At 36.8% G+C, this 144,179-nt stretch overlaps 4 protein-coding genes and 1 long non-coding RNA gene across 20 annotated transcripts; 2 read left to right on the plus strand and 3 right to left on the minus strand.

Annotated features, from left to right (window-relative positions):
- Window positions 1–25,991: 25,991 nt before the first annotated feature.
- On the minus strand, window positions 25,992–32,686 carry LOC132609331 (uncharacterized). 16 transcript variants are annotated; one of them, XM_060323245.1, is made up of 6 exons: window positions 31,301–32,686; window positions 30,072–30,200; window positions 29,447–29,584; window positions 27,187–27,253; window positions 26,522–26,564; window positions 25,992–26,111 (listed from the first exon to the last, which is right to left on the minus strand). In XM_060323245.1, exons 3-6 carry the CDS (start codon window positions 29,570–29,572, stop codon window positions 26,027–26,029), a joined length of 321 nt encoding a protein of 106 aa, XP_060179228.1. In that variant the 5' UTR covers window positions 29,573–29,584; window positions 30,072–30,200; window positions 31,301–32,686; the 3' UTR covers window positions 25,992–26,026. The 16 variants fall into 16 exon arrangements, 5 of the variants coding, with proteins under 5 accessions (XP_060179228.1, XP_060179231.1, XP_060179229.1 ...); XM_060323248.1 differs by having other exon boundaries at window positions 29,447–29,581; window positions 30,119–30,200; window positions 31,154–32,686; XM_060323246.1 differs by having other exon boundaries at window positions 29,447–29,593; window positions 31,154–32,686.
- Window positions 32,687–39,582: 6,896 nt separating this feature from the next.
- LOC132609332 (uncharacterized) lies at window positions 39,583–55,900 on the plus strand. Its single transcript, XM_060323249.1, has 13 exons — window positions 39,583–39,741; window positions 41,283–41,678; window positions 41,769–41,955; window positions 42,616–42,850; window positions 42,940–43,008; window positions 43,859–43,960; window positions 44,119–44,159; window positions 51,706–51,839; window positions 52,386–52,449; window positions 52,550–52,646; window positions 52,734–52,852; window positions 55,369–55,391; window positions 55,500–55,900. Exons 2-13 carry the CDS (start codon window positions 41,284–41,286, stop codon window positions 55,585–55,587), a joined length of 1,554 nt encoding a protein of 517 aa, XP_060179232.1. The 5' UTR covers window positions 39,583–39,741; window position 41,283; the 3' UTR covers window positions 55,588–55,900.
- An 11,765-nt stretch (window positions 55,901–67,665) lies between these two features.
- On the minus strand, window positions 67,666–69,349 carry LOC132609333 (gallate 1-beta-glucosyltransferase 84A24-like). The gene has a single exon (XM_060323250.1). It carries the CDS (start codon window positions 69,264–69,266, stop codon window positions 67,791–67,793), a length of 1,476 nt encoding a protein of 491 aa, XP_060179233.1. The 5' UTR covers window positions 69,267–69,349; the 3' UTR covers window positions 67,666–67,790.
- Window positions 69,350–75,053: 5,704 nt separating this feature from the next.
- Window positions 75,054–76,217, plus strand: LOC132612132 (uncharacterized). Its single transcript, XM_060326466.1, has one exon. The coding sequence runs from the start codon at window positions 75,054–75,056 to the stop codon at window positions 76,215–76,217; it is 1,164 nt and encodes a 387-aa protein (XP_060182449.1).
- A 17,735-nt stretch (window positions 76,218–93,952) lies between these two features.
- LOC132611405 (uncharacterized) lies at window positions 93,953–97,935 on the minus strand. The gene is made up of 4 exons (XR_009571625.1): window positions 97,673–97,935; window positions 95,354–95,414; window positions 94,640–94,758; window positions 93,953–94,561 (listed from the first exon to the last, which is right to left on the minus strand). It is a non-coding gene; the product is annotated as an uncharacterized LOC132611405 (long non-coding RNA).
- Window positions 97,936–144,179: the final 46,244 nt, after the last annotated feature.

Genomic DNA, 144,179 nt, shown 5'->3' on the forward strand with positions numbered 1-144,179 from the left:
ATCAATTAAATTTGTGAGTGGGTATAGGATATGTGGTCAAATCTCTATCTATTTGATAGAGAAAAGAAATATATAAATATAAAATGAGGAGGTAGCTAATGATCGGTGGACTGCTATGCACTTGTATGTTTGTTAATGTATGAATGTTGCTTGATTGAAGAAATGCAAGAGATAAACACAACAAATATGGACCGAATCAGATGTTTAGAGAGATCTTATATATATTTTGCTATTACAAGAGTTCTTGGTATGAAGGAGTCAACCCCTTAAGAGGAGGACAATGTCTCTTATTTATAGTAGTGCCCCATGGGCTTCACACAACATGAATAATAAAATAATAATGAAAAACTTTGAGTTGGGTTAGGTTGGATTAGGTAGACCGTACGGCCTGACACCCGTACGATTGACAGTTGAACATGGCAGGACGTTATCGACGCGTGGCAACCGCGCAACGGATCTCCCGGACCACCGGCCACGATAAAACGGACTAACGGCCTCAACCAAACGGACCAACGGCAACGACCAACTCGGCCATGAAGAAGACCGGACCAAATGACGCCCTTCCTTTGCTTCAGTAGAAGGCACTCCTCCGGTTCAGGACGGGGGCCTTTATGCACATTCGTGTTCCTTTCTTCCTTCGGTCTTTAGTCTCACCGGTTTAACATATACCCGGTTTTTACCGTATGCAGATAGTCCCCACACTTCCTGGATCGTAGATTTGTCGGAGTGACTGGGAGTGGATGAAACGCTAAATCGGTGACTCCCTTTGTCCGTCGTTATCTTTTCGTTTTTGGCGGGAACAGTTGCGCCACGTTCTTCTGCCATTGGCCACGTGTCTTATCCCGGATGGTCCGCTCTGACAACCGCCGCACGCACGTCGTTTCAAGTCATTCCTTATTAATTGTGGGGCACGTGGCGCTCCCCGGTTGGCTGGGGAATTGAAACCGTCACAGCCCTTACCTATATAAGGCCTTTTCACCTCTTCATTCTAACATTTTTACGATCCATTCCTTCTTCATTTTCACTCTTCACTGCACTTCTTCATCTTCACCATATATAGTTACCTTCCATAGCAAGTTCGCTGTTGATCCATCGCTTATACCACGTAAAAAGAAACAACCTTGTTACCATCTTTGCTAACTGCTCTTGCTCGAGTGTCGTTGCTCCTTACTCTGTTATTTCTTGAATCGTCTGTACCCTTAAACCCCCCCCCCCCCCCTTTTTTTTTTTTTTAACTCCCTTTCTGAATCCACTCAACTTCTTCTTTCCATATTTTCAAAATGTCTGAGACTACTTCCCATGACATTCCCTCGGTTTCATCCCAAGGAACCGAGCCTGCATCTCCGGCTAAAGTAAAGAGCGCCTTCGAGCCTACTGCCTCGGACATTATACCGGCCAAACCCAACTTCAACAAAGATCTTGAGGTCGAAAAACCTTCTTCGATAGGGGGTATGATGTGAGGCGATACCCCTCATCCATTACTGAGGAGACACACGACGTAGTCCGCGCTGACTGCGGGTGGGACACCCGTTCGGTCCAATTTTTTTCCCCCGGGCCAAATGAATCAGTCACCGACCACCGGGAAGGATTTTTATACGTGTACACCTATCCTTTCACTCTTAAGCTCGACCCTTCAATCGATCCGGTTATCTTGGACATGTGCCGGACCTACGACATGACCTTGGCACAGATTGGTCCGATCGTTTGGAGGGTCGTGGCATGCCTCCGGTTGTTGGCCAATAATGCTGGGAAGGAGCTCACGCTGGCCCACTTGATACGCTTATATTCCCCGAGGGTGTTCCGGGGTGGCGTAATAAAACTCGCCAAGCGCAGTCGGAATCCATTTTTCTCGAAAATGGACGAAGACAGAGACAGGGGCTGGTTGGAGCGATATGTCCGGGTGAGGACCTCGGACATCATTCCGGATAGTCACATGCCTTTTCCGGAAGCGTGGAACAACAAGCGTAAGCCTCAACTCTAAGTAATTGCCTTTGTATGTTTTGTCAAATTTTGATCCCACTTTCTCACCGTTTCTCTTACTTATATCAGCCAACGGATATATTCCTCCGGTCGTCCGAAACCTGAGCGAATGGGTCACTGCACTCCTTAGCCAACATGTCCATGATGATCGAACGTGGGGCCACCTGTCACGCGGCCGATGGGTCGCCCAAAACCATGGTAATACTTTGCTTTCACCCGTGTTCACTGCATCCTCTTCTACATGTATTCATTGTGTCTTTGATTTTCAGGTTTGCCCAAGGGCTCGGTGGATCCCAGACCGGAGACGGCAGCCGAACCCATAACCTCGGCACCCGAGTTTGATTCAGCAGGTGCATCTCGCATCCTTGCTGCTGCCAAAAGAAAAAGGCCCTCCGACAAAGGGCAAAAGTCAAAGAAGAGGGCGAGGAGCGTCACTCGGACCCTACGGGATGAAGCAGAGCCCGATATTATTATACGGAGAGTTGATGCTGATCCTTCCGTGGCTCCGATCCCGGAGGAGGCTGTCGCCGTTCCACCCCTTCCTTCTACCGGTGAAGGACTTTTGGTTCCGGCGCCACGCACAGGTGCGGAAGAAATTCTTTCCCCGGCTCCTCTAAGGTCGATTGATTTCGTCGACATTTCAGGTGAGGCGTCCTCCGAAGAGACCCCCTTGCAATGGGCAAGTAGATCTGGGGGGCGGCTACTGCCGAAGCTGCTCAAAGAACAGAGCCGGCCCCCGAGAGCGAAGCTCCACCGGTGTTACACCTCGGAAAATTTTCGTGAGCCAACAATGAATAGACCAACGAAGGCCATGAGTGTGCGATGTTTTATTAAGTAGGGAATGACTATGAACTTTGGAATTAAGAAAGTTGTAGAATTTTATTTCGGCCAGTGGTCGTAAAATGGAATACGGCCCGTAAAGTGATTTACGGACCGTAAAGTGCCATCGTCCTTCAAAATTTCAAAAATTTCAACTTTCTGTCAAATGCTTCAAATGGTTAAAAACGACTTGGAATACGTACCGTATATTGAAATACGGCCCGTAAACTGAGTCATAAATTGCCATGATCTTCAACCAACCTTTCTGTTTCTGATATGCTTAAATACGGTCGCGAAGGACGGACCGTAAACCAGTATACGGCCCGTAAAGTGGGGTCTACGACCACTATGCATTTCGACCATTGTTCATAAAAATCAGATTTTAGCTATTAAAAAAGAGGGACCCAAGTTCATTTTCTCATTTCATCTTCACGAAATTCCTCCCTAGAAATCTCTAGAACACTCCAAACACTTCAACCACAAGAATACCAAGGAAATCAATGATCATCAACACCAAATCTATGAAACAAAGTGTATGAAACCTAATTGGAAGTCATCTCCTTCAAGAAATTCCAAAAGAGGTGAAGAAGGGTTTTGGTGCTAAAGAAGTGATTCCACTCTAGGCTTGTTCCACCATCATCTAAGGTATGTTTCATGACTTCATCATGTTATTTAAGGTATTGGAAAGCGAAGATGCTTGAAATGTGGAAGAACATAGAAAATGGGCCATTACTGAGTGAATAGTGTCACAATTGAATTATAGTTGAATAGAATCATGAACGTTGATATGTTGTGATGATGAATATGTTATAAATGGCGTATAGACCATGGAATAGGTGTGAAGTAAGCAAAATTATGATGATGAGCTAAAACCATTAAATGTGGAGAAATTGGAGAAAAATGGTGGATTTTGCTAAATATAGATAAGTGATGAATGTTGATACGATATTGTGAGTGTTGTTGTAAATGTTGGGAGTTGAAATAGAACATGAGAAAAGTAGTAGAAACAAAGGAAACGCTGCCCAATTTTCTCTAGAAATAATGATGCGTTCTTATGGTCGATTGACTAACTATAATGTGTATTCTCTCGTGGAGGTAACAACGTGATATTGAAGGAGAACAAGTGAACGATAGTGTAACTAAGCGACAAATGTATGTGAGGCTAGTCCTTTTCTTTCTATGACATGAATCCCATGACATGATTCTTCTCCCTTTTCATGATTCTCCTATATCCCGGAAAGCCAAGAGCCTAAGATCATGCATAGTTACATGAGTCAAGATATATGATGTGACGTTCTTATAAAGTAAATGATGTTGTTCCTTGTATACACTCACCTTATATCCTAATCCCTTCAAGGTGAGGCAGAATGTTCATAAATGCTCATAATGGAATCGAGGGTTCACGACCTTACGTCACCTCGATAGAATGCAGTTGTTCTAGAGTCCTTGTGCATGTATGATGATAAGTATATTTTGATAAGCATATCATTATAAATATTTTATGATGAGCATGTCATGATTGCATCACACCGGGCCTAGTTGGCCGGGCAGTCACCGCGAAAGCGGGCAGCTATACGATACACCATGGCCAGTTGGCATGGGCAGACACCACTAGTGGGCGGCATGAGATGGTACCCCGGATGAGGGAGGCCTGAACGCGGGCTAATTTTACTGATTATCACACCGCACCTATATGGTCGGGCAGTTTAGATGTATATACATATGTATATTTTGGGCATGACGGAGTCTTGTTCCGTCTACATGTATAGTATGTCAGTAGAGGCTCGTAGATGCGTAGTGTGGGTTAGATGGTCTCACAAGTTTATTACAGCATGCATATATATATTGTATATATTATTTTGATGGCCTAATGAGGCATTTGTATATATATAGACTAATTGTGTTTTCCACCCAAAAACGATTTTCATACAATCATGAATGATAAAGAAGCGTAAATGACTATGACAAGTGAGGAAATAAGGGGTGCTCGGTGGTCAGCCTCGGGTACCCGTCGTGACCCCTAGCTGGGTCGTGACAACCGGTCGTTGGCCTGTTGCCCGATTATGAGACCGCTGCAACTACGGAGCCCCCTTTCATTGTTGAAACTGTTGAGGCTGCTCCAAGTTCTTCAACCCCGGCTCCGAGGCCTGACGAATTTGAGGATATGTTCTCGGGCACTCCTCCCGCTACCGGCGAAGCTGCAGGATTCGGGCATCTCCCGATCCCTCGGGTCACGAGGTCGGCCAGCCGGACCTCTAAATCGGGGGCCAGGGACAGCTTGGTGCGTATCTTTCCGGCCCCGAGCGTGGAGCAGAGGAGAACAAAATCGGTTATGGTCACTGTCCCCGAGGACTGCAGCTTTCTTTCCCGCCCGGTGGGTGTGGCGAGCTATCTGAGGCCTCTTGTCTCGGATTCGGACAGGCGGAAGATGACCGGGGTCTCTTGGCAGTGCCTTATTAACGAGGGTATGCATGCGGGCAACCGGGTAAGGTTTTTAGCCGTCCTTGCATAACTTCACTGAGAATTTTAACCTTGTTTTGTTCAAGTTTTAAACTTGCTTCTCTTGCAGAGTAAGGTGCTCGTCAACGAAGCCTTCATCCGTGCCCAGCAAGAGATGGACGATCTTAAGGGCCAACTAGATGCCCAGGGCCGGGAAACGGAGAAATATTTGCACCTTCTTCGGGAGAAGGAGGAGGAGTTGGACCGAGCAGTCGCTCTTTCCAATCTCCGACCCGAGCTTGAAGCAGCGAAGGCCGAAAACCGTCAGTTAAAGAGTGAGCTGGCCGCGATGGCCGAATACAATCGGAGTCTCGAAGCTGACAAGATCGGCCTTAGCCGGGATAACGCTAAAATTTCCTCGAGGCTCGGTGAGCTCGAAGCCACCTTCTCCCAACTCCGGGGGGATCTGGATCTGGATCTGGTGAAGTCTGATGCTGCGGGCTTGGCCGAGAGGAATCGGCTGCTCGAATCTGAGAGTGCCCAGTACAAAGAGCGTATGAGGGTGTTCGAGGAGAAGACGGAGCAGAGGGCCCAAATATGTGATGATTTGAAAACCGAACTCAAGGAGACGGCCGATGCAAATGACACTCTCCAGGCCGAGCTTCAATCGGCCATCCAAATGCAGAATGTTCTTGGAGAGGCTCGGGATGCTCTAGCGGCGAAGTTAGCCCAGGCCGAGGCTGATTTGGATGAAGCTTTGAAAATCGTGAAGGCCGCCGAGGCTCATGCCACTATTGCTGCCGAGTACGAGAAATGGAAGTCTCGAAGGATCACCCTTGAGCAAGCCGAGCATGGTTGTACGGATCTGCCGGCCCTTATTCTTGAAGCTAAAAGAATCGAGGAAGAGGCAAAGGGTGCCCTTGGGACCGACTCTGATGACTCCGAGCGGACAGTGTCCGAGCACTCCGGCTCCAGCCATTCCGGATAGATTAGGGCATGTACTTAGCCTTTTGTTATTTTTTGCCTTTGTAGGAGTTTTCAATGTAAAACTCCTTCGTTATAAATGGAACCTGTATTTTCCTTGACTCTTCACTTTCCTTGAATGTTTAGTTATGGTTTCCGCCCGAATTGTCGGTTTCGTTTTTAAGGAGTCATTATTTCTGACTGCGCCTATATATCGGCGTTTTGCCTCATCCGGTAAATTTTGTCCCAGAGTTTTATTGAGTTTTTTGCCCGTGGGACTTATCTTATGCTTTGTGAATAAGGACGTCTCCGAATCACAACGGGCATTTTTAGGGCCGGAATGTTTCAACTATTTTTACCTTTTAGGGCCGGTATTTTTTAGATATTTTCATCTTTTAGGGGCGGTATTGTTCGGACACCTGAACCTCAGCCTTAGCTAGATTTTGATGAAAAAGTCCCCATTCGTGGGATTGATGACTTTGGCTCGGTTAGCTATGACCTTGTTACCCTTGTCGAATTTCAACCGTAGTGCCCGATATAGGGTGTATGAATGAAATTAGTGCCGAAATATGGCGGTTATCACCGGGGTGAACTGTTCTAAACGGGAGACATCCGAGATATCGTTTATCCAAGATTTCGATAACTTTTGCATTGCAAGTGTTTGTGTACATGAGAATGAATTTTTTCTCTTCCGCTTTTGCCGTAGCAAATACTAAATGGACACTATGCAGTCTGATCGTTTGGTCCTTACATCAGAACCTAATGCAGAAGATCCGGTTCTCGATTTTGCCATAGCAAATGTTATGCGGACACGATTCATTTTGATCGTTTGGTCCTTACATCGGAACCCAGCATTTTTAGTCTGTTTTTGTTTGTTGAGGGCGGCCTCCGGTTTCGGCTAACCGGGGCAAACTCGGGAGTGGGTGTGATAGCCCCCTAGCTCTTAGCCGAGCTGCAAGATCGGGTGAATGCTATTAAGTCCCCATTCGTTGGGTGTGACCCCGAGAATCCGGACGTTTGTCCTTTATCTTTGTCAAGTAACACGTTGTACTTATTGCCTCATTAAAAACCTTGTCGGAAAATCCATTTTGGGATAAAACCGCACTAAGGAAAAAAGTGCAACACGTGTTTTCAGAATTAGGTTCTTTTCTTTGCCCGGTACTCGGTTTCCTGCAAAAAAGAAGGGTTAAAATAGAAGAACATGGGGAGTTCATACCTCAGCAGTAGTATCTTTTCAGATGAGCCACACTCCAATTATTGCGCAACCGCTGCCCGTCCATGGACTCCAGCTGGTATGATCCTTTACCCGTTACCTCGGTTATCTTGTACGGTCCTTCCCAGTTCGGACCCAGTTTTCCATCGTTGGGATTCTTGGTGTTCAAGGTAACTTTTTGAAGCACCAAGTCCCCAACTTGGAAATGACGAAAATTGGTTCTCCGATTGTAGTACCTTTCCACCCTCTGTTTCTGGGCTGATATACGGACCAATGCGTTTTTGCGAAGTTCATCTGTGAGGTCGAGTCTTACGGCCATGGCCTCCTCGTTTTACTCCTCGGTTGTATATCGGAATCGGAGGGTCGGTTCCCCAACTTCTACGGGAATAAGGGCTTCAGCCCCGTAGACCAACGAGAAAGGAGTTTCCCCCGTGCTCGATTTCGATGTGGTTCTGTAAGCCCATAACACCTCCGGTAATATTTCTCTCCAATGATGCTTCGATGCTTCAAGTCTTTTCCTCGGATTTTGGATTATTGTCTTGTTCGTGGATTCCGCCTGTCCGTTCGCACAAGGGTGATACGGAGTTGATACAATTTTCTTGATCTTCAGCCTTTCGAGGAAATTGCTGACTTTGCCGCCCACGAACTGGGGCCCGTTATCGCAAGTTAACTCAGCAGGGATGCCGAAGCGATAGATGATGTGGTCCCATATGAAGTCAATGACTTCCTTCTCTCTGATTTTTTCAAAGGCATGCGCTTCAACCCACTTAGAGAAATAATCAGTCATAAACAGAATAAAGTGGGCTTTCCCTGGTGCCCATGGCAATGGGCCGACAATGTCCATTCCCCACTTCATGAAAGGCCAAGGTGAAACTTACAAATGCAGCAATTCCCTAGGCTGGTGAATCATCGGAGCATGTCTCTGACAACCGTCACATTTTCGGACAAAATTTTTCGAATCGTCGTCCATCCGGTTCCAGTAATAACCGGCCCTGATGATTTTTCGGACCAGAGCTTCAGCACCGGAGTGGTTGCCACAGGTTCCTTCGTGCACCTCTCTCAACACATACTCCGTTTCTCCAGGACCCAAACACTTAGCTAGGGGGCCGAAGAAGGATCGTCGATACAACTGGCCGTCTACCAAGCAGAAACGCACAGCTTTGGTCCTTAACGACCGTGATTCTTTTGGGTCATTCAGGAGTTTTCCATCACGCAGGTAGTCGATGTACTTGTTGCGCCAATCCCAAGTCAAACCCATTGTGTTTATTTCGGCGTGTCCGTTTTCTATCGCCGTGTTTAACAAGTGCACCGTTATCCCGGGGTTGATTTCCTCCCCTTCGACCGAGGATCCCAAATTTGCTAATGCATCGGCTTCGCTGTTCTGCTCCCTCGGTATGTGCTGTATGGTACATTCTTTAAATCGATGTAATATCACTTGGATTCTTTCAAGATACCTCTGCATCCGTTTGTCCTTGACCTCGAAGACGCCGTTCACCTGGTTTACGACCAAAAGCAAATCGCACTTCGCCTCGATTATTTCAGCCCCCATACCTCGGGCCAATTCCAAACCTGCAATTACAGCCTCATACTCGGCTTCATTGTTAGTCAATTTAGCAGTTGTAATAGACTGTCGAACGGCATCCCCGGCCGGGGTTCTAAGGAAGATTCCTAGCCCGGAACCTTTGAGGTTCGAGGTCCCGTCCGTATGTAGCGACCAAATACCCGAGGCTTTCCCCGAGGTCAGCAGAAGTTCTTTCTCGACCTCGGGGACCATAGCCGGGGTGAAGTCTGCCACGAAGTCGGCCAAGTTCTGGGGCTTGATGGCCGCTCGAGGTTTGTACTCGATATCATACCCGCTAATTTCTACAGCCCATTTAGTTAGTCTACCCGATAATTCCGGTTTATGCATGATGTTTTTTAGGGGGTAAGTAGTTACTACACATATCGGATGGCATTGAAAGTAGGGCTTGAGCTTTCTAGATGCGCTTACCAATGCCAATGCCAATTTTTCCAAGTGGGGATAACGGGTCTCCGCATCCTCCAAAGTTCTACTTACGTAATTGATAGAGAATTGTGTACCTGATTCTTCTCGGACCAAAACGCCACTTACCGCTACCTCAGAGACAGCAAGGTAGAAAAAAAATGGCTCGTCCGCCTTCGGTGTGTGCAACAGCGGGGGACTAGACAAGTATCTCTTCAATTCTTGCAAAGCTCTTTGGCACTCCGGTGTCCAAACGAAGTCGTTCTTCTTCCTTAGTAAGGAGAAAAAACGGTGACTCTTGTCTAATGATCTCGATATGAAACGACTCAACGCCGCTATCCTTCCGGTGAGCCTCTGTACCCCCTTCACATTATTCACCACCTCGATATCTTCAATGGCCTTGATCTTGTCCGGGTTGAATTCGATCCCCCGGTTCGACACCATGAAGCCCAAAAATCTGCCGGACCTTACCCCGAAGGCACATTTTTCCGGGTTGAGCTTGATGTTATACTTGTGGAGGACGTTGAAGTTTTCCTGCAAATGTTTTAAATGGTCATCTGTTTCCAGGGACTTGACTACCATGTCGTCAATATAAACTTCTATTGTTTTCCCTATTTGTTCTTTGAACATCTCATTAACTAGGCGTTGATAAGTTGCACCGGCATTTTTTAATCCAAAAGGCATTACCTTATAACAATAAGTCCCATACTGGGTAATGAAGGACGTTTTCTCTTGATCCTCCGGGTGCATCCAAATTTGGTTATACCCGGAGTCAGCATCGAGAAAACTTAACATCTCATGCCCGGCCGTCGCATCGATCATTCTATCGATGTGAGGCAATGGAAATGAATCCTTCGGGCATCCCTTGTTTAAATCCTTATAATCAACAGACATTCGGAATTTATTACCTTTCTTGGGAACCACTACTACGTTAGCTAGCCAGTCCGGGTACTTTACCTCCCGGATAGAACCTATTTTTAAAAGCTTTGTTACCTCGTCTTTTACGAAGGCGTGCTTTGCTTCCACCATGGGCCTTCTTTTCTGCTTTACCGAGGGAAACTTCCCGTCCAAGATAAGCTTGTGAGTTGCCACTTCTGGTGATATACCTGTCATATCTATATCGGACCATGCGAAACAATCTGCGTTAGCTCGAAGAAATTCAATTAACTTGTTCCTGAGCTCCGGGGTTAGCCCCGTGCCCAGGTATACCTTTCTGTCCGGTAGGTACTCGAACAAGATGATCTACTCCAGCTCATCTACTGTTGACTTGGTTGCGTCCGAGTCATCCGACATAACGAACGATCTGGGCACACCGAAGTCATCCTCTTCGCATCCCGGGTTCGACCCTGTATGCTGTGATTGCTATTTGGTGTCCGTTTCCCCGGTTGAGCCCTTCTCCTTTTGATCCGATTTTTAGGGTTGAGGCATCGTTTTCTCGACCGCGAACATCTCCCTTGTAGCGGGCTGTTCGCCTCGGATGGTTATTATCCCCTCCGGTGTCGGGAATTTCAGCAACTGATGCAATGTCGATGGCACGACCCTCATGCTATGTATCCAAGGTCTGCCCAGCAATGCATTATACTTCATGTCCCCTTCGATCACATAGAACACTGTCTGCTGGATAGGGACATTGATGTTGACCGGTAGCGATATCTCCCCCTTTGTGGTTTCGCTCGCCATATTGAACCCGCTGAGTACCCGAGCCACCGGTACGACCTGATCGAGCAGTCCTAGCTGTTGGACCACTCTCCATCGGACGATGTTGGCCGAGCTACCTGGGTAAATCAAAATACGTTTAATATGAGTTTTAAAGATAAGAATAGAAATTACCAATGCATCATTGTGTGGTTGAATGATGCCTTCTGCATCCTTGTTGCAGAAAGAGATGGAAGCCTCGGGAAGATAATCCCGGCAGCGCTTTTCGCGAACAGTAGAAGCCTTGGCTCGTTTCATCACCGACCGTCGAGGTTCATCGGTCCCCCCAACTATCATGTTGATCACATGCTGGGGTTCTACTGGCTCGGCCCTTCGATGAGCCTCCCTTTCCTTGTAGTGATTTTTGGCTCGTTCACTCAGCAACTCTCGGAGATGACCATTCTTTAGCAACCGGGCAACCTCCTCCCTTAGCTGGCGACAATCCTCGGTTCTGTGAACATGGGTTCCATGGTATTCACACACCATGCTCGGGTCCCGTTGGCCCGGATCCGACCTTAGGGGTCTCGGCCATCTCACATCCGGGACACGGCCAAAGGCCGAGACGAGGCCCGAGGTACTGACGTTGAAGTTGTACTCCGATATCTTCGATAAATATTTGTTGCCGGCAGAGCTTCCGGCATCGCTCCTGAACGAGAGACCCCGGCTGTTTGACGGGCGCTCGACCCGTTTATTACCCCGACCGGAGAAACGGCTTGGGGTAACCCTTGATTTCTCTGATCTGAAGCTTGGCTTCTCCGAATGAGAGTATGGCCGATACCTTTCCCTCGACGACTCGGCCTTCGTCTCGTAACCTTTCCTTGGTCTCTCAAAACTTTTGTTCACATTTATCGGCCTCGGGGGAAGCTCGAATTGATCATCCTCCACCCGAATCTTCGACTCGTACCGGTTATGGACATCAGCCCAGGTCATAGCCTCGGACTCGAGCAAACTTTCCTTTAATTTGAACGAAGCCGTTGAGCTCTGAACATTGAGCCCCTTCGTGAAAGCTTGTGTAGCCCATTCTTCTGGAACCGGGGGGAGCTCCATTCGTTCCCTTTGGAACCGGTTGACGAATTCACGTAGTAATTCATTGTCCCCCTGGGTTATACGGAATATATCTGCCTTACGGGCCTGCACCTTCTTGGCACCGGCATGAGCTTTTACGAAGGCATCAACAAGCATTTCGAATGAAGTGATCGAATGCTCGGGTAGATGGTCATACCATGTCAGCGCCCCTTTTGACAAAGTTTCCCCGAACTTCTTCAGCAATACCGATTCAATTTCGTCTTCCTCCATATCATTGCCTTTTATAGCGCAGGTGTATGAGGTCACGTGCTCGTGCGGGTCCGTTGTGCCGTCATACTTCTGGATATCCGACATTTTAAACCTTTTCGGGATTAACTTCGGGGCTGCACTCTGAGGAAAAGGCCTTTGGATGTACCTCTTCGAGTCCGGCCCCTTCAGTAAAGGCGGAGCCCCCGGGATCTGATCCACCCAAGAGTTGTATGTTTCGACCCTCTTTTCGGTCGAGTCTACCCGTTTTGCCAAAGGTTCGAGCATTTTTAGAACCTCGGTGGAGGAGCCAGCTCTGGATCCATTGCTCTCAATAACCCGTGCCTCATCCCTTCTGGGTTCAGCAACACCGCTCGTCTTCTCCGGGGTCGTTGCATCCCCTCGAGTTTGCAACTGGGCAATTGCAATCCCTTGTTCGGCAATCGCTGCTCTCTGTTCCTACAATATTTCAAAGATTAAACGTAAGTCAATATTGTCATTAAGTGCATCCGGTTCTTTCCGGCCCAGTGTCCGGGACAAAGTAACAGAATTGTGGGTATTTAGAGGATCAGTGGCCGGTAAGGTGGCATTCTCCTGGTCCACGGTGTTTTGACGGTTGAGGCCCTCCCTCGAATTAACGGGGTTAGGATCAGCGGGGTTTGGTGGTCCTCGTGGACGGCTCCCTTCGTTTTCGGCCACGATTTCGTTGTTGTTGACGTGACCAGATTGCCCACTGTCAGCCATTTAGTCCATTTTTTCAGACACGAACATAAGGTGTTTTTGATTTAGATGGGTAAGGTAGAGATCAAGATAAAAGACCACTATTATCCTAGCCCCACGGTGGGTGCCAAACTGTTTACCCCGAATTCGGATAATCAATTAAATTTGTGAGTAGGTATAAGATATGTGGTCAAATCTCTATCTATTTGATGGAGAAAAGAAATATATGTATATAAAATGAGGAGGTAGCTAATGATCGGTGGACTGCTATGCACTTGTATGTTTGTTAATGTATGAATGTTGCTTGATTGAAGAAATGCAAGAGATAAACACAACAAATATGGACCGAATCAGATGTTTGAGAGAGATCTTATATATATTTTGCTATTACAAGAGTTCTTGGTATGAAGGAACCAACCCCTTAAGAGGAGGACAATGCCTCTTATTTATAGTAGTGCCCCATGGGCTTCACACAACATGAATAATAAAATAATAATGAAAAACTCTGAGTTGGGTTAGGTTGGATTAGGTAGACCGTACGGCCTGACACCCGTACGATTGGCAATTGAACATGGCAGGACGTTATCGACGTGTGGCAACCGCGCAACGGATCTCCCGGACCACCGGCCACGATAAAAAGGACTAACGGCCTCGACCAAACGGACCAACGGCAACGACCAACTCGGCCATGAAGAAGACCGGACCAAATGACGCCCTTCCTTTGCTTCGATAGAAGGCACTCCTCCGGTTCAGGACGGGGGCCTTTATGCACGTTCGTGTTCCTTTCTTCCTTCGGTCTTTAGTCTCACCGGTTTAACACATACCCGGTTTTTACCGTATACAATAGTCAATTAAATGCACCTACTTTAAGAAATTAAAGTATATATTTCACGTAGTACTTTAGCAGTTGTAAAGTTTAAGCTGAAACTTTTCTACTCCGGTACTTTGTGACTTGTGAGTCCAGGAAAGAGGAAAAATTTTACTATGGGTGACGCACAACCAACAGTGATTGTGTGAGGGCACTCTTTGCTTTTGACATGTGTTTTATGGACCCCCCTTGTCAGCACTCTCTCTATTTTAGCTTCATTTTCTCAAATTCTCCAATCCTCTTCTGTATTTAGCTTCACTTATCGTTTTGATGGATTATCACTTATCGAAAGGTTAAACAATTGGGTAAAGTCGGTCCTCTCTTAATTGGATCCGTGTTTGTTAGAGTAAAAATAATAAAAAATGTAAAAATGTAGTGTAAAAATTTATCACTAATTGGAAAGTTGGGTTTTCGAGCAATTGTGACTTTTGTGTAGTAAGGTGAATTGTTTTGTTTTTTTCCTGTTTGGAAAATATAGTTATGTGACTTTAATTTGGTGAAGACTGTCTTAGTTACTATTTGGACAGTCAAAGAAATTTTCTTTGATGATAATTTTTTCAAATACTTTCTAAATATTTTGAATTGTTAACTATTGTGACTTACTTTTTATGTATTTCTAAATATGCAATTTTTATTTAAAAAATAAATAAATATTTTATGTCTGAATTTACAACGAACATTAGTTAGTTTGACCCTCATAATCCGAATCAAGACAATCTTTTAGAGACAGAGGGAGTAATTTTATCGTTGCATTGGTGTCTATCCGGTGATTATCGCAAATATGAATTTTGTGTGAGTTTCTTATTCAAAATTTATCTTTTTGAGGTCCTTTGGGTTTTGATTAATTGTTTGAGATGTGAAATGAAAACTTTCACATATTTAAATTCTTGTTCTGGGGTACAAGGATTTCTTTTTCCGTGTTGTTTTGGTTGAGGAGTACATGGATTAATGGAAAAAGAAAGAGCCAACCATATGAATTTGTGAAAGGACAGAAGATTATATGAATAAAGAAGGGTAGAGAAATAAATGATAATGATATCGATCCATTTGTTTGACAAGACTACGATAGAGGCTATGCGTCCACCAAACAATATATGAGGTACCTGGTTGTTTACCAGTTTCCTGATGCAGTGCAGTAAGTAAATAACACAGGATATTACCGTGAAAAACTTCTTGCTCAAGGGACTAAAATCCACGACCTACCACGTAGGATTTCAGCTCCATTACACCGAGCAACTTCAGATTACAACTCTTGCAATCTAGGAATTAACTCACATAATCTCTCTACCCTCACAGTACCCCTACTGCAAGGAACTCTTGACTACCTCTAGCCAAGCCACTAATACACCTAGACTAACTCTAGCTTAGTGTACCACTCAAATGCTTGTGAAGATTCACTTCCTACAAGCAGCCTTTGAGAGTTTACACTGTTTGACTACCTCCATCCAAACACACTAATACACCTTGACTAACTCTAGGCAAGGGTGCCACTCAATAGAATGAAGGTAAAATACCTATGCAAAACTACTGAGAATTCAGAGTACCTATAACAACTTCCTTTTGAGAAGAGTAAGTTTACAAGTTTAAGAACAAAAGAACAAAAACTTAACACTCCTAGGACTTAACACAACTTCAGTTGTAGAAGAACATGTCCTTAGATTTGTTGAAGCTTTGTTCTTGAACACACCTTGATATGTGGAGACTTGCACTTTTAGATTTGAACACTTTCTGGAATTGCAAGAATCAAATCTTCACTTTGGCATGATGTTTGAATATGTAGAGGAAGAGTTAAAGTGATAGCCCACAAAGCAACTCTATTGTTGTATGCTGCTCTTTGTACTGCTACAGTGGCAGCAGCTTTATAGTTGTATAGTTAATTGTACGACACTTCAAGAGACCTGGTCTTTCTATCATCGTAACTGGTTCCTCGAGTAAGTTTGTCAAGTCATCAAAACACTAAAACACAAGGTAGCATGGCTTATCAATTTTCCCCTTTTTGATGATGACAAACACATAAGTTGTATTCCTCCCGAGGACCAGATCCCCACTTGTTTCCTCTAAGAACCAGGCCATAGCAGCAACCCAAGATTAAAACAGTCAATCCCATATCAAACAGATCAATGAATCAATCCAACATATCAATGAATCAATTCAATCCCTCGTTACCACTTATATCCAATCCCATTGTACCCATTTCCTATTATTTCCCCTTTTGGCATCATTGAAAAGCAAATTAAGTTCAGCATTGCTAACTCAGAGCCACAAGATCAACACAGCATGAGAGAAGTTAAACAAGCAATTTATTAGACACAAAACAGAATAAACGCCCAAATCAATCTATGTATTATCAAAGCATAGTAGTCAGATCAGAAAGTGCATAACAGAAAAATTCATAGGTGCCAAATATCAATCAAACATGTGAGATCAGAATGGGAGAGCTTAGAAAGAGGGATATTAATTATGGGAGGATTAAGGATTTTGGGAGGTCAGAGCATTGAGAAGTTTGTCCATGCGTTCATTGTTGACACGTTGGTCCTGAAGCATCTGGTCCTTGAGCTAATCCACTTTTAGAGTTAATTTCTTATTTTCTGTTTTGAGCCTCTTGATCTCAGTTCTTGCAGCCTTCAAGACATCTTGGGACCCAACTTCTTTCTCTCTTTCGGTTTATCGAGCCTGAAGAAGCACATTCTCAGCCTTGACCTTTGCAGTTTAGCGGTCATATTTTTCTATGCTTCCAACAGAGTCGAAATTGTGGAGGTGCTTCCAACACCGCCTTTTCTGGGTATACATCACACTCTTCTAGATTTGTTATGAAGAACATGTGTTTCTTGGATCCCTTGGTAGCTTTGTCAGTTCTAACCTTGAAATGCTCAAATACTTTGGTTAGAAAGAAACCATATAGAAGCCCATGTTTTCCTTCTAGTGCATTCATCATCTTGATTATATGCTCAATCATGATTGCAGGAAGGTTGATGGGTTGAAAATTGGCTAATTCTTCTACAAGCACTAGGTCTACGATGGAGGCAATGGTGTGATCCTCAGCCCTTCGAAGCAACACTTTGTTAACCAACTCGAACATGAGTTGATACTCTGCTTTCATTTCCTTCTTCAGAAGTCTTGCACTCGCACATGCATTTTTAACCATGTATTGGGCAATCATAACCTTAAAGTTGCTTGAAGCAGTCCCAATGATAGTCCTTATTCTTTTCGTGGAAACCTTCAGAATTGTTCCTAGTACCTCTTCGGTTAACTCAAAATCTGTTACACTGACAGATACAATAGGGGGTGCCATGGTCGTCAGAGTAGTAGAGATTTGCAAAGAACTTAACTACCTGTGCCTCATAAATATTTGGAATTGGTGGAGCAAACAGATGGCTCCATTTCTGAAAAATCAATAATTTCAAGCAATCCCCTCATTCCAAATTTGTCAGCAATTTCTGGATCGACCACCCTACCAAGCAATACTTTTTGCATCTTTAGATTTTCCCTTATTTCATTCACTATGAGCAACAGATTTTCCCACTCTCTGTTTCTTTGAGGAACTAGATTTCTCAATGCTTAAAGTTTTCCTGTTCTTTGAGGATTTAGATTTGTCACCCCCCTCCCCTCACTATGTGACTTTGTTTTTTGCTCCTTTTCGTTTCTTTCTTTCTTTGCTCATAAATTTCTTTATCACCATCATTTGTGGTTGCAGTTTCCACATCCACCACTTCAATTTCATTAGTCAATCGACTCTTCATCAGAGTGTTTCTGGTCTTCTTAGTGCCTTTTGTTTTGTTTGCCTTAGGAGTTGAGTGTGTTGTTCGAGCAAAAGTTGTTCTCACTCTAGATGTAGGTTTACTCCCAGATCCTTTTCTTAACTTGAAGAAAAGTGGTATGTCCTCGTCATCAGATTCATTTGTATGATCATTTTGACTATGGTCTTTCTCAGGCGCAATCTCAGCCAATGGTACAACATTATGGGATACGGGTTTAGGATTTAACATCAAGTCTAGGTTTATGTTGGGAGAACCTGGTGGCTCATCCCGCACAGGGATTGTCCTGTGTTCATATTTAGACATTTCTTGTATTGAAAGAACAAGTCTCTCATTTTCTTCTAACTGAAAGTCTAGCATTTCCTATTTCACTTAAGGATTTTGCAAAACCTGCCATAAGAACGACATCACTATCCATCTTACTGGATCGATTTTGACCAATCCCAGAGATGGTCCCGTCTACCTTTATAGGCAATTCCTCTACTGACTCTTCTACAAAATCATCTCCTTCTCTATGACACCCAGAAGTAGGAGAGTTACCCTTTTTCACATTACTATCTTCCGCAATTCCTTTGTTGATTTCTCCAGTTTGCTCCTCCTTATTGCACCCAATTTCTTCCTTATGCATGCCTTGACAGATCGATTTTTCGTTCTGTTAACTTGATTTTTCTGTTCTCTTGATGGATTGACTAGTAAATTTTGCTTCATTTTCTTGTCCCTCCATCTCATCAGTATCTCGAAAGTATTTTGAGACAGACATGGTGTGTTCTCTACTGATGGAGTCAGGTCTCTCAACTTGGTCTGACGCTTTTGGAGGACGTGCCGACTCTTTAAGGGAATGACTATTGATAGGAGATTCTGGTGAAGTGACAAAAGGATTCTGATCTGAGCAAGTTTGGGGTTTTAAGGAAGACAAAGGCTGATTCAATTTGGGTGAATTTTTGGATTTAGGTGGATGAGAGGTGAGGTTTGCCTCAGAAGGGGCTTAAGAGGTGAATTCTTTGTTAGACATTATGAGATTTTAACTTAGAGAAAGATGAAGAAGGTTCTGAGAGAGGAAGAGCAGGTTTGTGTGACGACGAAGGGAAATGAGAGAGTGATTGGAATTTTTGATTTCAAGTGAGGGAATAAAGAAGCTATTATGGGTATTTGAAAAGGGTAAAGTGATGATTGGGTCAGGTTAAAAAAGGTGTAACGTTCAGAGGGGTTTTTTAAGCATTTCAGTAAAGCAGTTGTGATGACATGGCACTTAAATGACACTTTCAATTTTAAGTAGGTGCTAAAGAGTCTACTAACCTGAGTTGCAGAGACCAGGTTTCTTGACTACTTTTGTTGATGTCATCAATTTTTTTTTTTAAATGGGCAGTCATTCTGGCTTATGTCATGTCTCTTTAAGCTTGGGTTGTTCTGAGACATCCATGCGTGTAGACCTTTGCTGGATTTTCTTCAGAAGTAGCCATTTACAAAGTCGTGGGAAGGTGTCCTTTCACAAGCACATGCTTTCCTTTTCTCCATTTAGGCAGATCTTCTCTTTTCTGGTAGTGATCAAGTTCTTCTCTTTTTGTCTTCTGCTTAGCAGTATCTTCACTTCTCCTTGGTGCATTTGTGTTGATTGGATGATTCTCTTCCGGGGAACTGGCTTGTTGCAAAGAGAGCACTCTTATCCTTCTGCTTTAAGATTGCTTTTGCCAAGGGAATGATAGGAGGCAGTGGTCTTTTGAGATCCACATTCTTGTTTGTTCTTTATAATAGTCATATCTATGGAGAGGGTTGAGGACTAGTTCTTCTGTGGAGATTTTTCGAGCATGATGTTCACTTCACACAAGTTCTCCTGAGGCTCCTTATGCTTATGCTTCAGGGCTTATTTTGATTTGCTCATGTTTGCTCTCATGGTCACCCTGAGCTTTGTCTGATACCTCAGATGGGGTGTTCATCAGTTCTTTGATGTTGTTGTTTAGAAGAAGGTTTTCTCTAGTAACTTCCTCAACTTGTTCTTGTAGATCTATGATGCATACGACCATGTCATCCCTCTCTTGTTCTGTACTGTCAAGTTTCTCAGCTATCTCCTTCTTCTTTTTAATGAGTCCATATAGCTCATTTATCAATATTTTTATCAGGGAGACTAATCTTTTGTGGGAGTGACCTTTGAGTCTTGCTTGATTGTCAAAAGGATCTACCCCCTTTTCTTTGGTTTCATCATTAGTGCCAGAATTTTTTGCAACGCTTAGATCAGGGACACTCGTTGAGGGGTCGTTGTTAACTCCAGACTTAGATACGTCATTTGAGTCGGTTTCCTCTTCAAATTCCCTTATAGAGTCCTTCCATGCATTCAATGCCTGCCTCATTGAGTCTTCAGCTACCTCATTTCTTTTGAGCCTTTTGTCGAGCTCCATATGTCTTGTAGTTGTTCAGTTAAGGTTGTCCTTGAGGTTTTCATTGTGACTCCTTTTCTTCAGGGATACAACACCTTTCCGAACGATTTTCTGAAATCTATGAGTGAGATATGAGATTTCTAATTCATCATCATCACTTGACTCACTTCTTCCTTCAGCATTCAGATTCTTTCTCTTTTCTTCGTTGTTTGGTAGAGCAGCCATGTGAACAATCCTTTCTAGGTGATAACTTTTTAGAAAGAACCTGGTCTGATACCAATTGATAGAGGATGTGCGTCCACTAAACAATATATGAGGGACTTGGTTGTTTACCAGTTCGATGATGCAGTGCAGTAAGTAAATAACACATGATATTACCGTGGAAAACTTCTTGCTCAAGGGATTAAAAACCACGACCTACCACGTAGGATTTCAACTCCACTACACCGAGCAACTTCAGATTACAACTCTTGCAATCTAGGAATTAACTCACATAATCCCTCCCCTTACAATACCCCTACTGCAAGGAACTCTTGACTATCTCTAGCCAAGCCACTAATACACCTAGACTAATTCTAGCCTAGTGTACCACTCAAACGCCTATGAAGATTCACTTCCTACAAGCAGCCTTTGAGAGTTTAACACTGTTTGACTACCTCCAGCCAAACACACTAATACACCTTGACTAACTCTAGGAAAGGGTACCACTCAATAGAATGAAGATAAACTACCTATGCAAAACTACTGAGAATTCAGAGTACCTACAACAGCTTCCTTTTGAGAAAAGTAAGTTTACAAGTTTAAGAACAAAAGAACAAAAACTTAACACTCCTAGGACTTAACCCAGCTTCAGTTGTAGAAGAACATGTCCTAAGATTTGTTGAAGCTTTGTTCTTGAACACACCTTGATGTGTGGAGACTTGCACTTTTAGATCTGAACACTTTCTGGATTTGCAAGAATCAAATCTTCACTTTGGCATGATGTTTGAATATGTTGAGGAAGAGTGAAGGTGACAGCCCATAAAGCAACTCTGCTCCTGTATGCTGCTCTTTGTACTGGTATAGTGGCAGCAGTTTTATAGCTATAGAGTTGACTATACGACACTTCAGGAGACCTAGTCTTTCTATCATCGTAACTGGTTCCTCGAGTGGGTTTGTCAAGTAATCAAAACACTAAAACACAAGGTAGCATGGCTTATCAGACTATAAGAAAGAGCTGTGAAAATTTAAGAAAAGAGAGAAATAGTTGAGATATAAAATAAAGAAGAGGCGTTGCACAAAAGGAAGGAAAAAACCAAATAGTGAACTACAAGTAGAGAAGAACGGAACATGGGTCTTTGATTGCTTGGAAGTGGGACTTACTTCAGTCCATTTGTCAATCAAGCAAATGCCTCATACAAGTATGACAGCATTCCTCACACTTAGTAAATTTTTTCAGGAAAGAGTGAAAGAATACCCAAACTACTACTAAATTTATTTTTGCTACTACACATTATTTAATCTAACTCTTTTTTAGCTTTTGATCATTTACTAGCCTCGTGAAAGAATGTGACAAATCTGAAGCCACAATAATGTGACAAATCTGAAGCCACAATAATGTGACAAATCTGAAACCACAGTAATATAATCCATCTGGTAGCAAGACTAAATTACACATAAAGATTAGGTGGTCCAAATCTAGCTCAAGTAGAAGTTAAATTGTATTCAAAAGAAAATTACAAAGCCTTTATCTAGAATAGATAATTTTTTCCTCTGATTAAATAATGGATAAAACAACTACTGAAAAGATGTAGAATGGTGCGTAGGAGCTAATGGAGCCAAATAAAATTGCTGTTGTGAATTGAACGCTTCAATAATGTAAAGAATTCATGAGTGTGTACACTTGTGAAGCTTGGATCAATTGAGAGAATAGGCCAATTAATTGTTCATGTTTGTGGCTGCTTCTAATCTATCATGGCTGGAACTCAATATGCCCACTTGTGAGTCTAGAAAAGAAATAATACATTAGTTTTTTTTATTTTTATAGATTAGTATTTAATTCAAATATAAAGTTCTTTTTAGCTTTGGATTATCTCTTTTATGTTACTTTTGTTTGTGTTAGTCTATATACTATGATCATTAATTTTATATTTCAGTGGTGAAACAAGCTAGTGAAATTCAAGAGTAACTTGAAAAATAGGAATGCAGTAAAAACTTTTTAAGATACTTGTATTAAAAAGGTATCATCAAACGGGAGACTTGAAAGTAGTATGAACACACATTCATAGAAGAAGGCAAGTTGCTCTCAAGACTTTTTACGGTTTTATAGTTACACAAAAAGAACTGAAGAACCATTATGATTATCTAAAAGAAAAATATCAAGCTTGGTTGACAATAACTAAAAAGACTGAAAATATTTATGATCTAGCAACCAATATCATTCTAATATCTAATAATGTGTGCGATGAGTACATAAAAGTTAGTTCATTATCTAGTAACTTTTTTCTCCTTTTCGTTGTAAAGAAAAATGGTTTGAAATGTATATTAAAAATACAATGTCTTATATTTGAATATAGCCTCATCCAAAAGAAAACACTTCACCCCTACCCTTTTCAGATCTTTGTACAATACTTTTTGAGGATTTTCTATAACATGTATCATGGTTGTATAAAGATCCGAAAAGGGTAGCATTGAAGTCTTTGATGTCTTTACTTTTGGATGAGCCTGTATCCCAATTTAAGAGATCATACTTTCAATATGCGCTTCAAATTATTTTTTTTTACGACAAAAAAGAAGAAAAATTACTACATAATGTACTAATATTTACGTACTCATCCCACTCATTGTTAGACATTGAATTGTATTGGTTGCCGGATAATAATGATTGACAGTTTTTTTTTAGTTATTGACAAACTTGATGTTTTTCTTTTAGATAATCAAAAGAGTTCTTCATCTTCTTTTGTTTAACTATAAAGCCACGAGAAGTCTCCAAAGCAACTTAACATTGTTCCGTGACTTTGCCTTCAAACTACATGCAAATCTCCCATTCAATGATACTTCTTGAGTATAAATTTCTATTTTTTTAATTTTTACTACATTCATATCTTTTCAAGTCACTCTTGAATTTTCACTAGCTTGTTTTATAGCTAAAATATAAAATTCTAATAATCATAGCATACAGACAAACACAAACAAAAGTAACATAACAAATATAATCAAAAGCTAAAAAGAGCTTTATATTTACATTAAATATTGATCTATAGAAGAAACACAAATTTCACCTTTTTTCACTGCTAAAAAAAGGCCAAAAATCAATCTCCAAAAAAAGTCGGAAAAAACTGACCTCCGAAAGTCAGTTTAGCCATAGAGGTTAACTTATACTTTAATCAGCTGACACTGCAAATGGATAAACCAAGTAACAATATGAGATTAAGCATTTGCTAAGCATAAAGAGTCACATACTCCATGTTCTCACCTTTGTACAAAGTTCTAAACACCTAAAGTGCTAAACACCTAAAGAACATTGAAAGTCAACACTAACTTTATGCAAAGATCATTAAATCGAATATGTTTAGAATGGAAACATAAGTTGTTTTTTCTTAAAACGTCTTTTTTTTTTCTATTTTATTATGATAATTTTATAATCGCAGTGTCCAGATCAATTCACACCTCTACCAATTTTATGTGGTACCTATTATCTCTTACAAGCACGGTACCGAATTTTTAATATCTCTGCTTATTCCGACATTTACTAGACTCATTTTTTTATATGTTAGTCCAAAATTTAGTAAAACGTAATCCTTAATAATGTCAACTTGTAATAAAAAATAATTAAAAAAAAATAACGTCAACTATTATATTAGAATGAATTCGTACAAAAGTTGGTTCTGTTTTATTTACTTTCAGGTTTCAGCCTATAAAATTAGTGGCCAAAAGATTTTTTTGGCAGTAACTTCATTATTAATTTTAATAAACTAGCAAAGCCCATCTTTAATACATCGATCATACATAACTAGAGTTAAATTACAAAGACATAATATTCAGAATATTCATAGTCATATATTTAGTAGTACAAGTTTGTAACTTTATCAAAGAACTAGCTCGGGGTCAAACTACAATACTATCTAGAAAATACATATTATTATACCCAAACTATCTCCTCATCATAAACTAAGTAATGGATGTAGGTTTCAAATAAAAAATTTGAAGCCTTCGCGGTTACCACCTAATTCAACACTACGTATTTATGAAGTTCCCTGCACTTTAATAAATCAAAAATTTGTGCAACAAAATTTCAGAGTTTTTGGTAAGAAAACAGTAATACCAAGAATATTATGAATATGATAAATTAATAAACAAAATACTGGAAATTTGTTCTGAAATCTTACTAGTTTAAGAGCAAACAATTTGGGTAGTGATTAATACCCGGAGAAAGAGAGACCGCAACATAAAGTTTTCTATCAAAGAGAAACAATAACGACGTGTGAACTTTTTCCGAAAATAAAAATAGGGTTTAAAGGAGTTTGAACGTGTTAAGACTCTTTCACAGTCTATTTCATTCGGAAAAAGATACTTTTAAAAAAATAATTAACCATTCAACTCCAGAATGAGGCCTTAATGAAAATAAATGAGCCTTAAGTTAAAATTAAACTCGAAATAAGAAATAAATACAAATACAGGGAAAAAAATACAGATACACGTGCATCTTTTGTGATTCAGCAAAAAAAATCTTTTGCGATGAAAAGATTTCTTTTTCCCCTTTTTAGCTAGCGTTTGGCCATAGATTTGGGTGAAGTTTTTCAAGTTTTGAAAATGTGTTTGACCATAGTTTTCCAAAACATATTTCACTTTTATTTTGAAAAACATGAAACATTACTTATATTCATAGGTTCTAAAAACTATCAAGATTACCCAACATACAAAACATACATACTTGCTAATCTCAACACTACAAGAAAAAGGCTCATTAGCGACCAACATTTAGCGACGAGTTAAAAATCTGGTCTCTGAAAATATACTTACAGAGACGAGATTATTTTCTTGTCCATAATTCTGGATTTTCGATTTTTAATTAATGAAGAGATTAAATCTGGTCTCTGAAACAGTGAGTATCTGGTCCCTAATACTCTAAATTTATTTTATGCCTCAAAATCAAAGTGGAAAAAAAGCTGAAAAGTTAACAAATATAAATAATAATACTCGCTCTAAAAACTTTCTGTTTTGCCGAACACTATCTATCAAAAACCCAAAAATCTCATCCTAAATGACGATGGTTTCTCTATACCTAATCCCTCTTCTTTCTTTTCTCTAGTTTACCCAGCAAAAGTCAACAAATATACAAAATTTTAGAGAATTAACCCTCAAAAAACCCTTGTTCCTTCTCTTAGATGCCATAGTTAGCTCCAAAATCAATGTGCAATTGTTGGTCATTTTTGGTCGGTGTATTGGTTCTGCGGCAAAAAGCCCTAATCAAATAGGTCGATATATTATTTCCGCAGCCGAAGCTATCACAGTTCCAAAGGTTACTTTTCTTTGGATATATCTATACTCTCTTTTATTTTGTTCATGCTGTAAATTAGGGCCTCGTAGGACGTTCCTTCAATCTTTAAGTGGTTGGTTATGTGGAAATTGAATAAAATTAGAGGCACTAGGGCTTTTGTTATGTAAAAATATGAGGTAGCAGCCAAAAGGAAAAGAGCACCAAAAATTAACTAATAAAAGCCTGAAATCTGAAATCACTATGTATATGCCTAATATTGTTGTGTTCCATGTGATTTAGAACCTATTCTCTCGAACTTGAAATTTTTAGACCATGAAGTGAGTTGTTGGTCTAGCCAAAATTTAAATGACCTTTTGATTTATAATAATAGTTGGATTAAGCTTACAGTTTTACAGTACTATAAGGTTGTTTAGGAAAAATTTCACCTGTTCATTGATAAGCATCCGAATATAATTTCTAATCAAATAATCCTAGTAACATGATAAACAAATCGTCAACTTGTTTGAAGTCTTCAAACCTAGCACATATTGTCTTGTAAACTGTAGTCTCCAAATCCTGTAAAAAGCATAAAATAATTTTTGTTCAGGAAAACTATAAAAATCGATATTTTGCTATTTATTCAAGTCTGATAGCAGTAACCTAACATTCCAACATAATCAACACCAGACAAATTCTAAAAGATTTTGACAAGAGAGGCACTTGTGATGAACATATATACTAGCCAATATCCTCACTCCACATTACTTCACATAAGTTAAGCTTGTATCAATTATAATGTGCTCTCAAACAAGAGTGTGTAGGCTTAGAGATGGAGGAGGCAAAATCTCAACGAGTATCCGAAAAGATAGCTACAACTGAAGAAAATTCTATTTTCTTAGTAAGCGCCTAATATACTTGGTTTGAACTTGATCGACAATGGAAAACTACAAGAGACAAAAGTACAGCAGTGAAACAATACAGCAGACCTCAAGAAGTTACACAAGCATCGGCTTTGTACAAGTATGCTCCCTGTAGTTTAGCTTTCAAATAACTAAGTCAAAAGTTGATATAGGTAATAACAAGAACATATTTTAAAAGTCAAGTTGAATAGAACATTATTTGAGATAAATCGCACTAGAAAGTACTACACCAGATATAAGAACTCACCATTGGACCTTGCAGTAACAGGATTTAAATGGAAACAATATAAAATCAGATAGAAATATTATTTTCAACTCAAGCTCTTTCTTATAGTAGATTATAACAGATGTATGTTTAACTCAATTATGTCGGAACACCGCCAATATTTTTTAAATTGATTAGCTACAAGATAATCCTGATTTCTAAATTTACTAAATCGAAAATATTATAACATTAAAAAACGTGTATATCCAATTCACATTCAGTAGAGAATGGCTGTTTTTCTCTTTAAATCAAAGAAACTCCATGTTTAACCTTTAGTTCATTGACTCATTTTTTAAATAAGGTACAGTTTCTATTTTTTAAATAAGGTAGAGTTTCTTTAATTCTTTAACTCATTCTTGACTATTGTATAATTATTAATATCATTCAACATTTGATGTCATCTCTGACGCAAGAAAACTAAGAATCTTCAAAGGAGAAGAAGTGTTTCATGAGAAAATTCATATACCTGGAATATGAAGGAGAGTCTTTTGCCACAAGGAGCTGAGAGTGTTTAGCCGCAAGGAGCTGAGAAACTGATAGTAATGAATTAGAGTTAATAATTGGGGTTATGACTATCTAATCAAATACAAGAAACTGAAACCAATGAGATATCCGGGCATTAAGGTGTAATCATTTGGATTGTTAAATACTATCCATGCAAAACACTAAACAAGTAAGCATTTATCTTAGAATTGAATATTGTTTGAAAAGAACTAGAAAGAATATAAATTGTTGTAGTGGAGCACCAAAACTATGATCAATTAAATGTATATACAGAGATAGCAACTAGTCTGGTGTTAAACCTTTTTACTAAAATAAATGGTGTTATCACTTTATTTGACTATCAACTCCTTAATATGCATGGCATAAAGTTAAGTACCATAAAGATCTACTGAAAAATATCAATCTCTACTAATCATTGTTTTAAAAGGCAGTGTCAAGACTCGCCCCGGGGCTCGCCTTGGGGCAGGGCAGTGGCAAAACGCCCTGGGGCTAACGTGCGGGGCTTAGTTCCTATGAGGCTTACGCCCTAAGCGCCTAACCGTACGCCCTAAACACGCCTAACGCCCAACGCCCAGGGCTCGCCTAACAGTTCTTACACAAATTATATTTTAAATTCCTTAATTAAAATCATTCACCCTCATAATTGTTTAACAAAATAATGATACTTAATAGTTTTTCATCTATAGAAATAGAAGATTGGGTGTAGCTCATATAACAAGTCATAGTATTGGATATTTACTATTTGAGAACGTCGTGAGGGTGAATATCACTTAATTTAAAAAAAAAAAAAACACATAGCGGAATTGTACATTTTCACTTGTCATTGGTCATAAGTCCTATGTATCAGAATTATCATATAATTTTATTTTTTGTTCATGAAGAAGTTATGTTTTAATTGTAATATTGATAAATTTTATTGATTATTTGCTTATAGGGAGATAAAATGAATAGTATGATAGTAATAGTGTTTTAAGAAACTGTGTTTTTTTCCGTGTTTGAAAGTTAAAATGTTAGAATTGTTTTGCATTTCATAATAGCTTTTATTTCATTGTATTGTTTATACTTGTAAATTATGTTATATTTAATTACAAGTTATAAGCGGTGTATAATGGATTGCTTTGATCATTTTTTTGTGAGGATCAAGAGCGCGCGCGCTCACACACACACACACATATACATATACATATATATATATATATATATATATATATATATTTCATTTATTTACAGTTTTCTTTTATTTTTTTTATGTAATTTTACCTATTTAAACATATTTATTGTAATTATATTATTTTAAGAAATACTAAAAATTAAATACTCATGGGGCTTACGCCCCGTGCCTCGAGGCTTACGCCTCATCGAGACGTATGTAAAACGCCCCGCCTTACGCCCCCGCCTTTTAAAACACTGCTACTAATATAGGAGGATCAACTTCACGTGAACAATAACTTCTTGAATTCTCAAGACCTGTAAAAACACCAGTCCATAAAGAAGAACAGAAGTACCAGAAAAGAGGCTAAAAAAGAGCAACTCAAGCAAATAGAGGCGAGTTTCGATTCAAAGAGGAGAATTTAGTGTTCCTTACCAATCCTCAAAACCTACAGAAACACATGTCTATAATGCATTAAACCACTAAAGTATATAATCACTGCCCCCATCATCTCAAATATGCATTTAGAACAAATTCAATGTTGAGTTTGTAAATTGATACTCAAATGTCTAATTCCCGGAAGGAGTTAAATAAGTCTATTTAAAGCAAATAGGTTGCTGAGTGAATGTGGAGACATTAGCATATATCATCCTCCTTTTCTATTTTTATGGAGCAAAGACGTAACAAGGTGTACAACATTCAAGCCTTCCAATAGGAACTTCAAGAAATCCCAATTCTATTTTCTATTTTTTTATTAAACAGAGTGTCACTTTATCTAAAAATAGCCACAATAATTCCATTATATCAATTTTCGCTTGAGAAATAATCCAGGTCTAGCAATGAACATAATGAATTTTTTTGGAAAGTAAGATAAGATTATTAATGAGAAACAGCACCAAGTAGATGCATGTATAAACAACACAACCACAGTCCCCTAATAATTTCATGAGCTGAGAAAATAGAAAAACTATGTGTCATAAAGTTAGAAATTTAAGTCAAAAAGCCAAAATAAGTACAATTGTTTATACTTATGACACCATGAGATACAATCCTACAAAAACAAGCTACTTACATGAGCTTTACTCTTCCATATGCTTACATGAGCTTTACTCTTCCATATGGACTTCAATGGCCAAAGATCTGGCTGGGTAGCACCATTAGAGTGAGTTGTAGGAACACTTGACCGAAAATACCCCATCACCTTACGCTGCTACTTCCACTTTTAAAGAATTAGAGGTAGCATTAAATCCATGCCACAGACTTGAATCCAAAATCTTTCAAGGGACGGAAAGATTAAATAACAGAAGTTTAAAGCTGGTGCTTAATTCTTAACCACACAAGATTTTGAGATCCATAATCAGTGTCACTTCATATTAAAAATTGTTTGATATCCAAAAAGTCAGCCACGAGCAAATTTTTGTGATGGCTAGCACATGGCAGAGTTGTAAAAAATATATTTTTTGTGTTTCAAAATTACAAAATAAATGGCATTTCAAAATAATGTTAAAAACCGATAATTTTCTTGCAGGCTCTACTGTCATTCAGTCAAGTACAGTCAACAATTAAGATCAATGAAACAGCAATCCATCACATTCTACTTATCCAAACAAATAAACAAAAACCATCACACTCTAGAGAATGGAGAATGGAGAGTTTGTGCTATCCTCTATAAACTGAATTTCAATAAAGTTCCTTACTAGCAGCAATAGAGAATGGAGAGTTTGTTCGTGTACGAATAGTCCACCTGAATGGGAAGCCCTGAGTGCTCACATTGAAGCAAGATTTGCACTACTGGCCAACATGGGAACTCAGGTTTGATCCTAAAACTGCAATATGATGACACAAAGTAATCAAATCATTGGATTCTGGTGTTATGTGAACTGTTTCAGCTGATTTTTCAAAGCATTTACCAAATCTGTAGTCAGTACATTGTGGGTATTTGAAGTTGTCATGTATAACTGTACGAGAATCATAATGAACTGAAGGTACATCGATTTGATGCCTATATATTGTTACAAATTATCTGATCATTTTATCAACAAAAGCAAAATTGTAGAAACTTTTTCAGTAACATAAAAGCCATAGGCTCGGTATCTTTAATATATGCGCTAGACAACCTGATTTAATAAACAAAAATAAGGAGCTATCAAAGTCCAAAAAATATATACATTGCTTACCTAAGGATGTTGACAAAGCATGTTTCAGTCTATGGCTTTCAAAAGAATTAATTTCGTACCACGCCAAGTTATTTTCTACAATAAAAAGCCACTTTGACAATTTTGAAAATGAGCTTATTATACTCAAGCTCCATTGTTGCAGTACACACACACAACCTCAAAAGCAGATCAACCAATCTTCATTGTTCATGCACAACATACCTATCACAAAGGAGCAACTTCTATGGACCAGCATGTTCACTATCCACCAACAAGCAGTCATAACCACGTAGACATGATGATTCTCTATGTTGCTCGGACTCTTCAAGAATGTCGAGAGGTGCATGTCGGATCCTCCAAAATTAGTACATACTTGGAGGATCCGACAACATTTTTGAAGGGTCCGAGCAACTTAGATGAGTCTCACAAAATAGAATCATGTTTAGTCCCAAAGAAGTTGGGGGATCTCACAAAATACAAGTCAAAGAAATTAAAAAAAAGATTCATTACAACTGCTAAAAGAACTGTAGTTTCTTTATCAGTGAAAAATGGAAAGAACTAATCAAAACAAAACAGAGAACAAAGAAAACTAAAAACAGTACGTGCAAGAATAACGATTGTACCTGTTCTTTGTGCAGCGGCTAAAGACAATAACTTCTGCCCAAGTCTCATTGAACTAGTCTTAAAACCATCTCCATTTAAAATGTTGAAAGTTGGGAATTAATAAGACAGGACAATAAAAAGGACACCATGATAGTTAACGTGCATACACTGTCCTATAGTTGAAGTTGACTTGTTATCCGAAAATCCAAAGACCATACACGTATGACTTCTTGGTCCATTCTACAGCCATCATCTGGAACAAAGATTAGAAAGATTTACAGTCTCATACTCTAATATTTTTCTTCAACAAAAATCAGACCAATGAAAGTATCAATATCAATTGCTATTCACAAACAAGAAAGAAATGAAATACATTGTGTCACTAAACCTGAAATTCCACTCCCTAGATTTAAGACTTTATCAACAATAACAAAGGTGGCTCTATTTTTTATCTAACCAGTGGAAAAAGCAAGGCTGCAACATAGAAAAAATATTAGCACGACAGTTTGGACAAACTATTAGCATGACCTATTGAATAAGGAAGTCATAAAGGCTATTTTATATGACACATCGGGATATTTTAATTATAGAATAGCTACTTATTTTATTAGCATAGGAATTGACTTGCATACTATATCATATATATTGCAACCCTACTTTTTTCGACTACTGCTTCTTCATCTTGCTGTGATTTTTTCTTTCTTTTCATGTACTACAGATACCATCATTGTTCATCGTGAAGAACCCTCTCTCCATGTATTTCATTTTGAGGAAATTTCAGCTATCACCAGTTATAATTATGTGCCCCTAATACAAGTATAGCCCACCAAAAGTGGAAGATAGATTGTGCTACAAAAAAGTAAAACAAAAAAGAACAACTTGAAAAGAAGATTACCTCATCAACCACATAGTCAAGAAGCTCTGCCAAGGCTTTAGACACCACAAAATAATAACAACTAAGTTAACACTCCGGTATTAGAATTTGCAGTACATGTAATCTTATTAATTACCACAAGACTATGAAAACGAAAAAATCAACCAACAAATTGCACATACGCCAAACGCCCATTTATGGGATGTGGCGTTTGAGTGAAGGAACTTGGGGTGAATGTTCAGGAAACTCGAGCATTCTGTAATGCCACAAACAAGATGATAACAATCTTAGATGCAAAAACATACTTGTATTACAGCTAAAGAATTAGTCTATAATTCAATATTGCAGGGTAAGAAAAATCATTGATTATTCTCTAGCAAGGTTCATTTTTACAAGCTTAATTTTTTTTTTTTTTTTAATGGAGTACAAAGAACTAACTAGGGGACATTCAAAATTTGCAACAGTAACTTCAAATTTCTTAAAAAGTGTCACAATAATATCATTATATCAAGTCATCAATTGAGAAAAAAGCCACAATCGGGGTGGGTATACAGCTGTGTGACTTATATATCATGGTTATACAGTGCCACTAATCGGATGTTAATCCATTATTTGTAACTAATTAAAGACTATATTTATGACAGCGGGATATTATTGCTTATTTTTGTTTATATGCATCCACAAATATGACAGGATAGAACATCTATTTATTTATGAATCACATTTTAAGGTCTATAAAAATGCGTACCTTGGAATTAAACATAGACCTTTTGGGACCGGCAACTCTCACGTATTGAAACTCTTAAGGACCAGATATCTCGTCTCAAAAGACATTCTAGGACTAATAAAAGTTTGCCACTCAAAGTTTTAGGGAGCAGAAGTGTGGTCCCTAAAAGTGTATTAGGGACCAGTATTTATCCCGTCGTTAAAACACTTTTAGGACCAGTATTTTTATCTTGTCGTTATTGATCTTTAGCGGCGGAGCCTATTGCGACGGGTGGCGACCAGATTTTTTGATCCCTATTGACTAATAGGGACCAGATTTATGCTTTTAGGGACCATTTTTCCCGTCGTTAAAAGCCAGTTTTCTTGTAGTGCAAATTATATAGAACATGATATTTTAACAACAATTGCTAATAGCACACTTACTGGCTACTACAATTCAAATTACAATGCAAATATCCATCCGTTCAAGAAAAAAAAATGATAGTAACTAGCTTAGCTCGTTCACTTTATAGCAGAGGCTGCATTAATTGTCGGAATATGGTAGATACAGCTTTAATGGAGGAACATGGTAGATAGAATTAGTTGGGTCATAAATAAATGGAGTTTTTTTTTTTTCATATATAAAATATAAAAGTTTGGGGTAGTTTTTAAAAGTTTTGAAAAGGCCAAAACATAGATCTTGGCCCAAAAACAGGTCTAAGCTAGAATTTGGGATTTGAAGATTCATCTTTTTTGTGCGTGGATTGTCCTTCTTTTGGGGTGGTCTTTAATTTTTGCCCCTCAGATTGCTGGTCTTTAATTTTTGCTCTTCGCTTAAAAAGGTGACGAAAATACCTCGATGTTCTGGGTTCGAACCCCTGCTCAGTAAATTAAAAAAAAAAAATCGCAAGGCAAGGCTTTTGCCAAAAGTTTGCCTTATGTTGTAGACTTTGCCTTAAGGCATAACTAAAAGTTTGCCTTATAAGGCAAAGTCTGTCATCTCCGGCAGACTTTTAGTTATGCCTTATAAGGTAAAGTTTGTCTTACAACACAAAGTTTGTCGTCTCTGGCATAGGTTCTATGTAACTTCGCCCGAATAGGCATAATAGAAACCCATGCCTTGCGACATTATTATTAATTTTTTACTCTGCTAGGTTTCGAACCCAGAACCTCGGGGTATTTTCGGCCACCTTTTTAAGCGAAGGGCAAAAATTAAAGAACAATCCGTATGAAGAGCAATTGTGCAAATTGCCCTTCAAGATTTGTCTTCGAAATCTGTCAAATTTTATGGCCAAACAAAGATTTGAAAACAAATCATCAAAACATGCTCCCAAAATCTATGGCCAAACGGGAGCTTAGTTACTGCAAGTCTGCAATGCCTTTTGTGAAATATTTAGTATCCCCAGTCAGTAAGTAAGGGGTCGTTTGGTAGCTGGTTAGGAGTAAGTTATTCATGTATTAAAATTCTGCTTATTTAATACTGTGTTTGATAGCTAGTTATGAGGTGAGTTATTCATATGTAAAATTAGTACGGTGTTTGATTTGCAATTTGAAAACCTTCATAACTAATACATGCATAAGTTATGAGGGAATCTATGCATTGTTTTATGCATGACAAAAGTTGAAATAACTAATACATGAATAACTAAATCCTGCATATTTAATACCTGCATAAAATAATACATAGATTCCCTCATAACTAATCCATATATTACTAATACCTGCATAACTCTAAGTAGCTACCAAACGACCCATAATTTCTCTATTTACCTTTTTCCCGGATTGCTTCCTCTCTTAACATTTCAATATAATTACCATGAAAGCAAAAGCAAATATCTAAATTCGTTTCCAAGGACAAAAATAATCCAAGAAAATGATAAAGATGGTCCATTAAATATTTGACAATTTATGTTTGTTAGATTTGATGAAACATAAATACTAGCAGAATGTAGTGGTGTGCTATGTACTTGGAGCACACCCTCTATTTGCAGTTCTGAATGGATACATTCAGCGAATTTGGGGGAAATATGGCATCTACAAAGTAGCAATGATGAAGAATGGCATAGTCATGGTGAGATTTGATAATAAGGTGGGGGAAAATGATGTGGTACAAGGAGGGATCTATCACTTTGACAATAAGCCATTGATTGTTAAAGCTTGGACCCCGGATATAGAATTCTCAAGGGATGAGTTGCTATCAGTCCTTATATGGATCAAACTTCTAAGTCTAAACTTCAAATATTGGAGTCCTAGAGGTTTGAGTAAAATTGGCAGTTTAGTAAGTAAGCCTCTAATGGTGGATAAACGCACTGAAAGGAAAATGGGACTAAACTTTGCCAGGTTGTTAGTAGAAGTCAAGATGGGTGTGGAATTGCCAGATGAAGTATTGTTCAGGAACGAGAAGGGGAATGTGATCACACAAAAAGTCACTTATGATTGGAGACCATCCCTATGTGCCCATTGTCACAAGTATGGGCATGAGAGTGATAGTTGTAGGAAGAACAAGGTCACACCAAAGGTTGTAATTCCACCTACGCAAGTAGTTCCTATACAAGAGAGTGAACAGGTAACTGGGGGTAGTGTGGACATTGCAGCACCACATCAGTAGACCAAAGTAACAGAGGCAGTAAAAAACAATGCAGTAGCCAAAGTAACAGATGCAGTAAGAAATAATGTAGTAGCCAAGGCTCCTATGGGGACAGGCAGAAATCCACAGGCTGGTATAGGGTAGGTACATGCTCAGAAGGTAACTGGTGCACCCTCGGGGGAAAAAGGTGGAGTGAGTGTTTCCAATACCTTTCAACCCCTTAACAATGAAAAAACAGGTCAAGCTAAGCAAGTGAACAATACTTAGAAAGGGGGTGGTAATAATACTGTCCTTATTAGGGATGGTTAACATCTTATGTTGGAATGTGAGAGGTCTTAATGGCCTCTCAAAATAGAAGGAGGTAAGACTCCTTTGTAATGAGCTTGAAGTAGGACTAATTAGTCTTTTGGAGACTAAGATAAAATGTAATAGAATTAATATAGTTGCTGAGAAATTATTTGGTGGATGGAAATATTGCACTAACCATATATCACATTATAATGGAAGAATATGGGTGGTTTGGAGGGAGGATACATATATCGTGGTTAAGTGTAGTGAGAATTCTCAGGCTATTACGTGCCAGGTTGTATATTTACCCTTGCAATTACAGTTCTTGGTAACATTTGTATATGCTCACAATGTTAAAGATAAAAGGAAGGAATTGTGGAATTACTTGAGCCAAATCCATGGTGGGAATTCTTTTCCATGGCTGGTTCTTGGAGATTTTAATTCTGTTCTTCACGTGGAGGACAAAATTGGAGGGAATGCTGTTACCTTAGCTGAAGTCATGGATTTTCAAACTTGTATTGATGATTGTGGTTTCACTGAATTGCCAAGAGGGGGCAACAATTATACATGGAATGACAATCAAGTTAGCAGAATTTTCTCCAAAATTGACTGGACCTTTGCAAATGGAGAGTGGATGGACACAGTACCAACCTGTAAAGTGCAATATCTCCCTGAGGGTATTAGTGACCATAGTCCAGCACATGTGACACTAGTAAGCGCAACACCAACAAGAAGAAAAGCCTTCACTCGACTGAAAGTAGAGGGAACAACCACAACGTTACACCCTAAAACTATAAAGTATTGTAATGCACAGAGTGCACATTCTGATTTTTTGAGTATTGTGGGAACTGCATGGTAAACACAGGTGTATGGATGCAAGATGTACCAGGTGATTAGTAAACTGAAGCTCCTTAGGCACAAACTTAGAAGCATGCACACGAATTATTTTAGCAATCTGATGAATGAAGTAGTTGTAGATAGAGAAGTTAAAAGAAGCTCAGGAACTGCTACATAGTAATCCATTAAATAGTGATCTTCAACAAAGGGAAAGAGATTTAGGTAGGAAATTCATGAGGTCCAGTTATTTGGCAGAGGTGATCCTGATACAAAGGAGCAAAGCAACCTGGATGAGACTGGGTGATGACAATACCAAGTATTTTCATTCAGTGATCAAACAGAAGAAGTTGATGCAATCTGTTTTTCAGCTTCAGGATGAGGGGCAACAAATGCAGCATGATCCCGAAGTGATAGCTGGCATATTTGTAAGAGTTTATCAGCACATGTTGGGGGAATTAGGTGGTACTAGGTAGAAGCCTCATCAGGGGTTCATTGCTAATGGTCATACTCTAACTGTTGAACAACAAGTGGAGCTTCTAAGACCTTATTCTAGGAAATAGGTCAAAGATGCTATATTTGGCATTAATCCAAATAAAAGCCTAGGACCTGATGGGTATGGGAGTGGTTTATTCAGAGATGCATGGGACATCATTGGAAAGGATATCACAGATGATGTACTAGAGACATTAAGTACTGGTAGGTTGCTACAACAATTGAATGCTACTAGTATTACTCTGATTCCAAAAGTTGCCAATCCTGTAAATGCTGGACAGTTTAGGCCCATTGCATGTTGTAATGTGGTCTACATGTGTATATCAAAGGTACTATGCCAGAGGTTGATATTAGTACTGTCTACATTGGTGAATGAAACTCATGTTGCATTTGTGAGTGGAAGATCACTTGTCCATAATGTCCTCATATGTTATGACTTAGTGAGGCACTATAATAGGAAGACCATTCCTAGGTGTCTTATGAAAATTGATCTAAGAAAAGCATATGACATGGTGCACTGGGGGTTCTTAGAGGACATGCTACATGGTTTAGGGTTCTTTGTTAAGTTTGTTCAGCTGATTATGATGTGTGTGACCACTACTAAGTTCTCAATTAAAGTGAATGGAGATAGTTATGGATATTTTGAGGGCAAAAAAGGATTAAGGCAAGGGGACCCCATCTCCCTCTTGCTCTTTGTCTTAGTAATGGAATACCTCTCTAGAGTATTGGGCAAGATGTGCAAACTACAAGACTTCAGGTTTCATCCAATGTGTAAGAAACAGGAACTGACACATCTGTCATTTGCAGATGACTTGATGATCTTCTGCAAAGCCAATGAAACATCTGTATAAAGGGTCATGAAAGCTCTACATCACTTCTCAACAGCTACAGGATTGGTTGCTAACATTAATAAATCTAATATCTTTATTGCAGGGGTGGATGATAACATGAAAGAGAAACTGTTGCTCCTAACTGATTTTGCTCTAGGATCATTCCCAATTAGGTACTTGGGCTTGACCCTATCTCTGAAGAAGTGGAATATAATTGAATTCCATCAACTATGTTTGAAGATCACAGAGAAAATCAGGTCAGCATCAAATATGCACTTGTCATATGCTGGGAGATTGCAAGTCATTCAATCTGTTCTATTTTCTTTGCACAACTTTTAGGGCTCAGTCTTTATCCTACCCCAAAGTGCGCTAAAAGAAGTAGATAAACACTGTAGGGAATTCCTTTAGGGGGTCACTGAAGAAAGAAGGAAGATATCTCTAGTTGCATGGGATAAACTGTGAGACCAAGAAATCAAGGAGGTTTGAACATCAAAGGCTGCAGACTTTGGAATGTGGCCTATGTGGGGAAATTGCTATAGTTGATCATGGAAAATGAGGACTTGCTTTGAGTAAAATGGATACATGGCATTTATATGCATGATACTGAGGATTTCTAGGCCCATACTCCACCTAATGACTGCAGTTGGTATTGGAAGAAGCTGCACAAATTGAAATTAAGAATGATAACTTGGTACACAAATCATCATTATTTCTTAACTGCCAATGGTAAGTACTCATTTACTAGTGGATAGTTAGATCTTCTAGGTTCTTACCCAAGGGTGGTCACTGCTAATTTGATATGGACAAGGGTGGCCTTGCCAAAACATAGATTTATTTTATGGTTAGCTGCACACGAGAGGTTGCTCACCAAAGATAGGATTCATGGGATGGGATTACACTATGACTCAATTGACTGTGATTTGTGTGAAGGTAATTGTATAGAGGATGCTACCCATCTATTTTATAGTTGTGCTTGGACTCAGGACTTATGGGCTGCAATGTATGGTTGGCTAGGTATTAGACTACAACATCAAAGGGTGCATACAACTTTCCAGAGGATCAGGAACAAACGTTGGAGCAGATTCAAGAAGGAGGCAATGGCTGCTGTGTATGGAGCCACCATATACCACATTTGGACAGCAAGAAATACCAACAATTTTTGAGCTCAAACTGTAAATATTAGTTTTGTAGTACAGCAGATACAAGATGTAGTTAGGGGGAGACTAAACATGTATAGGGATATAAAGAAGGGTAGGAAATATCTTCACTTTATTGATGCAGTTTGTAATTAGTGACTCCTGAGGCTCACTAGTTCTTAGCACCCTTCCTGGAAGGTGACTGAGGCTATGGGTGCTCTTTAGGTGTATTGGTTTGTGTTTGTTGGTATGGTAATATTCATAATTTATTGCCAAAAAAGATTTGATGAAAACAGTGGGTATTTTGTTACTTTTGTCCGAGATTTTTCTCGAATGACTTGAATTTATTTTATGAAAAATCGATCTGAAGTGTTTTCTCAAAAAAAAAAAAAAAAAAAAAAGCTGTAAACACCAAGAAAATTCCACCAAATCTTAAAATATGCAACACAAAAAACCACACCAAACACTAAAAAGTAACAGAAATTACACCTAAAAAAACTACACCAAACTCTAGAAATAAATAAAATATAGCATAAGTCGTTAATATTATATCTATAAATATGAATTCCTACTAATTTTCTTTTTCTTTTCCATAGTTGTAGTCAAATTGATAAACATTTGATGAAGACTAAAAATATTAACGTTTGCAAACTTAAAGGACCAAAATTATACAATGCATACTTAATGTAGCATTTTGTCATTTTCTTGAAGTAACCCCACAAGCCGCAAACTTTCAGTTCTTCCCTTTCATCAACTCCCCATTATTATGAGTCTACACAAAATCAAGAAATAGTTCAACTGAGCATAGAACAAGTGAATCCTGTTATTGCAAAGAAATCATCTCAAATATATTTTTCTGGTAAGTTAATTTCATCTTTTCTTACATGTTATGCAAACCCCAATGCACATTTACAGCTTCACATGCCCAATAATTTGTTTTTTGTTAAGATTTTTACTTAATTACTTGGTAATCTAGAGCTCATTAATCCTGTTTCCTTCTGTTTCCATAACACATAATTGACTTCTCTTTGTTTTTTTATTTATTTATATATATACTTTAGGTGTATTTTTTATCTGTTTAGTAGGTCACATGGATTAATCTACTAGAGAAGTCTGCTATAATATTAAAGACCCAAACTTTAATTAGAGTTGTCACCCTTATAACAAAGATTGGGTTTTGATACTGTAATTGATACTTTCTCCATCAATGTTATTTCATCAGTAGTTTATTGAGTGTTTTAGGGTGTGTTTGGTATGGTGGAAAACATTTTTCAATTTTCCAATGTTTGGTTGGTCAAATTCTCTAGGAAAACAAGTTCCTTAGAAATGAGGAAAATAACTTTCCAATGTTATGCACACCCCAATGCACATTTGCAGCAAAAAAATTGATTTTTGTTGAGATTTTCACTTAATTACTTGGTAATCTAGAGCTCATTGATTATTTAACATCAAGTGGAGAAAGTGACTTATTTTTGTTTCCTATACAGAATATGTATCATTTTTCTTTTTTACTTTGGGTGTAGTTTTTCTGTATTTTGTAGGTCACATTGATTAATCTACTAGAGCAGTTTGCTGGATAATATCAAAGACCCAATCTTTAACAAGGGTTGTCACCGTTATTGAAAAAAAAAAAAAAGATTCGGTTTTGATGCTGTAATTGATACTTTCTCCATCAATGTTATTTCATTAGTAGTTTATCGAGTGTTTTAGTTTCAATGTTTGATTTCAGATGATGGGTGTAATTCTTCATGTTTTCCTTGAGAAAAATCATTTTCTAGTGTTTGGTTCCTTTGAGATGTAGAAAATCATTTACATCATATATAGCATATACAGTCTCATTTGGATATGAACTTGAAATCATGATTTGCAATTATTGATTTGGGTGAAGGTTGATTTGAAGTTGTAATTGTGTTTGGTCATAAGTTTTTCAAACAAAGATTTGAAATCAAATTGTACTTTTCATCATAACCATGAAAACCCACAATTTGTAAAAACTATCAAAACCTTCCCCGATTTTTATACAGTCTTACCAAAACGAGCAAACCTATACTACCTAAATTAATGAGTAATAACGGATTCCTCGCAGTAGCACCAACTGATTTTTGGGTGTGTTTTATGTAAAGGGGAAAGTGGGTTGGCAAAGTAGGAGTTGGGTAATTACTTTTGTAATAAAGATGGTTTTCTTTTGCAAAATCTAAAATTATAGGCTACGTTTTAAATTTTATAAAGTTTGAAGTTGAAATTCTACCTTTGAGGTGAATTTGGGATTTGAAATCATGATTTGAAATTGCATGTCCAAATGGCACCTACGTTTTGACGTTTGTAAATGTGACCGCTGTTTATTCTGGTACTTGTGGTTTGATGTATGGGATAATGTTGATTTTATATTTGACCCTATAGGATGGCGGTTGTAGAGCCTTCCCCCTCGTTGGAGGTTTTAGTAAGAGAACCAGAGGGCTTTTTTATTTGGAATGGACCTCCTTTCTCGAGCGGTGAACCTGGTGTCAAGCTGGATAGGATTCCTTGTACCAGTACAAAGTTTAGTGATGATGGGTCCAAACTTATGGTTACAAAATCAGACTCCATAATTAGCGTTTTTGATAGCAAAACCTTGAGAGAGATTAGGTCATTCGATGTTCCAAACGTTCTTGCAGCTGTTATATCTCCTTGTGGGACTTATCTTCAGACCTTCCAGAAATGTTCATCTCCTCAGCATAAGAACGTAATCTTGTGGAAAATTGAAAATGGTGAATCTGTTTACCAACTCTTCCAGAAAAATATGACTAAAGTTACATGGTAATTTTTCTTGTGCTTTGGCTGTTTGTGTTGAAATTGACGCTCATAATTTTGTAGTTTTTTATTCCTTTGGATTCTTGCTTTCTTCAGGCCTTCAGTACGTTTCAGCTCTGACGAAAGTGTTGCATGTCGATTGGCAACAAATGAGATCCAATTTTTTGATCCTAAGGATTTCTCTAAGGAATTCGTGAACCGGCTTCGAGTGCCTGGGGTTGCTGCATTTGAGCTTTCTAAGGCCCCTGGATCTTATGTGGCTGCATTTGTTCCAGAATCCAAGGTATATTTTGCAGTTCGGGAAGAAATTTTTTGGATACTCATTAATTATCAATTTAAAACATCTATCTATTATTCCTCTTGATCAATAAATGTGCATTTCGATATGCTTTCTGACTCTTTAACCAATCCGAATTTTGCTTGTTGTTAGACAACTTGACACAATTAATGTTGTGCGCACGCTGTCAAGTCTCATTAAAATGTATCCCATCCTATATATTTTCTAGAAATTCAACAAACTTTTTTCCAGAAGTTGTACAAAAGTTATATTTCGAGGTTTTGGGAATATATGACAAGCTTTCATAATAAATCCTATGTGGGAGGCAAATAGTAAACCAGATATCGATGAGCTGTCTTGCAGGTTTTAAAGAGTTGTGTTTCTGGACAGCACAGGACATCATGTTTTTTGTAGTGAAATCTGTGGGGAAGCTACAGGAGAGTAGTCAACTAAGTGAATCTAAGGAATTGCCTGAATACTTTGGAAGTCTTTTGGCATAGATATAAAAGGACAGGCTAATCGAAAAGTTAAATACTTCCTTAGTTTCATCACTTTTGTGCAATCAGATTACCACACAACACAAAATTCTTCAAGTTTCTCAGTCCAGTGCTTGGGCTGCCAGTTCTTAGGGTTCCCAATTAACCTTTTGGAAATTAATTTATGCAGGGAATGCCAGCCAGTGTTCAGATATACGCTTGTGCAAAGGACTTACAAGGTCAAGCTGTTGCTCGACGTAGCTTCTTCCGCTGCTCAACTGTGCAACTGAGCTGGAATTCTGGTTCTACAGGGCTCCTAGTGGTGGTCCAATCAGATGTTGATAAAACAAACCAGAGCTACTATGGAGAAACAAAACTGAACTACTTGACTACTGATGGGACCCATGAAGGGCTTGTGCCTCTCCGTATGTTTTCTCATCTTCTTACTCTTCAGCAAAAGTTATGGGTTGAATGGGTGAATTTGCAATATAGGGTGATCCTTGCTGTGTTGCAGGTAAAGAAGGCCCTATTCATGATGTTCAATGGTCCTATTCGGGTAAAGAATTTGCAGTTGTTTATGGATGTATCCTTTACTGAACCCAATCTCAAGACTTGTGAAATTGTTACCAAGAAATGAAAACAAAAACCTTAGAAAAAAGGAAAAAACAAGAGTGAAAAGAGTCCATGTTAATATAACACACTCTTCCTGAAAAACCAGACAAGTTGAAGACAAGAATATTGGAAGAAATGTTTCAAAGATTGAAACTGGATGCAACATCTTTCTAAACAAGGTAAAAGCTTTAATATACGCCCACTAGTTGCCAAAACATAGAGCTTGGTTCTTCCATTATTCTCTCATTCGTGGTTCCTGGTGTTCCAGATTTTCTTTAATTATTCCTTTTTAAACCTTCTTTCTAGTTAAGAGAAATGCACACTAATAAAAGTGAGCTAACTGTTAAATGGCGGAGGACATATTGTTTTTGTTCTTTAACTACAGCGGAGGCCCAAGGTCAAGCACATAGATCATTCGGCTTTTATATATTCAACAAACATGTGCTCTATTGATTGATAGGGTCTAAGTTTTGTCCTATCATAGGAACTCTTATTTCCTCTTTCGAGAGATTTTGTTCAAGATTAATTTGCAGCTAGTATCCGCCTCCAAAGGGGTGGCATAGCAGTCAAAGAGCTAGAGCGATAACGTTGGGAACCAAGGCTCAAATCCTAGCAGAAGCGGAACTAGCGGAATTCTTCCCAACCTATGTTGTGTCAGAAGTTGTAATAAAGTGCGCAAGATAGCCTCGACACAACCGTTATTAAAAAAAAAAAAAAAAAAAAGAAGAAGAAAAATATGCAGTTAGTATTCCTATATTTTCTCTTGAATCCATTGTTTCATATATTTTCTGGATGTTGTTGCTGTTCCTTAAATCACTTAGTTATGCCTGCTATGGCCACGGTGTTTGACAAGAAGTGCAATCCTCTACTTGAGCTTGGAACAGGCCCATACAACACTATCAGATGGAATCCGTTGGGGAACTGTATCCTTTACTTAGAAAAGACATTATTTTTCTAATTTGTCATCATTGGTTCTAGTTGGTCATTGGAAAAAAAACCATATATGGGCTCGTTCAGCCTGCTAGTTTATTTCCACGATTTGTAGTTACTGCTTTTGTTTGCCTTAATCCTTGTTCTACAGTTATCTGCTTGGCAGGTTTTGGTAATTTACCAGGAGACATGGTATGCATATTTACATGATTATCCTACTGAGAAGTCAGAATGTCTATAACTCTTATATCTGTTTCAAATATCATGGCTGCTATTACTTATCAAAAAGAAGACTTGTGACAATAGGCTTTATATAAACAAAGTACTAAAGTTGCCCTTACTACCAACAATTAAATGAGAGATAGAAAGAGTTCGACGTTTCCTCTCAATCTTTATTTCTTCTAATAAAATATCAGTTTTTTTATCAAGTGCCACCAAAACAAGTCATGTAGATAAGAGTAAAATGGGGATGTTAAAGTTGAATAGTTCCAAATATGGAAAGGTATCAACCTTTTCGAGATAGACTAAAATAGAACGAATGTCACATAAAATATTGTTGAGGTAGTGGAATACTTAGATTTGCACCCAAGGGTGTGGCCTAGTGGTCAATGGAGTGGGTTGAGCCCCATGAGGTCAATAAAAAAAATAAAACAGGAGAATTAAAGAAAGGAAAAAGCAAAGCAGTTACTGAACTTAAAAGATTGGATTGGGGTCTCCAGGACGGGAGTGGGAAGAAAGAGAGGGGCAGGTCTCAAAAGGCTCATTCCAGATGAGAGTTAAAACACTCAGCTGGAATGTGCAGGGTCTCAACAATAAAGACAAGAGAAGCACTTTGAAATCTCTTATTCACAAGTGGGGAGTTGATATTATTTGCCTGCAGGAAACCAAAATAGAGACATGGAATCCATCTCTAATCAGGCAAATTTGGGGAAACAGATGGATCTCTTGGGCAGAAGTCAAAGCAATTGGTACCAAAGGTGGGATATTAATAATGTGGGACAAAAGAGCTTGGAAATGTGTTGATTTTGAAGCAGGAGCCTTTTCTTTATCATGTAGATTCGAAAGTCTTGCTGAGGATTTCAAATGGGTTTTTACTAGTGTTTATGGCCCTCATACCAATCCAGAAAGGGAGGATCTTTGGCTCGAGTTAGCATCTATCAGGGGTTTGTGGTCTGACCTATGGGTCATAGGAGGGGATTTCAATGTGTGCAGATTTGTGGGGGAAAGATTGAACTGCGTTAGAAGATCAAGGGCGATGCTGGGCTTCTCCAACACTATTCTAGACCTGGATTTGATTGACCCTCCACTTCAGGGAGCACAATTTACCTGGTCAAGAGGGGAGGAGTCTCTCCAAGCCTCTAGAATTGACAGGTTCCTTATCTCAACAGAATGGAGCGAGATGTTCAATACTATCAAACAGTACCCCTTGCCTAGAGTTTTTTCTGATCATAAACCAATTATCCTGGAAAGTGGAGATTGGGAGACCACACCTTCTTATTTCAAATTTGAAAACATGTGGCTTCAAGCTGAGGGTTTCATGGACATGATAGAAGGATGGTGGATTTCTTACACTGTATTAGGCACCCCAGACTTTGTGCTAATGCAGAAACTAAGGAATCTCAAGAAAGACATTACTAAATGGAATAGGGAGGTCTATGGAACAATCGAGACTCAAAGGAACAAGGCACTCAAAGAACTTTGGAAGCTGGACCAGTTAGCTGAGCTCAGAGCTCTCTCTACAGAAGAGAAAGGTCAGACATTGAATCTCAAACTTGAAATTCAGCAAATAGCAACCGCTGAAGAGATCTCATGGAGACAAAAATCAAGATGTTTATGGTTGAAAGAGGGGGATAAGAATACAAAGTTTTTCCAAAGAATGGCCAACTCTCATAGAAAGGGCAATACCATTGACAGACTCAAAATAGGGGATGAAGTAATTGAAGACAAATGAAGGATCAAGGATGGTATTCTGGAGTACTATCAACAAATTTACAAAGAAACTGAATCTTGGAGACCCTCAGCTGTCTTTGAAGGTCTGTCAAGTCTCAACACAGTGGATAAAGAGGACCTTGAACTTCCTTTCACCGAAATGGAGATTTTAGAAGTTCCCTGACAAAGCTCCAGGCCCTGATGGTTTCACTATGGCTTTCTTTCAAAAATCATGGAACTTCATCAAAACAGACCTGCTAGCAGCTTTTAATTTCTTTCATCAGAACTGCCAAATGGTGAGATCATGCAATGCCTCTTTCATTGCTCTTATCCCAAAGAAGAAAGGGGCCGCAGAGCTTAGAGATTATAGGCCTATAAGTCTTATAGGCAGTGTCTACAAATTGCTGGCCAAAATTTTAGCTAAGAGGCTCGGAAAAGTGGTGGATTCCTTAGTTTCTGGACAGCAGAGTGCTTTTCTGAAGAATAGACAGATCACTGATGCATCTATGATTGCCAATGAAGTGCTAGACTGGAAAATTAAAAGTGGTGAGACTGGGATCCTATGCAAATTAGATATTGAGAAAGCTTTTGATCAGCTTAACTGGGCTTATTTAGTCAACATTTTGAAGCAAATGGGTTTCGGGGAAAGGTGGATAAGGTGGATTTATTTCTGTATTTCGACAGTGAAGTTTTCAATTCTGGTGAACAGAAGTCCAGTTGGGTTTTTCTCTTCTCAAAAGGGACTCAGGCAGGGGGATCCATTGTCCCCTTTCCTCTTTATCATTGCGATGGAAGGATTATCTCAGCTGTTAGCAAAGGCCAATGAACTTCAGTGGATTCAAGGGTTCCAAGTGGGCAGAAATCCTTCCACCTCAGTCTCAGTCTCTCATATACTCTATGCAGATGACACCCTTATATTTTGTGGAGCTGATTGTCAGCAGGTCTCTAATCTCAACACTACCCTCATGATCTTTGAGGCCATCTCTGGACTTCATATCAACATGCGTAAGAGCACTATATATCCAGTGAATGAAGTGACCAACCTAGAAGCTCTTGCTGATATTCTTAGCTGCAAAACAGGCTCCTTTCCCACCACCTATTTGGGACTTCCTTTGGGTGCTAAATTCAAATCATCTGGGATATGGAGTGGGGTCATTGAAAGAATGGAGAAAAGACTAGCCACTTGGAAGATGCAATATCTCTCATTGGGTGGCAGGCTCACCCTCATCAAAAGTGTCCTAGACAGCATTCCCACTTACTTTATGTCACTCTTCCCTATGCCAACCTCAGTTCTAAAGCAAATTGACAGGCTTAGAAGGAAATTCCTATGGGAAGGTAACAGTGTTACTCATAAATTCTCTTTGGTCAAATGGCAATCAGTTATTCAACCCAAAGGCCAAGGGGGGCTGGGGATTAGAAATCTTAAGTTTCATAACAACAGCCTACTCATGAAGTGGCTTTGGAGATATGGTCAAAATGAGGCAGGGTACTGGAAGGAAATCATCAAAGCTAAATATGGTATTCAAGACCACTGGACTGCAAAGAAAAGCAATGAACCACATGGTGTTGGAGTATGGAAACACATCAGTAGTCTCCAAGAGGAATTCTTCCAGGCTGTCTCATTCAAGGCTGGAAATGGGCTCAAGATCAGATTTTGGCAGGACAAATGGCTTGGGGACACTTTAGTAAAAGATTTATTTCCCTCACTATTTCTGATAGCTTCTAACAAAGAAGCAACATTAGCTCAATATAGAGTTAACAACTGTTGGACACCAATTTTAAGGAGAAACTTACAGGATTGGGAAGTTGATGATTTTCTTTCTCTATTAGAAAGTTTGGGACAAAGTACTTTGGTGGCAGATTTTCAGGACAGAATACTCTGGGGCAATTCTAAGGAAAAGATTTTCACTGTGAAGGAATGTTACAACAACTGGTGCTCTCAAAATAGCCTTTTAGAGGTTTGGCCTTGGAAGCTTGTATGGAGAACCAGACAGCCTCTCAGAGTTACTTGCTTCACTTGGACTGCACTGAAGGAAGCATGCCTAACACAAGACAATCTTAGAAGGAGAGGTGTAATAGTTGTTAACATGTGTACCATGTGCAAGCAGACCAATGAAAGTGTCAACCATCTATTTTTGCACTGTCCTGCAGCAGCTAGCCTCTGGTTTTTCTTCTACTCTATGCTTGGTCTACAATGGGTAATGCCCTTCAACATCAAAGATGCATATGCTAGCTGGATACTCTGGAGAGTTGACAAATCCATTAAAAGAATTTGGAGAATGATCCCAGCAGTAATTTTTTGGACCCTATGGAAGGAGAGAAACAACAGATGCTTTGAAGGAATCTCAACTCCTATTTGCTCTCTAAAGTCTAGGTGTTTAGTTAGTCTTTTTAGTTGGCATTTTTTTGCCCCTGTAAACAATGTGGGTAACTTTCTAGATTTTATCAGCTCCTTTTCTCTAGTTCAGTAGAGATAGGATATCTTTAGATTGTTCTACAGGTTTTGCCAAGCCTGCCAGCTTTTCCCATCTGTAACCTTGCATCTTCTTGATGTTTTACTAATGAATTTTATTACTTTACCAAAAAAAAAAAAAAACACTAGGTGATTTCTTCCCATCTGTTCTAGCCTTGGTGGACAGAGTTATCTGGTACCTGTTGCTGGTGGGAGGTGGCAGGTATCCCGTGGAATTAGTCGAGGTGCGCTCAAGCTGGCCCAGAAACCACGGTTATAAAAAAATACTTAGATTTAAGTTCTGAATACAACACAAATTGATCAGTTACTGGAGGCATGCCAAACTCTTAATTATGCTAAGCTTATTGTCTTACCAAATCATGCTCGAGGAGACTCTTTAGAACATGTAGCAATTGCAATCAGAGTATAAGTCCATTTGACTCTCCCGAGCAACAAAATTCATTGAAATTATTAGATAGTCAAGTGTAGGCAGTGTTCAGTAGTTAAGCGTAAACAATTGTATCTAATAATATAGTATACAGGTTCGAAACCCCATGCCTACAACAACAGGGGATTTGCCTTCTGGGTCGAGCTCGTTGCACAGAGCTTGCCTAGTGCGGGTTATCTCTTCTGTGTGGTTTGCGAGCTATTACGCAAGAGCGGGGTTTACCTTGTGCGCACCCGAAGGGTCGCGGATGCGGGTTCTCTTGTCATAAAAATAAAATAAAAATATAGCATACTTATTTGAAAATTATACTCCTTCCATCCCATTTTGTGTTACAGTGTTTGATTGGATATGGAGTTTTAAGACAATATGAAAGACTTTTGAAACTTGTGTGAAACAAGCCATAAATATTTGTGTGGCTGTTTATTACCTCATTAAGGGTTCCTTGCTTCCAGCTATCCCCATGAGTCATGAGTTATTTTTGCTGTAATCAAGTCTCCAGATAAGAAGCTTTCTTTTGATCCGGGTTAATTGGTAAAATGAGATGTTTAACGTCGAATTGTTTGTTAAAAAAAGAAAGGTCGCATTCTTTTTGGGATAGACCGAAATGGAAAGTGTGCCACATAAAATGGGACAGAGGGAGTATTTAATCATGTTGTATCAGGTGGGTAGTACAATGATGTACATAGTACAGTATCTCTATAAAGGGATTCACACTTGAGTCATTATTCTTCGCTCGTTCTCTCAATCTTTTATTCTTGTTTATCCTATATCTCACATGACATCAAATTTTTGTTAGAAATTACTTTGCGACTGCCAACAATGACTGAGATAAGAAAATGTCATTCGTCACATATTTTCCTGAAACTGTCTCGTTTGCCCGAGCCTTCTTTGCTCTTGTAAATGTTATGCATCAGCCAAACTACCATCATACTATGAATATTTCAGCAGAACAAAATTCGAGAAGCTATGTCTCAAGGGGAGGTCCCGCACGACTATGAGGAGATCCACTCCATATGCTCAATGCGTGAACCCTATTCAGACAATTCTATGAATTTCTAGCTTTCATGGGAGTTGATGCTCCACTCCAAGCCTAACAATTTCAATGACTTGAACCCTAATTCTGCAAGGCTCAAACAAGTTTGTGCCATCGTTTTTTATTCATTTGAGATTTAATCTAATATTCTGACTCACACTAGGGTCGAGTACCTGCGCCACATCCCATCTGCCTTTCAGATTTTTCCAATGGTTTTGACTAGTTTATTACAGCAGTTTCTTCCGCTGACAAAGATCTACTGTACACCCACTTTAATAAGATTATACTGCACCAGAAGACTCAATTCTGAATAACGACAATCTCCGAGTGATTTTTATGGCAAAAAGATGTTCAAAAGTTTCATTCTGACAGCGTTAGCTGAATTCCTTTTCTTGGCATGTTCATCAATTCCCAACATTTTCCTCAAGACTTTTTGCCTAATGTCATATGAATTTGAAAATTTTGGTCAAAATAAGATATGGTGATTTATGTGGCATCCAAGGGTGTGGCCGAGTATCTAACGAAATGTGTGCAAACCTTGGAGAGCAGGGTTCAAATCCCAGTAGAGGCAAGAAACACTAGGTGATGTCTTCCAATCTACCTAAGCATTGGTGGCAGAATACCCGGTATCTATGCTGGTGGGAGGTAGTAGGTTACCGATGGAATAGTCGAAGTTTGCGCAAGCTAAGCCTGGACACCATAACTATCCAAAACAATAAGATATGGTGATTTATGTGGTTAAATGGTTTCTTTTATCTGATTAAAAGGAGTTTCTTTAGTATATGACACTTAAATAGTCGTCTAACGCTTGTAAGTTTAGTTGTTCAAATTGGTAAACTATTACCTATGTCTCTTAGTCCTCCATTCTTGTATTTTGGATTGTTGCCTTTGCAGCTTCTGGTCATATTTGTGGTAATTAACCACTCTTTTCTACTACTCGGTCCCTTTTCTCACTTTCTTTCTTTAGTCGCATTGGCCAATATATTCTAACCCATGCCAATTGGAATAGGCGAAACTACTCTTTCCCTACTTGAATTTGACTTCAGTTCTTGATGTTCTTGGTTATCCTTTTAATCACATATGTTAGTTAGTAGCTTATCCTAAACCCTTAACTATCTAACCCTATTTACATTGAACTATCTACCGGATTGTTTGTGGGTGTTTATTGGATATGGGTATGTGTAAGTATTTGGTACGAGTAGCTGAAGGTTTTGCTAATTCTTAGTATAGTTTGATAATCGGCACAAGTTATCCATACTCATATTTCACCTGTTCGACATGGGTACATCTAGACAAATGAAGATGTTTGTAAGTTCTACCTACTGATTTGTGTGGTGGACCGTTTTCCTGGTGCTATCTCAAAGCCACCTCTATTTTCTAGTCGACCATGGATAAGTTACCGACATCTAATCCATTTTGGTTGGTGCAATGTTGAGTTAAATCTTTTTTACTTTCACATATGAATCGTTAATACAAGTAATAGAGAGCATAGGTTTGGCATGTAGAGCATGTAAGGTTCAAAAATTTTCTTCCTGAGAAAATTTGAATATTTACTCAGCTAGAAAGGTTTTGTGGGTAGTCCACGACCTAGGCTGATGACCTTCATTGCCCTAACTGCCCACCAAAGGTCTGTTCTAGAGGTAGAACTAGCCTCATCTTTTGGCAAGTGCAGCCTGCCTGCACCTTGACCTTCATTTATGCTATAGTTAATTGAACAAGTTAAAAGACTATATTGCCATGCCTACCTGGAGGCTTAGAAAATTCCTATTAAATCTTAGTTGATTCATAAAGGTGATGCTTGCCTGTGATCTTGAATAACAAGTATCTTCTGCTTATTTAGCTTAGCTAGCTCTTATGTGATTAGTCATGATTTCAGGCATTCTGGGACTACAAGGAAAAGAGGCAGCTTGGAACTACAAAGGCTGAATTGTCAGTGACAAGTGAATGGTCTCCTGATGGTCGGTACTTTATGACTGCCACAACAGCTCCACGGCTTCAAGTCGATAATGGGTATGCATATATTTTGCCAATTTTGTTGTTGTGTAAAATGTGCTTTGGCTAAAGCGTAACTTGAGAACCTAATGTACAAATTTCAGTTTGTAGCTTGCAATGATAAGACAATTTAATGTATCACAGTTGGTGCATTTTGCTTCATTTTATAATATATTTGAATATCTTGATGACTGTCTAAATCACTCGACTTCTTTCAATCTATTGGTTTAATAGTTTTTTAAATCTTGAATCTGGTTGTCAACTTTTCCATGCTGATGTTAATCCACCTGCTGGTTTAATATCAGTTGTTATAGCAATTATCATCTATCTTCTTTACTAAAAGTTGGATCTATTGAATTATGACCCTAACATAACTGCATGAACTCATAATCTTGTTGAAGAGCCTTCAGTGATTCTAAAGGTATGAGAAGCTAGTGAATATTCATCATGCTTAATGTTGCCTTTGTTGGAACTAGAGGAAGTCCAGGTTTATGCAAGCAGATATGTTTGGAAACATCGTTTATTAAATACTTGATAGCTAATGCTCTTTTCATATTTTTGAAGGGTTAAAATCTTTCATCACAATGGATCATTATACTTCAAGAAGATGTTTGATAGATTGTATCAGGTTAGAAGTCTTTTTTTTTTTTTTTTTTTTCCTTCCTCTCTTTTCTGGTCCCAAACCAATTTTCTCTGCCTGCTTACTTCTTTGTTCACTCCCCTGACAGGTTGATTGGAAGCCAGAATCAGTTGAAAAATTTGGTGATGTTGAAGACCTTGTGAAGGCAGTTGGCTCTGTGAAAATAGATGAAGCTAAAGCGCCAGGTTCCCCCTGTTTAAATCTTATAACAAAGTTTGATGAAATTCCCATTTACTTAAAATATGGGAGCTGAAACCAAACTATCTTTCCAGGGAAAGGATCAAAAGCTACCCAGACCATTCCAAAAGCTACACCTGTCAATCCTCCTGCAGCAAAACCTGCTGCTTATCGTCCACCTCATGCCAAGGTTGCTGCTGCAGTTCAAGCAGAGGTATGGAAGGCATACTTCATTGAGTACTTATAACCTTTTTCTTTAAACAGTTCAAGATGTGTTCATTGATAACACACCAAGCTGGTTTTCAGCTTTAGCAAATACTTATACCTTACCCTGATTGCTATACAATCTGAAAATTCTCTATGAAATTTGTTGCATTTACAACATTCTTAAACAAAAATACTTTCTTCAGCGTTTTGAACTCATGCCTGGGGAAGTCTTTACTTTTCATTTCCCAATTGAGAACACTGACATTATGAGTATGCCATTACAATGTCTCAACTGCATTATATAAATGATATGGTAGGTTTCAAATATGATGAATTATTCACTAGTGGGTCTTCTGCACAGCCATTATCTAGTAAACCGACCTATTATATAGCAACTATAATACTATTGAAGTTGGTTCCCTTACAAAAACTCCTCCTGTAATACTATATTCTAGCGAGGTTTCAAGAAAGTAAAGGTGTTTTTTCATGTTTTTGCTATTGTCAAGATATTCTTTTTTTCAGAAGGATTGTCAAGATATTCTCCCCCCACAATTTGACTAGTAACATTTTCCCCATATACCCCCTCTTTGAACATTATATGGTTTATGCCATGTCAAATTTTGAATTGGATTTTATGGATGGTAAAGAATAAGTAAAAAGTAAAGAGGCAGTCCAAAACGCATGTTTAATTTTTTGAATGAAGAGGGCGTGCTCTACCTTTCTGTGTGAATCCTATTTCTTGCTCCTTTAAGACATGCAGTTGACTGAATTCAGAAAGAATATTAAAGTCCTCACTCGAATATGAATAGCTCTCGGTGTCTATAAATTTTATATGGTTTAGATTGATAGCAATCTATCTGTAGAGAATATAGGATATTAGGTATGTGCTGTAATTCATTGGATTTGATGTCCACAAGTATTTAGAAGTGATTACATGGAATCTTTATCTTTCCTTCTTTTCTTTCATACTTGCCTGTAAATTTGAAGCTAAATTTGGTATTTCAGTTTATTACTGTCCATTCTTAGCAACTCATTTGCCTTGAGAAACCTCTGCCTTGGCACAGTTAAGATGCCTTAATAACTCAACATACCACTGTGCAATTGTGTTTGTGTCAGCAATAGGATAGCCCCTCAATTTTTTTATTTGCTTCTTTTGTGATCCATAAAGCTGCAATTCGACCTATCGTGAGTCTGATTAACCGTAGTTCTTTGTTTTTGGTTTTTGTTCTTTTGTATTTTTTTGGTTTCCTTGTTTTGTTTTGTCTTTGTTTGTTGTTTGCTCTTATAATATTCCTCCATGCACCCAACAGAAGTAAGCTATCCCTCTTTTTAGATCTGCCTGGCATTAGTTTTTTGACGATCTATGAACCCGAAATTGATGTAGCATAAGTTTGGATCTTCATGTATTAAATATAAGGAAGTAGGTTTCTTGCTTTTCAGACCTTGAAGGTATGACAGAAAGAGCAGGAGAACATTCTCTTGATGACTTACTTCGTCTATTAATGGCTTTGATGATGGACTGTCTGATGGTGGGTTTTCTGGTGATTGTTTGAGATATAGAGAGAAAATAGATAAATGACTGCAATAACAAGTATACACTTCCTTCGTCCCAATTTATGTGGCATTTTAAGAATTTCGAGAGTCAAACTAGTTTTTTTTTTAACCACGATTTTTTCATGTCTTTTAAATATATTGAATTGTCAATTTGTGTGGCTTATAGTACTTTTTACGTAGTTTCCAAATATGTCAATTTTATTTTAAATTTTTTCCCACTTGTGGATTACTCTGGGTATGTTGTTGTTGTTGTGTATTTTTAAATTTTATGTCCGAATTCATGGTCAAAATTAAAAAGTTTTGACTCTTGGAATCCGAATGGTGCCACATAAATTGAGACAGAGAGAGTAACTATCTGTGGAAAAAAAGGAAAGTGAGATGACAAAGGTGAGGTTAGAAAGTCTATGGTTTTGGAGAGAATATACAATTTGTGAATCTAATCGAACTCATATTCCCTATTTAACTAAAAATAGATAGTACTCATTGGTGGGGCTGAATGGCTTGAACTCATCAAATATTAGAATTTTGGCACTTCTTGCTTGTTCTTTTTGCCCTGGCAAGATAATCCTGAATTTTTCAAGTATGTCTCGCTCACTGGAAATGTCTGCTTTTTTGAATAAGACTCTTCTTTTCAGAAAATGGATAAAAGAACTTAGTGGTAGGAATTCAGAGTATTATTGATTTTCTCTGTAAACATTTCTTTAAAAGTTAATCCCAACACAGAACTTTTGCGGAAAAAAGGGAAGTAAAACTGCATTAGGATATAGTTATTTTTACATGAAACATTGTGATGATAAACATGTAATGTTGTAACGACATGATGGTTTACTAGCTACTTTCAGAATGTCATAATTCGTATAACTGTCATCTGAAAGTTCATCCATGCGTTATCTCCAATTACGTCTGAATTTTCCCCTTTAGTTTGTACAACTAATGTGCTGATAGTAAGCATCTGTTTCATTTTGACAGTTATTTGGAGGAAGTTCTTCAGGGTAAGCTTTGAGATACATCTTCATACTTTTTAAATTTTCTCGAAATATTCCAGATGTTCAGACTATTGAGTTTTCTATACGTCTATTCTGTATTTCACATGAATATAGGGAGCTGAGCAAGAATGCATTGAAAAACAAGAAAAAGCGGGAGAAACAAAGGGAGAAAAAGCAAGCTGAGGCAACCAGTGGTTCATGATCAGAGGCAACTCTACTGAACACTGTCTTGACACATGCATGAGGGGCCTAAAGCAAGAAGAGGGTTTCATGCACCATCATACGTCCCTGGGATATATTTGATTTGGTTTAATATTATCAAAAATATGGCGTAGTGCATTATATAAAGCAAATTTTGATTCATATATTCGTGTTCAAAATATAGGTTTCTGCCCTCTGCTAGATGTTAGAGCTGAAATACAATTTGCTCGTTTCTCAAGTCAAAACACTGCTGAGCTGCTAGTCATATAGGCAGGTAGCTTGTGACAGAAGGCAAGTGCTTCTCTTTTTTGATATATGTTGTGTTACTACCTTCTGGTTATGAAATAAGACTATGCACCCTGTTTCAAAAAAAGTATGCTTTGCCACCCCTAGTTTACTTCTTAAGTAAAATATACTTGTGTCCGAAATTGCAGAGCTCATAATTGGGATTCCGATTAGTAAAATTCGCTATTTCCAACAGCTACGGTAGATTAACCGTTTTGATCAAGCAGCTAGGGAAACGAATAACTTAAAATATATCCAGCTGTATGTTAAAGTGATAAAGTTATACTCCCTTGTCTCATATTAGTTGTCCACGTTACTGGAAATATCCGCCCCAAAATACATGTCCATTTATAAAATCAAGATAGAATTAATTAAAGTTTTTTTATTTTGACCTTTGCATTAATTATTTTTTAAAGTAGTTAATATTGATTAGAGTACAATTTATTGGAGAGAGATAGGGGCAATATTGTAATAGTACACATTAATTTATAATTATTTAAAAGACGTGTAAAAGAAAAAATGAACAAGTAATATGGGATGGAGAGAGTATATCACAGCTCACAAAACACACCAAAGGAATGCAGGGTTAAAACTTAATTACATAAATTTAAATTTGGCAGATGTAGACAAAAGATGGCTCATTTGTACTTTCGTCCCTATTTGGTGTTGGTCTTTAATTTTTTCGGAAACAATTTTTTGCAGAGCATATATTTATATTTTCACATCATAAACAAGTTATGTTCTGCACTCTTGAAGAACTTATGTCCCGCTAGGCATTAGTTTGAATATCAGCCCATTTAAAGGAAAAACGGTGCAATTTCTTCAAAAAGAAATTCAATATTTTGAGTGAAAAACATGTCAGGTTTTAGAGCTGGTCCAGTCATCACAATAAGGGCTGTGAAGGCCATTATAAAAATTAAACGGGTCATTTGCACGATTGCTCTTCAAAGACACTGGTCTTTAATTTTTGGGGGAAGAACATCAATACCTACTATACATAAATAATTGGGAAAATGACCTAATAATACTATTTAAGACAATATATTACAGAATATAAGGATACTTTTCCTTATTTACAAAAAATAACAACTTAATTACAAAACATACCAGATTTAAAATAAAATAAAGGCTCGCCCTACCTTCCTCTTTTCTCTTTTCTCTATTCTTTGTTTCATCCGAAACAAAGCATCCGCCCCACCCTTGCCATCGCCTTCTCTCCGTTCTACTCAACCATTGCTTCAGATCTGCTATGTTGATGGATTCATGGCTATTTTGGGGGTGTTTCACGATGGTTACAGGATGGAGATGTGGTGCGGAAATTGAGAAAAATGGGGCATTCTAATGTGATAAACGGTGGCAGCTGACGATGGCGTTCGTTGGCGGGGCGAAATTCTTTTGCCGTAGAACTTCCGCCGGCCCCAACCCATGATTCTAACTGTGTTTCAAGATTTATTTATGAAACCCTACTAAGTAAATTTGGATGCAAATCGTCACTGCAAATGACATGAGAATTGCAAATCATCACTGCTAGCCACAAGTTTCGCCTCTGAAATCTCCATTAACAACTTTGCAAGAAAACAAAAAGTGCAAGCACAATATGAATCTTCAAAAATAGATACCAGTAAAAGTAAACTCCTACAATGAAATTTTGTATTAAATTTGCATTAATATTTTATGAAAGTTGTTGCAATGCTATTGTAGTTGCATTAAATTTCATCCGATATTCGAAGCGAGATTCAAATTGTATGAAAGTTGTATACAATGTTGCTCTAGTTATATTAAACTTACAAATACCAAATATGAACTTTATCCAAATTTTATACAATTACATTATTTCATACCTTTTTATACAATTTTCATATACAAAAAATGTGAGACTTCTAAGCCTTGAGTGAGATATACATATTTCATACAGTTTTCATACACAAAATATTGAGCCAAATTTGTAAGCCTTGAGCGAGATATACATATTTCATACACAAAATATTGAGCAAAATTTTTAAGTTTTGAGCGAAAATTTTCATATATATTTTGTAAGAAATCTATTGATATGTTTTGTAAACTGAAAAGTAATGTCATATTTTGTGAATATACCCTATTCTTATGTATATATACGTCATTCCCCCAATAATTATCTTTTCATGCTCCCTTATTTTCATACCCCCAAAATTATTTACCTTCCCTACCCATTGTAGTTTTTGTAGATAATTGTCTCTTTTTTCTTCTTTTCTTTTTTATTTCTCTACTTCTTATCTTCTTCACTTTTTTTTCTTTTTTTCTTTTCCCCCCTTTTTTGTTCATTTATTTCTTTCCCAAATCATACTATTTTTATTTTCTTTTTCACCATATTTGATTCTAGCTCCTTTATTATTCTTTTTTTTTTATTTTGGTGATTTTTATTTATTTTTCATCTTTTTTTAATTTCATTGTTTCAATTTTTTTTTTGGTTCCTATTTTTTTTTATAATCTAATTCTACCTTTTGGCTCCTTTATTTACTTTTATTTTTATTTTTTATATCAATAAGAAGGATAACTGGTATTTTTTTTTTTTTTCTATATCTCAAAAAACAACATATTATAGCATATAGTATACCAAATCAGTAGCAGTTGAAGTATACTATGAACCCACGTGGTACATATCATAAACTAACATGGTATCATAGGGGACTGTCGGTTCATTCTTTCAAGAAAAAACACCCAATCCTCTATGATACCCATATGATATATGTTATATACAGATAAGCTATCATAGAACGTTGGATCATTTCCTCAAAAAATATTACTCAGTCTTCAGTGATACCCACATAGTATATCATATATTGACATGATATCATACAGGACTGACAGTCCATTCCTTCAAGAAAACATTGAGTTCTCTATAATGCCAAATCCGGTATATCATGTACTAATAAGGTATCATAGATGGCAGATTCATTCCAACACTGCTCAATCATCTATGATGCCCATACGGTATATTCATATATTACTAGGATATCATAGAGGACGGTTCTTTCTTCAAAAAAAAAAAAAAAAAACACTCCTCGGTCCTCTATGATAACCCACACGGTATATTCATATAGTACCAGGGTATCATTGAGGACTAGTTCATTTCTTTGAGAAAAAACACTCCTCGGTCCTCTATGATACCCACACGGTATATTCATATACTGCCAGGGTATCATAGAGGACTAGTTCATTTCTTCGAGAAAAAACACTCTTCGGTTCTCTGTGATACCCACACGGTATATTCATATACTGCCAGGGTATCATAGAGGACTAGTTCATTTCTTCGGAAAAAAAAAACACTCCTCAGTCCTCTATGATACCCACACGATATATTCATATACTACCAGCGTATCATAGAGGACTGATTCATTTCTTAAAAAAAAAAAAAATACTCCTCGGTCCTCTATGATACCTACACGGTATATTCATATATTGTCAGGGTATCATAGAGGACTAGTTCATTTCTTCGAGAAAAAAAAAAACACTCATCGGTCCTCTATGATACCCACACGGTATATTCATATACTGCTAGGGTATCATAAATGATTGGTTTATTTCTTCGAGAAAAAAAAAACACTCCTCGGTCTTCTTTGATACCCACACGGTATATTCATATACTGCCAGGGTATCATAGAGGACTGATTCATTTCTTCGGAAAAAAAAACACTCCTCGGTCCTCTATGATACCCACACGGTATATTCTTATATTGCCAGGTATCATAGAAGACTGGTTTATTTCTTCGAAAAAAACACTCCCCAGTCCTCTTTGATATCCACACGGTATATTCATATACTGCTAGGGTAACATAAAGGACTGGTTCACTGCTTCGGAAAAAAACACTCCTCGGTCCTCTATGATACCCACACGGTATATTCATATACTGCTAGAGTATCATAAAGGACTGATTCATTCCTTAAAAAAAAAAAAACTCCTCCTTTTATTATAAACATATAATCTGTATTATATACAGATAGAGTATCATAAATGACATGTTCATTCCTTCAAAAGAAAAAAAATTATATAAAAAAAAAGATTTAAAGCTTAATTTTGATACACTAATTTTTATATCATTTTAGCAAATTAAAGTTTGTAAAACAAAATTAAATAATGTTTTAGATATAATTATGTTTCATTTGCAAAAGAGAATTTTTTTATAAAATATTTTTTTATTAATTTAAATTTTAATAATAAGCTAATGACTTTAATATATTTCTTATATTATTTTAGTCTAATGGTTTATTTTTTTGTATATTTTTATTAATAAAAAGAGTTAATTAGTATTTTTATTTTTTGTATTCTTTTATCTTTTAAAGGACGAGTAGAGAAAAGACAAAAAAGAAAAAGGGACAAAAAAAGAAGAAGATAAACAAAGGAAAAAACAAAAGAAAAATAAGTTGGGACCAGACTAGGGGTGGGCATGGTACGGTATTGGAAAGTTTGGTACGGTAATTTCGGTTTTCAGCTTTTAAAAATATTATACCATTACCATACCAAATTAGTTCGGTATGGTTCGGTATTTTTAAGTTCGGTTTCGGTATTTTTCGGTACGGTAAATCGGTAACCATAATTTGTTCGACTTCGACTTACATATACTTATATAATAGATAATTACGACTTCGGCTATTCAAGAAACGTTTCAATTATATTGTACAAGCACCTTACACATGTAAATATATTCAAAAGAAACACAACTAATCTCCTTCGTAAATCAATTATACAAAAGAGCATTTCAATTAACATAGATCAATCAAAATTCCAATGTTTAAACAATTAATTTTGTACTAATACTTGTTTATATATTTGTTAGTATTAAAATACTAATATAGATGACTTGTATATGTACCTATATACTTCGGTATGGTATTCGCTATATTATTTATAAATACCGGATACCATACTGAATACCGAACTTTTTAAAAATGCATACCAAATACCGTATCAAATACCATAATACCAAAATCACGATATAAAATTTTTTTAATTTCAGTATGATAGTCGGTATATACCATACCATGCCCACCCATAGACCAGACCCAAGGCAACCGCAATTGGGAGGTAATTGATGCCCAAGAGTTCGGGTAAATTGTTATTCACCGAAGGGGTGGCTATTGTAATTAAATTTCAAGGGGGCACATTAGGATAAATATTTTATTTTTATGGGTAGTTTGTGTACTTTTCCCTTAATTTATGCCCCTCAAATTAGTTGTCTTTAATTTTTATCCTTCACTAAAAATTCTATGATTTCGGGTTCGAACCCCCGCTCAGTCAATTTTTTCTTAAAAATCGCAAGGTAGAGTTTGGATTCCCAAAACAGAGTTTTGCCTTCTGGTGAAGGCAAAACTTTGCCTTCATGCAATTTTTTATTTTTTTATTTTTATTTTTATTTTTATTTTAGTCGGAATTATACAAACGTCTGCCTTAAGGTTTAACTTTTGCCCTAATAGGCCTATTTTGGGCAAAAATTAGGTCTATTCAGGTAAAAGTTTGCCTTACTTTTGCTTTTAGGCAAACATCTGCCTTGCGATTTTTTTTTTAATATTTGACTGAGCGAGGGATACCCATAACCCATGAATTTTAGGTGAAGAGCAAAAATTAAAAAATTCGAATTTGAGGGTAAAGACCAGTGCCTTTGAAGGTCATTCCTCACAAAAAAATGAACTTACTCCATTTGGATACTAGTATTCACTTTCAAAACCCTAATTGGATGCAGTAAACTAATTATGAATATAACAGAAATAGTGGGGAGAAATAAAGAACAAATACTTCTGGGGTTTCTAAGTCATGTGATATATTCTCTAAGAAGAACTTGTGAATCTCGATCCTAGACTTCATTTTACATAAATTTCCTTGATATTTGATTTATATCATCTTGCGATACTCGCAAATAAATCTATTTAAAGACAACCATAGCTGTCCAATCTTAGATATTAGTACATCTCTTTTCTATCTTGGCAGGGGCGGCTCAATAAATTTGGTGGCCTAAAGCCACTGCAATATGAGGCCTTAATTTATTTTGTATCATTTAATCCAAGGACAAATGTAGATGAACCACAAAGATTTATATTCAGAGGTAATGTAAACATCTAAATGCGTTTTTTTTTCAATACTTATGTCAATCATAATTTCAAAATATATCCTTTTTTATACTCGTTCCATCCCAACATACATGCCATATTTCATTTCTAAAGATTCAAATTGTATATATTTTGATCAACATTTTTAAGATGTATTTTTTCATCATATTGATATGAGAAAAATTACAACTTACAGTACTTTCATATAGTTTTTGAATATCTAAATTTTAAATATTGAATTAATCAAATCTAATTGAACTTTGAATATCAAAACAATTAACTCTCGAGAAGTGAAAGATACCAATATTTTTTAAATGGAGGAAGTAAATATTTCATAGTTTCTACACTATACTTTTTTTTTTTTTTAAATAACATATACACATACTTTAATTAGAAAATGAGTCCCCCAAATTGGGCAATGGCCTTAGAGGCCTTACCCTCTAGCCGGTCCTGACCTTGGGACAATAAATGCTGGTATCATTCACGGTGGCAGAGTCAGGATATTTACCTAATAAATTTAAAATATAAAGAAGTAAATAAAGAAAGTTCTGACGAACTGCTTACGATACCCTAACTCTGACTATGAGTATGAGGCAACAAAAAAAATTCTGTTATTTTACGAGTCCGGAACCTAATGACCCAAAAAAGAAGAAACAAACCAAAATATCCCAAGAAAAAAGTGATAGCAAAGTACCTTTAAATCTGTTTATATTCTTATTTTAACGGTACTTTGGTATCACTTTCTTTCTTGGAATATTTTGGTTCATTTCTTATTTGTTTTTTGGGTCATTTAGTTCCGGACTCTTCTTTTAGCCGCCAGTATTAGTTTTTAGGTTTTTCTTTCTTCAACGAATGTTGAAATATAGAAAGTTACAATAATTGGAAGGCGACAGAAGTTGACACTAAAAACAGAGACCGGAATCAAAGTCTCCGTAATTATAGGGTATTACTATCTGAAGAATACAAATATAATATTCATTTTTTAATTCTTCTTCTTTTTACATCTACTATACTACTAGTAGTCTGCTACTAGGCACATGTGTCCCAACTGACATATAGTTTCCTAGTGCCAAATATTGTTTAATGATAGCTGGAGAATTTGGAAAATAACATTTAAGAATTTGTAAAATAACAAAGAATGAAAGTATTAAATTTGTTATGGCAAGTTTGGAGATCAGACTAGAAAAACCTCAAGAGTCAAGACGGATTATATATAAGGGTGTGCTTGGTAGGAAGGAAGATGTTTTATGAAAAATGTCTCTAGATTTTTTTTTTTTTTTGAAAAAAGAAGTAAATTTCTTATTCATTTTCTAGTATTTGGTAAGTAAGCCAAAAAAATATTATCATAAGAGCTTTTAGATATAATTTAACAAAATATTATGGGGGTTGGGATGGAGTGGGGAGTAGGGTTTTAGGGTGGCAGGGGGTGGGATGGTCAAGGATTGAGGATGGGTGGGGAGGAGACAATACTTATGAAACTTATTTTTCATACTTCCAATAAAAAAAACATTTTTCTAATTTTTAAGGGATGTGTTTTTCTAGAGAAAATATTTTTCAAAACATTTTAACCAATCAAACATGAGAAAATCAAAAAATATTTTTTGAAAAGTAATTTCCTCCATCCTAACTCTGCACTTTAAACATATCTAGTTGTGTGGTAAGTTATCTAAACTTTAAGTCAATCTTTACATCTAGTTAACTTAGGTATACTGATGTATATAGTTTGATTATATATAAACTTAAATTGATTTTTAACATCGTCAAATGTACACAAACAGATTTAGAATTTAAATTTTATATGTTCTTAATTTTTTTATAACAATGTGTTAGATCAATAATACTGGGGGTTAGAATAGAAATTAGCAGAATGGCTTCTAGGCGCGGAGCAATGCCACTGTCCTTAAGGAATATTTGCCTCCACCACAAGGTATGCAAATGGGATTGCGAATTTCCTAGGATACAATGAAACCTTTTATTCAAATTTGTCTTGCACAAACAAATCGAACCACTTGTCACTTAAAAGAAAAGCAGATTTGTCTAATTTATAACTATTTTCTGCAGCAAATAAGTATAAGGGATTTGGAGAAGGAGAAGAAGTGCTTGTATCTTTTCTTGTTACTTTGACAGTATATTTATAGACATGACCATGTCTATTCTTAAGAGACACATCAGTTGGTTACACAACTGTTGAAATTTAAACACGATAGTTGGTTACACAACTATTGAAATTTAAACAGAGATAACTGTTGATCAATTTATGTAGATAACTGTTTCTGTATCAACTAACTGCCAATTTGAATTTCTTAAAATTCAACTTTGTAATTAAGCAATAGACAAAATTACTAACAAAGTAGTAAGATTACTCAACATGTAGTAGGACTATTACAAAATGTAGCAGGACTATGCAGTAGGACTATAAAACAATGTAGTAGGATTATTGGAACTTTGGGAGACCCGTTTGAAAATCTTCCAACACAACGAATTCGAGTGCTAATAACTGAGTTCTTCATATAAAATTTATATATATTTAGTGAATTTCATAACACAAATACATAATTTCGGACAAACCTACTTGATTCAGCTGAAGCCGTAAGTAGCTCTCTAGTTCTGCCCCAGCAAACATATGTGATTTAACAACTTAAAAATAAGGTAAAAAAAATGTATAACAACCTAAAATACATTGATAATGTAAAGTTTCTGTCACCATTTTTATGTATAGTTTAATGTATTTTTCACGTATATAAATTTAATTTGTTATATAAATACTTTTCCTGTCTTAATTAGTGTAGCACTATTTTACTACATACAGTTAAAAAATGAAGACTTCTAAAAGTTTGTTATCTGAAACAAGCGTCTGGATGAATTTGAGTTTTTTCCTTGTGCTCCCAAAAAATAAAAATACCCTTGTTCCGCGACTTTGATTCGGAATTTAAAAAGTACTCTCTTTATTTTTATTAATGTGATACAGTTCGAATTTCGAGAATTAAATTTTATTTTGATCATGAGTTCGGATATATAATTTTTAAATTTTTTGAATAATAATTAACATATTAAGAAACTACATAAAAATAATATAATTCACAATAATTAATAATTTAAAATATTTAAAGGATATAAAAATAAATTGCGGTAATTTTTTTTTGTTTGACTCTCATAAAATAAAAGTGTCATATAAATACATAGGGAATAGTAATAGTGAAACTTACATAAACAACTACCTTTTAATAGCTTCTAACAATTTATAGCTACTTTTTTTATATTTACAAATCGTAGCTAGTTTTTGTTGTATTTGGTTGTATTTCGCATTTTTGAAATATACGGAAATACACGGAAATACAAAATCTGGGAGAATTCGCATTTTTGAAATACACTGAAATACAAAATCTGGCAGAGTAAAAATAAGCTGTATTTATGGAATAGATTCTCTTCTTTCATTTTAAATGGTAAGTCAAATTAAATCAACCATGTATGACGCATAACTGTTGAAGTTCCATAACAACCCACGTTTCTCTCTCCAAATTACTCCATTCCAAACTTTTAGAAATACTTTCAAATACAGAAAAATATACACTGAAATACAATGAAATATGGTTGATTGTTTAAGAAATATAAAATTGTAGTATGTGTATGTACAATGGAATATAATGAAATATATCAGAAAATATTTCATAAATTAGAAATACATAGAAATACAACGAAATATACAACTGTTTCATTTCACTATTTCTAACCACCATCAATCATAGCCGTCCAGCCAACATTATCCTTGGTAGAAACCAGACGAAATTCATCCATTGCCTTATTCACCAACCCATGATCAAGATAACATGATATCGTAACAGTAGAGGCAACAATATATCTTTGAGGCATTTCATCAAACACCTTCTTCGCATCATTATATCTCTAAGTGCCATACTTACTTGAAAAGATTGTAACTTGAGCATATGCATATCTTAACGAGAAGGAAAAAAAAATATTAACAGGAATGAGATTGAGGAATAGTTGTCATTTGGTGCATTTGCAGGAGTAGTTGAATGTGCTGCTCACTAAAATTACAAAGAAGATAGAAGATATCAAGAATGTGCTGCTCACTAACAAAAAATGTGCTGCTCACTAACATGTCAACAAAGACAAATCAAAGAATGTGCTGCTCACTAACGAAATTACACTTGAACCACCTAATCTAGAAAAGAAGATAGAAGATATCAAGAAAAAAACAAAAAAAAAACTCAACAAATTTGAGTCGCATTTACATGTTGGTAACAACTCCAAGAAAAGTAGGGAATTGAAATCAACTTCTACTAGATCATTGAATCAGATATATACTGTGCAATCACAAAAGCTTAAGCTTTACGGTTGTGATGTTCATTATTCCAAATCCGATCAACTTGTTTGAAGGGAGCTCGATCTCAACCGATGGCAAGAGGAGAGAGAATTTTTTTCTGGCATCACCGACGGCAAGAGCAGCCTTAGCTGCGGTGGCGCTAAGGAGATGTCTGAGCCGAGGCGGCAGTGAGGGGAAAGGGAAAGAGGAGAGAGAATTTTTTTAGGGTTTGGAGAAGATGATAAATCTTAATAGTGAGGGAGAATAAAGAGGTACATGTATTTCAAAAGTTACTGGATTAGTTATGAAATGTAATTTTGGAAAAATAAAGCTACAAAAATTAAATAAAAAAATAAGGTAGTTATTATTCATAAATAAGTCTTAGAGATAACTATGACAGGTAAATTTTCCATTGTAATATCCTAGTAGTGGGCCTTCATGGAACACCCACCATTTCAACAACTTCGTATCTTTTTGTCTTTCTTTTTTGAGAAATTTAACTGTTGCTTTTTGGCTTGTTCATTTTGATAAAAACTTTTTTACGAGAAAGGGATAGTAAAGCACCTCTATTTTAATGTTGCACGTTAAAGAGTCTAAAGGACACCACCACTGGCAGTGACAAGTTTGTCAATTGCAAATTAACTAATGATGACGTCGTCTGACTTGATTCGAGACTCAAAAATAAATAATTATTGAAATTTGTAATTTTAAATGTCATTAAATATGCATGACTATTAAAAAATAAATTAATAAGGATAAAATGATTTTAAAATGTAGAAATAAATTATTCTTTTTAAATAAAACATTAAAAAATTGGGAGTAAGGGATTAGAAGGCGGAGAATCGAACCTTTACCAATAAGGTGAAAATTCAGTTAATCAACCAACTGAGCCACTAAAATTCTCCAAAATAATAAGGCAGGAGGGAGGGGGCAACAGTGTCACATGAAATGAAATGGGGAAATAACAATAAAATAATATTCATTGACAAACATTAGTTGGAGAAGACTTCGAAATGACAATTCTCTAACCCCAGCATGCTCATGTATATTTATGCATTCAATCGCTAACCTATTTTTAAAATCTCCGAACAATCTACAAAATATATTTATTGGGAAACTTCTTCTCCCAAAAGGCTAACAGTAGCTTCATATTTCTCATGAAGAACCGCCAAACATTACCATTTCATTGGGTCGTATGTGAATCCAGGTTAGTCGGACGAAAAATGAATTCTCATGTATGAGCTCAAGAGATATGTAGAAATAGACTTCTGGAGGGCTACTTAAGCCACTTTAGTTGAAATTAGAAGGACGGAAGCTGTCGGATATTGCTCACTCCTACTATAACTTAACAACCAAAAAGCTTTGTGTCCCCTTCAGAAATACTAAAAATAAACTTAAACCCGACCTTTATTTTTATTATTATAACAAACATGCGCTAAGGGCCTCATTACATATATATAGGAGGGGTACTCAATAATTGAACCAATTTAGAAGCAACCATAAAAAAGGTGACACTAATGGGATAAAGGTGCTAATTTGGCCAAGTACTTTTGGTTACTACTTTGTAGTGTCCTAAGCTCATCAACAAAGGACTTCAAATTCTGATCGGATGAACCACCTTCCGCCACTGCTTCGGCCGCTTTCTTCTTCCAATTCAACGCGTTCCCTTTCATCTCCGCCGCCTTAGGACCACTCGTGACATCACGCAAAGACTGTTCAACTTCGTCCCGAGGAACAACCCTATTCTCTGTCACACCTCTGGAAAGTCTTACTCCTATTTTGAATTCATCCACTAAGTACTTAGCATCCGTTACTTGATCGCCCCATTGTGGAAATGCCACGATGGGGACTCCGTTTGCGATGACCTCCATCGATGAATTCCATCCACAGTGAGTCAGGAAACAGGCTAAAGACGGATGTGCTAAAACTTGTTCTTGCAAACACCATTCCACAACTTTTCCTTTATCCCCAACTTTTTCCAAATAGCCTTGTGGCAAGACTACGATGGGGAAGGACGAGTTTTTTCGGGGTGGCTTCATGATCCACAAGAAATTTAGCCCCGAATTCAATAAGCCATAGGCGATTTCATCAACTTGTTCTTGATTCGGAACAACAATACTTCCGAAAGAAATGTATACAACAGAGGATGGTGGCTTGGAATTGAGCCATTTAGTGATTGAGCTATCAGCCTTCACCAGGTCAGCACGAACATCTTCCTCGATTTTTGGATCATCGACTAGTAGTGGACCGACGGTCTTGATGGGTAAAAAATTGGACATGTAGTCCACCACTTCTTTTTCGAGCTCATCGAATGATTCGATGAAAATCCGAATAGGTTTAGAGAGGTAACTGAATTGTCTCAAAATGGCATTTGCTAAGACAGGAAATGGATTTGATGGTAGCAAGAAGCTAGGAAGTTCATCCCACTTGAGAATTGGCATGTTAGGCAAATGAACATCAATTTTTGGATTTGATTCATTTGGGAAAGGTGTAAGATTGAAATGATAGTGATAATAAGCAGAGAAACTAGCACAAGATTGGACCCAAAGGACAGCACAAGGTATACCAAGGCTATCAGCCACATCACATACCCATGGAATAAATGGATTGTTGATTAGACATGAAACAGGACGCCCTTTCACTTCGTTTTCTTTTAGCATTGCAGGGAGCACTTGTCTCCCTACAGCTTCGAGATTCGCCATCTCTATCTCGAGCTGGCAATTCTCTTTAGGCTGAGTGTATTCCCAACCATCGAAGAACTCGAATCTAATGAAACCATCTCCATAAGGAGTTGGCTCATCACTAATTATGTTGTTGTTGGCTGCTCTTATATCCTTGCCAACACATTCAGGTGCGCAAAAGCTAACTAAGACACCATTCGAGGCGAGGCGTTTGCCAAGTCGGAGCAATGGATTGACATGTCCTTGACCAGGAAATGACATTAGAAAGACATGAATGATTGAATCCAAATTGGTACCTTGAGATCCCATTTTTCAATAGTGATTACTGATTAGCTATAATGAAAATCTAGCAGCCAGAGAAAAGGAATATATAGCAAGTGGTGTTTAGTCTTTCTTTATTAGTGAATAAGTACTTTATTGTTCGTTTCTATGTGCGCGTGCCTTGTACGCTGCGTTATTAATAGTATAATGTTTCATCGCATCTTGGCCCTAATTAATCAATCATCCAAATACATTGTGAATGTATCTTTATATACATATGGTTTTGCAAACATGATAGTTTATGGATGGAGTTAGAATTTTGTATTTATGAGTTCTGAATAAAATATTTATATATATAAAGTAAATTTTTAATATAAATACATGGTGTAAGTCAAAGTTATTGAATTCTACCGATTTGCAGATTGTGTTGGCTCTGCCCCTACATGCTACTATCATATTTTAAATTATGTGAACTTATTTGATTGGGGAAAAACTTACCTCATCTGGTGTTTACACCACACTCATAGATGCATGACATTTGTTTACTAGTAGACTATTGTCATTTTAAAAAGGTATTCTTACCCTATTAAATCACTTAGTCATGATAAGTTAATATAGTTTGATATAAATACTAGTGCAAATAAGTAGTTGCATTTGATTGGGCTCAGAGATTGAGAAAGAACGAAACATATTATTCGATACTTGTGTTCTTAAATATTTTATAGTATTTATATGATTATAATGCTTTTGAATGTTAACCATGTAATAATATTTGTGTGGGTGGATTTATTTAATTTTATTGGAGATAGGAAATGTTGTAGTTCAAGAGAGTAACGTCAACAATTAAACTGATAAAACGTTGATAGCTTAGGAGAAATTTTAGGTATTATCTCGACAAAACACAATTAGACTATTAATTCTAGAAGAGGAAAATGTAAAAATTCCTGTCACATTCTTCTAATACTACTACATAATAAATTATATTAATGTTTTAAAACGACCTCGGAATATACCAAAGAGTAGAGCCAGAAAACGAATAATTGCAATGTAACAGAAGTTCCATACCTCTTTTTATTTTTTTTTTAAAAAAGCCGAAACATTTTTGCTGTAATTAGACTAAGTCAAATTATTTTTATAAACATTTAGAAAAAATTATTTTCTAAACAAGCGGAGACGGTTGACAACAGCTATCAAAAGTCACTACATAAGTGATTACTGTTAATCTAAAAATCCCTAATTAAAAATGGGAAATTCACTAAACAAAGAGAATTCACAGTCAGCTTTCACACGTTTAGTAGTGTGCATTAACCCTAACAAGATATATAAATTAGTCAAGGAAAAAAGTGATGATAAGTTATTCAGAGAATTAGCAAAGATGATGAAGTGGGTTAGATGTCCCAATTGCAAATTCTACATTGAACGTTTCAGTGGATGTGATGATATGTATTGTAGGTATGTTTTCTCTTGTTCTTATTTTTTGTTTAACAAGGGCATATAAGTGTGTGTATATATATCATACGAATTTCACACCGAGCTTTTGATATATGTGTCCCAGTTGTAATTCAAAGAAGGAGGATACTAAAAATAAAAAATAAAAAATAAAAAATAAGAAAAAACTCCTTCCATTTGAAAATGCAAAATTTTCGATTTTATAGTTTTGATTAGAGAGAATTTCTAAAATTTAAACTCGTACATACCTCCTTAATGGTTTCAATTATTTGATGAACATGTTTATATTTATCTAAGGGGACAAGTTTCTTCTTATGTATTACTATTACTTTTTTTCTTCTATTTTATGTGTCAAAACTACACTGTTTTGTTTTATTTTATTTTATTTTCATTGGATGTGAGTATTTAATCCGTTCATGTTACTAAATTTTATAAAGTTTTATCCAGATAAACCATGAAGAAAAAAGTACGAAGTGTATGTTTTCTTAATCGTTGTTTTACTTGTGCAAGTTTTTTATATATGCAGGATCAGAAAGGAAATAGCAAAATTGACAATCGCATGCGTCTAAATTTATATATTATATAAGAGCTAATCTCAATCTTTTGTCGTCCTCACATTGTAAAACAAAACTTTTGATTGGTTGCTACTTACACATGGCTGTTGCTGCCTTTTCCTTGTGTCCCACTTTCTTTTCTTTTTTTGGTAGGAGCCTGTCCCACTTTTAAGTTTTAACATTCAATTGTTTTTTTCGGCCCATTTGACGTGGACCCTGCAGTATTTTGTCAATTTGTTTTAGCTCCTTACGCTCTTTAATTCATATGAAGAATTAAATTCATTTTTGAGATTCATTTAACAAATTTAGTTTTTTCTTAAACTTAGTTTAAAACTAAGCTTAAATCACCACATTTAACTAACATAAACTTTGGCAGCATGAAATATCACGAGTGAAACTAAAACTTAATAAATAAGAAAAAAAAATCTATTTCTGTCTATAAATAAGGAAATCATATACTCATAAATTCATAAAAATGTCAAAAAAAAAATCAATTTATGATTTTCACCGAGTCATAATTATTTAATAAAAATTAGATCATGTTACTTTACAAAATGTCGAGTCACTTGCATCTCTTTGATATTTCATAATTCTCCTACCAAACTTCCTTCTTCATAAATAATTTTTTGTTTAAAAATTATCTAATTAAGTGACTAAGAAACTTTAATACTTAAGAAGACTTATCAACAATACATATTTAACATGCCGCTGAATTATATTAATTATGCAATAAAAAAATATGATATAAATTAAACCTTTTTAATTAAAATATTACTACTTTTATATCTTGAGTTTGGGCCCGGGCTTAGCACGGGCCTCGTGTAACTAGTATTAGAATAAGCCAGCAAGGAGATTTTTTGTTGTACAGGATAGTACTGTATCATTTAGTGGTGTATTAACGAGCGTATTTAGAATTTAAAATTTATGGGTTTCTACAATGATATTAAAGTAACAATTAATGAAAATTTAGCAAACAATTAATGAAAATTTAGCAAACAATAGAAATTTTATACTTCCTTTATCTCAATTAATGTGACATTTTTCATTTTTACAGAGTCAAACAAGAAAATCTTTGACCGTGATTTATTCATATGCTCTTTAAATATTTTAAACTGTTAATTATTGTGACTTATAATACCTTTTATTTAGTTTCTAAATATGTAAATTATTTTGCAAAAAACTTAAAAATTGTATGTACGAATTTACGGTCAAAATAAAGAAACTTGACTCTTGAAATAAGAACTATATCACATAAGTTGGAACAGAGGGAATATATATTTTGTGAATTTTTTTAATATAAATACACAATATTTAAGTAAAAACTATTAAATTCACGCGAACTCATTGATTGAAGGCTAAATCCGGTCTGCTTTTTCGAGTTCATACACCTTGAATTTTGATTATTCTGCAGCTTACTTAGAGCTTGTTTGGATGGACTTATTTTAAGCAGCTTATAAGTTGCAAACAACTTATAAGCTAAAAACAAAAAAGTTGGGGTAGCCCACCTTATTTTTTTGGCTTATAAGCTGTTTGCAGCTTATAATCTGCTTTAGATAAAGTAAGTCAAACGGGCCCAATTATTTTTTTGAGCTTATTTTAAGCACAAAGTGACTTTAAGCTGGTTAGCCAAACATTCAAAAAAGCTGAAAACAACTTATAAGCAACTTATAAGCTAATCCAAATGGGCTCTTAATAAATTCTCTTATTAGCCGAAGAAATGAGATCACTTGCCCTCTTATAATTTGAATAGAAGAGAATGACTTTTTCAGATCTCTTATGTGTTTTTTTCCAGATCTCTTATGTGTTTTTTTTCCAGATCTCTTATGTGTAAAAAATAAAGATCTCTTGTAAAAGAGTTATAAAATCAAAAAGAGTTTGTAAAAGGCTAAAAAACCAATTTTCCTAGCTTTTTCCTTTTTTTTTTTTAATTAACCGGATGAAATGATATTGGATTTTGTCATAAAAAATGCAGATGTGGCACCCACTTTTGCTGCCAGTGTGGAAGAAAGACGAATAGATGTTCTTGCACGGAGCATTGCTCTGACTAATTACGCGTTATAAACAGCCATTTTCAAGAAATTGCATGCTATTACTGAATGTGTCATCTAAGCAAATTACATTGTACTTTTTTTATTGGCAAAAGTCATAGATAGCTCCTAAACTTTGCCACATTTTCCTCTGAGATACCTAAATCGAGGGTTGTACCTAGACCAGTCCAAATTCGATCCTATTGGGTACCTTTTTCACAATAATTAGTAAAATTAGGAGAGTGTATTACACTCTCCGTGACGTGACAACTTTGTCAAATGAAAACATGACACGTGGCGGTGGGGGGGTCCATCATAATAATTAAAAACTAAATTATACAACCCCCCCCCCCCCCCCCAATTTTCATCCTCTTCGCCCCCCCCCCCCCCAACTGCAACCAACCTCGCCCCCCCTCAACTGCAACTAGCCGCCGCTCCCCCACCACTGGCCGCCGCACCACGACCCCCAACCGCCGTCCCCCCACCCCACCAATAATTTATTTCCTTTTTCTTCTCTTATTTAGGTCTATCAATGTCTTTATAAGACCCACCAACCTTTAATGAAAGGTGAGATGAAAAAAAAGTCATAGTAATGGTAAATCTTCATTTTTTCCGGTGAACAAGATGGTAATGTTACTTTTCAGATCTAAAAAGGACAAAAAAAAATGGTGGTAAGAAATAACATCCAATTCACAAATTAATTTTATATAAATAATTAAAAGAAATGAATTGTTATAATGAAGAGGAAGGAGAGAAAAAAAAAAAAAGGAAGAAGAAGAAGAAGAGAAAAAAAAGAACGTACAGTGGGGTGCGGGGAGGTGGGTTAAATGAATTGTTATAATGAAGAGGAAGAAGAGAAGAAAAAAAAAAAGGAAGAAGAAGAGAAAAAAAAGAAGGCAAGAACGTACAGTGGGGTGCGGCTGGGGGGGGGGGGATGTGGGTTACTTTTTTTATTAATTTATCTATTAAATTTTATTTAAAAGAAGTAAAGTTTTAACCAGAAAAAAAAAAGGATGAAAGGGCTGTCACGCGCCCAACAAAAAGTGTAATTAATTGCTGCGCCACGTAAGCGCCACATAGGCAAAAGGTACCCAATAGGATCAATTTAGACTGGTTTAGATACCCAATAGGTACAACCCTCGGTTTAGGTAGCCCAGAGGAAAATGTGACAAAGTTTAGGGGGCTATCTATGACTTTTGCCTTTTTTATTCCTTGCTTAAACTTACCAAGTTTTTGTGTGTGTGTGTGTGTGTGTGTTTTTTTTTTCTTTTCATTTTTCATTAATTCATAGATAAATCATCTCATTAGAGATAAAACGAAAAGTTTAGAATTAAAATATTATAGAAAGATTTATTATTTTTGGAATTGGCCAAAAAAAAAAAAATCACATAAATTGGGATAGAAAATGTATTATTTATGAGTTAGATGGAATTGAAGTTATTATGTTCCTTTAGTAGTTGATTAAATTGAAAAAGTTTTAGAAAGAGAAGGTCCTACTTCTCTCTAGAAAATCACATAGCCGTTAAATAAAATATCCGTTACCACCGAAGCATCTCCTTCACCAAAACGATGGGGTCGCCGGCAGGTGACCCTCAGTCGACCACACAGCAACAACCCCCCCCCCCCCCCTATTCCAAGAACAACCTATTATCAAGGAGCCCATAGTAGGTAGTTCATACGCTGCCAGTCTATCGGAACCTCCAAACCTTACAAATCGAAATGACCCAAATCAAATAATTGCAAGAAGAACGACTCACAACGGGATGCCAACTTTGGTATTTAGACATCGACATTACCATGGGGTAATGACAAATCCTTACAGATGGACAATTGTTAGAAGATTCCTGAAATCAAGACCCCAAATTGATACGATTAGGTCAAAATTTGACGAGAAATTCGCGATGAAGGGCACTGTCAAAATTGGGGTTTTTGATAATTTCAACATCTTTCTGACCTTCAACAACGAAGCAGACTTCAATGGCATACTATATAAGAGAGTGATTGAGATTGAAGGTTTTCAAATCTGGTTGCAAAAATGGACTCCTAACTTCAAGCCTGAGGAGGATTTACCGATTGTGCCAGTGTGGGTACTGTTACCAGGTTTTCCTTTTCATATGCACACATGGAATTATACTAAACAAATTGTTGCTGCAGTAGGTATGCCTATCGAAATTGATATGGCTACTAAAACGATGAATAGACCTAGTATGGCTAAGATCCGAGTTGAAATTGATTTAATGAAGCCTTTAATTCATAATATCTGGATTGGTACTGAGGATGACAATGAACCTCTTAAAGGTTACACTCAAAAAATTGAATATGAAAATATTCCTAAGTATTGTAAGCATTATAAGAAATTAGGACACAATCTGATGGAATGTCGTGTGTTAGAAAGGAAAAAAGAAAATGAAAAGAAAAAAGTGGAAATGATGAAACAACACACCAATCCAAAAAAGGATGTGCCTAAAACAGATGGAAAAGAAAATGTTCCAAATGGGAAATATGAGGTACAGAGCAGAGGAAGAGATCAAAGACCCCTTCCAGACTTGTTCAGGAATAGACCAAGGGGTAGAAGTGAGCCTCCTAAGGTTTTTAAGCCTACATGTGCTGTTTTTGGGATTGATAAGCCTATGCCAATATCTGGAAAAAAACAGAATGAAAAGAATGCTGAGAATGATAAGAATGTTGATCATAAACTGGTTGAGATGGAGCAAAAGAACCAAGATGACTCTAATCATGAAGAGACAAATGAACAGCCTGGTCAGAATAAGGAGAGTCTACACAAAGAAATAGAATCTCAAGGAATTCCAAAAGAGAAGGTTGACAATCTTGATAACACTGGGAAAGATCAGCAAGAAGATCAACCTATGAGGCAGACTGTTATGATCAATAATCCAAATGAACTCACGGTTGATTTGCTCGAAGGTAAATGGCAGGAATTTGGGAGCAAGAAATCGAAAGCAGATTAGGGAAGAAGAGAAAAAGCCCAAGACAAAATGGGAACAATGAAAAATATAATATCATGATTACCCAGAATAGCTTTGATGAACTTATGCAGGAAGATGAAAATTTCAGTGCTAACATAAATGAGGGTGATACTAGTAAAACAACAGAAGAAATAATCAATGGCAATGAGACTAACATAGATGAAAACGATGAATGGGCTGATAAAGAGTCTTCTGAGGAAGAGAATAGATCAGATGACTCTGAAGACATGGAAAGTGAAAGTGACGAAGAAGAGGAATCAAACAGTGAGCAGGAAGAGCATCAGAAGCAAATAGAAAAACATGATATGCCTGCTAAGAATAACAAGTCTTCTATGAAAGAACATAATGGGGAAAAGGAAGTGAATCAGAAAGAACCTCCTAAGACAAGGAGACAAATGAAGAAATCACAAGATCATTCCAAAAGAGGTTTAAATGATCAAGATTCTTAATTGGAATATTAGAGGCATGAAATCCCATGCCTCTAGAGAAAGGGTAAAGTTTTTAATCGCTTCACATAGAATTCAACTTATTTCTATACAAGAGCCTTTCATAAAGGAAGATAAAATTGAAAGATACAAAAAGGAATTGAATATGCATGAATGTTTTTCCAACTGCAGCAACAAAATTTGGGTTTTTTGGGCTACGAGCATTAAATGCTCTATTTATGCTAATGAGGAACAGATGGTCACTTGTAAGATTATTGATAATGATAAGGAGTTATATTTTTCAATAGTCTATGCCAAATTTTCTAGTAAAGGGAGGGAAGAATTATGGAACCATATGAGAATCGTTGCCTCTACTATTAATGCACCCTGGGCTGTTGCAGGGGATTTTAATAGTATACTTGATGCTGAAGAAAAAATTGGGGGAAATCCCCATAGACTAAGCAAGAGTATTCCATTCATGGAATGCCTCAGTGATTGTGGTTTAAGAGATAGTGGATATACCGGACATGTTTTTACCTGGTGCAATGAGAGAAAAGAAAAGAATGTAATCTGGAAAAGGTTAGATAGAATGGTGCATAATGAAGAATGGGATGATCTTTTCTCAAGTACTAATGTACAACATCTTCCTAGAGTTGGATCAGACCATTGTCCCATATATATTACCATGGATAACCCTCAAAATTCTTATGTCAAGTATTTTAGATTCCTTAATCTCTGGGTTGAATGTGAAGGCTTCCAGGAAGTTGTCAAATCTAGTTGGAAATCTCACACTAACACTACAAAAAAAAACAGCGTTTAGTGACGGACGTATTCCGTCGCTAATCAACATATATCTGTTGCTAAACATGTGTTGCGACGGATTAGCGACGGAATGTCGTCTGTTACGATTTTGCGCGTTGCTAACCTATTAGCGACGGAAAAATGAAATCCGTAGCAAACTTAGCGACAGAGTAGCGACGTATGAGATCCGTTCCACATTATAGCAACGGATTATTTTGTTGCTATTGTTATGAATTCCATGACTAATTTCATATTTCATTTCGTCGTTTTAGTAAATTAGCGATGAAAACCATTGTTGCTAATCCGTCGAAAAATATTTGAATTATTTGTGCCTACATTTAGCGACAATCTGTAGCCTACTGTTTTCCCTCTAGCAACGACCAAAATCGGTCGCAAATCTGTCACAATTATTTTTCTTCCGATTTTTTTTTAAATACACCTGTTGAAACATACTAAATAAAAAGTAATAAATACCCTTAAAAATAACTGACATTCACATAAAATAATATTTATAAAAAAGATTCAAAATAGATAGCGGAATCCTAATCGTTAGGTCCAAAACACCGACAACACCAAGCTATCAACTACCAAAAGAACCCACACATCCATCAAGTATTGTTAGTGCATAATTTTGTTCTTTCCAACAAAAAGCAGATAACATAAAAAACTAATGCATGGGTGAAGGACTACGATCATTATTAGAAACTAAAGGATCAACATCGTCAACGTTAGCAATAGTAGGAGGAGACACTATGGGTGTCACAACTGATGGTTTGTTGATAGGAGTATTTGGATGATGTGATGGTGAAAAAATCACTCCGCGTGCCTTCTCAATAAATAAAGGAAGCAAGCGATCAGTCAGTGTAGGAATCAATCGCATCACTAACTCCTCCATATTTTCTGTCGGTGCTGATTGAGAAGTTGAAGGTGCTGCTGATGCTGAAGATTAAAGCCAGAATTGACGCAAAGATTCGACCCATAATAACTTTGTCCTTGAGATCCAAGACCATATATTCTTCTCTTCCTTGTTCCCCCAACAGCTTCGTAATATGCTTCACATTGATCAATATCAGACTGAGACTGTGATTTTTCCCGTAATACTTCTTGATATCTTTCCTGTAATAAGTAGTGAAATTAAAACATCAAGAATACTAATCATTCAATTTTTACCAAATAAAAAGAGAAATGAATTCCAAAGATAAGGGAGCAGATATTTATCCATTTTTCGTTGGAATTGAAGTCTCATGATGACCAACGAAAAAGAGTTTCATACAACTTGGATATAAATGATCATATACACTGTCTCATAGTCAAGTAACAGAACATGAAAACAAAGACAATTAGAGTTCCTAAACAACAAATGTAGTATCATGTTCAAAATAAGAAAAATATTTAAAGTAAGCATCTGAGTATCAACATGAGGCAGCTCTTTCCAACAACCTTAGACTAGTAGTTTTTGACCTTTGAACTTGCTCAAGTATAACAATTTTATCTCCAGCCCAACATCAACTATTCTATAGTAAAACCGTAGCAACATATATACAACAACAATTCTCCCCAAGTAAGGCATCATAATGTGGCCATGAATAAGTGCAGCGGCTTATCTTTATCACACCAGTAATTATGACAGTTCAGCATCTAGCATATAGCAAGTGTTCTCAAGATCAGCATCTAGCATTTTAGTATTTCTGCACTGCGTTTTTATATTTCTTGCACTGTATTTTTTGCTGCATTGCGTTTCTGTATTTCTGCACTGCAGTTTACTATTTTCTAAACTGTGTTTCAGCATTTTTGTAGTGTTGTGCTTCAGCAGTGATTTTTTTATGCATTACATATTTGTATTTCTGCACTGTATTGCAGTTTCAGTATTTTTGCACTGCATTTTTTGCATTTTCTGCACAACTTTTTCAACATTTCTGCACAATTTTTCAGCATTTCTGCACAGTTTTTCAGCATTTCTGCACTGCGTTTTAGCATTTCTGCACGATTTTCTAAACTGCGTTTCAGTATTTTTTTAGTGTTGTGCTTCAGCAGTGATTTTTTCTGCATTGCGTATTTGTATTTCTGCACTGCATTTTCCGCATTTCTGCACAGGTTTTTCAGCATTTCTGTACTAAGTTTCAGCATTTTAGTACAGTATTTTTAGCATTTTTGCACTGCATTTCAGCATTGCCACACTTTTTGATAAAGCAACTTCATGAAGGCCACACCTTTTGACAGTTAAGGCTTAGTTCAAAATGGAACAACAAGTAACAGCAAGTAACCTTATAGCACAAGTAACCTTAGTTCAAAATGGAACAACAAGTAACCTTATAGCACAACAGTTCCAACACCAAGATATGTAGGAGCTTAATTCATCAGATGTAATGGCGAAATCACAAATACAACAGCAGCCCATAAAATGTAGCAGCATATGTCCTAATAGTGAAACTATTAGGCCAAAATGCTATGGCACCTTAGTTCTCAAAATAGAAACCAAGTGCAGCAATATGTTCTCAGTGCAACAACACTCAAAAGGATCTCAAGGTTGTCCCAACAATGAATTTAAAAGTGCCACAACAGCCTTTAAGACAGTACACCTTGACAAGGAGATGTAACAGCATAGCACCCTTGATCCTAACAGTGTTTTATACAACAGAAGGTTCTATTTTCTAGGCAGTAAACTCAGGAAATTTTTGCCTAAACCTCACAAGATTTTGTGCTCTCGGTTTTTAGATTCATGCTTACCTTCTTTAACTTTCGAATTCACAGTCTCAAATAAACTTGTGTAACTTGAAGAAAAATTTAGTGGCACTACACAAAAAGCTTCAAAAGAGAGATATTTTTTTTCCTGAGAATGAAAAGCTTCAAAAGAGAGTTACGCAGTATAAACCCGTCGTTTAAGCAGAATAGACGACTACTACTTCACTTCCTCAAAGAAAAGATATCGACAAAAGGCAGATTTTATGGTGAAGTCTAAAAGTTGAATATAGAGAGCAAAGTAATAAAAGAAAGGATATATAATTCTTTCCATGCTTAGTTCAAGAGCCAACAAAATTCAAAATTCATAAACAATGTACATGGATTGCACACATATATCCCATTTGTAAAAATATAAAGCAGATTAAAGGAAACATATGAAAATATATATAAAGATACCTGGAGATGGCTTGCCACATTCCCTCTTGTAACTCCTTCAACATTCATCAGGTCAAAATCTTCTTACGGACATTAGAAACAGGACGAAAAAATTAGTCCATTAATATGGAAGTATCCATATAATAAAAGATACACAAAGACTAACCACAGTGATGCTAAAGAAAATCACCTCCAATGCATAAATAATTAACTGCTGCAACAAGCTTCCGATGAAGCTCTATGTGAAGCTTTCATTAGGAATCCCTGTGAAACTTTATAGACCAAAAAAATTGCAGGATTCATTGCTTGCATCTTCGTCATCCTTCCTTTTCTTGTTAAGATTCCCGTTTGATCTGCTTTGCCTGAAGGTTGTGCTTTTCACCTCTTCCTCCTATTTGATGAGGCTTGTCTTGATTGTTAGACTTATTAGAACTAACTGCAATGTTTCAGTCTTCTGTGAAATGGTAGAATTAGAAACTTGTTTTATATGTCCCACCTACAACATATTTTCCTGCATTTTGAACCAAAGCTATTTGATAAAAGAACAAAATGAAGATTGTGTCCGTTTAATAAAAGCCCCATCTAATCTTTCTGCTTCATTCAACTTAGAAGGTTAGCTACTTGAGCTATGCTACAGGTCATATTTGTTGCTGGAATAGATAGCACAAGTTTTGCAGATAAGACGAGCAATAAATCTGTCATACACTCTAATCAATCCATTAGGAACAATATCCAAGAAGAGAAAATAGACGTCGGTTACACAAATGCATAAGTTACCCATATCCTTCAAGTCATAACAATTCCCAAGATAAAGTTACATAATTCAACAATCTCTCACCCAATTCGTCACTCATATCCTTCAAGTCATAATGATTTAAACTGATAAGTCGCCTCACTATTAATAAGAAAAATAACATAATATGTACTGAATAGCAGTTGGGATCAAATAATAACAAGACTATTAATGATCTGTATACATATTACAGCCCATACTTCAAATCTTTCTATTTGTAAGACATTAAATTTAAAAAGATTGAGCCATAAATCTTATTCTTAAAGTAGAACCGCGCACCTAACAGGAATAAGAAATAGCAAATACCTTTGTTGAATGCTAAATGAGGAGTGCTTTGGCAGCAGATCATGAAATCTTTTAAGCTGCTGAATAAATAACAATTGACTTTTGGTCTTAACATGTATGAAGTATCAAGCTACGAGGTCAGTAGATTGAACGTTTAATTTAAAAAATAATTGCCATCAGTCAGAGATCATCAAAATGATTTAACAAAAATAAATAAACTTTATTTTGCAAATCAGAACTCGCCATAGTTGAACATCACAAAATCACAAATCGACTTAAACTCAAGTTTTGGATACCTCGTAATCAAATTTCTTTAACAAAAAAGACCAAAAAGTGAACGAGATGAATGATGCCCCTAACAGTCTTGAAGCTTACATGAAATAGATCGAGAGTGAGAATATTGAGACAGCAGCAGAGCTCGAGCAGCGAAAACCAAAATTATCATCAATAAGAAAAATGCTTAACTTCCAATTCAGTGGTGTATATGTGTAATTTTGAAAGTGGTAGGTGTAATTTCTCTTTTCCAAACCCGAATCTGATGTCTTTCTAATTTTAGATTGACTGTCAAACCTCTAGATGGATTCTTTCTTAAACTCCTAGATAGGCTATCTTCTAATTACAGTATTATTTTTCTTTGAAGGTGTTCTTTTTGACTCTTAGCTTGACCATGATAAAGAGTCTACCCACCACGCCATGAAAGGCAACTAAAGATCGAAGGGTCTGCTTTCTTGCCCACAAATTACATTTACACACTACTTTCTTGTTTGTTTTTTTTTTTTTTTATAAAAATCTCAAAATAATTCAACTCAGATTATTAGCCTTACAAGAATAAAACCACAAGAATTTGATATATGTTACCACAAAATCTAATTTAATGGGATGAGTAGTCCATTATTTAATTTCACAGACCCACCATTATGTAATTTCACAGACCCACAGGCTTTATTGACCTGCTAACCTAAAATAATTAGAAAACTAATACTACTAGCCAGTTTCCTCGTTCTTGCTTTATCACACACATAACTTAAAAAATCCATAACAAAATTCTTCTCTAACCCAACACTTAAACTTCAAATAAATTATAAACCCAACAGTTTTTCAAGACACCCAACTTCGATTTTAGCAAGAAAACACTTAACGACGCTTTGTTCTTTAGATAATAAGCAAAAAAACACAGATTTCTTAACTTCTATTTCAGATTTAATGTCAGAAAACACAAAGAAAGAGATAAAGAAGAAAGAAATTGCCCATAAAACATAGAAAAAACAAAACATACCTGTCCTTTAGATAAAAGATGCAGCAGAAGAAGAGAAAAATACAATAGAAACCCTAGATTCACATTATTTTGATCTAAATTCACAATTTCGCACACTCTTCTCTCTATATTGTGCTCTCTCTCTCTCTCTCTCTCTCTCTCTCTCTCTCTCTCTCTCTCTCTCTCTCTCTCTCTATCTGTGTTGGGTGTGTTTGAAGTGAGAGGAAATAAATGAGTGCCCTAGGATATATCTTTTTTTTAATATTTAACGACGGACTAGGCGACGGATTTTATATTCCGTCGCTAAATAATACATTGACTTCTTTTAATAATTAATATTGCAACGAATTTTTCCGTTGCTACGAATATATATTTTTTGGAGAAAAATTGAAAGGTCTGGCGATGGATTTTCCGTTGCTGAATCCGTCACTACATAAAAAAATAAAATTTGTTGCGCCTCTTCTGTTGCTAAATCTATAGTGAAATTTAAGGCGCCAAAATTTCGCGCTAATAATTGGTGACGAAATTCAGTTTTCGTTGCTAGTCCGTCGCTATATAATGAGATAAAATTTTAGTTGCTTTCTTGCGACAAAATGAGCATTCCGTAGGTAATCCGTCGTTAATTAGCGACAGAATATGGTCTATCGCTAATATTCCGTCACTAAACACTGGTTTTTTAGTAGTGTAAAGGTAATATCTTTTGGGAAGTTCAACAAAAACTAAAGAACACTAGTTCTGCTCTTAGTAGTTGGTCCAAGAATACAGTTGGAGATATTTTTAAGAATACTCAAGACATGGAAAACAGAATTTGTGAGCTTGAACAAAGATATATTGATAGTATGGATTCTCATGATAGAATGCAGTTGAATAAAGCCAAAGCTGAACTGATTTCTCATCATAAGAAAGTGAATGATTTTTGGAAACAAAAGACAAATTTGAAATGGAACCTCAAAGGGGATGAGAATACCAAATATTTTCACTCCATTGTAAAAGGAAGAAGAAATCACCTCCATGTCCACAGAATTCTGGAAAATGATGTATGGGTGGAAGGAGAAGAAGAGATTGGGACTGCTGCAGAGAACTTCTATAGGAATTTGTTCTCTCAACAGGGACAATATATTGATATGAGCATAATGGACCAGATTCCTAAGAATATTAATGATATGGACAATCTGATGCTTCTAAACAATCCTAATGAAGAAGAAATTTTCAAAGCGGTTATGGACATCAACCCAAATAGTTCCCCAGGTCCAGATGGTTTCAGTTTAGTGAAGTTGAAATCCTACTCTGTTGTGTTATGGTATTTAATCCCTTGAGCGAGGAGTTTTCCACGTAAATATGTTGTCTTATTTACTTTCTATTTTTACTTGAGAGAACAAATAGAAAACCTGCTTCTCTATACTCTTTGGTGGACTCTTAGTTTCTATCACATCTAAAAAAGGGACTTTAAGGAACAGGGTTGAGTGCGATTAGAGCTGGCAAAATGATTAAAAAAACAAGTAACCATCCAATTCGACCCATTAGTTATGAATTGATAACTAACTTTTTAAATTGGATCAAATATGGATATTATCACCTAAAAAATGGATATCCATATTATCAATAGTCATTTGTCTGCTTGTTATTTTTCATGAGTTCTTGCGTTCTGGCAGTCTAAGCTTGTTTTGGCTTTTATCTTGTGTTATCACCTGACTACTCTTGAAGCCAGGGATGATATGGATATTCATATTATCTGTCGGTTCACCCATTGTTTTTTTGTGTTAAACATGGGCGGGTCGGATATTTTATCCATTTTTGATCGCCCATATCCGTCCGAACTGCCTGTTGGCTACTCGTAAGTGTGATTGAAGAGATGGAGATAAGAAATCCTTGTTTGCTTGGTCTTGTATATGCAATATCAGCATATGAATTTACATACATAAATATGTATTCCACTTATTCTATTTCTCTTATGTCTAATGCATGCATATAAAAGCTGGATTTTGAGACATCTGCATTTGTTTTCCATATGCAGCAGAGAGATTCAAATGGTCTGGCTGCAAAAATCAGTGAACTTAAATTGCGTTTGCAAACAATGGAACATCAGGAGCACTTGCAAGACGATAAGAGCCATCATCTTCTCTCCCATTAGTTGACTAGTTTTTTTTCATCTTTGGCTCTTATTTTGGATGTTCAATAGTTCTTCCCTGCTTTATCTGACTCCTAATTTTTCTGGAAAATGTTTCCGTCCTATCAATGTCCTCTTCAAATCTGTATAGTTTAAATAATTTATGCTAATTCAAATAGGATTAATATTTAGATTGCATGAAAATTTTTGGTGGTGCTTTGTTATCGAGCGTACTTATAGCATGATTGACCAAGCTTCTCCAAGGCCAAAACTGGTGCCTTTTTTTTTTTCAAAGTTGAGGTGGCCAATCTTTTAGGAGGAAAAGTGCTTTTAAGTAGAAGAAATGCTTAAAAAGTAGTTTCTCCACAAAGGATTTTTTTGAAAAGTATTTTTGAGAAAATACAGTTAGAAGCACTTTTTAAAAGTTTGACCAAACACTAACTGTTACTCAAAAGTGTTTTTCAAACTGATTAGCCAAGCCCAAACTGCTTATCACCAAAGACACTTTTTTGAAAGCACTTTTGAAACAAACTCTTTTGAAGCTAAGCTGATTTTAGAAGGTTAGACCAAACAGACTATTTATATTTGGAGAAGGTTAAGCAAATTCAAAGTTGAAATACCTTCAGCTGCACATTGAATGTCACATTGACTTCTCTGGTTAAACTAATGAAGTATTTTCATAGTTCTCTTCATCGCATTGCTCATAATCATAGAATTTAAGGCAAATCCAAAATCTGTGGAACTTAAATAGCCAAACTTACATTACAATTGGTCGACTCAAGAGTTAAACAATTTTTTTGCAATTAAAATATTACATGCATGGCAATAATTCAAAGCAGAGTTTGCCAATTGAAATATTTAGGTTGTGGAGGTTTGGGTGCACACAAACTTTAAAGTGAAATATTTTGTTATAATGTTTTGGTTCTGGAAGCTTAGTTTGTTCAAATGTTTGAATTTTAAAAGCTTTTGTTTTGTGCAACCAAGCGGTTCCATCCTAGGATTGATTATTCAGAAAATTCATATTATATTTTCTTGATAGGAACTAATATATTTGGTGGTATTTTATTTAATTGGTATTGGTTTCCTTAAAAGTTTGAATCGGCATGTATTACTAACAAACATAATGTTCTCAAGAAGTGATTTTAAGGTGGGGCAACCCTTTCCTATTCTAAGAAACCATTCTGAAAATCATCTCAGAAAGATGAGTTTATCACATTAGAAAGTAATCTGGGGATAGATTAAAATTCCAACATTAAGAAAGAGATGACTCAACAAAGTAATGATATTGTTGAGAGAGACTAACACAATATCCGGTATAGAAAACTGAAAACGTTGTAATATTCCGACAAATTAACTCAGGAAAACCAATGTGAATCCTAATTAAACCCAATAATCACACGTTGTAAGGCCGTCATATCTTTCCATTAAGTTACTTTTGTCAAATCAATGATAGAGACAATGCGACTCAAAAAAACGAAGCAATCCTGATTCAACGCCTTGGTTTGTCGCTAATGATAAAGAAAATGTGTTAAAATGACCCGAAGAACTTTTGTTTCAAAGGATAGTTGACTGGTTAAGGTATATGAGTAACAACGTGAACGTTCCAAGTTTGGCTTTTCAGCTAACTACACTGTGTGAGCCCATTTGCTCCAGCCTTATTGGGAGACCCTATTTCACCTTCTTTATTTATTATTGCTTCTGAATGTTTATCTTCTCTTCTAAATAATTTATATAATAAGAGGGAGTTTAATGGTTTTATTATGAATGCAATTGGTCCTAAGGTTAATCATTTAGCTTATGCAGATGACCTGATAATTTTCTGCTCAGCGAAATCTCATACCTTGAACCTTGTTATGGACTGTCTAAAAAGATATGAAGAAAACTCAGGTCATCTAATAAACAGGAATAAGAGTTGTTTTGTTATGAAGGAAGATACCTCCTCAAAAAGAATTAGAATAGTATCTGATATTTTACAGGTTAGAAGAGAAGTATTTCCCATAACTTACTTGGGGTGTCCTTTGTTTGTAGGAAGGAAAAGAATTCAATACTTTGCTACAATGGCTACTAAGATCCTGAAAAGAATGAATTCCTGGCAAAGCAAACAACTTTCTACAGGAGGAAGGATTATACTAATAAAGCATGTTTTAAGTGTCATGCCTGTGCACTTATTATCTATATGTCAGCCCCCAAAATCATTTTAAAGCAGATGGAAGGGATGTTTGCCAACTTTTTATGGGGAAATTATAATGGGAAGCCCACATTTCACTGGGTGGCGTGGCACAAAATGTGCTTTCCAAAGGAGGAAGGGGGAATAGGAGTGAGATCTTTGCAAGATATTACTGAGACCTTTGGGGCTAAATTATGGTGGCAATTTAGAACCAAAGACAATATTTGGACAGAGTTCATGAAAGCCAAGTATTCAAAAAGAATCCACTCAATGGCTAGAAAATGGAGTTATAGGCACTCTCATACTTGGGGAAGGCTATGGAAGATAAAAGATAAGGTTGATCATTATATTTTATGGAGGATCAACAATGGTAGCAGCAACTTCTGGTGGGACAACTGGTCAGGTCTTGGTAATTTGAGCCAATTTGGGCAAGCATCTACTTCTATCAAGATCAAGATTTCTGAATTTATTGAGGGGGATCAATGAAACATGAGCAAGATTAGACAGAAACTCCCTTCAAACATTGCTAACTCAATCAAAGAAGTGCAAATTCATACATCCTTAGAAGATGATCATCCTATATGGACTAATAGCAATAATGGAATATTCAGTTGCAAGACTGCATGAGAAATATTGAGAAAGAAACAGATGGTTACCATAGCCAAAAAAATGACCTATCACAAAAAACTTCCTTTCAAAACAACATTTTTTCTGTGGAAATTAATGAGGCATAGTGTGGCTGTTGATACCAACTTGATTAGATTCAAAGTTCATCTCCCTTCAAGATGTTCTTGCTGTATCAACCCTGATCAAGAGGAGGAGGAGAACCAGTTTCACAAAGGTATGATTGCCCAAGAATTATGGGTATATTATAACAGAATTTTTAGAATTTTGCAGAGAAATGGATGCTTAAGACAATAAATAATTTCATGGTGGATAACTAAAGCTGGAAATCCATTACAGAAAATGCTACTACAAATTCTTCCAGGGATTATTATTTGGCAGATTTGGAAATCAAGATGCAAGCAGAGATACGAAAACAAAAAGATGGACTTAAACAACATCAAATACAACATCAATACACAAGTTGCTATGACAGTTCACATACAGTACACGATGATCAGTCCATACCTGAAAGGAGAAGAATTATTTCAGATGAAGGATAAAGTTACACAGAAGATTAACCACATAATGGTGAAATGGGAAAGACCTAAGGCTGGATTTGTAAAACTGAATTCTGATGGCTGTGCAAAGGGAAATCCATGGCCTATTGGAGCTGGGGGCATCATTAGAAATGAGCAAGGAAAGTTAGTAACTGCATATGGGAATTTCTTGGTGTAAGGACAATGGATACAATAGGCTAGAAATTGAGGTTGACTCAAAAATGCTAGTGGATTGGTTAAAAGAAACTGCAGATGTTCCGTGGAATGCTTGGGATTCCATTATGCGATCGAAGGCGATGCTTGAGAAAATGGAGGAATGGAGTATAATACACTGCTTTAGAGAAGGAAACAAAGTAGCTGATGGATTAGCTAATTGGGGACTACGATGCAACAACACAACTTGGATATCTCAGTTCCATCTATTGCCAAAGGAAGCAAGAGGTGCTCTCAAAATGGACAAAATGAACTTCCCTTCCTTTAGGACCAAAATTATTAGAAACTCCTTCTCTCTGAATAGGAGCATGTATAGAACTTACACTTTTGATGTCCCTTGAAGCTTGATTTTGATAGAAAATCAACTCATTTTTTGAAAGCTGATAAGAAATCCTACTTTTGCTATAATTGGAGTCTGTTCCAATTAAGTAGGTACAGGGAGTGATAACTCCTTTGCTGTGTATAATATCTTTTTGATTAATGAAAGGCATCCACTCTTGAAGATGGATGAATTAAAAAAAGAAGAAGATGGAATTGAAGTTTAGTGCTGTGATGCAGAATTCAAATGTAAACAAATATTTGCCTCCTTCTTGAATCTTTCTACTATCAGAGCCCAGAGACCTCCTATACCCAAACAAATAGTCACCTTCTTCATGTTTACTTGGTAATATATTTTTTTGGTTGGTTCGAAATAGAAATTTTTAAATTTAAAAATAATTTAACTTAAAATTTATCTTTTACCTAATAAAGAAAACATTTATAGCGCAATCATTTTTAAAAATATTTAATACTACAAATTTCGAAAGTGTTTAATACTACTAATTCTGCCTTCACCTTTCCCCTATTTGTCAAGCTCTGTCTCCCCTTATTGCTTCCATTTGCATTTCTATTTTAACTTACTTGTTCTTTCTTCTTTAAAGAAAGTGGAAAACATTATGTATGGCAGAATACTATTCCCTCTAGCTGAAGTTCGCCCAAAGAAGTATTATGTTCACTTACATTTCACTATTCGTGGGACACCCACACAAAGCATGGGCTGATCTAGGTAGAAGTAAGGGATGTGAATTTCTTTCGTCGGAAAATTACAATGTGTATATAGGTGACATTATACACATAAACATTTCACTCATTCTTTCCACCCAAACATGCTTAGCACTTTTATGGCCATGTGTTATTCAAAATTCATAAACATCTATGAGAGTAACTCCACTTCTCAATCTAAGCGACACCACTTCTATGTTCATATAGGTGAAGTTCTTGCAATGTTTTTGTCACATTTGAGACACTTGTTCCTTGAACTGAAGTTCATTAAGAGTGAACCCAACCCTCTATTCTGTGACAACGGCCAGTACTAGTATATCTCTTACTTAATTACTGAAACATCCACGTATCAATAACTTCTTGTTACCCTCTGAATCCATAACTATTCATTTCATAGTGGTGGGTAGGATTACCATTATTGGTGGACCTAATTAAGGAATTTTAAATTTAATCAACTCGAGGTTGATTTTCACCAACTTTCTTCTAAGAGTTTTAATAATTGGATAACCGAAATTGCTTTTTGACTCCACAAATGTGAGAGAGATGATTCCTTTCTTGAATTAACTTTCTCACATTTTCATGTTGTAGATTTATCCCTTTAACTTCACATAATATATTTATGTGCTCAAGTTAAAGTGGGTTGACTATCACAAGGTTGAGCTCACACTCTGCAAAATCATGAAATTTCTAAAAAATACCCTTCAACCACTCAACTCCTTATTCGACATCTTGAAATTTAAGAAAGTACACCTCTTCCCGAGGTAAACATCCTGCCTTTTGTGGACTTGTTTCTCGTGAACTCGAGAACCAACTTATGTTGGTATATCCTTATAAATAGTATGAAACTTAGAGTTTCTCAAATCTTTAATTATCTAAGGCCTGTTTGGAAAGCCACCGAGGTAATTGGAATTGGGTGTAATTACACAATTTAGCCTGTTTGTTTGACCAAGTAATTACATAATTAGGTAGGAATTCAGTGTAGTTGAGAGGGTGTAATTACATTCTCTAATTCTCAAGTGGGGGGGGGGGGGGGGGGGGGTGTTGAGAATTTGGTTTAATTACAGGGTTACTTTTTTTTGTTTATTATATTTTAATTTATTTTTTATTTCTATTATTTTTATTTCTTTTTTATTTTTATTTTAAAATGTATTTTTATTTTTTATTTCCTTTAGTCTCATTCCCAACCTTTACTTCTTATGGTTCCATATAGTTGCTCGTATTTTTTTTATTCATTTAGCATAACCATGTTATTATTCTACTTTACCTCTTAATATTACTTGACATATAACGAGTGACGTTATTAAAGTAGAATTTCGTTGTGAATGAGGTTATAGACTTATATTTTCCCTTTCTTTTGAATTATTTACTTAAGTTACGTTGGAACTTACTTATGTAATGTTGAAATTTGACATAAGAGTATTATGTTAAACTATTTTCAATTTTAAGTTATTTGTTTTCACATTGCATGTTGTTTTTGATGAATTTTTTGTGTCAAACACTTGAATAATGTTATGGCATTATATTTATAATTTTTTTTTATCAAACATCCAATCCATGACGTTCTCACAAAAAAAGAAGTCTTTTTTTAAGTTTTATAATTAATTAAAATTAAATATTCTTAATTTGAAAAATATATATATCAATTATTTTTTATAATATTAGTTACAAATATATGATTATTAATTAATATATGTTCAATAAACAATGTGTTATTAAATAAATAATTTAATATCATTTATAAAGGCAAATATTTTTTAAATATTAATTTTATAATATTTTTAAAATAAACTAACTGTGTAATTACACTTGTGCAACCAAACAACTCGCTTATAATTACACTGGTAATTACGTTATGACAAACAAACAGGTCGTAGTAGTGTAATTACTAGGCTGTGTAATTACTACCCTAGTAATTACACCAATTCCAGTTACCAGGTGGCTTTCCAAACAGGCCCTAAAGAAAATCAAGAACTCGGCTATTGGCCCTTCCAATAGCTCTTGCTTACACAAGTTAAGCCACAATTCTTCTATTAACTTGATCTAGGATCAAATAAGGTATTGACCTCTTTTATGTTCAAGTGACTAAATTTATTTAGCACTTTCTCAACGTAATGAGATTAACTCAATATACATTACCCCCACTATTTTATTTAATCTTGATACCAACTTAGTGTCAATTTCTCTAAGATTCTTTATTCCGACGTGGAAGAAAGGAAACCGCGTTGCATCTATCTACCATAAAAATCTCTTTGTTTCTATTATATCGTAGAAATCTCTTTATTTCTATCATGTACTTCATATCATTGCTTGCTATAATATATGAACAAATTGACTTGCACAAAATAATTACCACATGCTTTTGTGTATAAATAACTTTTCATTAAAAGTCACAACCTTTCAAGTATTGATAAAAGAATACAATTGTAAATGACACCCCTTCATGAAAGAACACAACCTTTTGCTATAAAAGGCGTAAAACAATTGGCTAAAGTTGACTTCTAGTCATAAGTCAAACATCCCCGCACTTTGAACATATCAAGTGCCTAGAGGTGTCAAAATGGGCTGGCCCAGCCCAACCCAACCCAACTCAGCCCTAAAGGGCCAAATAATTAAATGGGCTAGGACAGGCTGACCCTTTTAATTGATGGGGCTGCAAAATGGCAGCCCAACCTAGCCCGCGGGCTGTGGATTAGGACGGGCCAACCCTTTAAGTTTTTTCGTCTTCCGAAATTTTCTAAGTGATTTTTGGTACAATTTGAGCATGAAACTTTTGCAATATGAAATAGAATCTTCTACCACTTATTCTTGCGCAAATCCATATCATAGAAGAAAAAATTCAAGAGAACAAATATAAATTATTATGTTTAATCTCTAATTTAGATCACGTTCAAAAGAAATTAAACATAATATATATTCTAAGACTAAAAAGTATTACTCCAATTTCTAATTACTACTTAGTAGTAAGTACATATTTTTTTCTCATTACTTTTTATCTTTTTGTTTAATTTACTTATATTTTTTTTAAACATTAATTAATTTATTATTCTTTTCTGGCCTCAAGGGCTGGCCTCAGCCTAACCCTTGAGGCCGACGAGCCAAGAGAGGCTGGGCTTTTGAGCCTCACTTCTATATGGGCCAAAGAAATCTTAGCCCAACCCTACTTAAATAAAGGGTTGGGTTGGGCCGGCCTCGCGGGCCAAGCCCATATTGACAGCTCTACTAGTGCCTTTTCATATCATACATAGAGAAAACTCAATTCACTAAGTTATGTTCTCTGGATCTCAGATTCTTGTAAACGTTCAAGTATAGACACATACTTGTAAACAATATAATATTGGGAAAAGGGTCAAAAATGCCCCTCTACTTTGGGAGAAGGGCTAAAATATCCTTCATTACAAATTTGGGTAAAAATTACCCCTTCCGTCATTAAAGTTTTTAAATATACCCTTTTTTTAATGGAAATCCCCAACATAACCCGAATTCATTTTTAAACCCGCTCCAACCCAACTAAATCAAACATGCATATGAGTTACCCGCTCCTGTGCCTACTGGCTCCAGTTGTAGGACTCGGGAACAAGTTGGTCGTATATGGGTTTTTTATGCATAAAAAAACAAGGTTTTTCGACCGCATGAGGTCGAAAAAGCCCATTTTTCGACCAAATTTTCAACCTCAAGGACAAGTCGCTAATTGATAGGGTGAAATTTTTTTCGACCTCATGTGGTCGAAATTTTTCGACCACACGAGATCGAAAAAAAAACATCTACTGACATTACGAAAATATAGTTTTCGACCTTGTATGGTTGAAAACTGCATATTTTATTTAAATATTATTAAAAAAATTCGACCGCAGGAGGTGGAAAAAATAATTTTTATTTAAATATTAAATAATATTTTCGACCTCGTGTGGTCGAAAAATGTGATTTTTTAAAAATAATATTTAATTTTTTCGACCACATGTGGTCGAAATCTTGGACAACATTTTAAATTTCGACCACAAGAGGTCGAAATTTAACATGTTGCCCAGCATTTCGACCTCATGTGGTCAAAATCTGGCAACATTGTTGCTAAATTTCGACTTCATGTGGTCGAAATTTTAATGTGGAGGTACATTTTAGACCTGGTGAGGTCGAAATTTAGCAATATCTCAGCTGAATTTCAACCTCGTGTGGTCGAAAATCTGGGAAAAAAATATCAGCATTTCGCTGCTTTTACAGCAGCCTACCTGCCAATTCAACCAAATCAACATTATTCTGCAACACATCCAATTCATCATTACAACACATTCACTATCAAATTCAAAGTACTTCTAAATATCCTTAAAACTACATTCAAACACTTAAAACACCATAAAGTTAAACAACCATAAACTACTTTCTACAATCAAATTCACCTTCAAAAGTACATCTAATTCGAATTAAAACTACAATCAAATATCATATACATATCCAAGAAAACATAGCAATATTAGAGTCCAAAAGTATACGAATCAAAAAAGTCAACGTTGGGTGTTAGAGACATGATCCGAATCCTCCCCACTATCCTCATCAACAAGACCATGAATTACGTTGGCCTGTCCTACTTCGTCTACTGGGCTGTGACCTACGAGCATCCCCGGGACACGGGGGAATCGGAAAGGCCCCCGAATTGAGTAAGCTGTCTATTTGGGCCTGCATACCCAACATCCTTGCCTCCGTGGCACTAAGTGTACGTGTTAGTTGAGTAACTTTCTGCTTCATTTCTTGGTATTCCTTAGGATCCACTGCCCCCTCAGAAGTAGCACCTACACCTTGAAGGAACGACGGGAATTGACGACAGGCTCGATTAGGGATCCCATAAATTGTCTCGTACCTTGTTGGGGGAGCAACCTTCTCCATCCACTGGTCAATTACCTCGTTGGTCATTGACGTCTCGGCTGGCTGACTGGCACAATATTCCAACTTGTGTTGTTGATACTCGGTCTGAAGTTGATGGATACAATGTTAGTAGGTAAATTTAGTTAAAACAAAAGTAGTTATCATTGTTAGTTATTGACTTACATAGGTTTGCTAAGACCTTGGCTCAATCCATTGGTCTATACCATCGGCGTTCTTCGACTCCTCGTGTGAGTAATCTTGAAGATTTCATCTTGAGGTACTTCCTGACCCCTCTCGAGCGTCTGCAAACAAATCAAAATTAACAACTAATTTCATATCCAAACGAGCCACAAGTAAAAAATGAAATATGGGAGATATTACAATATGTCAAGAAATCCAACAACACTGTATTAGCAGCAGTAGTCACAACCTATTTCACTCTTTTCTCCATAATCAACAACTCTGTATTAGCAGGCAGTATTGTGCTACAATCAACATGAACGATGGAAAATAATCAACAACTCTGTATTAGTTAAATTATAATAGCTTTCGCCTTTAACACATTTCTGAATATGCAGTCTAAAAACATGAACCAAAAGCTATTACAAAAATCTGAATATGCTTCAGCAAAAAAAATAAAAAAAAAATGCTTCTGCAATATGGAATTTCAGCTGCTACTGCCAAAAAAAAAAAGTAGTCAGCCTTAGAGGTTTGTTGAAGTTGAACCTTTCTACTGCTAGTAGCCAAACATTTATATCATTTTCAGGGTTAGTTAAACTTTCAGTGTCCTCATTTCAGGCTCCTGGATTCAGATATCTTGTTTTAAATTTTGTGGCTTCAACGTACACCATAACCTGTGCTACAGCTAATAAGTCAAACTCATATTTCTATTCTTACTTATGAATGTGCTGATTCCAGATAGCTGAAGTTGCTTTCAGAGCAGAGGTTGCTTTCAAGCCTGAAAATGAAAAGCTGTTTATGAAGCCAATGCAGATGAAAAGATAACATAAGGTATGGTATATTAACATTGAGTGAAGAAACTGATATTGTCATTGAAGATTAATTTGATATTTGTTTCATATCTGGAACTTTTATCCTTATGCACTAGTGAATTCAAAACAGAGTTGTCAAGCACGTGAGATCTAATGTACTGGAAATAAAGCTATGCCAGAATAAGGTATGACGAGGCATAATTGCAGGTCCACCTGGGTGATTAAAGGAAACTTGACTAATTATAACTAAGGTAAGTCTGAAACCATCATTGAACCACTGATCTACTTTATACGTTTATGAGTGATCAACTCTTAAAATATGCAGTCTAGTCCGTAGAAGCTAACTGTAATAGTATCCAACCACTATACTAATCAAATTGAAGCTAGAAAAGAGTTGAAAACTCATTAGCCTAGCTACTAACATCCTAACAAGTAGTTAACTGCTAATTTAGGCTAAGCAAAGTGTGATTTATCTAATTGCTTAAACAAACAAATCACATAATTGCTAATTAAGCCAATAGTGGACTAACATATAAACCAAACAGATCCATTCAACTAACAATTAAACTACTCAAGCCACATGATTTTGATAAACCCTACTTTGTTTTTGATAAAATCTTCAGTTTCTGCCTAGCACATAAATTATCTGCTATAAATACTACTGCTTTTTCTTTGCATATTTTGGTTGGACTTCAGTATTTGTAGTAAAGCTACAAAGATTAGGGTATAGTGCTCCTATTATTATAAATAAGAAGCTTGTAATTACTTTAAATTTGGTTTACTCATTTGTTTAACTGTCAGGATAATTACATCAGAAAAGAAAAAGAAAATTCAAGTAAGCCTAGCAAAAACTTGAACCATAAGTATACTTGATATATTGGCTACATACTAACTCCTGCTGTCCTGCATATTATCGGAACACCTTAGCAAGTAAGGAGAAAAACATGGTTATATAGATAAATAATCTTATAGCCATTGTTAAAAGCACTCAAACAGAAATAAAAAAGCAAACCACCAGATTTCTTAGAGCGACAATCTTCAACATTCGCAATTGTTGCTATCTTTAGTAAATGTCTTGGCTAAGAATTAGAGATGGTTGCTTAAAATAAATGAAAGGTTAATGAACCACAATATGAGATTATGGTGTAGTTAGATACGAACAAGGAGATGAATGAAATGAATCAACCTTGTGTTCACTTATTTCCACTTTTTTCATTCACAATATAACAAACATTGTCTACTCCATTTTTTAAAGAACTTGATCAAGATTGTTATAAATCAGGAAAAAGATGTATATATGCTTAACAGTTAGAACTTATTGAAGGTTTAGTTTAAGAAGATGCAAGATGTTTTAAAGTTAGAACTTGAAAACTCACTAAACATTTAGCTAACAGAGATGTAGGCAACATAGAACTTACTGTAAGACAAAATCTTAATCAGTTCACAATGACTTATGCTTTAAAGTTAGAACTTACTGAAAACTTACTAGAGCTTTAGTGACAAATTTAAAAGTGGAACACACTCTTTTGTTGGTTTTAAACATTTCTCTTGTTTTTTTCCTTTTTCATATCAAAGCTTTATAATGGCAAACTAGTAAGAAGATATAAAGAGAAAGAACTCCAAGCTAAAGAAGCTGAACTGAAAAAAAAAAAAAAATCTATGGTATTGACTATATTTCTCTTTAGGCATTTTATATACTATTAATTGGCTGTTTTATTGGTTTCATTTAGGACCTGAAAAGGAGGGAAGATGTTATAGCAAGAGGTAGTTCTCCAGTGTAACATTCACAAGTTTTGTAAATATCAAACTCCAGTCCATTCTATTACCTGCAAAGAAGTACTACACAGTCACAGGAACAGAGAGCTACCGCGACAGAATGGATGTCTCTTTCACTTTCAATTTCTTATTTATTGGACTATTTCATAGGTTTTTGCCAATAAAGAGGAACAAAAGAATGAAGGAAATTGAAAGGGATGTTCATGCCTCAATTAGAGGTATTATTGATAAAAGAGTGAAGGCAATGAAAACAGTAAATATATTTCAACAACATTCAATTTCAATTTCAATTTCAATTTACACTTAGTAAAATTTTAACAAATAGCTACAAATGCAATCTTTAACAATAAATATAAGTAATCTACTAATTAAACTACAATTACAAAGTGATTTAACTAATAATGATAGAAATGAGATTGAAAAAAAAAATGGCAAAAAAATTACTTACCTTTAATGGCGGCAGACAGCAAGGGCGGCGACGGAGGACAGGCAGTGATGGGGATGGGGCGTCGGCGCCGGGGAGGGGTGTGGTGGCGATGGGGCGTCGGCGGCGGGGTAGGGGTGTGTTGGGGGTGGGAGTTTTGGTATAAAATTAGGTTTAGGTATATTTTGGGTTGAGAATTGCACGATTGATGCTGGGGGAGTATATTAAACTTTTGAACTTTATTATTTCGACCGCGTGTGGTCGAAATAATTAAGTCAGATTTGACTTAATTTTCGACCGCATGCAGTCGAAATATACTTTTTTTTTAATTAATTGTTTTATTTATATAATTTATTTTTTTGAAAGTGTTTTTATTTATTTATTATTTGTATAAAAATAAGTTTCGACCTCATGCGGTCGAAATTTTATTTCCCGTTTAAATATCTACCACGTGAGGTCGAAATCCAAAAATAAAAAAAAATTATGAAAATTTTGACCTCATGTGGTCGATTTTTTTTTCGACCAAAAAGTGAGGTCGAAATTATTTGGTGGAAAAACCCTGTTTTTTTAGTAGTGATGTGTCGGGTTTAATAGAGCGGATTTAAAAATGAAATCGGGTTATTTTTGGGGATTTATGTTAAGATAGGGGTATATTTAAAAACTTTAATGACGGGAGGAGTATTTTTCATCCAAACTTGTAACAGAAGATATTTTTAGCCCTTTTCCCAAAATAGAGGGGCATTTTTTACCCTTTTCCCTATAATATTTCATAACATCCTGCAACTTGAAAGTAAACTTCACATACGATCTTTATCCAAAAATAACAAATAACACATATTAATTATTCCTAATTATCATGCATATCAAGATCATCACAAAGTAAATTATCTATTCTAATTTATATAAAATCAGATTTCACAAAGAATGACAAAAGAGTGAATAGTAAAGTTAAGATAGTAGAACCTGATTTTGTTGTCATTTTCTCCTGCGTGATATTACTTTGAATTTCACATTGATTTCCTCGTCGGTTCAACACTCAAGTAGAAGGAAATAACTCTTGATTTATTCCCATCAGCGGTTTCATGAAGACCCCATTTTATTATATTGGTTATTTTGTGTGGAATACTCTTTCACATGATTTGCACCTTTTCTAAATCACTGTCGGTGAAATTTGTCTGCATTTGTCCATGGTTGAAAACCCACTCCTTCGTGAATCCAAATAATTAGGAAGCCATTCTCTATTTTAGAACACACAAGGAAGCCATTGAAAAGTTTTTGGTGCTTCCATTGTTCGATCAAGTCATCACATCCCGTAGAGTTTTCAATATTAATTATCATATAAGCAAATCTTTAATCTTGCTTGGCAACAACACATAACCTCAACATGGCCATCCTAGGCAAATTAATTCACGGCAGAACAATTTCATTTGGAAAATCGCTGTACGTCTTCTATTCTGATATTCTTCTACTTCAGAGGACAGAAAAAGAATAACGTCACCGAACTTCAACATAACAATAAAACAGTCTAACAACCCCAGAACAAAAACGAAACTATCGTTTTTAAATTGTTAGAAAATATGAATAATAAACAGAAGATTGGAGGCTTGAAACTCGTACAAAAGTCTTTCCTAAAAATAATTTTTGCTCCTGCTCCTCTACGAGATTGCTATGTGATTTATGCAAATAGTTTTAGTGGATATGACAAGCCTATGAATTTCTGCACTAAGCAAATAGTGAAAATTCTATGGGAAAGCAAAAACTTGAATTTGATCTTTTTGGAATAGGAGAAAAGGAGGATTTGCAGAGAAAAGAGAGTATGTTTTTAGAGAAGAAAGTACTTTTTTTATGGAGAAGAAAAATTACGTTAGAAATCAAAATAGTAGACTTTAAATAGAATAGGTAGTAACCGAATAATGAAAGAACACACCCTTTTATTTAAAAAACACCTTTTCTTTTTAAAAACTATTTAATTTAGCAACAAATTTCTAACAATAACTTCTCTTAGCGAAATAATTTCTAAACCTTTTATATATCCTTACCCTTCAAATGGGTTGGTCTGCCCATTTGGAGCGACCCTCGGTCCAGACTCAATATTCAACATCTCTCACTTCGCTCATGATAGGTCAGATCCAATTCAGTATCATGAAAATAACACACATAACTCGTACTGGAAAGTAGTTCGTGCGACCTACCAGTATTGAAAGCTATATATTCCAAAACATATTAAGATTATACAATAGCTCAATGTAGGAATTTAATCGTACGCGGAAGGAACTCACAACTAACCTGAGGATCTTATTGTTACTCGCAATACCACGGATATCATTCGCTACTCCAGTACCTAGCTATCTAATCCCTTATCCTCGAAAGTGGGGTACTTGACATGTGTAAATTAATATCCACGGTTATATTTGATTCTCTTATGGTAAGTGTATTATAATGGTCTACATGTGAATATAAGTTTAAGCTACTAATTTTAATTGTCTTCCTTTTTTACTTGAATATATCTATCATGAATCAATTTGTCCATACCCCAATGGTACCTAACTCAACTCGTTAGGCGAATCCAACATACAATTCTCATTTAATTATCCGAAAGACATGAATAAATTTGAAAGCAGGTAAATAGAATATATAAAGATTTAAGATCAGAGCATTACGATGCTGAAAGTCTAATATACCCCAAAGAAGTGGTGCTACAAATCTTGAGCGGCTACTACAGAGTAAATTCATTTTTGTCTCAAAAGTGGAGACTATCTGAACAATAATAAGAACAACATAAAGTAATAGAAGAAAGACTCCAAGGCCCTGCAGACGGGATCAAACAGCTCATTGTGACATGAGAGTATCAACCTGCTACCAAACACTTGTTGTGAAAAAATGAGTGTAGTATCTCAAAAAGAAATGGTCAAAATTATATCTACATCCATACATTAATAGCTATTATCACTATTATTCACTAAGTGACCGTTATTTGGGAAATATATTTGGGGCATTATTTGGTTGCAATCGTTTGAGTTCTGCTACTATATATACTAGTAGTCTTTTTCTTATGGTGAGATATATGCAAAACATATTCTTCCTTCTATATTATATTGTGCCGGGTTTTCTACTTTGTGAAATCTTTGTTAACTTCTGGCTACTAGTTTTGTACTAGAAGAGTTGTTGAATCCTGGGGGATACACCCATGCCGGGTGAAATATCCTTAAGGACAGTGTCTTATAATTGACATGCCTCAAGCTTTCAAGAATTTACTGCAAAGTTCGTGATCAAGTATTTTCCGACAAGGTTCGTGATCAAATATTAAGAGTTTCCCGCAAGTGTTCGCGATCAAGTATTTTTCGTAAGATTTCCAACAATCTTAAGGATATTTCTACTATGTCCTTACGGGAAATACCAATTATAAAGAAGACCAAAATGACAGGTAGATGAAGACAAGATTTGGAGGTGTGATCACTTTTGGTTGATGCTGAAGAAGTGTTCAAGTCACTATAAAAAATAAAAAAAATAAAAAAAATGTTGTTGCTCACAAACAATTTCAAGTGGAATAAGAGGTACTAATAACAAGAAATTTGTAGCTAATAAGGAGAGAATTTACTACGAAGGACAAGTACGTCTTTGTGTTCACACTAATAAGGTATGTGACAATACTACCTGTTTATATTTTTAATGGATTTGTGTGTGGCAAATTAAGCCAACATACCCCTCAGTGTAGAAGAAGTCTCGGAGAAATGATAATCCCGCTAAGTAAAAATAAATTTGACTAAGCAGATGATATAATTATTGTGATTATCTCTCAAGCGAATCTTGAGGGTAATGCGAGATATTGGGTGTTAGATTTGGTGCTATTACGTATATTTGTGCTAACATAATTTTGTGTTCTACACCCAAGTTGAAGAAGAAAAAGAATGATTTATTTATGTTGGTAATTCTAGAACTACTCAAGTTCTTGGAATGGAAAAGTTCTTCTGAAAATCACATAAGAAAAAAACAAAATCGACTTTAACTAAGGTTTTGCATGCTCCTCATATTTGAAACAATTTGGTTGATGTGGAATTATTACGAAATGTGGACAAAAAAATCTTTTGAGATGTATGGTTGTTCTAACTAAGAATGATATTTTTGTTGGCTAAGGGTATTGTAACCATAATTTAATTGTGTTAAATGTTTCTCATCATGAACGAAAATGCTAGTATTTGTACTTAACTTCTCATCTTATTTGTGTCATATCAATGCTACACATTCTATTTTGTTTAAAGAAATTTCACAGTGAAATTTATTCATTTCTTACCCAACTTTTGATAAAATGTCACTTTTTAAATATTAGTTGATGATGAAATAATGTGGTTATTATTTGAATATAGTATTTTAGGTGAAGCTATATTATTAGCTTGTTATCCATAAGATGAAATGTCTAGTGAGAAATTAGTAATAAGTAATATTTATGAGTTTTCAAAATATTATTTTTCTATCTTAAATTTTTTGAAAATGTGGGGATCACGGTGTTTTATTAGAGTTATGTCGAGAGAATTTTTTAAAAAGTTATAATATTTTATTTGATCTTGTTATTCAAAATGTTTTTTTAAAATAAAGTTTTGGAAAGAAGCTGTTGATGATGAGATCAATTCTAATTTTGAAAATAATTATTTGAGAGGTACCTCAAATCAAGGTATTATATGGATTTTTCGTTGTATTAGAGAGATACATCGATGATACCTGAATTTTTTATTCAGATGAGACAAAGTCCACTAGAAATAATGTGTTCACATTTGTGGGGGTGTAATAATATGAAAATCAGCCAAGTGGACTGCAGTGAAATATGAGTTTGTGGTTTGGAGTTGGCTGGTAATGAGACTAAGGTACTTTTTAATGAGTATTAAGGTTGAGATGTGTCACACCCCAATCCTGATAGGGCATGATGGGCACCCGACCCTTACTTAGAGCCGAGCGAACCCGCTGGTTCTCGTTATACTCATAATCTCATAGGACTCTTAAGTCATGAAGTGAAATGCATAATGGGAGCTTTTCGAAAACATTCTTTTCGTCTTTCTCGAATCAAATACAATATGTAATCATATGAAATTTGTAATATAATGCATAATGATACATCAGCTTAAATAGCCGCTTACAAGAATGACATACTATATACGTGACTCTGTCTGCAAAGTCTCTAACATAAATCAATATACCATAACATAGATACTCTGACTCGGCAAAACTCCAGAAAGAAATGGAGCTCGCCAATCCAGTTGGAACATCTTCTAGCAATATCCTCTACTCGTCTGTATACACTTGCGTGGCATGAAACGCAGCGTCCACAAGAAGGGGCGTCAGTACGAATAATGTACTGAGTATGTAAGGCATGAGTAACAACATAACATAGATATGAAAAATAACAAGGAATAAGAAAGATAACCTGTACATCTGAATGCCTCATAAGGCGGATGTCATGCATGCTTAGCCTTTAAAAAAAACATTTATATACATATACATAGTACCATGCCCGACTAGTAAGGCTCGGTGTCATATATATAGTATCATGCCCGGCCATTAAGGCTCGGTGTTATATATATAGTATCATGCCCGGCAATTAAGGCTCGGTGTTATCATCATTAGCCCGCGTCCGGGCCTCCCGCGTCCGGGGCAATATCATAACATGCCCACTGCAGTGGTGTGCACATCTAAGTGCCATGCCCGGCCGACTATAGCGCGGCGCGGTGTGAGAAAATACATACATATATATAAAGCATGCATAAGAGCCCAATCAAAAGCCACAACTATATCGGAGTGACGTAAGGTCGGTAGCCTCCGATTGTATTATGGAATAATCATCGTCGCTTTGTCTCACCTTGAAGGAACAATTATTATAAGGTGAGACTATCAATGAAGAATAGCATTAAGAGAAAACATAGAATAAGATCATAAATCTCATAAGGCATCAATTCATATACTTTGGAAGATTTAGAAATAAAGTCACCATCCATGAATAGATTGAGAAATCAATAAATAGCTCGACATTCTCATATCGTCATTGAAATCGTAAACTTGGAACCTTTAAACATAAGATCGTTCTCATCATAGTCATCATAATAATATTCTCATTTTTGACATCATCGTTGTCATGGAAAACATATCCATCGTCTTTATCATAAGAGCTCACATAATCACAAACTTTGGTTTGAAAAATACGAATATTTTGGAAAACACTTATGGATTATCAGGAAGGAAATCATGCCTTGGAATCTTAGAATTTTTAACTTTTGATAACAAGGAAAATATGGAAACATTTATGAAATTATAACCTAGGGATCATGCCTTTGAAAGAAAGGGACGAGCCTTAACATACCTGGAAGATAATTTCTCGACTTCCAACTTACTTCCTGTCTTGCAATTCACTTAAGACTATTCGTCGCCTCGTAATCTACATATGTAACCATTCATACCATTGTTAGGCTGGTCATCATGCTCGTCTCAAAACTTTAATTAAAATCCTTCTAAATTTGTCGAAATTCGGGCATCATCTCCCCTGTTTATATGCCTAGCCCGAAATCATAATATCAACAACCAATCAACAACAACAATACCAACATCATCAATACCATTATCCATGCCAATAAATCTCCTAAAACATCCCACACGATGTTTTCTAAATTCCTCAACTAACCAACTTGTGATACGACTATTTAATAATTTTATTTCCGTAAAGAAGCCGAAATTGATACCAACACATCAATAACAACATCCTCAACATCCTACAAGATAAATATATGTATTTTCATCCAAATTTCTCTTCAACCCTCAATCCATAAATCAACAACATCAACACAACACACCATAATCTCTATTCTTGAAATTATTCCTTAATTCATATTGATAGAGAAAGAGATTCAACAATTCATACCTTATTTTTATGAAGGTAGAAAAATCTTCAACATTTACTTGTTCCCAAGCCAACTCCAACACCAAACGAAATTATAATCGCGACTACGCGTTGCCCGGACTTCGATTGGTATCTCGTAGCTTGAATTTTTGCTCAAAATCCTCAATTCTATGGGAGATTTAAAAGCCCGTTGATGGCTGAAAATTATGGAATGTTTTGGAGAATTTTGGATGAAAAAAAATGAGGGTTTGCCCCTTTTTATAAGAGCTGAGGTGGCGTCACTGCAGCTGCAGTATTGTAGCAGTACTGTAGCGGTACTGTAGCAGTCATGTTTCTGCGTCGACAACTCAGTTTGTAATGTCTGTAATTCTCTACTCCGATGTCCTATCGACGAGCGGTTTGTTGCATTAGAAACTAGACTCACCGAACTTCATTTTAGGATTTTGAAAAACCTTAAAACTCCAAATATACATGGAGATATACCCCTCCAAAGTTGGCTAAAAAAATTTCCCAACATTTCTCAATTTTTCGTCGAACTTATTTTCTTCAATTTGCTTGATCTCGAAATCTTCCGAAACTCTCCATACATGATATTTATCATTTATTATACTTGATAATGGCCATGTTCTTGTGTTTGAAAATAGTCTTTCCCGATTACGGCTTACGAGGTCGTAATTCACCCTTTTACTTCGTTGTTACATACTTCCCATGGCTTGTACCTTCCAAAGCGTCATGGGACGTCTCCAACACTCCATTACTACGGTGATGTACGTGTCATGCTCATGCTCTGAAGGTGCAGGGTATAACAAGATGAAATCAACTTGGCTATATATTGTGGTTGCCAAGCAACATTAGCTGTGTGAGAAAATAAAATTTTCAATAGCAATAAAACATATTTGTTTGAGACATAAAGTGGTAAAACAACGCTATCGTGAAATGTGATAATTGTGTGAAGTCTGAGATGAATTTGGCCGATTCACCAGACTAAAAGAAACATCGAGGGGAATGAGACTTTTGTCATTTGAGAAGATTAACAATGATGGTAACCCAACCTATGTGATTAGAGATCCCATGAATTAGGTTCATATGGGTAACAACAAGTCGTTAGTTTGATCAATGATGCACTATTAAATTATGTCTCTTCCTATGGTGTGTGAATATAGTGCAATACTGCAAGACAAAGTGAGGTTGAGTTAAACTCTTAATCTAATTCATATTCTTTATAGGTGGTGTATTACTCTGCAGAATACACTTGATGATTGGAACTATATAAGTGTGGAGTGGTCCCGCTCCTATGAAATTGTGACAGATTTCTAAAGCACTCATGAATACCAAGACACGCGCATGGCCTCTTAGCGCAAAACCACGATAACGACAAAGATTGTGCGGGTATAATGTGATAGAATAAGACCATGGGCTTACAAAAGAATTTTTAGTTCATAGAAGTTCTAAACTTCACCAATTATTCTATAAGTATAATCTTATTTTATCTAGATCTGGTTCATAGTCTACGTGACACCAGATTCGATGCATTGTACTCATATTTGGAAACCCAACAAAATTGGGGATACACCCATACCGCGAAAAATATTCTTAAGGACAGTGTCTTAATTGACATGCCTCAAGCTTTCAAGAATTTACTGCAAGGTTCGTAATCAAGTATTTTCCGACAAGGTTCGTGATCAAGTATTAAGAGTTTCCTACAAGCGTTTGCAATCAAGTATTTTCCGTAAGATTTCCAACAACACTCACTCTCGAGCATGACTGGTACAAGGATTAGAATCCACACAAAAAGTACCGCAAGCGTATATGAGTACACCAACACGTACCTAGTAAGAATCATCAGTCTCCCCCAACAAAGTAATGGCGAGAGTTAAACCATAAATACTTACTGAAACAACATGCATGTGCAGTACTCAATATATAATCTGAACAGAAGTATAGCACAAAAGAGCATGAAAAGTATGCGCAGATACAACATATCAAGATATGCACCAGTACAACATATTATTAAGATATGCAAAAAATATGAAATATTAAGATATGCAACATATATGAAACATTAATATATGCAACACACACGAGCCATGTATGGTAAAGACTCAAAATTTATTCCACTTTGATGCTCCCAACTCAATAATCCTTTGTGTAAACTGATCAGGGGACCCGAGTTATACGGTGACTCTTGAGGGACAAATCTATATTCACAATGTTTTCTTGAATTCTTGAAATTTCGGGTTGCATGTGTGTACGTACCTTAAGTGAGTTTTCTTTCTCATGTTACTTGCAGTTTTAAATTTTTTGTTTATTGATATTTATTGTCTAATTCTTCAAACACGATCATCATTATCACTGAATTAGACATTTTACTTGAGATGTGTGATCATATTGGAGAACCATAGCATTTTCTCAAAACTGATGGTACTACTCAACAAGACAGGACAATGGTCCCCCAATTGCCCCGGGTTGATATAGAGAAAGAAGCACTTGTTGTTGTTCGAAATTTTACGGAAAATACTCTATCACGAACATTGTAGAGAATTCTCGAACAATCTCATAGCTTGAGGCGTGTCAATTAAGATACTGTCCTTAAGGATATTTCATCCGGTGTGGGTGTATCTTCCAGGATTCAACAAGCTCTTCTAGTACAAAACTAGGAGCCAGAATCTAACAAAGATTAACCAAAAGAGAAATCCAGCACTACAAAAGAAATGAGAAGATAAAAGTTTGTTTCTTTGTTTTACTCATCACTGTAACTTTTTCAACCCATAAGAATACATGTACATATAAGAAGAGGAACAACCAAAATAGCTGAAACCCTTATTGCTGATTGAAAACGTCCAATTATTAGACCTTAATAAAAAGGCCATTCAAGGCAATTTAAGTCATATGTTACATTTTGCAAAACTTGAATTCAAAGACCAAGTCAAATTGTCTGTTAAGCATTAAAGCTCATATAATATTATAAAATAATTAGCCTATTAAAGAGTCATTAATATAGTATTAAAATAATGAATACAAATATTTCTTTTGTATTAAAGACAATATAAACCATAGAAATAATTCTTTTATTTTTGAGATATTAAATAGAAAATAATATTTTTCTAACAGTTGTGACTTGTAGTATCTTTGCGGACTCAAGATGAGGAAAACCCGGCAAGAAAGGAGAGGAAGATGAGTGCCACAGTTGCTACATCACCAATATAATTTTATTTATTTATTTATTTATTTATTTTTACACCTCCTTCGGGAGCTCCCTTGGTAACTCTAACCCACAACCTTCGGGTTGGAGGTGCAGGGTGCTTACGATATGAGCAACCCCCTCTTGTCAGTTGCTACATCACCATCATTCAAGGTGATAGACCTTGAGGGTTTTGTGCTTGAGCAGACGGATACACAATCACCACCTCACCTAGGCATATACCTTTCATAGCCGCGGGTACATCTACTCTGGTACTCCTACAGTCCGAGCTACCTCTTCTATCTCCGGGGCCACACCTGTTTGTCAAAGGCCGGGAATTTGAAACTTGGCTAACTAGCTACCTCCATTGTTGCTAGGTGGTTCGACTTGAGAAAATCATCCTTGAGATGATCAGAACGGCCTTGGATCCACTTAGCACATCATTGAGTGTGGTCCAATAGAAGCAACAAGCCCATGTGACCGCACTGGTTCTTTTGACTGATCGAGTTTCTAGGGTGAAGGAGCATAGAGGTGGTAGTGACTTGACCTCTATTTGAATGGAAGTGACAAAGCTCCAGAGAGAGGTGGAGAACTTGAGGTCCGCAGAGATTGATATAACGACCCGCAAGGTCGTTTTAGTGATTTTACCCAAATTTGCCTAAACAACTCTTCCTTTAGTCTTATTTAGCTGTTTATGACTTGCGGGGATGAGTGGCACAGGTATCGAGGCAGCCGGATTAGAACCGGAGTGAAAAATCTAAGTCTAAAATCCTTAAGTTTGTTTTGAGAGAAACTTTGACCAATAGTTGACTTTTGGGTAAACGTGTGCGGAATCTAATTCTGATAGTTCCGTTGGGTCCAGAACGTGATTTTTGACTTGGTAGGAAAGTTGGTTTAGGTCCCGAAGCGTTCGACTGTGATTTGGGTAGTTCGTTGAAAAGTTGGGTTTTTGATGTTTTTGAGTTGACCCTAGTCAACCCCAGGTCAATATAGCCTCTTTTGGGAAATTCAAGTGCGCGAGCGAGTTCATAGCGTGTTTTAAAATCGCAATGCATATTTGGTTTGTGTCTGGGGAATTCCAGGTGAGTTTCGGGTGTCAAAATCAAATCTAGCGAACATCAGAATTTTCTAGTGTTCATTTATTAGTTTCCTTGTTTGCGTTCACGAAGGAGGGACGTGTTCGCGAAGAGTTAACCACAGTGGTCAACACGAACGCGTCAACTCTTCGCGAGCCCTCAGTCGCGTTCGTGGAAAGGAATGGATAATTGGGCCGGGTCAAGCCTGATCATTGGGTTCGCGATGCTTGGGCCTGGCCAGGGGCTGCGTTCCTGAGTCCTCTCGCGTTTGTGAAGAAGGGTCAATCAGAAACAGTGAATAAGTTTCCAATTTTGAGATTAAACTCCATTTTCGCTCAACTCTTCCTCTAAAGCTTGAGTTTTGGAGAAAACAAGTGCTAGGTTCAAGAATCATTGTTGGGGTAAGATCTTAACCTTTGTTTTATCATTTTTCCTTGATTCAATCCATTAGTTAGTGATTAATTCATGTTTAGGGATTAGGAATTTGGGGGTTCTTAGCTCTAACTTAGGACATGGATATTTCTTGTATTTGGAGACCAAATCTTGTGGGCTTTTGTGTGATTTCCTACATTTAGCTTGTTTAAACTTTGGGTAAACTATTCCTAACACTAAATCTCCTATTTAATCCGTGTTTTGACAAATTGATTTTGGGTTTTCGTCACCTTTTGAGATTGGAGTAATTAATGAAGTTGAAGGCTCATTTGTGGTTAGAATTTGATGATATTGAAGATTGTGACTAATTAGACTATCGGTAATGTGAATTTAAGTTCAATTTTCAATTTTGTCCTTGGGCTCGGGTTTGGTTATTTTGGGTTCCGGACTAAACCATAGCAATATGGGTGTTGTTAGAATCGTGTGACTGCATAAAATCTTAATTTGACATTAGTGATCTTGAATTATTGATAAACTATCATTTTGACCCTCGGGGTTTGGAAAGGGGTTTTCGTGTTGACTTTTTGACCCAAATTTCTTCTATAGCTTACCCACCTTTAGAATCGTATGTTAACGTAGAATTCATGATATCTAGACTTTGCTCATTCTGAGGTGCTTCAGAAGGGGAAGGCTCAGACTTGATTGTTCGTAGCACCCGCTCGATATCGAGGTAGGTTACAGTCTACTCCCTTTGACTCCGGTTGGAGTGCATACTTAGTTTATAAATTTGAGGGGGTATTGGGTGATGGGGGTCCCACCTTTGTGATCGATTGAGATAAGCTCTTGGATGGGTACCGGTGTATATTGTTGGGTAGTTAAAGTGACAGGGAAGCATGTTAAGCCTTCGGGCATGGTTGTGGTGATAAATCCACTTAGGTTGGTATGATTTCTAATTATGTGGGCTATGATAACCTTTGTTGACTATTACTTGGTTGATTACCTCATCGCTCCTTATTTCGCATGATTGTTGAAGTAAATGATTCGGTTCCATGAGTTAGCATATGAAATTGCTTGATGATTTATGTTCATTCTAGAAAGTTCATGTTGTTGTTGTCATGGAATATTATGCATTATGCTCATGTTTACTTCTTGTTGTTGGTGTTATCATTATGCTCATAGTCCAGTGGTATAGCTGGGTGGTATAGTGAGTGTCTCACAGTTCAGCGGTAAAGTCGGACGGTACAGTGAGGGGTCACAGTCTGAAAGGAAAGGACCTCGGGCAATACAATGATGGGTATATGGACCTTATGAGTCGCCCATGTGTCATGAATATATGGCATGGCTTATAGTATGTGCGTACCAGGTATTTTCTTGGCCATTGCATTGCACTTAGTTTCATCATTCACGTACTCCATCACTCCCTTATATGCTACGTGTTTGAATGACTTATCTGATTTCTTATTATACTTCATGAAATTATGCTGAGCAATCAGTGTTGAGGTGTTTAGTCATCTGTCATACTTGATGCTTCTTTGGTGTTTATATGCTATTTACGTATTCCTATCGTTGTCGGCCTATGATGCCTACATGGTACTAGTGTTGTACTCATACTACACTTCTGCACTCTTTTTTTGGTGTTCAGCTACTGATCCTTGTTCCAGCTCAGGACCTCGTGGATGACTCCGAGGCTTATTTTCAAGACATTTAGGGTGAGCTACATAGTGACTCATGGCCCCTGGACATCTTATATTTATGAGTCCTTTAGCTATTTCTTTCAAACAGTTGTATTTTGTCCTTTGGGACTTATTTTCAGGCATTTAGTGCTCTTGTATTCTCTAGACCAAATTTTGGGGTTTGTATCAGATTTGGCTACTTTTTCAGCACTTATCTTATTATATGCTAGTATTGGATTATGAATTAGAAATTGGTTAATCTCTTGTTTCTTTTCTAATGTTCACACATACTATTTAGGGATGGTTCGCCTAGCAGTGGGTTAGAGTAGGTGCCATCATGACGCAAGAATGGTCCTGATAATTGATTTCTTGATAGTTGACCCACCTCAGAAGGAGGTACCGAGTCAACATGACAATGGGGAGCCCTCCATGGATGAGAGGAGAGAGGGCTCCGGTGATAGAGTAGTTTGACTTGGTTGGTATTTGTTTGTAGTTTCTATCATGTGTAGCTTCTTTTTGGCCTTGAACCCCTCAAAAAGTTGTATTTTGGAAAGAGTGAGTAGCCATGCATTTGAATGATCATTTTGTGAAGTAAGCATGCCTCATTTTATGACTCTATAGCTATTTGTGTTTGAATCTTCATGAGATGATAGCCTTTTATTCAATAGAGAGCTGAAAATGTAGTTGTTCATGTAGTTCTTATGCATTATGCGGTCAGGATTTGATTGCTTTCTTGTGTTTTCTTGTATCATCTAGAACTTGTCCGTTGGTTTGGCATCGTAATTATTTAGATGTGTTTGGTTGCGAGATGATCTTAGCCTTTCTTATGAGAGTCTCCTTCTCTTAAAACCTCTTAAGCCTACTAGTGAGGTGAGTGTACCTAGTTTTTCTTGATAATACACTTCCTTCTCACCACGACACACACACAGAGAGTCTCTCGCTGAATTTCCTGCGTTATGTATCGTCTCCTCGAAGTTCCCCATTTCTCTCTTGCCATGTGAAAGCCTGATCGATCCCTTTCTTTATTTGCTCTTATGGAAGCCCTGTAAGAATTTACCTTGTCTTTACACCAATTTTATCTTTTTACTGTTCAAAGAATGTGCCCATCTTCATTATGTTATTTTCCCTTTTAGGTGTGTGAAATTTCATAAAGAAAAGAGTTAATGGTCAAAACCACTCCTGAACTATCACTTTTTCGCGAGTCTAACATCTAAGTATTAAACACATCTCTAAGCTGATTAGGGCAACTATTAGCTGTTACATGTTTGGCTATTCCTATCTGAACTATCAACTAGGTGTGTTTTAGTACATTGATAGTGATAATTCAGGTAGGAAAAGGGAACAGTTAGTTGGGGTGTGAAACTCGTAAAAAAAAAAAATGATAGTTCAAGATGTGTTTTTGATCATTATCTCTAAAGAAAAATATTGGAAATTCTAGGGCGTAAGTATTTGGATACCCATGCTTCAAATATGTTGAAAAAAGCAAGTTTTATCTTGTGAGTTGTTATTTTCAACTTAGAAGAGTTCTTGCCTTTAGCTAGAAGTTGGTTATCACTTTCTAGTTTTGGTTTTTTTGTAAGCTTAAAAAAAAAAAAAAAACCAAAACTGAAATTACACCCGGTATGTTGTTGTTGTTTGTTAAGCTTTTTAGTGTTTGAAGATCATTAAGTTGTTGAACTGACAAAGCTTGAACTATGGATAAAGATAAGTCTTCAAATCATGTAGAAGGTTTATTGCCTCCATTAGGAAAATATTCACTTATCAATGTTAAGTCAGAGCCATCTCGATCATCATCAAAATTTACCTCCCTTAGGGCCTGGAAGTGTTTCTTCGGAAACAAACCAATTTAGTCATGATATCAGCCGAATGCCCAATAATCCATCTAAGAAATTTGGTCATCGACGTGCTCATTCAGAGATTCTTACTCTTCCTTATGATATAAGTTTTGATAGTGATCTTGGTGTTGTTGGTGGAATGGATGGACCGTCTCTATTAGATGAGACTGAGGAGGATTTCCTCTCTATGTATATTGAAATAGATAAGTTTTAACTCTTCATCACCTACTTATGCATTCCAAGTCGGTGACTCATCTTCAGGGATGACTTTAACAGCTTCGAGGACTAACAATGTTAGTGAGAAGCCAAAAGTCAGACATCAGCATAATCAGTCCATGGATGGTTCGACTATAATCAAGCTGGAGATGCTTACATCGGGCGGAGAAGAGCCTTCTTCAGCTGAGACTACGAAAGCCATGTCAGCAGCAAAGCTAGCTAAGCTTGCTCTTATTGATCCGAAACGTGCTAAGAAGTATAAGTCTCTGAATGCCTTTTGTTGTTCCTCATCTTTTGCTGTCTCTTTGACATTATTCTCAATTTAACTAGTATCATAGCTTGACTAACCATTGGATTTGCTTCTATCATACTCACTTAGTTTCATTGTTTGTCTTAGTTAGACTTATCACAGAGTTTAAGAAAATAAAGAAGACTTTTGAATCTTGTGGTCTTAAACTAAAGATGTGTGTAATGTACAAAAATGTCCTTTGAATCTTTTGGTCTTAATATGCCATATAAGATGTTGGATGTAAAGTGTTACTAAATATAGAAAGTGACATTCCTTTTGAAAGAAAAAGAAATAAGACAAACAAATTGAAATAGAGGAAGTACTTTTCATGCATGAGATAAAATCCTTCGGTGTGGAGTTTTCGGAATAGAAAAGGGAAGTGGAGGGTGACTAAAACTGTGAATATCCTGATATGATCTAGATATTATGCTGCCATGTTGTTTATTAAGTGAAAGATTTCTGTGTTTGTTGGCATTAATTAGCGTTTGACTGGTGGTGAATTCATTTTAGTGATGTTTCCTTTCCATCTGGCTATTACCTCTAATAACTTTGCTCCCCGGACTTTTCTGATTTTTGTTTTTTGAAGCGTTTGCCCGTCTTGTTCTGTCAACTTTCAGCTTTAATGGCTGAAGGAGCTTTAAATTGGGGATTTAGAAAAAACAAAAAATAAAGACGCTATCAGCTGTCCTAATTGTGCCACCTCAAGCCTCTTTCTTCTACTAGTTCTCTGCTGTTCTTGCTTCTAAGAAGTTGAATCTAGTTATGCATGCACAAATTACCTTTTAAGAACTAAAAAGCAGAGTTGTCTGGAGCCCTTCATATTAGCTTATCTTGGCCTTCATTGATGGGAAGGATGTCTAACTACCACTGTCAGTCCTATCTAGGTAAGATAGGTAATTTTTATGAGATAGAAGGTGGGTGCAGGGAGGGAACGGAGGCGTGTATCTGCTCAAATATACAGAGAGAAGATACAGAAATCCTTGATAACCAAAAGAGAGAGGATATAAAAACAAAACCTTAGTCTCAGATGTGTTTCTAGTGTTTAGGGGGTGGGTGGGGTTGCATATGAGAAACACTGGTATTATTCTGCGGAGAGAAAATAGCAGCGCACTAAGTGAGATAGGTGAATATTACCTGTCTTTATAAGAGAACTAGTATATTTAACTGCGCTTCGCACAGACAAAATCCAAAGTCCAATTGAATATTCATTTACAGAAAACTCAAATGATTTTTTTTTTTTTTTGTATTTCATGCATTTTAAAACTAATTAATAGATTATGGACATAGAAATATTAGATGCAATGAGCATGTCATGTTTATTAAGATTCTTATTGTAATGTTTTCCATTTATCCACTGGTTTGTAAATTGGGTTGAAGAGTATTTTTATTCAATCCTTATTCTTAAAGAACTTAATCAAAAGTAATCGAAAGCCCCATTTTCTCTTGGGAGAAAAACTGGAGGGAAGAAAGGAATTAAGGCTAAAATGTTGTCCTTAATTAGTTTTAAGCAAATTTCTCAGAACACCTCACTTTCCATGTGACATTATTTTGAATGCATACATAAATACTTAGTCCAAGTTACCTATATGTTTATAAAGCATTTTTTTCTGTCAAGATTATTATGCTGCCTATGCCTATTTTAACTTGTAACCTAACTTATTAAGAAATTAGTCCGCCAAATTTCCCGAATAAACTCTCCTGAAGACCGCCTGTTTTTGCATTTGTTTACATACCGCCCTTAGGCGATCAAAACAATATGCTCTCTTCCTCCTTGGGCGATGAAAGCAATGTGTTTCAAGATGCGCCCTTAGAATACTCACTCAATTTATAAGCCTCTTCCTTATAATTAAGCTGCTGCAAAATGGATTTGATAAGAATTAAGCTAAGCTAAAGCTACACTAGATAGAGCTAAAAGATGATTGTCATTGATAACTCTAAAATGGTTACACCAATAGAATATATACAAGATAACCCTAGCTAGCTATTGGGTCTAAAAGAAACTATTACAATAAGAATTGGGGTAAAATGTATAATTAAAGAACTACACTTAAGGGGTCTGATTGTAATTAATGAAACTTGTGTGCTTCTTCCGAAGATCAACTCTCCAACTGCTGTGTATTGCACCCATTGCACCGTGTACTACCACCCCAAGAATTAACTCATCTCCCATAATATAGCTCTGAAATTCATATTGCAACATACTCCCTCCTTTAAAATACCCTTGTCCTCAGGGGTGATAACGCCACCAGGATCAAATGAAAATTGTGAAGGATCACCAACTATAACATCTCTTTCAGAAACTAGAAAAACTTGAACATTAGCAACATTAGACCGCTGGCCTTTTGAATATAGATATTGCCACGTCTCATTTCCAAGCTCTTCGAAATTTCAACTAATGAAGCACGACTCACATTGATGACACTCACTGTCATAGAGAAATAGGATGACCATATTCAAAGGGAATAGTTTCAAGCATAACTTTTTGCACACCAAAAGGTGGAAATTCACTTAAATAACTTGAATCTTCCTTCTAATTATGCCAGCTTTAGCTACATCTGCTACTACTTAACTTGTTACCTTTTGAATTTCTATTGCAAACAACTTGTAAATTGCAGAATTGCAGTAGTATGAATATTAGACCCCTTCTGCTCTTCAAGTTTGCTAATCCAGAAAATATTCTCGTCAATGCTTCTAAAGTGTTGGAGTTTATGTACTGCTGCATCCCTTATCAGAGAGTATAGATTCTGAAAACTGTTGAGCAACTCTAGTAAAAGGTTGAGCTTAGTTTCAGCAAGGTTCTTGCCAGCTTGCTTAAAGGCCGATGAGATAGATTCCATAACAAGCTTTAGTTGCCTCCATTTTGGTAAAGAAAAGGAATATGTGGTAGTTACCTCAAGTAATGAAAATAAATTTAGCAATTGCTCCAAATAATCTCCATGTTATAGACTTATTCAGGTTAGGTTTATGCTAGGCGGGGTCCTTAAGTCGAGAAAGACGGTAACATCAAAGAGAATAAGTAGATTTGATTCTTGGCAGATTTTATCCGCATTAAAACAGGCAGTAGTTTAGTTTTACTAGAATCCTTATATGAATAGATTTTCTATGTTAGTAAATTCCTACATATTCTCAATATCTTGAAATAGAGTTTTCTATTTAAAGAGAGAAGGAATAAAAGAAAAAGGCAGGAAAATTTCTATCAAAGAACCAGAGGTCTGGGACTCTCTCTAACGAGCTTATTTTTTTTTTTTTTTAGCAAAATAGGTCGTTCGTGGAATAAGAATAAGGGAAAGGATCTGTTAAGCACAAACTTTTCAGTGAATCGCCCCGTGACAAGATCCATATCACGTAGCCGTAACAACTTAGTACCAGAGACAAACACTATGGGTGATCTAAGAAAATTTTGAAAAGTTACAAACTCTCCTTCAAGAGGCTCAGGCTACCAATGAAGTGTGAATCACAGAAGTAGTGGCACAATCTGAATCAAGAATGGTTGCTAAACTAAAACAATTATCGTTACAATTGTAGGAGTTCATTGTGTGGTTTAGCGAAAATCAAGGAAGAGATTTTGATGCGGGAGTGAGCAGCAATATAGGTAACCAACCCTACAGACCAGAAAATCGATCCAATCAATTGACGAGAAATAGTGTGGTACCAAGATACACAAAGCTAGATTTTCCTACTTTTGACGGATTAGATGACCCATTGATTTGGCTGCACCGCTGTGAAAAATTCTTCTCCAATTAGAGAACAGCTGAAGAGTATAAGGTGGGATTGGCTGCATTCCGTCTTCTAGGTGAGGCACAATTATGGTATTATCGAGTAAAATAAGAGTATTACACCGTTGACTAGTTAGAATTCAAAGAATATTGTGCTCTCAGGTTCGGGCCTCCACTGGGAAATAATCCATTAGGTGATCTAGTTAACTTGAAGCAAACATGCTTAATTGAAGAATATCAACAATAATTCCAAGAACGGTTAGCCAGGGCCAGTAAGTATGTTCGCGTAGACTAGCAAGTTAGTCTCTTTACTGCCAGCCTAATCGATTCCATTCGTCTTGATGTTGAGATGCAGAGTCCACTAGATTTGGTTCATGCCATGAATATAGCTCGAGCATGTGAGAAGAAACAGAAGGTAGTATGGGCAACATCTTTTCGAAAGGAGACCTGGCAAGGGATTAAATCCTATTTCAATACTAATGCAACTTCAACAATCCCAACTTCTAAGGGCAGCAATGCACTAAGTGGGATTGTTGAATCCAAATCTATAAGTTCATCTGCTCCTTTTATAAAGAAATTGACAAGGGCAGAAATGAAAGAGAGAAGGCCAAAGAGATTGTGTTATAATTGTGATGAACTGTATTCGACTGGGCATCAATGTATGAAGTTGTTTTGGTTTGAACTAGCTGAGCCACATGATGAAAATACTGATGATAAAGATGCGCAAGAACCTGAAATTTCCTTACATACCATCAGGGGATAGAAGAGCACAAGAATAATGCAGTTGCGAACACTTATGAAGAGTCAAGTATTGTTGAGCTTGGTTGATTCGGGCAGCACACACAATTTCATTAGTTACAGAGCACCCCAACCCTTGTGGATGCAAGTATAACCTGGGAAAAGTGCCAATGTTTCAGTTGCTAATGGTGAAAAAGTTTACAAGAATGGGATTTGCCGTGCAATGTTTTTCTATATCGATGATACTTTTTTTAAAGCCGACTTCTTTATTATGCCATTAGGTGGATTTGACATTGTTCTGGGGGTAATATGGTTACAAACGATAGGCCTCATTCTTTGAGACTTTGCTTCACTCACAATGAGTTTTACTTCAGATGGAAGGCAAGTTGTCTTTCATGGTCAGCAAACCAGTTTGAAAATGCAGCTTCATTGATTGCATGATTCAGGTGAAAACCCCACCAAATTGGAGCAACTCCTGGCTAAATTTGTTAACATATTTCAAGAACCTATAGGGCCGCCTCCTATGAGAAACTGTGACCATCGCATCTGTCTGTTACCTGGTTCTGAACCAGTAGTGGTTCGACCATACCGGTATCCTTATTTACAGAAAGACAAGATAGAAAAACAATGTGAAGATATGTTACAGCAAGGGATCATTCGGCCTAGTAAATCACCATTCTCTTCCCTAGTTTTATTGGTCCGTAAACGTGATAAAACTTGGAATTTTGTGTTGATTATTGCTAACTGAATGCCAAGACAGTGTAAGATAAATTTCCAATTCCAGTGGTGGATGAATTGTATGTACTAGGTTCTTCACGAAGCTGGATTTGAAGTCTGGCTACCATCAAGTTCGCATGGATCTTATGGATATTGCAAAAACAACCTTTCATACGAATCATGGCCAATTTGAATTATTTGTTATGCCATTCAGCTTATCAAACACATCATCAATATTTCAATCACTTATGAGCGAGTTATTTAAACCATACTTGCCTCGGTTTGTGTTGGTTTCCTTTGACGACATTTTAATATTTAGCAAGGCGTGGGACCATCATCTCTCACATGTTCGCGTAGTTTTTGGGTTATTGCCTGCTGATAAAGTATACCTCAAGAAGTCCAAATGCTCCTTTGGACAGAGAAAAGTAGCATATCTTAGCCATGTGGTGTCTGCAATAGGCGTAAATGCAGGCAAAGTTCAGGCTATCCGTGATTGGCCTCAACCACAGTCCATCACTAACTTGCGCGGATTCTTTGGTTATTATCGTAAGTTTCTACAGAATTATAGTCAAGTATCAGCCCCTTTAACTAACATACTTAAAAGGAACTCGTTCCAGCAGGATGATGCAGCCTTGGCTTCTTTTGACGCTCTCAATAAAGCAGTTGTAACTGCTCCGATTTTACAATTGCCAAATTTTAATGATCTGTTTATAATTAAGTGTGATGCCTCGGGAAGTGGAATAGGAGAAGTGTTGCAATAGAATGGCCATCCAATTAATTTTTTCTTGTTGTTCGACACTTTAAATTGGCTGCATATGAATGCGAATTGATTGGCTTGGCTAAAGCGGTGCGACATTGGCATCCTTATCTATGGGGCAGACCGTTCTTGATTTGCACAAACCATTATAGCCTTAATATATTTGTTGGAGCAAAGGTTGACCACTTCACCCCAACAACATTGTATTAGAAAGCTTATGCGGTTTGATTTTTGTGTGGAGTATAGGGTTGGACACTTGAATATGGCTACTGATGCCTTGTTCCATCACTCAACGATGGAGGAATTGGTGTATGCTATCAGTCAACCACGTGTATTATTACTTGATGCAGTTAGAAAGGAGATACATAATGATGCTTCTTTGCAAGAATTAGTCCAACAAGTGCCCCATCATAAGCTTGATGCCTCCTGGTCAATCAAAGACGATCTACTCATTTATAAAGGTCGTGTCTACTTGCTGTCTTATTCCCACTTGATCTCAACAATTTTGACAGGATACCATGATAAACACACTTTCTTCACCTCCATAATCAATGAGCTTCACTCTCCTGGAGAAATTATTCCAACCAACAGGCTAGTCTGAAAAATACTCTGTGTTCTACCAGGTTCTTAGGAAAGCAAACTGAATGTCATCACTGAAGCCGAATATCTGTAGACACTGACTATTGATGAGCTTATTTGTAACCTTAAGATGTGTGAGATAAAGATAAAGTAGGATCTTGAAAGAAGAGAGCCAAAGAAGGAGAAGAGCCTGGTTCTCAAAGCTGCTAAAAGTGACATAAGCAGTGATTAATCTGAGATGGCATACCTTACTAAATAATTTCGCAAAATGATTCGAAGAAATGGTGGGGTCTCAAAGAGAGGAAGCTCCAGCAGGAACTTCAAAAGAAATGATTACTGTCACAAGTGTGGGAAGCCTGGACACTTCATCAAAGAGTGTCCTCTTTGCAAGCAGGATTATTACAAAAATACTGATAAGGCGGCTAAGAGGAACCAGGCCTCTGACAAGAAGTTCAACAAGAAGGAAGCTGCTGACAACTTGGTAAAGCAGGCTTTGGCTGCTTAGGGAGATTCTTCCCGTAAATCTGAAGATGGAGATGATGCAGGTGATACATCCATGTTGGCTATTGATGGTGAATGTTCAAAATATGAGTCAATCTTTGTATTCATGGCCAAATCTGAAGAAGATGATGATGACAACGAGAAAGATGAGGTAAACTTTTTGGATGTTAAGAAAATTCTAAAAAGTTACTCTCAGAAAAAACTGATATCTTTAGAAAATGTGTTGATTGATGCCTATCATTGCCTTATTAATGAGAAAAATGCTCTAAGCGAAGAAATTGATGAATTAGAATAAGTAAGGGATGATTTAGTAGTCACTATTGTAGATCTAAAGGAGCAAGTTGAGAAAGTAACTAGAGACAACTCTCTATTACAAAGCCAAATGGAAAAATTGGTGAACACTGAATCCAAAGGAAAACAAGTGTCCAGTGAGACTTACCTTGAGCTTGAAAATGAGCTTAAGAAAAGCAAAATTAGTCTAACTGCTAAACTAGAGAAGAATAAGCAATTTCACGAGGATCTGAAAAAGGGTTAAAATTGATCTTGACAAGTCACTCCATTGGACTTGGTCCTCTGATGTGGTTGCTGCTATATACAAGAGTAAGGGTGGAAGGCAAGGCATTGGTTTTCAAAGGCCAAATCCCCCTACAATCCCTATAGCAACTATGTTACTGTGACTGATAATTGGTTGTACACTCATTATTGCCAAACTAGCCACTACAAGGATACATGTAAAGCCAAATTTCAATCTTTGCAGAAAAACAAGAATTTTGTTGAAAAGAAGTTTAAGGTTGAGGGACCTGGTCCCCGATGAAGAAAAATGTGCTGCCTGTATGGGAAAAAATAAGCTTAATTCACCCATTCTATCAGTATAAGGGACCCAAGCTGGTTTGGATTCTCAAATCTAACAAGTGACTCTGTTTGCAGGTTGAAGTGAGAGGAGGCCGTAAAAACGGTACATGGATAGTGGCTGCTCGAAGCATATGACTGGAAGAATGGATGATTTTCTCTCACTTCAGGCCTTCCAAGATGGGAGTGTGTCTTTTGGAAATGTTAAGAAAGGATATATTCTTGACATTGGTAAAATTGGCAAGGCACTCTTCCATGCAATTGAAAATGGCTATTATGTAAATGGCTTGAAGTATGGTCTATTAAGTGTGTCCCAAATCTGTGATAAGGGAAATAAAGTGAAGTTCTTGTCTTGTTCTTGCACTGCCACCAATCTCAAATCTGGTTAAGTGGTGTTGATAGCAAAAAAATTCAAGAACATCTATGTTGCAGACTTTGATTCATTAAATTATGGTGACTTGACATGCCTTAGTGCTATAGATGATGATGCTGAGTTGTGGCGCAGACAATTAGGACATTCAAGTTTCTCTCTACAAGCTTGCTGAGAAAGACCTGGTCCGTGGGCTGTCAAATGTCAAGTTCAAAGATCACAAGGTGTGTGATGCTTGCATAAAAGGATAGCAGGTGATATCCTCCTTTAAACCAAAGGAAGAAGTGAGCACCTTAAGGCCATTAGATCTTGTTCACATGGATCTGTGTGGGCCAATGAGGGTTCAAAGCAGAAAAGTATATCTTTGTGATTATTGATGACTATTCCAAGTTCACTTGGACTTTGTTTCTAAGAAATAAGGATGAAACATTCCCTGTGTTTGTGGCCTTTGTGAAATAGATTCAAGTGAAGTTGGGAAATCAAGTGGTGAGCATTAGATCTGATCATAGTACTAAGTTTGAAAATGCCAATTTTGAAGAATTCTATGCTGAAAATGGTGCAAGTCACAAATTTTCTGCTCCAAGAACACCTCAGCAAAATGGTATTGTGGAAAGAAAAAACAGGACACTTGAAGAAATGACCAGAATAATGCTGATAGCAAGTGGTGTGTCTAAAAGTTTTTAGGTTGAGGATATCAACACTGCTAGCCATGTGACAAATAGGTGCATGATGAGGTCCTTGCTTGAGAAAACTCTCTATGAATTGCTAAATGGGATAAAGCCTAAGCTGACCTACCTAAAAGCATTTGGATGCAAATGCTTTGTTCTCAAGAATGGTAAGGAAACTTTGGGAAAATTTGACGCAATGAGTGATGAAGGAATATTTCTTGGGTATTCTTCTAAAAGCAAGGCATACAAGGTCTACAACAAAAGAACTTAGTGAGTGGAAGAAAGTGTGCATGTGATCTTTGATGAATCAAATGAATTTGGTGACAAGGAAACACACGATGATGAAGCTGTAGATGGGGAGTTTTGAAAGGTTGCTGATGAAGCCATTGAAATCTCCAATGGAAAAACTGAGTTGATGAGTCATGTCAAGCAGGGAAATGTAGAAGATGCGCCAAAATCTCTAGAAGGCATAGATAAACCAGGTCCCTCCATTACCCCACTTGAAGCAGAATATCGGGTAGCTGATGCTGTGTCAGACACTCCCGAGGATGAATAAAGGAGAAGAAGTCATGCCTCTGTAGATGTCAATGATGGATCAAACATAGAGAGACCTGGTCCTTCAAATCCTTAAGTCCAAATATCCAACTCAAAGCACAAAGGCTCTCATCCACTCTACAGTATGATTACTCCTTTAGACTCTGGTATTCAAACTTGGTCTAAGGTGAGAAATATGTTTGCCTTCTCAGCCTTTCTATCTCAAATTGAACCCAAAAATATTAGGGACGCCTTAAACGATGCTGATTGGGTAGTTGCTATGCAAGAACAGCTCCATCAATTTGCGAGAAACATGGTGTGGCACTTGGTCCCCAGGCTTTTAAACAGAACAATGATTAGGACTGGGTAGGTGTTCCGCAATACAATTGTTGAATTAGGAAACACTACAAGGAACAAGGCAAGATTGGTGGTTCAAGGATACAATCAAGAACAAGGTATTGACTATGATGAGACCTTGCTCCTGTGGCAAGAATGGAAGTAATCAGGAATTCTTATTGCTTTTGCATCTCATATGGAATTCAAATTATTCCAAATGGATGTGAAAAGTGCCTTCCTTAATGAGTACCTGAAAGAGGAAGTCTTTATTAAGCAACCTCTTATTTTTGAAAGTCATAAACATCCAGAGTATGTTTTCAATCTTGACAAGAGTCTACATGGTTGAAAGTAAGCTCCTTGTGCATAGTACGAGAGATTGTCAAAGTTTCTTCTTGAAAATGCCTTTGCAAGAGTAAAAATTGACAACACCTTATTTCTAAAGAAAAGAAGTAGGAATCTGTTGATTGTGCAAGTTTATGTTGATGACATCATTTTTGGTGCCACAAATGACTTCCTTTGTGAAGAATTTACCTAGCTCATGGGAAGTTAATTAGAGATGAGCATGGTGGGTGAGCTAAACTTCTTTCTGGGGTTGCAAGTTAAGAAAACCCCAAAAGGCCCCATGATCAATCAACAAAAATACATCAAGAAGTTGCTTAAATGATTTAAGATGGAGATGCTAAACCCATTGATACACCTATAGCTACTGTTACTTGGTTAGATAGAGATGAACCTGGTTCTCCTGTGAATGAAGCCATGTATAAGGGTATCATTAGGTCACTACTGTACTTAACTGCCAGCAGAACTGACATTATCTTTAATGTTGGGTTGTGTGAAAGGTTCCAATAAAGTCCAAAGGAATCTCATTTGAAAGCTGCAAAAACAATCTTAAGGTATCTCAAGGGGAATCAGGACATGGTCATCTTCTATCCTTCATATGATAATTTTGACTTGGTTGGGTATGCTGATGTTGATTATGATGGATATTTGGTGGATAGAAAGCGCACATTTTGGAATGGAGCATTTTCTGGAGTCATGCTTGATCTGTTGGGGTACAATGAAACAAAATTCAGTTGCTCTTTCTACTGTTGAAGCTGAATATGTGGCTGCTGCCTCTTACCATGCTCAATTGTTTTGTTTCAAACAACAGCTTGAGGATTTTGGTCTGCTTACTGAGTGTGTGCCCTTGTTGTGTGACAATACAAGTGCACTTTACATGGCAAAAAAAGAGCAACATAAAAGGACCAAGCACATTGATGTAAGACACTATTTCCTAAAGGGATAATGTTGAAAAGGGGTTGATCTGTATGAGGTTCTACATGACAGAGGACCAGGTAGCCGATATCTTCACCAAAGCACTGAGCAGGGAGCATTTTGAAAGAAATCATTTAGAGTTGGGATTGATCAAGCTCAACTAGTTGCTTCTTCTTAAAATTCCCTCATTGATTGGTTATGTTAAGAGGAAAGGTACAAAGCTAAAAGTGTTTTTTGGGGGCATCTAAATCTCTCCTATACTGTTATAGGTATACATGCATGGCATCTTCGGGACAACATAAGAATTAGAGATATTGCACTTCTCAGAGTTTTTGCCTACATTTTAAAAAAAAAACTGTAAAGGAATTTGGTTCCTGTGACTCTGTTAGCAGTCTCTTTAGTACTTACATGCTTTTTAAATTGCCTGAAAGTGCCATGTCATTAAAATTCCTCCCGCCTCTTTTTCAAATTGAGCCCAAAATGACACACCTTTTCCGAACCGACCTGGCGTGTAAGAATTCTGGTTTAAGACCCAATTAGATAATAATTTGGGTTTAAGATCCAATCAGAACCGGTTCCTTGTTCCCTTATTTAAACCAAAAGTGTCTCTCCTCTCTCCTCACTTTAAACACATTGCATGTTCTCTCTCTGTTTCTCTCTTGCATAACTTCAACCATATCTCTTCCAATATTTGCCTAAAAATCACCGTGTCTCTAAACGACTCTTCCTCTTCAAATGTCCCAGAAACGAACCCCACATCTTAACCTTCCAAAAACCAACCTTCATCAGACCCAAAATCACAAGATTCACTACTAAAATCCCCAATCTCCACTGAACAAAACCCACATGCAACACTACCACAACCAACCATTTCAAGTCCTCTAGGAATCGAAGAAATCAAACCCTAAAGAAATTTTTGCCTTCTTTCTCAAACCCGGCCCCAACTGAAAAACCCAACTCAGAGAAAAGTCATCAAACTCTATCAGTGTCAAAATTCTTCCAAAACACTGAAGAGCTTGATGAAAATATGATGGAGTCAAGGTTTCTAGCCAAACCGTGAGTGCTAAAGTTGTGGGTACAGTGGAACCAAGCAGGGTTGAAAAACTGACGAGTCCCGTGGTCATGCATGAGTCTACAAGTGTAGGTGGTGCATAAGAACAAGAAAAGGCCGCTGATAAAGTAGATTCTTAGAAAAGCCCTAAAAATCAGGTAACTCCAACCCTTTGGCTAGTGATAAAAGGGTAGAAGACTCTACCGTATATTTTGATGGAAAATTTTCTGAATAGGGGTTAGGTATGTCTAATATTTTGGAAAGTAAAGTAGAAATTGTTGCTGGTTTTGTTGATGCTATGAATGCCAAGGGGGTAAGTGCAGAGAGTCAGGGGGAAAGGGCTCAGGGGGAAGAGAGTCAAGGGAAAAGTGTTAGTGTACTAGAAGCAGGGAATTGAATAAGGGACCTGGTCCCTCATGGGAAGATTTAAATGTTTTTTACCCTAGATTTATGTCTTCTATTATTATGCCCTAGCAAGAACACTCTCCTGAGAAGGAACCTGGTTCCCCTAGTCCTTCTCATGAGGTTGACTCTGACAATGATATCATTATAAGTACTATTTTTAAAACACTTTTGGTCGTGCAAACAGAGTGGTATTAATGTAAGAAAGCACATTGTTTCTGGGCCACCCACTACCAGTTAAAGGAGCAAGGCTAAACACGAGGCTGCCCTTAAGGCCAGTAAAGAGAAAAGTGTTGGAAAGAAAAGAAGAAGGTTAGTGAAGAGTGGCCTGAGAGATGAAGAGGATGTGGTGACAGTGTCTGATAAAGAAGCAGAAGTGGAACCACAATTAGAAAGGAAAATTTCTAGGAAGAAAAATGAAAGAAAGCTGTGGCGGATGAAACTGAAGTGGAAGTTGACAAGGAGAAAAGTGTGTCTGGTTCTTCTAAGAAAAGGAAATGCAGTGAGAGTGAGGAACTTGGTTTCTCTAAGGAGAGGCAAAAGATTAAGGCATTGGAATTATAGCGGCAAGAAAATTTGAAAAAGCAAAATATGCTACTGATTAAAGTGTTTGACTCTGATATTGCTGAAAAACATGGAATGAAGGAGCTTTTGGAAATGGTTGAGTTTCGAAAATGGGAACACTTGTTTGTTTTTCCTGCTCCCAGTGTCTTTGAGAATGAGGTGAAAAAGTTCTATGTCTCCCTAATGTACACTAATGAATCCACCTTGATCATGAAAGTAAATGAGCTAGAGTTCGAGATGGATGAAGCAAAGTTGGGTGAAATTCTTGGTGTCCCGACTGATGGACTGAAAACAATTGAAGGGAAGGCATCACAAGCCTTCAAAGATATGATTGTTAAAAAGGGAGTATCTGGGACTGGTAAGAGGCTTTTTAAGAAGCAGCTTCAGACTGAGTAGTAGCTCATGTTTGAGCTTGTTAACAAATCACTTCTTCCAAGATCTGAAAGGAGATGTATTGCCTCTATTGCGGACCTGGTCCTTCTAGAAGCTCTAGAAACTTTTCAATCTATTAGCCTGCCTGCTCTAATGATTAAGCATTGATATGCTGCATAATTTCGGCACATGTGACGCTTTTAGCGAAGAGTTTTACTTATTTTCAAGCAAGTTCGTGTCGTTTTTATTTGGTTGTTGTTGTATTTTCGGTATTAAGTGTTTTGATGGCAAAAGTTGGAGAAGTTTGTGAAAACGCAAAAAGAAGTGGAAAAAATAACGGGTCACTGAAAAAGGTAGTTTGATAGACTAATTAGACGGACCACAGAACTTTCTACGGAGCGTCAAACTTACCGCAAACGTGTCACAGAAAGCAGTTCACTGAAGAGCAATCTTGTGGATCAATTATACGGACCGTAAAATATTTGACGATCCGTCAAAGTGGTAGCGTGGGAAGTTGGCAGAAAACTATTTGACGGTTGAAGGGCAGAGGTTCGACGGGGTGTAGAACTTTTGACGGTCCGCAGAATGAGCCCGACAGTTAATTTTGTCTTTTTACTTCTGACGACTTAGACTCTAATAAATACCTGATGTAGGTTTCTTGTAGGCTACAATTCAGCAGATTTCAGATTTATTTCCTTAGCATTGAATACTCGTAGTTTTTGAAGTCTTTTTGGGATTACAAATAATTACAAATAATTGCAATTATTTTCTCTTCAATTTCAATCAATCATTCGTAAGCATTATGATCTCGATTATTTATTTTTGTTCTTCTTCCTCTTCTTCTACGAGTAGCTAAATTTCTATACTAAAGTTGTGAACCCAAGGATGGGTGCTTTGTGATTGGGGATTGTGAATGATATACGCATAATGGATTGTTAGGGTTTGTTTTTTCTTCGTTTTTCATCATATAGTTAGTGGTTGCAACCATTAGCTAACGCCATAAACTTTCGTTTATTTGGGAAAATAACTAGGGTTTGGTAAGAACAAATTACAAGAACTCAAGGGTTTAAACCTTGTTTAATAAGTTCACTTAGGAATATGAGGGATTTGCTTGGCATAATAAGCGTTCTTCATGCATACTTTCTTATCTTTGGGAAAAACATAGAAAGAAATAATCTCTTCATATTGGGAAATAGTATAGATTCACATAGAGGTTAAGTGCATCCATACAAATGATCCATTAGAAATATATCAAGATCAATACCCATGATCATACAGTTTATCTGACGGGGACACAACCTTGGTTCTTTTTACCCATAACTTTACAACTTTAAATTTCTAATCAATCTAAATTATTCCACAGACCAAAACAATTTGTAAAACCCTTTTTTTTGGAATACACCAGGACTGCAAGATTAGTACAATATTTATTTAGTATACTTTTCACACCATATTCTCTGTGAAATTCGACCCCAACCTTGTTAGGCTACTATATTTGACATCGTCCGCTTTACGCTATTAAAAGGTGTAATTTGAGCGTATCAAGCATATGATCAAAGTTGTTAATGCTAGAGAAGGCAAGCATTGTCTCCCATATGACTTTTTCATGACTAAGGTCTTTAAGCACTTCCATGTTAAGACTGGAAAGGCTACTATGGGGACTAGAGAGTATATTTTTACCATGGGGACTTTAGAGGAATATGAGTGTTTGGACAAGAAAAGGGATATTGGCAGAATTCAACCATTTCTGGCCTGATTGAGGCTCAGGAGTAGGCCACTGCAGAAATTGAAAGGCTTCAAGCTGAGAATGCCATCCTAAAAGCAAAGCTGCCTGCAAAGGCACAGGAACCTGGTCCTAGTACTAAAATGGCGACTAGTAATGCTGCGTTAAGGGCTGAAAATGTTGAGTTGAGTCAAAATATTGATGTGCTCTGTGCTAAATGATCCAGAAGAGGGCTACCACTGAGAGATGTGATATAATCCTCAAAGCTTTCTCTCCTTAGTTCCTTCCCAGCTTTTCTTCAATTTCCATGTCCCTTTTGCCCATTCCTCCCCTGTTTAACTCCTATTTTGTTTTCTCCTATCTTTTTGATGACATTGATATTTGTGACAGTTTAGTTAGCATGCTTTGTACCATTTAGACTACTATGTTTGGATATGCTTAATGTTACTTTGTTTAATGGGTAATTACCCTGTTTTGTGCAATGGTTACTCTATTCTTGTGAGATGTTGTTCTTGTTTTTGGTCATGTTGTGTTTCTCCAGTGGCCAAGAGTTAGAGTTAATGTCACTGAACTTCTTTATGCTTGTGACGCTTTTGTAACTCTTTTCAATGATGCCAAAAAGGGGAAGTTTATATGCTGATGCTGAAAGTTTAAGGGGTAAATTTAAAATGAAATGGATGATAATATGTTTTTTAAGTCTGAGTTGCAGGGGGAACTAGTGGGGAACCTAGTTCTCAGGGGAATTTCATTCATAGGTTTATCATCATAAAAAACGGGAAAATTGATAAGTTGTGCCATTTTGTATTTTGATGATTTGACAAACACTCTCCAGGTAGTCGATCAGGTCCCTTGAGTGTTGCATAGTCAATGCACGACAATTGTAAAGCTGTGGTACTGTCATTGTGCCGATTGGCAGAAACGCAGCAGCAAGCTGTAGTTTGCTAGAGGCCAAACTGTAGCTAAAGGCCAATATCAAAAGGTGAAATGTCCCTGTCCATGGTCACATGCTTATTACATGCTCTCTAATATATATATACAACATGTTAAAAGATTTAACCTATCACTTGAAAAATCAGATACTTATATTCTCTCAAGTTTAGTCGTTGTTGCTCTCTAGGTGCTCTCAAGAGCAAAGCTTCAACAAATCCAAGGACCTGATCCTAACAACTGAAGAAGTCTCAAGTCCTAGGTTTGTTGAGGCTTTGTCATTTTGTTCTTCACTTGTAATCTTACTCTACTTTCGAGAAGTTTTATTGTAGGAAGGTTTCAACCTTTGTTTATTTTGGTTTCTTGGCTAGAGTTAGTTAAGGTGTGTTTGGATGCTTGGCTAGAGTTATTCAAGGTTTGTTTGGATGCTTGGATAGAGTTAGTCAAGGGTTGTAGCTTACAATAGAGTTATTGTAAGGGGTGAGGGATTAAGAGTTTAATTCCTAGGTTGCCAAAGGTTTTTTCTAAAAGTTGCTTAGTTTAGTGAAGTTGAAATCCTACTCCGTTGTGTTGTGGTATTTAATCCTTTGAGCGAGGAGTTTTCCACGTGAATATCTTGCCTTATTTACTTTCTATTTTTACTTGAGAGAACAGATAGAGAACCTGCTTCTCTATACTCTTTGGTGGACTCTTAGTTTCTATCACATCTAAAAAAGGGATTTTAAGGAACAGGGTTGAGTACGATTAGAGCTGGCAAAATGATTAAAAAAACAAGTAACCATCCAATCCGACCCATTAGTTATGAAGTGATAACTAACTTTTTAAATTGGATCAAATATGGATATTATCACCTAAAAAATGGATATTCATATTATCAATAGCCATTTGTCTGCTTGTTATTTTTCATGAGTTCTTGCGTTTTGGCAGTCTAAGCTTCTTTTGGCTTTTATCTTGTGTTATCACCTGACTACTCCTGAAGCCAGGGATGATATGGATATCCATATTATCTGTCGGTTCACCTATTGTTTTTTTGTGTTAAACATGGGCGGGTCGGATATTTTATCTGTTTTTGTTTAGCGCGTTTTTGACCGCCCATATCCGTCCAACCTGCCTGTTGGCTACTCTAAGTGTGATTGAAGAGATGGAGATAAGAAATCCTTATTTGCTTGGTCTTGTACATGCAATATCAGCATATGAATTTACATACATAAATATGTATTCCATTTATTCTATTTCTCTTATGTCTAATGCATGCATATAAAAGCTGGATTTTGAGACATCTGCATTTGTTTTCCATATGCAACAGAGAGATTCAAATGGTCTGGCTGCAGAAATCAGTGAACTTAAACAGCGCTTGCAAACAATGGAACATCAGGAGCACTTGCAAGACGATAAGAGCCATCATCTTCTCTCCCATTAGCTGACTAATTTTTTTCATCTTTGGCTCTTATTTTGGATGTTCAATAGTTCTTCCCTGCTTTATCTGACTCCTAATTTTTCTGAAAAATGTTTCCGTCCTATCAATGTCCTCTTCAAATCTGTATAGTTTAAATAATTTATGCTAATTCAAATAGGATTAATATTTAGATTGCATGAAAATTTTTGGTGGTGCTTTGTTATCGAGCGTACTTATAGCATGATTGACCAAGCTTCTCCAAGGCCAAAACTGGTGCCTTTTTATTTTTTTTTCAAAGTTGAGGTGGCCAATCTTTTAGGAGGAAAAGTGCTTTTAAGTAGAAGAAATGCTTAAAAAAGTAGTTTCTCCACAAAGGATTTTTTTGAAAAGTATTTTTGCTTTTCAAAAATATATTTAGAAGCACTTTTTAAAAGTTTGACCAAACACTAACTGTTACTCAAAAGTGTTTTTCAAACTGATTAGCCAAATCCAAACTGCTTATCACCAAAGGCACTTTTTTGAAAGCACTTTTGAAACAAACTCTTTTGAAGCTAAGGTGATTTTAGAAGGTTAGACCAAACAGACTATTTATATTTGGAGAAGGTTAAAGCAAATTCAAAGTTGAAAAACCTCTTCAGCTGCACATTGAATGTCACATTGACTTCTCTGGTTAAACTAATGAAGTATTCTCATAGTTCTCTTCATCGCATTGCTCATAATCATAGAATTTAAGGCAAATCCAAAATCTGTGGAACTTAAATAGCCAAACTTACATTACAATTGGTCGACTCAAGAGTTAAACAATTTTTTGCAATTAAAATATTACATGCATGGCAATAATTCAAAGCAGAGTTTGCGAATTGAAATATTTAGGTTGTTGAGGTTTGGGTGCACACAAACTTTAAAGTGAAATCTTTTGTTATAATGTTTTGGTTCTGGAAACTCGGTTTGTTCAAATGTTTGAATTTTAAAAGCTTTTGTTTTGTGCAACCAAGCGGTTCCATCCTAGGATTGATTATTCAGAAAATTCATATTATATTATCTTGATAGGAACTAATATATTTGGTGGTATTTTATTTAATTGGTATTGGTTTCCTTAAAAGTTTGAATCGGCATGTATTACTAACAAACATAATGTTCTCAAGAAGTGATTTTAAGGTGGGGCAACCCTTTCCTATTCTAAGAAACCATTCTGAAAATCATCTCAGAAAGATGAGTTTATCACATTAGAAAGTAATCTGGGGATAGATTAAAATTCCAACATTAAGAAAGAGATGACTCAACAAAGTAATGATATTGTTGAGAGAGACTAACACAATATCCGGTATAGAAAACTGAAAACGTTGTAATATTCCGACAAATTAACTCAGGAAAACCAATGTGAATCCTAATTAAACCCAATAATCACACGTTGTAAGGCCATCATATCTTTCCATTAAGTTACTTTTGTCAAATCAATGATAGAGACAATGCCACTCAAAAAAACGAAGCAATCCTGATTCAACCAGGGCCTTGGTTTGTCGCTAATGATAAAGAAAATGTGTTAAAATGACCTGAAGAACTTTTGTTTCAAGGATAGTTGACTGGTTAAGGTATAGGAGTAACAACGTGAACGTTCCAAGTTTGGCTTTCAGCTAACTACACTGTGTGAGCCCATTTGCTCCAGCCTTATTGGGTAGAATTACCCAACACCTGTGCTTTTGGGCAAAGCCGATTGCTGAATTAGTATAAGTGCGCATGCATCTGTAATCAGACACCACCATCATTAAGAAAACTAAACGTACTTTCAAAATTCTGGCTCAACTAGGAGCTTAATTTCTTGTTCTCAATCTGAACTTCTTGTGTATCTGATAAAAATACTTCATAGTGTCCGCAAAAATTCCCTTTTATATGAACTCTTGAGTAACTTATTCATCACTTGATTTAGCGGGAAAGGAAAATCTTATTCTATGATAATTGGGTTGTGAATATATTGAAGTTTTTCCTTTTTCTTTCTCTATTTGAACAACAAATTCATCACCCTCTTCCTCTGCTGCCTTTCCTTCTACCTAGCAACATTAGCAATGGCTTCAACAAATCTATGTCAATAAAATCCCTTTCTAATGTCATGGATACTTAAGTATTTCATATATCTACTTCCTCAACTCTAAGATCAAGTTTACTACCTACTAGCCCGAGAAATGTGAAGAATAGGTGACATCACCTTCTTTTTATCCATTTAACGATTAGGAGTGAAAGAATTCCGACACTACATACTGAAAGTTAATGTAAATTGTTCTCTAATTTGGAGTAGATACGACTAGATTCGAAAGACTTCATTAAGTTTGACATATTCATAGCTAGTTGGCTTGATTCTTGCCTTTCGTCTGCTTCTATGTTTAAATGAATAATTTTGGGTGTCTTATTGCAGTGTAATAAATATATGAAAATTAACCTCATTTCTTGGTGAAATCATTATGTTGTCTTGGCAACTTATAGCATATGTAATCTTAATTTTCCATTGGATAAATACATTAAGCACAATTACTTAAGAGGAATATTTAATAGATCAGTGTTTAGGAAAGTAAGCCTGAAGGTCATAAGTGTAACGACCCAGGGGGTAAGCCTCAAGATCATAAGTGTAACGTCCCAGGGGGTCGTTATGGGGGCTTTGACCATTTTACCCTCGCTAGTACCTTTCTGAGAATAAAAAGGAGCTTAATGCTAAAAGAAAATTAGAAGTCTAAAAACTGAAACTTGTGTTGGTTGTTGTTGGGCATTGTCTGAAACTTGTCTTCATTTTCATTGGGGTGACTTAGTAAATTAGACCTCCGTTAGGAATTCCGAGGCCACGGGTGAGTCTGTAGAGTGTTTTTACGTATATGTGCATGTTTGGTTTGGGTGTGTAGGGCCTCGAATTAGTGTTTGGATTTTTTTGGGTGGAAAACTAGTGGGAAAATCAGAGCTACTGGTCAATATGGACCACTGCAGTGGTGGTAGTACCGCTGTAGCGGGTCCGTCGTAGCAGGGAGGTGGTCGCCGCTGCGGAGTAGGCGAATTAAATGAGGTCTTCCATGGTGGGACTATTCCCGCTATAGCTGGACTGCCGTAGCGAACGTCGACCGCTGCATGTCACTTTTCAAGACCATGTCACCTACACTGACTCTTCGCCAGAATTGGAGAACATGGAAATGTTCTTTGAAGCAAGAATAGACAAAATAGAGAATGAGATGGAGAAGAAAATTGCCGAGCTAGAGCATCGCTCTAAGAAGAAAGAAGGTTTGAGGTATTCTGACCTGTGCATCCATCCAGACTTGGGTCTGCCTGAAGGCTTCAAAATTCCCAAATTTGATCACTTTAATGGGTCGGGCAACCCTAGAGCCCTCTTAAGGGCTTACTACGACCAGTTGGTTGGAAGTGGCAGAAATGAAGCCCTGCTTATAAGGTTGTTTAGCCGAAGTATGTCAGGAACAGCTATAGAATGGTTCATCTCTCAAGATATTAGTCGGTGGAAAACATGGGAAGAAATGACAAGTTCATTCATGGAAAGATTCTGCTTCAATGTGGAAAATGTACTTGACCGCTTCCTATTGGAGAAAATTCGTCAGAAATCGACTAAAACCTACCGAGAGTATGCTAGTGGCTAGAGAGACGAAGTGGCACGTGTACAACGTCCTATGACCGAAGCCGAGCTGGTAGCCGCATTCATATGGTACCAAGAAGCTAATTGCTTTGACAAAATGATAACTATGAAAGGGAGTTCCTTTGCAGATATAGTTGCTGTGGGGGAAGATATCGAAGATGACCTTAAAAACGGCAAGATTGCTAGTTTACTAAATAGATCGGGTGCGTCTGGCACCATGAGTGGCAAAATGAAAAGAGAAGACGTAGCCTATCTTTCTAAAACTACTAGTCCAAAAAGCCAAGGAAAAGAGATAGCCCATAAAAATTCAGATAGCTACCAATCACCTTCACCAACCAACTACACAACCACCTCACCCCAATATAGCCTAATGAGTGTATGCTACGCACAACCCGACTACCAAGATCCACAACCAAACTATCAAATACCAGTGCAAGTAACCGAACCCCACGACCAAATTATCGAATGCCAGCACCTAATGACCAAGCTCCACAAAACCCGACTTTCCAGAACCAGCATCCACCGGCAAACTATGAGGCACCCCAAAGGAAACCTATGAGAGCATTCACTCCTCTGCCAGAATCAAGGACAAGTGTATTTGCCAAACTAAGGGATGCCAGGCTAATAAGCGCTATCCCACCAAAACCTGCTAACCCTACTGATCGATGGTACAGGCCAGATCTCACTTTCGCCTATCATTCTAACCAAGCTGGCCATGCCACCGAATATTGCATAAACCTAAGACACAAATTATAGGACATGATTGATAATCGTGAGCTCATCTTAGAGCCAACACCTCTAAATATGGACACAAATCCGCTCCCAAAGCATGGAGGAAACCAAATTCACATGATAGAGAGAGGTGATGAATGGAAAGAGAGCTCGACGATAATTCGTCCAGATATTGAAGGATTAGAGAGCACTATTACCTCATTGTCATTACAAGAGCCAGAAGAAGTGATAAACCATTTGACAAAGGGATCTGAGATATTTGCCACAGCTAAAAGAGAGCCTTTCGTGCTCAAATACCCCTCAACAATTGCTCAAATTCACAACGAGTCATTCATACTCAAAGTATCAGGATCAATTGAGAATGAACCCTTTGTGATCAAACCACCGCACCAAATGATGATCAACAAAGATAAAGAAATAACTATTGTGGTTCAAGGTATGACCAAGTCAGAATGGTGTTACGCCCCAGAAAAGCCTATGCCTGAAGTGCCTCGTCGCGAAAACCCTTAGAAAAAATTGATAACTGAAGGTGAAGCTGAAAATTTCTGGAGGCAAATGCCGGTCAAGGATTATTCGATTGTTGAGCACCTGCATAAGACTCCTGCTATGATATCGGTAATGTCATTACTACTCAGTTCATCCCAACATCGCTTGGCCTTAATGAAAGCCTTGGATGAAGTCCAAGTACCTACCGGCACTACAAGCGAAACATTGGCCGAAATTATGGGGTATGTCGTGCAAGCTCATAGGCTGTTATTCTCTGACGATTAATTACCAAGGGAGGGGAATCCCACAATAAAACCCTGCACATAACAGTCAAATACTGTGACAAAGTTATTCCATAAGTGCTGATTGATGGGGGAGCTGGGTTGAATGTATGCCCTGTGACAACTCAAAAACAGCTCGGGTATGATATTGGCAAGATCCGCCAGAGTCGGACCAACGTAAAAGCTTATAATGGTAAACCAACGACCCGATTGGAGATATAGATTTACACATACAAATAGGCCCTACGGAGTTTGTAGTGGAGTTTGTCATCATGGACATCAAAACAAGCTATAACCTGTTGTTGGGCTGACCTTGGGTGCACGCCTCTGGAGTTTTTGCATCCTCATTACATCAATCTCTTAAATTCATACGAAATGATCAGGAAGTCGTGATTCACGGCAAATGAAGTGTCCATAATTATCCAGATAACTCTGTATCAGTCATAGAGAGATCACTAGCACGTGCTGATTTTCACATTGTTGAGCTAGCCATGATAGACTGTAGGGGAGATGATGAAGATATCCCTATACCACCGGTCCACATGATGGTTGCTACCACTATGATAAGGAATGGGTTTGAACCCGGAAAAGGTCTGGGAAAGAACTTGCAAGGAATCAGAGAACCAGTGGGTATCAAACACGGGAAATACCGGTTTGGGGTTGGATACGAGCCATGTTAGGCAGAAGAAGAGGAAGCAGAGTATGGGCCGAGAGGTCCCGTCGAAATGAGAAAGCCATTCCCTCTTCTATACCAATCCTTCACAACATGCCCATTGGGCCATAACGGAGAATACCCAGAAGAGGGTTTAAGGACGCTGTTTTTGGAAGGAGAATGCGCGGTCATCATTGAAGAATGCTTTGAAGCATTATTGATTCGCCTTGCTGAACCAGGAGAGACAACATGTGGATGGAATTCTACCCCGCTGTTTACCCTACGATAGAAAGAAGGCTCATTTTCAGAAAAAATGGCGAAAGTCGGCTTTGAGGCCCAGCATTTCATTTACGTGTTGTTTAATAATGGAAATGGTTCTTGTTGTTTAATAATGGAAATGGTTCGATGTCCTATTTCGAACCGGGACCGTCGTTTGTACTGATCGTTTTAAAATTTCAATCGTTTTACTTCACCTATATAAGTATATATAATTTTAATATGACTATATATCAATACATAATTGAGATTGCTTTCAAATGATTAACAACCATGATATTTTGTTTTACAGTAATAATACAGAGACCACAAATAATGTCATGACATATTACAAAGCAAGTGAAAATGACAATGAACAAAATGACGATCAAGAAGAAAAGACAACTGAACCGGAGGGGTTAATAGATGTCAAAGAAGAATATGAAAACAGACCCACGCCAAACCTAGAGGAAACAAAAGCAGTTAATCTAGGAAGTGAGGAGTTGGTACGGGACACTAGAATAAGTGTGCACTTGACGGAAGCTGAGAAAGAAGGGTATCGGAGCCTGCTGAAAGAGTATAAGGATGTTTTCGCTTGGTCATACGCTGATATGCCGGGTTTGAGTATGAATATTGTTGCCCATAGGTTGCCAATCCTTGAAGGATTCACCCCGATAAAATAGAAAATACGGCAGCCTAAGCCCGATGTCAACATTCGAATTAAAAAAGAAGTAGAAAAACAAATTCAGTCGGGGGTCATTGAGGTGACACCATACCCGACATGGTTAGCAACTATAACTCCGGTACCAAAAAAAGATGGGAAAATAAGGATTTGTGCAGACTACCGTGATCTCAGCGGCGCTAGCCCAAAGGATAATTTCCCGTTCCTAAATATTCACATACTCATTGATAACTGCGCCAAGCACGAGGTGCAATCTTTTGTGGATTGCTATGCAGGCTATCATCAGATATTGATGGATGAAGAAGATGCTCAAAAGACGGCATTCATCACACCGTGGGGAGTATATCATTACCGTGTAATGCCTTTCGGACTCAAGAATGCCGGTGCTTCTTGCATAAAGGCAATAACCGTTGTCTTTCACGATATGATGCACAAAGAAATTGAGGCTTATATGGATGGCGTCGTCATCAAATCCCGGGTAGGTGAGGACCACCTCGAACATTTACGAAGATTCTTTGACGGACTCCGTAAGTACGATTTAAAGTTGAATCCTGCAAAATGTGCATTTGGAGTGCCTGCTGGAAAATTAGTAGGGTTCATAGTCGGTCGCCGGGGTATCGAATTAGATCCCACCAAGATCAAAGCAATCCAAGAGCTACCACCGCCTAGAACAAAGAAAGAGGTCATGAGTTTCTTAGGAAGGTTGAATTACATTGGGCGCTTTATCGCCCAATCTGCAGTAATCATAGAACCAATCCTCAAGGTCCTCAAGAAAGATGCTCCAATTAATTGGACAGAAGACTGTCAGAAAGCCTTTGACACAATCAAAAGATACCAATCAAATCCACCTGTTTTGGTCCCACCAAGGCCAGGAAGTTCTTTGTCTCTATACATGTTAGTATCAGAAAATGCTTTTGGATGCATGTTATCACAAAATGACGAGACAGTAAAGAAGGAGAGAGCCATCTATTACATTAGTAAAAAGTTCACACCTTGCGAATCCAGATACTCTTTGGTGGAAAAGATGTGTTGCGCTCTAACCTGTGTATCTCAGAAGTTGAGACATTATATGGCTGCCTACACGACTCATCTGATTTCAAGAATGGATCCACTAAGGTATATATTTTGCCAACCCATGCCCAAAGGGAAGCTGGCCAAATGGCAAATGTTTTTAAGCGATTTCAACATCCAGTACATCGCACAGAAGGTGGTCAAAGGGTAGGCATTGGCAGACCTATTGGCAGGAAGCCGGTAGATGACAATCCCGTACCTTTATGGACTTACTTCCCATATGAAGAAATAATGACAATTGAAGGTGAGGAAAGTGAAGATGAATTAGGATGGAAAATGTACTTTGATGGAGCAGTCAATTTTAAAGGATCAGGGATCGAAGCCGTCTTGGCTTCAAACTCAGGCCAATATTATCCAGTGGTGGCCAAGTTAAGTTTCAATTGCATTAAAAACATGGCTGAATACGAAGCCTTTGTCTTGGGTCTACGTTTAGCTTTCGACATGAATGTGAAAGACCTTCAGGTAATTGGTGACTCGGATTTGCTAATATATCAAGTTCGAGGAGAGTGGGCTACCAAAAATGAAAAGATCATACCGTATGTTGGACTTGTGCAAAGATTGGCAGATTATTTCCGAGAAGTCAAGTTCAAACATATACCAAGAACTCAAAATGAATTCGCCGATGCATTGGCAACAATAGCATCCATGATTTGGCATCCCAATAGTAGATACATTGGTCCTGTCAAAATTGAAATCAAAGATCAGTCAGCCCACTATGTTTTTGTAGAAGCTGAGACCAACGGCAAACCTTGGTATGTTGACATTAAAATGTTCTTGGAGAAAGAAGAATATCCTGAAGGAATCACCTTGAATCAGAAGAGGACTATCAGCAAATTGGTAAGTGGCTTCTACCTCAACAAAAATGCCCTATACAAAAGAACTCCAGATTTGGGATTGCTTAGGTGTGCTGATTCTTTTAAAGCTACAAAATTGATTGAAGAAGTGTATGCTGGAACCTGCGGGCCTCATATGAATGGGTTCGTACTAGCAAAGAAAATTTTGAGAACAGGTTATTACTGGATGACCATGGAAAATGACTGCAGCAAATTTGTCCAGAAGTGCCACAAGTGTTACATTCATGAAGACTTGATAAAAGTCCCTCTAATAGAACTAAATGCTATGACACAACCTTGGTCATTCACCGCTTGGGGCATGGATGCTATAGGACCAATTGAGCCAGCTGCGTCGAACAAGCATCGCTTTATCTTGGTCGCCATAGACTACTTCACCAAGTGGGTGGAAGTAGCATCTTATTCATTGATGACAAAGAAAGTGGTCATGTACTTTGTGCGCAAAAACATCATATGCCGATTTGGCATCCCAGAATCAATCATAACAGATAACGGGGTTAACCTGAATAGCCACTTGATGAGAGATATGTGTGTACAGTTTCGGATCACCTACCGAAATTCAACCGCATATCGACCACAAATGAACAGGGCTGTAGAAGCCGCCAACAAAAACATCAAGAAAATCCTCCGAAAGATGATTGATAACTACAAAGACTGGTATGAACAGTTGATTTATGCACTGCTGGGATAGCGCACTAGGGCCAAGACTTCGACTGGAGCCACCCCATCCCTGTTGGTGTATGGCACTGAAGTAGTGATACCAGCCGAAGTAGAAATCCCTTCACTTCGGATAATACAAGAATCTGAGTTGGACAATGCAGAGCGGATCTCTAAAAGGTATGAGCAACTGGCTCTCATAGATGAAAAGAGAATTATTATTGTTTGCCATGGTCCACTATACCAGCAAAGAATGGCACGTGCTTTCAACAGACGTGTGAGAGCTAGGGTGTTTCAAATCGATCAATTGGTACTCAAATGAATATTCCCTAATCAAGAAGATTACAAAGGATAGTTCGCACGAACTGGCAAGGGCCCTATATGGTATGAAAAGTGCTATCAGGAGGAGTCGTAGTGCTTGCTGAAATGGATGGTCAAGAGTGGCCAAAAGCATTCATATGCAATCAAAAGATACTACGTGTGAAGAAAAGACAGGTACGAGGATTCAGGGTTTCCATAGTTTAGGTTTTCTTTAGTTGTATTCCTGTTACATGTAATTTTGCATTTCTTCTTAGAAAACCAAATCCAAAACATTATGTACGAACTACGCAAGGACCTGATTCCCTATACTTATAAAAGGATACGTAGGCTCTTTTCCAAGCTCGATCGCTTTAACCCAAAAATCCAATATTATGTGTTTTGAACTACGTTATGACCTGATTCCCACTTGGGTCTCCCGAGCTCAGTCATTCCAAACAAATTTCCAAATAAACCATAGGAAAATTTCAGAAATGATTTGGCGAAAAGAGAGATAAAGGCAAACCTACAAGGAAACTGGGTAGAATCTTTGAGAAAGATCTCAAAAATTCCTCGAGCACAGCGAAATCAAGAAATGACAAGTACACATTTACACTGGGGAAATTTTTTTGAGAGGGTCTCAAAAATTCCTTCGACATGACAAAACTCGAGTTGGTAGAAAGACGCATACAAACTGGGGAAAAATTTTCGAAAAGAATTTGAAAATTTTCACGAGTGGAGATCAAGAAGAAGAAGAAGAGACGGGAAATTTTTCTCTAGTAGCTAATGTCATGACATTAAAAGGGCGCATATAAATATTATTTTTCAAAACATACATGCATATATTTTCCAAAAATCATTGCCCAAAAAACTTTTCTTAGATCTACTATAAAATAAAAGATTTTAAGGAAAATGAGCATCTTTTCTAGCTGAAATATGAATGGAAGAAGTCCATACGCAGGGAGAGCGGTCGACCATATAGGAAACTGACAAATTTTTCTGTTGATGCAGGAATAAACAAGCATGGATTTTTTACACTAAATGTTTTGCTAGAATGTTTAAAACAGGGTAGTGACGACGAGCCAAGTAAAGGAGAAGCGTCAAAAAAATAGCGGCACGAACGAATATACGAAAGGGTAACGAAACTCTCCCCAAGTAAAGTTTTCTTTACGCTAATAGGTTTGTTCGTTTCGCAGAGCACAAAGATTTTTACAAAAAGAAACTTTTTAAAGACTACTGGAAGATATATCATGGTATCAGAAATCGGGTTTCCACTAAAAACAACTTTTGTATCAAGGTATTGAGACACCAGCCTAGACATCGCATGGCTTGCCTTGATACATTGGCTGAGTGGACGTCCAAAAATCCAAAAATTTAAAATGAAGCGTTGATAGCAGGATTGAATACCATTACTCACAATCGAGTCTAGTCCTTTTGGAAGATGTAAGTCCTGTCGACAGGCGGGTGTTCTTCCCCATAGTAAAAAAAAAAGGAATGTGTAAGTCTTGCCACTGAGGTAAGCTTCATTCCTCAAAATTACGATATAGAGTAAGAGACTACGTGCCGAAGGGGCTGAGTCACCATCCATATATATAGCCAAAAATAGATAGCATAATTCTGAGCTTGATGTCCGCAATCGTTGAAATACGAATGTGATTTCTACGTCAAGATTTGCAGTCACTATTGCAGTCTATTTAAAGTTAACGTAATCATGGTTCAGGGACAGTGGTAGTCATGAGAAAAGGCTCTTCCCTTGAATATGCAGTAGTTAACTTGAAAATTCTGACTAAATATTGTAATTCTGGATACAGGGGTTAGCGGTCATCATGAGAGGAATATGATACTACACTCTGATGTGCAGTCTACATTTGGGTATTTTTGAATATAGGTGATGTTAGACCAACTGGTCTACCGCGGCCACCGTATGCGGATAACGAGATGTGCGACACCAGATTTGGACAGTCATCACGATATGCAATCATGATGCGACGCCAAATTTTCAAGGGTAGTGGACGTTGTTCTACCCCATTTTAAACGGGTTAAATTAAGAGTACAACATATTGGTGATTCCTAAATTGCTTTGTTTTAAGGAGTCGCCACCTAATTGATTTAAGGTGAATTAGGGCACCTAATTATTAACTAAGGTAAAACTAACTAAACCTCCATTAATAGTCTGCTTAATCAGTGTGATTCTAGGTAAGGGTTCTATATTATCCTAAAGGGAAGGGGTTAGGCATCCTTTAGAATCCGTTAACTACGGTTATCCGGCCAAACTTAGGTTAATTAATTAAATCTAAATAAGGTGCTTTGAATTTTGAGAAAAAGGGCTAAGAAAGGTTGTTAAGGTTTTAAGGAAAATATAAGAATGTTGCTTAAAATAAGATTTAGAGAAAATATAATAATTTGCATAAAAGAAGACTTTAAATAATTTTAACATAAGAACTGAAACCTAGGGAATTAACAATTCGTTTCTTTTTTAAATTTAACTACCCGTTACTACTAACATTATCCCCACTAATCCGCTAGGATTCATCTAATGTTAAGAAAACGAAACAAGGCAAAGAGTTAGTCATTCAATACCAAAGCAAAAATGCACAACGGAGCATAAAATAGAGGAGGAAAGGAATTAAATGGATCGGCCCATTTCAGGCCAATTGCTGTGCACTGTTGCTGTTGTTATGGGCCTCGGCCCAGAATCGTTTTACACAGCTGATGGGGCGGACTCGATAGAATGTTTCGTTGGGATTTGACCCAACATCGAATGCGGAAGAAGACGAGTTCCTCGGACTCGCACGCGGTGGTCATGCATAAAAATGAAAGGAAAAAGATTAGTATGTAATCGATAAATATGGCTAAACATATAAGATACAGACTCAAAACAGATCGGTAAGTTAAATATATATACTGTGTATATTTAAGTATATATACACAATTTGGCCAACACACATTTATGACACATGAACAGGGCAACACTCAATATAAACTGAATCAAACAGCATAATATTTATTGGGTTATTCCTATCACACACGACAACTAGCATCCGATAGACACAGAACATGCTACAGAGATCTACTTCCTGACAGATTAATACTTCAAACAAATAACAGATTAATAGTTCAAGATGCTCTGAACTACACTACTATACTTGAATCATAGACATAATGGGATAAAGACTAGCAGCTAAATATACATGAAACTAACACTTCAAACTACCTTAAAACATTAACACGAAACATGGAGGCAAATCATCTAAGCAGCTAACCTGAGATCATACTGTTGAATACTAACCACTATATTAAGCGAGAAATCGAAACAAACGAGCAAGAATTAAAACACACATGAGAAAACAATAAAATTAAAAGGAGATGAAGATTACCAACTAAACAATACAATACGGCTGAACCTGAAACAATGCTAAATCGCTAATGCGCCTAAACATGCTTGCAACCGTTAACGAACATAATTAAATAAGAACGACAACCAACACACATAAGCAGATATTGAACTAGTGATTAAAAGCTACCACAATACCATCCTAGAACACAGCGAAGCGGGGAAACAGCTATAAATTCAAGATAACTACAAAAGAGAAGATTCACTGACCTTCTTCGGATGCAGCAAAGTGGGTGCAGAGGGTTTCCAATCTACTCGAACACTATCAAATCCAAGCTTGCGATATTCGGATTCAAAGCAGTACCAAAGCAAACGAAAACAAAAATTGATTTGGGTATTCTTGACCCGATATGCAGAAATAAAGCTGATACACTAATATTGCTTAGGGGGATTTTGGCCATTGGAAAACCTTCTTTTTCAGAACTTTAATTTTCAGAGGGATTTTGCGACTTCAAAAACCTCCCATCTACGATTCAACTAACCACTATTTATATGTTTTTTTGCTCTTTTGGCGTTGAAGAACGAGGGAGAAGAGCGGGGACAGAGAGGAGTGGGGGTGCAGAGGCGTGGGGGAC

The sequence above is a fragment of the Lycium barbarum genome, chromosome 9 (assembly GCF_019175385.1).
Source record: "Lycium barbarum isolate Lr01 chromosome 9, ASM1917538v2, whole genome shotgun sequence".
NCBI classification, from domain to species: Eukaryota; Viridiplantae; Streptophyta; class Magnoliopsida; order Solanales; family Solanaceae; genus Lycium; species Lycium barbarum.

Coding starts and splice junctions, on each gene's coding strand:
- LOC132609333 (XM_060323250.1), bottom strand. CDS start 69,266: ATGGGATCTCAAGGTACCAATTTGGATTCAATCATTCATGTCTTTCTA.
- LOC132612132 (XM_060326466.1), top strand. CDS start 75,054: ATGACAAATCCTTACAGATGGACAATTGTTAGAAGATTCCTGAAATCA.
- LOC132609332 (XM_060323249.1), top strand. CDS start 41,284: ATGGCGGTTGTAGAGCCTTCCCCCTCGTTGGAGGTTTTAGTAAGAGAA. Junction 41,956..42,615: donor CATTTGTTCCAGAATCCAAG/GTATATTTTGCA, acceptor TAATTTATGCAG/GGAATGCCAGCCAGTGTTCA. Junction 43,961..44,118: donor ATGGAATCCGTTGGGGAACT/GTATCCTTTACT, acceptor CTTGTTCTACAG/TTATCTGCTTGGCAGGTTTT.
- LOC132609331 (XM_060323245.1), bottom strand. CDS start 29,572: ATGGGGTATTTTCGGTCAAGTGTTCCTACAACTCACTCTAATGGTGCT. Junction 27,254..29,446: donor TATGGAAGAGTAAAGCTCAT/GTAAGTAGCTTG, acceptor CATTACTATCAG/TTTCTCAGCTCCTTGCGGCT. Junction 26,565..27,186: donor GACTCTCCTTCATATTCCAG/GTATATGAATTT, acceptor GCTAAACTACAG/GGAGCATACTTGTACAAAGC.